This window comes from Saimiri boliviensis, chromosome 6 (genome assembly GCF_048565385.1).
Source record: "Saimiri boliviensis isolate mSaiBol1 chromosome 6, mSaiBol1.pri, whole genome shotgun sequence".
In the NCBI taxonomy this organism is placed as follows: Eukaryota; Metazoa; Chordata; class Mammalia; order Primates; family Cebidae; genus Saimiri; species Saimiri boliviensis.
This window is the reverse complement of record NC_133454.1, coordinates 121,902,874-122,024,769: the sequence shown is the minus strand read 5'-3', so window position 1 is coordinate 122,024,769 and position 121,896 is coordinate 121,902,874. Positions and strand designations below refer to the sequence as shown.

General features: G+C 49.8%; 1 protein-coding gene across 3 annotated transcripts; it reads left to right on the top strand.

Moving 5' to 3' along the window:
• Window positions 1–3,568: 3,568 nt before the first annotated feature.
• Window positions 3,569–116,111, top strand: AHNAK (AHNAK nucleoprotein). Of its 3 annotated transcripts, XM_074401597.1 has the most exons (7): window positions 3,569–3,737; window positions 15,987–16,082; window positions 16,451–16,607; window positions 17,304–17,491; window positions 62,854–62,953; window positions 113,203–113,255; window positions 115,770–116,111. In XM_074401597.1, the coding sequence occupies exons 3-6, from the start codon at window positions 16,451–16,453 to the stop codon at window positions 113,220–113,222; spliced, it is 465 nt and encodes a 154-aa protein (XP_074257698.1). In that variant the 5' UTR covers window positions 3,569–3,737; window positions 15,987–16,082; the 3' UTR covers window positions 113,223–113,255; window positions 115,770–116,111. The 3 variants fall into 3 exon arrangements, with proteins under 3 accessions (XP_074257698.1, XP_039326487.1, XP_039326482.2); XM_039470553.2 differs by lacking the exon at window positions 113,203–113,255 and having other exon boundaries at window positions 3,570–3,737; XM_039470548.2 differs by lacking the exons at window positions 62,854–62,953; window positions 113,203–113,255; window positions 115,770–116,111 and adding an exon at window positions 18,413–36,744 and having other exon boundaries at window positions 3,587–3,737.
• The last annotated feature ends 5,785 nt before the right edge of the window (window positions 116,112–121,896 follow it).

Genomic DNA, 121,896 nt, shown 5'->3' with positions numbered 1-121,896 from the left:
GTCATGGGGCTGGAGTGCAGTGGCTCAGGTCTTGGTTCACTACAACCTATGCCTCCCGGGTTCAAGTGAGTCTCCTGCCTCAGCCTCCTGAGTAGCTGGGACAACAAGCACGAGGCACTACCCCCGGCTATTTTTGGTATTTATTATTATTTTTTTTTAGAGATGGGGTTTCACCATGTTGGCCAGGCTGGTCTCAAGCTCCTGACCTCAGGTGATCCACCTGCCTCGGCCTCCCCAAGTGCTGGGATTACAGGCATGAGCCACCACGCCCAGCCTAATCTTGGTATTTTTAGTAGAGATGGGGTTTCACCATGTTGGCTAGGATGGTCTTGATCTCTTGACCTTGTGATCTGTCTGCATCAGCCTCTCAAAGTGCTGGGATTACAGGTGTGAGCCACCATGCCCAGCCCGGATCATGTTTTTTTAGAGGGTAGGGTTGAGGTTAAGCCTTCTCCAGCCTTCCGGTTGAATGGGGCAAGAGCCGATCCCCAGAACTACCCCTCACCAGGTAATCCTGACGCTCATACCCCTGAATGAAGCACTCGGACAGTAATCTCTGCTCTGGGGCTGCTTCAAAAACCAACTCCTCCCTTCTGCCTTCTTCCCTGTTGACCAAGAGGGTGGCCAGAACAAACACTGGAGCAGATAAGTTGGCTCTGAGCCTGGGACTCTGGCCTCTGCTGTTTGATTCAGTTGAGGCGAAGGCGCAGTGTTCGTGCCTTTCCACCTTCTTCTTCCTTTTCTGTCCCAGCAGCTCCCCTAAACCCCCATTTCCATTTTTGCAGATAGCCTGTGTTTCCAACCTAGGTGTAAGTAATCTCCTGTTTCTTTTGCTTTTTATGTTTATTTTTTATTTTTATTTTTAACACGGGGTTTCACCATGTTGGTCAGGCTGGTCTTGAACTCCTGACCTCAGGTGATCTGCCCGCCTTGGCCTCCAAAGTGCTTGGATTACAGGTGTGAGCCACCACACCCGGCCGATTTTTCTTTTCTTTCTTTTTTTTTTTTTTTGAGACAAGAGTCTTGCTCTTTTGCCAGGCTGGAGGGCAGTGGCACGATATCGGCTCACTGCAACCGCCATCTCCTGGATTCAAGTGATTCTCCTGCCTCAAGCCTCCCGAGTAGCTGAGACTACAGGCGTGCGCCACCATGCCCAGCTAATTTTTTGTATTTTAGTAGAAATAGGGTTTCACCATGGCGTGAGCCACTGTGCCTAGCCTTTTTTTTTTTTTTTTCCAAGATGGAGTCTCACTCTGTTGTCCAGATTGGCGTGCAGCGACGAGATCTTGGTTGGCTCACTGCAACCTCCACCTCATGGATTCAAGCGATTCTCCTGCCTCAGCCTTCCAAGTAGCTGGGACTACAGGCATGTGCCACCACACCCAGCTAATTTTTTTGTATTTTTAGCAGAGATGGAATTTCACCACGTTAGCCAGGTGGTCTCGATCTCCTGACCTCGTGATCCGCCTGCCTTGGCCTCCCAAAGTGTTGGGATTACAGGTGTGAGCCACCGTATCTGGCTCAACCTCTATTTTAATATGCACCGGGAACACTGGAACATTTGCTCTTTCAAGGAACCAAATGATGATTCATTCATAAAGCTAAAAATCCTTTGGTTAACTGTTAACAATGGTTATTTTTGGGGAGAGGGACTGGGATAAGGGAGGAGGGAGACATCTATGTTTTGTACTTTTTTTTTTTTTTTGAGATGGAGTCTGCCCCCCAGGCTGGAGTGCAGTGGTGAAATCTTGGCTCACTGCAACTTCTGCCTCAGAAGTTCAAGTGATTCTCCTGCCTCAGCCTCCTGAGTAGCTAAGATTACAGACGTTTGCCACAATTCCTTGCTAATTTTTGTATTTTTAGTGGAGGTGGGGCTTTACCATTTTGGCTAGGCTGGTCTCGAACTCCTGAGCTCAAGTGATCCATCTGCTTTGGCTTCCCAAAGTGTTGGTATTACAGGCGTGAGCCATCGTACCTGACCTTGGTGTTTTTTTTTTGTTTTTTCCTAGAGCGTTTCATAGTTCAAAAGTTTAGATTTTTTTTCTTTAAATAATGTAGGTGCTCTTTAAATAAGGGGTGCAGAACAAAACGGGGAGAAGGTGATTCTTGGGAAAGTCTGGGTCCATGACTGTGTGCTTGGGATGTGTTTTGGCGGGGCTGCCTGTGCCATGGGGTTGAGTCATGATCTGGGCACCTGCGTGTGTGTATTAGAGAGAGCGAGAGAAAATGCTGGTGCCCAAGTCTCTGCTTTGTGTTTTCACTTGTCTCTGCCTGTCTAGATGTCTACACATGTGGCTCCACCTTTCTGTGTCCATTATGTGAGTGCCCATGTCTGTGGCTCCTCTGGCTATCTTCCCTCCCCCACAGCCTGTACCCTGTACCGGTAACTGGACCTGGACACAGCCCCCAGGGCTGGCAGCAGAATTGACTGCTGAGTATTTTTAGCCTGTAAACATGTTTGCCATTTCAGAGGACAGGGCCGAGTTGGTCTCAGCTCCAGCCCACTCATGATCTTGCAGCAAGAAGGGCGCTCCTGCCTGGGCCAGGTCTCCTCAGTTCCCCAGCCTGCGGTCTCTCTTTCCCAGCTTTTGGAAAGGGGGGGACACTGGCTTGGAGTGGGCCGTGGGTGGCCACCTAGGAGGAAGGATAAGAGAATTCCTGGGGGAGAAGAGAAAGGGAGTGTGGAGGGGAGGGAGCGTGTAGCCAGAAGGCCCCGCACCCCATCATTAAGCGTTTAATAAAATCTCCCTGTAGTTAGAAGTGGCTGTGGGAAATTGCTGTGAATGGGAGACTTAGTGTCCCGCAAGCGGCGAGGTGGGGGAGGAGCGCGTAGAGGGGTGTGGAGAAGGAATGGGAGGCAGAGGAAGCGCTGGGGCTCCGGCTCCCGGAGGCGGGAGTCTGGAGAGGAAGGTGGGCGTCAGGTCCGCTCTCTTAACGCCTGCGGGCCTCACCCCGGTTTGCCCGCGGCCTGCGCAGCAGGGCGGTGCGCGGGGCACTGGTGACCACGGCTCCTGGGGGTGGGAATCCAAGCCGGTTCTGCGTGGGTAGGGACTGAGGGGCCCCGAGAAAGAGTGAACGCGAGAAATGGGCGCGGCTGCATGGAGCTTGGGAACCAAGCGAGGAGGCTGGGGCCTTGGATCTGAAGTGTGGTTGCCTAAGCTGAGAGAAACTCAAAGGTCCGTATCCGGCTGGAGGTGGCGGCGGAATCACCCAAGCCACCAGCCGCCTTCAGAGCCCCCAGGCCCTTCCTGCAAAATAAGTGGATTCGCAGTTCCAGCTGTGAGGGTGAGCCCAGGGAGCCTGCAGAAGTTTCTGGCCAGTGAAACCACACATTGCACACGCTAGAGAGCAGATCGAGATCCGGGATAGGACCGGAGCAGTGAACGGCGGCAGGGGGCAAAGCAATGTCCCCGCGTCCCCAAATGGCCCCCCTCCCCAGCGGCCCCCTCCCGGGTCCTTCCAGGGTCGGCCCCGTTCGCCAGTCCCAGCCCCGTTCGGGCCCCGCCCGGCCCCGCCCTCTCCCTACAGCTCTGGGCAGACCCGCCCGCCGGAGCCGGAGTTACAAGAGCCGCCTCCGCGCAGGGGGGACCGGCCACTCGGAGCTGCTCTGCCGCGGGGACTGCACCGCCCGCCCTGCCAGACCCGCCCGGACCGGGGCTTGTCACCGCCAGCAGCCGCAGCACCGCAGCCTCGGGCCCCGCGCCGGCTATGGCTGTGCCCTGGGGCTGAGCTCTCAGGTAGGGGCGCCAGGCGCACCGGGGCGCCGTCGGGGGCCAGGGCACCAAGGGCGGCTGGGGGGAGGTGGGTTGCGGGGCTCTGGCTGGGCGCGTAGTTGGGGGTGTCACTGTGAGGATTCAGTTTGGAACTAACGGGGCCGCCCGGGGAGGCGACGCGTGGCTCGCTGGGAGCGGAGCGCTGCCTCCGGAGTTGGGGCGCAAGTTAGTTAAAGTTGGAGAATCGCTCCGAAGTGCTTTGCTTCACTCAGTGTTTCACCGGAGGGCGGACTGTTGGCTCCACTGCAAGGCAGGGCGCCCGGTTCCCGGCCTGGTGGCTTCTGTCCCACCTCCTCTCCCTGAATGGGGCGGTGGCTCAGGGGCTTCTTCGTTCGGATCCCGTGTTTAATCGAGGGGAAGTTTCCGAGATCGCCTCCGCTGCCCCCCGCGCCGCGCGCCCCCTCCGCTGTCCTTCCGCGCTCCCGGCACCTCCGCCCCTAACCGCGTCCCGAGTCGTCCAGGCCCCACCCTGTTCTGTACCACCGGCCCCTCAGCCCCTTCTAGCTGCCCCGCCCTAGGCTTGCCCCTCCGTGTTCCCCGCTCCAGAAAATCTTCTTCCTTCTTCCTCCAGAAAACCTCCGGGCCGCGGAGCCTGGAAGTTTGCAATGTGCCTCCCAGCGGGACGGGTGGGGAGGGGGACATAATTAGGGAGATTCCTACGCTGGGGTGGGCGAGGAGGGGGTGCTGTGCAGCGGCCAGGCTTCGGGACCGCCCCTTCCCCTTCGGAGGCGGCGCTTTTCCCCCACCCAACTCCCAAACCCGTCCGGGCGGGATGGCCCCCGCCCCAGCGCCTGGCCCGGCGCCAGCAGCCTGAGGAATGTGGTGGTTGGAGCCGGTGACTAATTCAAACCAGAACTCGGGGAGGAGTGGTGAGGGGCAAAGGGGAGGAGGAAGGGGCTGTGTGTGGGAGTTGGAGGCAGGAGCCGGGCAGGGCGTGGGAGGAGGGCTGCTGCGTTCGCTGGAACCCTGCGCTCCAGTGGTGCGCGCCAGGAGAGGGGGCCCGGGGCGAGGTCCCGCCTGGGGTTGGAAAGGCGGCGTGCTTAGGGTGTGTGCAGAGCTGTGTTATGTAAGGCTTTCCCAAGCGAGGAGGGGCGTGCAGTGTGCGAAGGCCTGAGCCGCCCCTGGCAGGGCCGGGCGCCCCCCAGCAGTGCCCAGGCCAGGATGTGGGGGCGCAGCCCCTTGGCGGCGCTGACCATGAGGGACTCCAGGGGCCCAAGCAGGGCTGGTGTGCCCCTTGCTGGGAGGGGTGCGGAGGGGGCAGATGGGGGTTCTCAGTTGAAGCCGAGCCCAGACAACCAGGTGGGAAACAGCTCTGGCCCCCCTGCAACAGTGAGGCCACAGAGGGTTGTGTGAGATGTGTGTGCTTGCCGGTCTCGCCGGGTGTGGCTCCGGTCGCGGCGACGGTGGCGCTGAGGTGCTACCAGGGAGCGTGCGGTCGCTGCAGAGTGCCCTGCTCTGTGGAGGGGGTTTGTGGAAAGGCATTGCGGGAGCCCAGTAATTGGTTTTGAACTCGTCTTCGTTAGAGTCCAACCTCGGATTGCAGGGCTTCTCCCCTCTGCTTGCCCTTCCCGGCACAGCGCAGCGCATGGTGGGTGTGGGGTCGGTTTTGTGCAGTACAGTGAGGGGCTGCCGTAGTGAAGTTGAGGGAGTGGAAGAAGGCGTTTAAGGGCCTCTGCACCCATACTGGCTAATTCTGGGGAGTAGCTCTCGCTCTCACTTTCATCCCTGCCTCAAGAGGGAAATCCCGGGGGCAGGGTGTGGCACTCACTTCCTTTCAGAAGCTGAATGTGGGGAAGCTTCCTTCTCCTGCCCTTAGGGACAGCAGCGCTGCCCACCGCGCACCGCGTGGGTAGTGGCGTGTGCAGAATGGGGAGGCCGGGGAGCCCCTACAGTTAGGGACACCTCTTTGAGCTGTGAGCTATGGGCTGGGGGGGAGGGGACTAGGAGGGTGAGAGTGGAGCTAGGACAGGTCGCAGGGTTTGGGGGCTGCAGATGTGGTTAGAGGCTGTCTGAGCCCCTCTCTAAAGCCTTTGACGCTAAGAGGCTATGCACAGGGACGCTGATCAGAGAACGGGGACACGTGGGGAGCCTCATAAGTCATGTGGGCTGAAAAGGAGGCCCACCGCAGCGATTCAGAGGTCCTGGTCTGTGAACTCCTTGAGAAGCTGACCCCTCGGAGTTGGGGAGTTGTGCCAACCAGACATGGCCAGGGCCTGGGGTGGGAGACAGGGGCCTGTTGAGGGAGAAGGCCAGCGTCAGCCCAGGGCAGGGAGGCAGCTGGGGGTCTCTGGAGTCATCTTGACCCTCGAGAAGCCCTGGGGAAAGGTGGTGAGTGCTGCCAAGGTTGGATTCTTTTGCTGGACTTGGAATTGGCTGGCGGGTCCCAGCAGAGCCAGTCACCCGGAGCCTGAGGAGCTGGTTTGAGGAGTTGGGGCAAAGCCGTGGGGGCGGAGGGGTGTGTGGGTCTCTAGGGTGTGGTCATTACCTTCTTCGGAACTTGGGAACCGCCTGGAGACAGGCAGAGAGGCGGACCGGGAGAGCTAGTCCTACTCCTCATGGGAACCCTGTGGCTCTCCCCCCCACTATTCCGGAGGCCCCAAAGTTTCTCTCCCCGGAGCTGGGCTGGCCACGTGCTGTGCATGCCTAGGTTTGAGGAAGGGTGGTGGCCGCTGGGGAGGATTTAGAATGTGCTACATGGGAGGTGGCAGTGGCAGGTATCTAGGGCTTTCTTCCTTCTCTTCGTCCCCCATGGGTTCATCTATGCTGGGATTTCCCTGGGCTCAGGCCCTCAGCTAGACTCCCAGGGCTTTCTGAGTACCCAGTTTCCAGCGTTCCTGGGTGTTCCTGTGGGAGTGTGGGAGGCAGGTGGGTGGGCCACAGGAGGATTCCCAAAGAATGAAGCCCCTTTTCGTCCCTGCTGGCCTCAGTTCCCACCAGGGCTCGGCTGGGCTGTCGCTGGCAGTCTTAGGTCAGTCACTGTGAGCACTGCAGGAGTTGCTCGGCTGTGGCCTCAGGTCCTTGTGACCATGTCACAGCCGGTGTCTCTGAGTGAGGTGTGTGTCATTGCCTGTGGGAGTGTCTGGCCATTTGGGAATGAGGGTCATCCCCTTGTAGCATGCCTGGATGTGTCACCTCTGCCTGCATTGTCAAGGGGCTTGGAGGCAGAGGATGGCAGTGGCATTCTGCCCTGGTGGTGGCAGTTCCTGCCGGCCCGCAGGGGTTGTAGGTAAGGACTGAAATGAGTTTCTCGGTCCTGGACAGATCTGTGCCAGCAGTTTGTGTCCAGAGGCCTCTGGGAGGTTGAGGACAGCCTTGGGGGTGCAGGTCCTGGCTAAGCAGACTGAGCAAGGCACTGCGCACGGCCTGTCGGGGAGGGGCATCCTGCCTGGTCTCCGGGGGCCGGAGCGGAGGTTCTGGGGGAAGGGGAAGTGCCTGGAGCTGATCCCGTCTACCGCTACTTGTCCTGGTGGGGCTGGGGCAGGCAGCTCTTTGGCGACAGAGCCCGAGCGGCCTGGCCCCAAGCCCCTGTAGTAGCGTGGCCCGACCGCTGGGGGGAGAGCAAGCAGCGCCCTCCCCAGATTGCAACCTTGGGTGGGGCAGACAGGCAGCTCCCAAACTGTAATCTACCCCCTAGGGCAAGACCAAGCGTTCTTCTTCACCCCCTCTCCTATGGGACGCCACCCTCAGAGCTGGTATCTGAATCCCAGTGGTCCTGGGTAAAGGCCCACTCTTCCCTGCTTCTATGTCCAGGTGTGGGGACTCCCCACTGGAGAATATGCTGTCCCTAGCACCCTCCTACAAGGAATGTGGAGAGTCCGTCTTGGCTAGGGAGGGAAGAAGGAATCTCCCTGACTGCTGGAAGTGAGAGCTTGGAGCTTCAGGTCTTCAGAGCTCACTGGGAGCGCGGGAGGGTGCTGTGCATGGTCCAGGTAGAGGGAGATGGAGAAAGGCATCATAGCAGAGTCAGAAAGCAACCAGCTGGCGAGGTCAGGGTGTGGGGGGCTGCCCTGGAAGTCAGCATGATGTGAGGGGTCAGGGAAAGGGGGTGATGGGGAGGAGAGGGCTGAGTGACTAGGCTGGAAAAACTTCCTCCTCATGGGAGTAGTGACTGCGGTGGTGCCTCCCTCTCCTAAGGGCAGGGAGCAGGGAGGGGGCCTGGCAGGTGCACACACAGAGGAGGAGGTACAGACTCAAGGGACACAGGCGCCAGGCGAACAGGTGTGGGGGCCTCCATGACAGGTGTCTGTTGTGAGCCGGTGAAGGCTGGCTGGGGCTGCAGGCTGCTCTGGGCTGTGTAGAGTGGAGAATGCGGCTGAGGCTCTCCATGTGTTCATGGTGTGTGTGTGTGTGTGTGTGTGTGTGTGTGTGTGTGTGTGTTTGTGTGTGTCTCCTTGTGTGCCTTTCTCTGGGGGTGCCTCCAGCGCCCGAGTTGCCTGTATTTTGCAACATGCTCGTCTAATTCTTCCTGGTGACTCCATCTCCCTAACCTGCCCCTCCTCCCTGTACGCCACCGAGAATTAGCTAGGTGGGTTTGTAAATGTCCTTAATGCCGGCTTAGACTCTGAGACGTCTGCACACTTCTGCTTCGGTTGGAATGGGCATAATGTTTTTTCCTAAACAAGTCTGGCAGCTGCATCCCGGAAGGGACATCACCCCTGTGTTTCTCCTTGTTCCTTTGGCCCCAGGGTCTCCCTGTCACGACTGATTCCATCTCCCAGCAGTGGAAATGCTTGTCTTGCCCTGGCAGCGCCGGCCTCTAGCGGGAGTCCGGTGCTGGTTGAGCCTCAGAAGGAGATGTTAGCTTGTCTCCCCCTGTTGGGACCCAAGAGAAATCTAGATAGAAGTGGGGTGGGGCTGGGCAGCTCAGGGTCCTGACCCCCTGGGGACCCAGCCTCAGTAAGTCCCAGAAGCAAAAGGCCCCTCACATGCACAGCTCTGGGATGTCTGGCACTGTCCATTCTGGGTTCGTGGCCCACAGGTAGGGTCGGGTTGAGGCTGGAGCGTGAGGAAGCGGGTTTGGAGGCCTCTCCAGTTTCCCACTGGTGTCCCTCTGGCTCTCACGCCAGTGTACGTCTCTCTTTTTTTTTTTTTCCCAAGACGGAGTCTTCTTCTGTCTCCGGGGCTGGAGTGCAGTGGCTGACCTTGGCTCACTGCAACCTCCACCTCCCGGGATCAAATGAGTTTCCTGCCTCAGCCTCCCAAGTAGCTGAGATTACAGGCATCCACCACCATGCCCAGCTAATTTTTTTGTATTTTTAGTCGAGACGGTGTTTCACCGTGTTTGTCAGGCTGGTCTTGAACTCCTGACCTCATGATCTGCTCACCTCAGCCTCCCAAAGTGCTGGGATTACAGGAGTGAGCCACTGTGCCTGGCCGTGTAAATCTCTTTTCTGTGCATCTTCCTCTGTGGATTTTCCTGTGTCTCCTCCTGTGTACTTCCCTGTGCCTTCATCCCTCCACCTGGGCAAAGACCGTTGGCCTCGGGTGGTCGGACACTTCTGGGCTTGCATTTCAACTCTGTCCCACACTTGGGCAAGCTGTCTTATCTCTGGGGCCTGTTTTCACATCTCTAAAATAAGGATATTAATTTTCTTTTTTCTTTTTTTTTTTGAGACAGAGTCTCACTCTGTAGCCCAGGCTGGAGTGCAGCGGCACAATCTCGGCTCACTGTACCCTGCACCTCTTGGGTCCCGGTTCAAGCAATTCTCCTGCCTCAGCCTCCCAAGTGGCTGGGATTACAGGCACGAGCCACCATGCCCAGCTAATTTTTGTATTTTTAGTAGAGACAGGGTTTCACCATGTTGGCCAGGCTAGTCTAGAACTCCTGACCTTGTGATCCACCTGCCTCGGCCTCCCAAAGTGCTAGGATTACAGGCGTGAGCCGCTGTGTCTGGCCAGGATATTAATTCTTTTCACATAGCATTATCATTTGGGGGTTGAATGAGACCCCAGGTGTGGGACGTTGCCAGCACAGTCCCTGGCACACAAGAGTGCTCTGTAGGATTCTCTCTACTTGTGTGTGTGGGTTTTTTCTTTCAACGTGGAGCTTTCTGTTCCTCTTTGCCTTCTGATGAGTGTTTATGAGAGCAAGCATACTGTCTTCTGGGTGTGTCTCTCTGAATAGCCTCTCTCCCCTCCTGATTTCGAATGTTGGGGGGCTTCCCTTCTGGTAGGGGTCTCTAACTCTGGGCGTGAGTCATTTCATTCTTGGGATGGGGACTGCTTCTCTTGGGCCTTGTGTGTATAGTGGGTGGATTGGCCCATGTTCGTGCTGATGTGCTGGGTGGAGGTTTCACTGTCACTGATGCCCTCCCCACTGGGGGTGGGGGTGATTTTTTCCTCCTTGGAAGGTCGCCCACTGTGTCCAGCCTGTGCTGTGTGGATGGACAGTCGTGTGCCCCTGTGTTGTGTATTTTGTCCTCTGGTTTGGTGCATTTGGGCACTGAGGCCTGTGGTCTTGTCTCTGGGGGAGTGTGTATATATCAATTCCTGTCATCTCGACACTGACGCTGGCTGCAAGGCAGTCTCTAGTGCAGTTGGCCTGGTTCCCATCCTGGCTTTCTTTATACTGGCTCTCCAGGGAAGGGGCACCGTTCTCCGAGGGCAGTGGAGGAAGGAGCTCCTCTGGAGGTCACCCCTGGCAGAGGCCATCTGCTGGGGTCGAGAATCTGCTTCCTGGAGTTCTCCTGGGTCTCCTTGGCTTTGGCCACAATCCGCAGGATATGGGCCGAGCCCTGCCATTTGGCACATGCTCTCTGCAGTTTTGAAGTGACAGGATGGCCTGTTCTCTCGCTGCTTCTGGCCTGAATTACAGTCTGTCCCACAGTGTCATGCGTGTGTGCCGTCACCTTTGCAGTTGGAGCGGCCTTACCATCTTTTCTGCCCTCCAAGCAATCTTCTGCCTTAGGGGGTCTCCACTCTGGCCCTCCTCTTTCTTTATTAAAAATAAAATTAAACTTTTTATTTTTATTTTTTGAGACAGTCTCTCTCTTTTGCCAGGCGCCAGGCTGGAGTGCAGTGGCGTGATCTCGGCTCATGGCAACCTCCGCCTCCTGGCTTCAAGCAATTCTCCTGCCTTAGCCTCCCGAGTAGCTGGGACTACAGGCTCGCGTCACCATGCCCAGCTAATTTTTGTATTTTAGCAGAGACAGGGTTTCACTATGTTGGCCAGGATGATCTCGATTTCTGACCTTGTGATCTGCCCACCTCAGCCTCCCAAAGTGCTGGGATTACAGACGTGAGCCACTGCTTCTGGACTAAAATTTTTATTCTTTATAGAGATAGGGTCTTGCCATGTTGTCCAGGCTGGTTTCAAACTCCTGGGCTCAAGCAATCAGCATGCCTCAGCCTCCCAGAGGGCTGGGATTATAGGTATGAGCCACCTCGACCAGCCCTGCCCCGCTTCTTCTATCACGAGAAAGAACTGTTGGGATCACCTTGCTGTGGGCTAGCAGGCTTGGGGACCAGGGCCCCAGCACATACCCATTCTCTCCCCTCTCTGGGCTTTACTCTCTCTATCCTTAAGTAACAGGCAGCACTATCCCATAAACTCTCGGCAGTGGGGGAAGTGCTCTGTGTCCATGCTGATATAGTAGCCAGTAGCCACCTGTGGCTATTGAGCTCTTGAAATGTGGCTAGTGCAGTTAAGGAGCTAATTTTTTTTTTTTTTTTTTTTTTTTTTTTTGAGATGGAGTTTCACTCTTGTTACCCAGGCTGGAGTGCAATGGCGCGATCTTGGCTCACCGCAACCTCCGCCTCCTGGGTTCAGGCAATTCTCCTGCCTCAGCCTCCTGAGTAGCTGGGATTACAGGCACGCGCCACCACCACGCCCAGCTAGTTTTTGTATTTTTAGTAGAGACGGGGTTTCACCATGTTGACCAGGATGGTCTCGATCTCTTGACCTCGTGATCCACCCGCCTCAGCCTCCCAAAGTGCTGGGATTACAGGCTTGAGCCATTGCGCCTGGCCGATGAGCTAAAATTTTAATGTAATGGAATTTTAATTGATTGAAATTTAAATAGTCATGTGGCTGCTGTGTTGGGTGGCACGACTCTAGGTCTCTTCTAGCTCCGAAGGTGGTTATGGCAATTGGCTGAATCGTGCAGAATTCCCCAAAGCTCCAAAGACCCTCCTTTGGGTAGCAGCAGGGCAGAGCTCTCAGCCTCTGGGGAAAGCTTGGCTGAACCTGACTCGAGTGGGAGGAGAAGGAAGGGCCACCTGGCTTGGTACAGGCTCCAGAGGTGGAGGAGAGACTAAGGGCTGGGACCCAGATGCAGAGAACAGGAAACCCTGGCTACATAGTATCCCACACCCCTACTTCCGTATCCCCTTAAGTACCTCCACGCCCCTCCTCGCAACTGAATGGCCCAGGTCAGATGAGAGGAGAGGCCCTCCAGGCTGTGCCGGGACAGCAGGGCCAGAGCCAGAGCAGGCAGGGTGGTTGGCAGCCCTACCTGGCCGGGGAGCCGTCGGGTGCTCTGCCATGGTCAACCTGCAGCCTCCCGTCCTACGCCTCCAGTCCTCGCTGGGTATGGATCGGTCTCTACTTAGGATAGGTTCTCCCCTCCTCAGGAGCCACCTGGGTTGAGGCAGGTAGCAAGTTTCTCCCGGCCTCAAAGGGGACTCCTGCCTGAGGCCCTGTCAGGGAAGCGACCTGCCTGTCTGCAGAGGAGTCCTGCTTCCTCTGGCACCTGGGGGTCTGGCCCAGGAGACACTTTGTCCTTGGGGTTTTAAGCACGACCCTTTGCAGGTCTGGAGCTGTTGCAGCCAGCTGCAGTGACTCACTGGGGAGAGGGGGAAGGAGGGAGGGTGGGGCCGAGGTGTGGGCAAGGGTGAGCTGGCTCAGCTAGCTCTCTCCCCCTCGATGGCTGCTGGCACAGCACCAGGATGCGGGGTGAGCAAAGGGGCCCTGTCCCAGGAGGAGGACAGGGGTGTCCGGGCCGTCTGAAGGGGTGGCTTCAGTTCTGAGAGATGAAGTCTAGAATCTTTTTTCCTTCCCTGCCTCTGCCTGGCTCCTTATCTGCAGGGTTGGACACTGGGAGACAAGGTGCCATTGAAGCCCCAGCTTTGCTGTTTCACCCTGGGAAGGGTCAGAGTGATTTCCCATCGCAGCCTCCTCTGTGGCCAGAGGGGAGATGGTGTTTTCCCCAATCCGCACCTGAGCCCACAGGCTCAGCGCCTTTGCTCACCTCATAGCCAGCACCTGTGTTGACAAGGAGGCCCATTGCCCACTCCGAGTTGTCAAAGGGGAGATGGCAATGCCCACACGTGGTGTGGGCAGCCAGTGTCGGGGCCTGGGGTCTGCGTTTCTTTCATCCATGTGCTGATCTGTCTGAGTCGGGAACTGCTAAGTGCCCACACATTCTCAGGAGACACAGTCCCATCCTCAGAGGTCCCCTCTAGCACCTTCAGGACTCCATGTATATTTCATTTTCACCAGAAGGCTCCCAAGCCTTCTGGAATATTCTGCGGCAAAATCAGTCACAGCCAGTACACCTTGCTCGTCATGTGTATCTGGGACAGGAACTGAGTCTTTTGTTTTTTTTGAGATGGAGTCTTTCTCTGTTACCCAAGCTGGAGTGCAGTGGTTAGATCTCAGCTCACTGCAACCTCCGCCTCCCAGGTTCAAGCCATTCTCTTGCCTTAGCCTCCCGAGTAGCTGGGACTACAGGCGTGTGCCACCCTACCTGGCTAGTTTTTTGTATTTTTAGTAGGGATGGGGTTTCACCGTGTTAGCCAAGATGGTCTCGATCTCCTGACCTTGTGATCCATCTGCCTTGGCCTCCCAAAGTGCTGGGATTACAGGCGTGAGCCACTGCGCCTGGCCGGAACTGAGTCTTAAATCTCCCTGTGTGGCGTGTATGTGCTTGAGTGATGTGAAGTCACCATCTGATGCCAGCATGTAATTAGATGCTGGGCCCAGCTGTGTCCATCCCTGGCCGGTTCCCTCTGCAGTGCAAAGTATAGTGTTGAGCATATGGAGGCAGCCAGTATGCAGGCATTGACTGACTGCTGAGAGTTTCTGGATGTAAACAGCCAAAGGAGGGGCTTTGGGTTAGGTTCCCCATGACCGATAGTATTCTCCACACCATTTCAAGTGGTGGCCGCTGTCACCATTTTGTGTGGGTGGCTGTAGTCTGTGGTCCTGTGCAGAGTCCTGCCTGGTGTCTTTCCAGGGTGCCTGCAGCTGACAGCTCATCCTGTGGCTGGAGGGTGAATTTGTTCCTAAATGCTTGCGCCTATAGGGGCCTGGCTCAGGGCGTGGTGTGGGCAGCCAGTGGGCCCCGACTCACCATGGCCCTAGGCGGGTTCAGCTGGGCTCTAGCCTCTAGGGCTTGGGTGGTGCCTTGTGGAGCTGGGGCCTCCTTTGTTCAGGCAGCTGCTGGTGGCAGGGCTCCCAGAGCTCTCAGCTGCTGGGTGAGACCGGGTGGCCCAAGTCTGTTGCTGAGGGAAGTAGGACACTGTCATTCCTGCTGGAGGCAGCCTCTGAGGAGTCTCCTGCCTGTTATAACCTGTTATGGGGAGGCAGAGTTACAGACTCGGGTCCAAGCCCAGCAGAGTTGGGCTGTCATGTGTACCCCGGGTAAGCTGTGTTCTCAGAGACTCAGTCTCTGTCTGTGAAATGCACACAGTAATGTCGCCCTCTTGCAACTCTGGTTGAGAATGTAGCAAGAGGCTGGGTGCGGGGCTCCTGCTTAGAGTCCCAGCACTTGAGGATCATTTGAGCCCAGGAGTTCCGGACCAACCTGGCCAACATGGCAGAACCCTGTCTCTCCAAAAATACAAACAGCCAGTTGTGGTGGCACGTGCCTGTGGTCTGAGCTACTCGGGAAGCTGAGGTGGGAGGACCACTTGAGCTCAGGAGGTCGAGGCTGTGGTGAGTCATGATCATGCCACTGCACTCCAATCTGTGTGACAGAGACAGACCCTGCCTCAAAAAAATAAAAAGCATGTGGTGGGGGTGTGCATGTGAGGCTGCTCCTGCCGGCCGGTGCTCTCTTCTTCTTTATTCTCTTCATTTTCTTTTCCTTATCCTTAATATTCTTTTTTTTTCTTAATTGCATTTTTTTTTTTTTTTTGAGACGGAGTTTCGCTCTTGTTACCCAGGCTGGAGTGCAATGGCGCGATCTCGGCTCACCGCAACCTCCGCCTCCTGGGTTCAGGCAATTTTCCTGCCTCAGCCTCCTGAGCAGCTGGGATTACAGGCAGGCGCCACCACGCCCAGCTAATTTTTTGTATTTTTAGTAGAGACGGGGTTTCACCGTGTTGACCAGGATGGTCTCGATCTTTCGACCTCGTGATCCACCCGCCTTGGCCTCCCAAAGTGCTGGGATTGGCTGGGCGCGGTGGCTCATGCCTGTAATCCTAGCACTTTGGGAGGCCGAGGCAGGTGGATCACGAGGTCAAGAGATCGAGATTGCACTCCAACCTGGGTAACAAGAGCGAAACTCCGTCTCAAAAAAAAAAAAAAAAAAGTGCTGGGATTACAGGCTTGAGCCACCGCGCCCGGTCTTTTAATTGCATTTTAGGTTTTGCGGTACATGTGAATGAAGAACATTCGAACATGCAAGATTGTTGCTTCTTCTTTTTTTTTTTTTTTTTTTGTGAGGTGAAGTTTTGCTTTTTTACCCCGGCTGCAGTGCAGTGTTGCGATCTCGGCTCACTGCAACCTCCACCATCTGTTTCAAGCCATTCTCCTGCCTCAGCCTCCCAAGTAGCTGGGATTACAGGTGCTCGCCACCACACCCAGCTGATTTTTATTTGTTTATTTATTTATTTATTTATTTAATAGAGACGGGGTTTCATCATATTGGTCAGGCTGGACTTGAACTCCTGGCTTCAGGGGATCCACCTGCCTCAGCCTCCCAAAGTGCTGGGATTACAGGCATCAGTCGCCGTGCCTGGCCTGTTGTCTCCATTTTCACAGATGAGGAAATGGAGGTTCAGAAAACTGAAGTGTCCTGCCCAGGGTCCCACAGCTAGGAGGAAGCAGAGCCAGGATCTGACTCCGAGTCTGGTTCCTCCGAAGCCCCTTTCTGCTAAGCCAGGCTGGAGGGTCATGGACAAGTGGAATTGACGGCGGTGGTGGGGGTCGGGTTGATGGCGGTTGTGGGCTGGCCTGAGTAGCAGAGTGCCTGGCTGTCCCTTGAGTGGGGACTTGGAGCATACCAACTGCCGACTGGAGTGTGAGGATCATCATGAACTTTTCCCTAGGTTGTGAAGATTCCGGACGAGAGAGACTAAGGGGAAGAGAGGAAAGCGGGGTGGGCTCCTGGCAAGGCATTCGATCCTGAGTGGAATCCTGCAAAGGTCAGTAGCTGGGAGGGGCAGAGAGAGGCAGAGGTGATGGGATCGGGGGAGGGTGGGCCCGTATGGATGGGAGGCTGGGGCCGTCGGGGGTAGGGAGAAGGGCTGGCTACCTCTGGGGCCAGTTGCCTCCGCTGTCTCCTTTCCCTCTTCTCTGCTGTGCCTTGGGAGAACTTCCACAGTGGAAGGACGCGAGATGAATTGCCCCACCCCCAACACCTCACCTAGCAGGTGAGCCGACCACAGGGGCAGGTGCATTGCAGATGGCCCCACCCCCTGGCGTTCACAGCACCAGAGATCGCTGGCTTTCCCATGCCCTCATGTCTTCGCATCCCCACTGACCCCAGCTCCACTTCCTCACCTCGTTGCAGATGGAGAAGGAGGAGGAGACAACTCGGGAGCTGCTGCTGCCCAACTGGCAGGGTAGTGGCTCCCACGGGCTGACCATCGCCCAGAGGGATGACGGCGTCTTTGTGCAGGAGGTGATGCAGAACTCCCCTGCGGCCCGCACTGGGGTGGTCAAGGAGGGTGAGTCATCCCAGGGTGCGGACTGGGTGCTGAAGGTTGGGGGTAAGTGGGGGTGTAGGAGGGAAGGGCAGGGAGCAGGCAGAAATGGGCAAGTGACTGCGAAGGGCCCGTTCCCAGTGGCATCAGGGTGGTTGGTACCCAAGCCCTGCCCTCCCTTGGTCACTCTGTGTCTGTCACTTGTGGTCCTCAGGGGAGGCAGTTGTGTGGGGGTAGTGGAGACCTTACACCTGGCTCCCACCCACTAGCTCTGCAGATTTGGGTGCCCAGGTTGGACTGCAGTGGCTCCATCTTGGCTCACTGCAACCTCTGCCTCCCGGGTTCAAGCGATTCTCCTGCCTCAGCCTCCTGAGTAGCTGGTATTACAGGTGTACACTACCACACCTGGCTAATTTTTGTATTTTTAGTAGACATGGGGTTTCTCCATGTTGGTCAGGCTGGTCTCGAACTCCTGACCTTGGGTTATTCACCCACCTTGGTCTCCCAAAGTGCTGGGACTACAGGCATGAGTCATTGCGCCCGGCCAATGAGTTGGCCTTTCTAAGCCTTAGTTTCCACGCCTGTACAATGGGTATTGCCATGTCCACCTTGCAGGGTGGTCATGAGATGAAGTCAGTCTGGTGTGCAGTGTGTGGTGGCTGTGTGCTGTTTCCCTGAAGCTCTGTGGGCCTCACCTGCTTCCTGCTCTTCCCTGCTCAGGGGACCAGATTGTGGGTGCCACCATCTACTTTGACAACCTGCAGTCGGGAGAGGTGACCCAGCTGCTGAACACCATGGGGCACCACACAGTGGGCCTGAAGCTGCACCGCAAGGGCGACCGGTCCCCCGAGCCTGGCCAGACTTGGACCCATGATGTCTTCAGCTCCCGCAGCTCTGAAGTGGTTCTGGTGAGTACCTTGCCGGCCCGTCTGTGCCCTGAGCTCCCCCGGCCACGCCGGCCTCCAGACCCCACTCCTGAGCCTTCTGTGAGCCTCTGAGCCTCTCTTTTGCTCTTTCTCCTCCTCTCACCTGTCTTCACTCTCTTGAGATCTTGGCCACCCTATTTCTGTCTGTTCTCATGTGACACGCGGCTGTGCTGCCCCTCAGTGTCCATCAGTGTCTTCAGAGTGGCCACAGTGTGGGAATGACTTTGCAGCCTGGTCCTAGATCCTAGGAAGAAGGTCAGCTGCTTTGCAAGAATCTTTGAAATGACTTCACAGGTGCCCAGCTCCACCTCACAGACACCATTTTCCTCTCTGCAGAGTCCTGATACTTTCTGTGAGTCAGACGCTGGGCAGCAAAGCGCCTGTGGGGGCATTGTTCCTTCTGATGCCTTGTTTATTTAACAAATAATGGGTCCTCAAAGTGAGACTGTTAACCCAAGCACAATGAGTCTCTTAGGCTTATCAAGTGCTTTCCAGTGTACAAGAGCCCTTGAGAAGATTCCCCTCCTGATTAAACTCACAAACCAGTGGGTTGAGAGTTGGGAGGTGAAGGGCCTGGTGTCTTGGGAGGTGTCCCTGCACAGGCTGATTTGAATCGCTAACTGATTGGAAAGCAGCCCAGTTCAAGCGTATACCTCCCATTCTCTCCCTGTGGTTTTTGCTTACTGGTATGACCTCCAGAGAATTTCTGATTTCCTCCTGTGATGTGGCTGTCAGCCCCTTTCTTCACTCCCTTGTACTGTGCCCCAGGAGGCTGCATGGACCTCTGTTCTGGTCCCAGCTTCTCTGGGAAACAGGCAACGTGGTGTCGGCTGGGCTGCGGCCAGGCATCTGCTAACTCAGGCAGACTCTGTTGCAACCTCTGCCGGGCGTGTCTTTCTGCAGAGCGGGGATGATGAGGAGTACCAGCGCATCTACACCACGAAGATCAAGCCACGGCTGAAGTCGGAAGATGGAGTGGAAGGAGACCTTGTGGAGACCCAGAGCCGTACCATCACGGTGACCAGAAGGGTCACGGCCTACACCGTGGATGTGACCGGCCGGGAAGGAGCCAAGGACATAGACATCAGTAGCCCTGAATTCAAGATCAAGATTCCAAGGCATGAACTGACGGAAATCTCCAATGTGGATGTGGAGACCCAGTCCGGGAAGACCGTGATCAGACTGCCCTCGGGCTCCGGGGCAGCCTCTGCAACCACAGGCTCTGCTGTGGATATCCGAGCAGGGGCCATTTCTGCTTCAGGACCAGAGCTCCAAGGTGCTGGCCACTCGAAGCTCCAGGTCACCATGCCTGGGATAAAGGTGGGAGGCTCGGGTGTCAATGTCAGTGCCAAGGGCTTGGACTTGGGTGGCGGAGGAGGGGTGCAGGTTCCAGCAGTGGACATTTCATCTTCTCTTGGGGGTGGGGCCATAGAGGTGCAGGGCCCGTTGCTGGAGAGTGGTGATCATGGGAAAATTAAAATTCCCACTATGAAGATGCCGAAATTTGGTGTCTCGACAGGGCCTGAGGGCCAGACACCAGAGGCAGGGCTGAGGGTTTCCACACCTGAAGTCTCTGTGGGGCACAAGGGTGGCAAGCCAGGCGTGACTGTCCAAGCCCCTCAGCTGGAAGTCAGTGCACCCTCGGCCAATATTGAAGGGCTTGAGGGGAAGCTGAAGGGCCCCCAAATCACTGGGCCGTCACTTGAGGGTGACCTGGGCCTGAAAGGTGCCAAGCCACAGGGGAGCATTGGGGTGCACGCCTCTGTTCCCCAAATTGGGGGTAGCATCACTGGCCCCAATGTGGAAGTACAGGTCCCTGACGTTGATATTCATGGGACTGGGAGCAAACTGAATGTGCCCAAGATGAAAGTCCCCAAGTTCTCTGTATCAGGTACAAAGGGAGAGGAAATTGGAATTGACGTGACCCTGCCTACAGGTGAAGTGGCTGTTCCTGGGGTCTCTGGGGATATCAGCCTGCCCGAGATTGGTACTGGTGGGCTGGAAGGAAAGGTGAAAGGTGTGAAAGTCAAGACTCCTGAAATGATTGTTCAGAAACCTAAAATCTCCATGCGGGATGTGGATCTGAGCCTTGGGTCTTCTAAACTGAAAGGAGATATTAAGGTTTCTGCTCCTGGGGTGCAAGGTGATGTGAAAGGCCCTCAAGTGGTGGTTAAAGGCTCCAGAGTGGACATTGAGACACCAAACCTACAGGGAACCTTGACTGGCCCCAGGCTTGGCAGTCCTTCCGGGAAAACTGGAACCTGTAGTATCTCTATGGCAGAAGTAGACTTAAATGTGGCTGCACCTAAAGTGAAAGGGGGTGTAGACATCACGCTCCCCAAAGTAGAAGGGAAAGTCCAAGTCCCTGAAGGTGATGTCAAAGGCCCCAAAGTGGACGTCAGTGCCCCAGATGTGGAAGTACATGGCCCAGAATGGAACCTGAAGATGCCCAAGATGAAAATGCCCACATTTGGCACTCTAGGAGCCAAAGGGGAAGGTCCAGATGTGCACGTGACTCTACCCAAAGGAGATGTCAGTATTTCAGGGCCCAAGGTCAATGTGGAAGCCCCAGATGTCAACATGGAGGGTCTGGGGGGAAAACTGAAAGGCCCTGATGTTAAGCTGCCTGATGTGAGTGTGAAGACACCAAAGATCTCCATGCCTGATGTAGATTTGCACGTGAAAGGTCCAAAGGTGAAGGGAGAGTATGATGTAACCGTACCAAAGCTTGAAGGAGAACTCAAAGGCCCGAAAGTGGACATTGATGCCCCGGATATGGACGTCCATGGCCCAGACTGGCACTTGAAGATGCCCAAAATGAAAATGCCCAAATTCAGTGTGCCAGGGTTCAAAGCAGAGGGCCCAGAAGTGGATGCGAACCTGCCCAAGGCTGATGTGGACATTTCCAGGCCCAAGGTAGATGTTAGTGCTCCTGATGTGAGCATTGAGGGACTAGAAGGGAAATTGAAAGGGCCCAAGTTTAAGATGCCTGAGATGAACATCAAAGTCCCTAAGATCTCCATGCCTGATGTGGACTTACATTTGAAAGGCCCTAATGTAAAGGGCGAATATGATGTCACAGTGCCAAAGGTTGAAGGTGACATTAAAGTTCCTGATGTTGAACTTAAAAGTGCCAAAGTGGACATTGATGCCCCAGATGTGGAGGTTCAGGGCCCAGACTGGCACCTGAAGATGCCCAAGGTGAAAATGCCCAAATTCAGCATGCCTGGCTTCAAAGGAGAGGGTCCAGAAGCGGACGTGAACCTGCCCAAGGCTGACGTTGACATCTCAGGACCCAAGGTGGATGTTGAAGTTCCAGATGTGAATATTGAAGGACCTGAAGGAAAGCTGAAGGACCCCAAGTTCAAGATGCCAGAGATGAATATCAAGGCCCCCAAGATCTCCATGCCTGATGTGGACTTGCATGTGAAAGGGCCCAAGGTAAAGGGAGAATATGATGTTACAGTGCCAAAGCTGGAAGGGGACCTGAAAGGCCCCAAAGTGGATGTCAGTGCCCCAGACGTTGAAATGCAGGGTCCTGACTGGAACTTGAAGATGCCAAAGATTAAAATGCCCAAATTTAGCATGCCCAGTCTCAAAGGAGAGGGGCCAGAATTGGATGTGAACCTGTCCAAAGCAAATGTGGACATTTCTGCACCAAAGGTAGATATTAGTGCTCCAGATCTGAGTCTGGAAGGACCTGAAGGGAAGTTGAAAGGCCCCAAGTTTAAGATGCCCGAGATGCACTTCAAAGCTCCTAAGATGTCTCTGCCAGATGTTGACCTGGATCTTAAAGGACCCAAAATGAAAGGAAATGTAGATATCTCTGCACCAAAGATAGAGGGTGAGATGCAGGTTCCAGATGTGGACGTCAAAGGTCCCAAAGTAGATATTAAAGCACCAGATGTGGAAGGCCAAGGCCCAGACTGGAGCCTGAAAATACCCAAGATGAAAATGCCCAAGTTCAGCATGCCCAACCTCAAGGGTGAGGGCCCAGAAGTGGATGTGAAGCTGCCCAAGGCCAACACTGACGTCTCAGGACCCAAGGTAGATGTGGATATCCCAGATGTGAGCCTCGAAGGTCCAGAAGGGAAGCTGAAGGGTCCGAAGTTTAAGATGCCTGAGATGCACTTCAAGGCCCCCAAGATCTCCATGCCTGATGTGGACCTGAATCTTAAGGGGCCCAAACTGAAGGGTGATGTGGATGTGTCTGTGCCCAAGGTAGAAGGTGAAATGAAAGTGCCAGATGTTGACATCAAAGGGCCCAAAGTGGACATTGATGCCCCAGATGTGGATGTTCATGGCCCAGACTGGCACCTGAAGATGCCCAAGATGAAAATGCCTAAGTTCAGCATGCCTGGCTTCAAAGCAGAGGGCCCAGAAGTGGATGTGAACCTGCCCAAGGCTGACATTGACGTCTCAGGACCCAAGGTGGATGTTGAAGTCCCAGATGTGAGCCTCGAAGGTCCAGAAGGGAAGCTGAAGGGTCCCAAGTTTAAGATGCCTGAGATGCACTTCAAGGCCCCCAAGATCTCCATGCCTGATGTGGACCTGAATCTTAAGGGGCCAAAACTAAAGGGAGACGTGGATGTGTCTGTGCCCAAGGTAGAAGGTGAAATGAAAGTGCCAGATGTTGACATCAAAGGGCCCAAAGTGGACATTGATGCTCCAGATGTGGAGGTTCATGGCCCAGACTGGCACCTGAAGATGCCTAAAGTGAAAATGCCCAAATTCAACATGCCTGGCTTCAAAGGAGAGGGCCCAGAAGTGGATGTGAATCTGCCCAAGGCCGACATTGATGTCTCAGGACCCAAGGTGGATGTGGAAGTTCCAGATGTGAATATTGAAGGTCCAGATGTGAAACTAAAAGGTCCCAAATTCAAGATGCCGGAAATGAATATAAAGCCTCAGAAGATATCCATGCCAGATGTGGGTTTGCATTTGAAAGCTCCTAAAATGAAAGGAGATTATGATGTCACAGTTCCAAAAGTAGAAGGAGAGATTAAAGCTCCTGATGTTGACATCAAAGGCCCAAAAGTTGACATGAATGCACCAGATGTGGAGGTTCATGGCCCAGACTGGCACCTGAAGATGCCCAAAGTGAAAATGCCCAAGTTCAGCATGCCTGGCTTCAAAGGAGAGGGCCCAGAAGTGGACGTGAACCTGCCCAAGGCTGACCTTGGTGTCTCAGGACCCAAGGTGGACATTGATGCTCCAGATGTGAATCTTGAAGCTCCAGAGGGGAAACTGAAAGGCCCCAAGTTCAAGATGCCAAGTATGAATATACAGACACACAAAATCTCTATGCCTGATGTTGGACTTAATTTGAAAGCCCCTAAACTGAAAACTGATGTAGATGTTTCCCTTCCCAAAGTGGAAGGAGACTTGAAGGGTCCTGAAATTGATGTGAAAGCCCCTAAGATGGATGTGAATGTTGGTGATATTGATATTGAAGGTCCAGAAGGGAAGTTGAAGGGTCCCAAGTTTAAGATGCCTGAGATGCATTTCAAGGCCCCTAAAATCTCCATGCCTGATGTGGACTTACACTTGAAAGGCCCCAAAGTCAAAGGGGATGTGGATGTGTCTGTGCCCAAGGTAGAAGGTGAAATGAAAGTGCCAGATGTTGACATCAAAGGGCCCAAAGTGGACATTGATGCCCCAGATGTGGACGTTCATGGCCCAGACTGGCACCTGAAGATGCCCAAGATGAAAATGCCCAAGTTCAGCATGCCCGGCTTCAAAGGAGAGGGCCCAGAAGTGGATGTGAACCTGCCCAAGGCTGACCTTGACATCTCAGGACCCAAGGTGGATATGGATGTCCCAGATGTGAGCCTCGAAGGCCCAGAAGGGAAGCTGAAGGGTCCGAAGTTTAAGATGCCTGAGATGCACTTCAAGGCCCCCAAGATCTCCATGCCTGATGTGGACCTGAATCTTAAGGGGCCAAAACTAAAGGGAGACGTGGATGTGTCTGTGCCCAAGGTAGAAGGTGAAATGAAAGTGCCAGATGTTGACATCAGAGGGCCCAGAGTCGACATCGATGCCCCAGATGTGGACGTTCATGGCCCAGACTGGCATCTGAAGATGCCCAAGATGAAAATGCCCAAGTTCAGCATGCCTGGCTTCAAAGGAGAGGGCCCAGAAGTGGATGTGAACCTGCCCAAGGCTGACATTGATGTGTCTGGACCCAGTGTGGACACTGATGCTCCTGATTTGGATATTGAAGGGCCAGAAGGAAAGTTGAAAGGCTCCAAATTTAAGATGCCCAAGTTGAATATAAAAGCTCCCAAGATCTCCATGCCAGATGTGGACTTGAATTTGAAGGGACCCAAACTGAAGGGAGAGATAGATGCTTCTGTGCCAGAACTGGAAGGTGATCTCAAAGGGCCGCAAGTTGATATCAAAGGTCCTTCTGTGGATGTGGAGGTGCTTGATGTTGATCTAGAGTGTCCTGATGCAAAGTTGAAAGGGCCCAAGTTTAAGATGCCAGACATGCATTTTAAGGCCCCTAAAATCTCCATGCCTGATGTGGACTTACACTTGAAAGGCCGCAAAGTCAAAGGGGATGTGGATGTGTCCATGCCCAAGGTAGAAGGTGAAATGAAAGTGCCAGATGTTGACATCAAAGGGCCCAAAGTGGACATTGATGCCCCAGATGTGGACGTTCATGGCCCAGACTGGCACCTGAAGATGCCCAAGATGAAAATGCCTAAGTTCAGCATGCCCAGCTTCAAAGCAGAGGGCCCAGAAGTGGATGTGAACCTGCCCAAGGCTGACATTGAGGTCTCAGGACCCAAGGTGGATGTGGATGTCCCAGATGTGAGCCTCGAAGGTCCAGAAGGGAAGCTGAAGGGTCCGAAGTTTAAGATGCCTGAGATGCACTTCAAGGCCCCCAAGATCTCCATGCCTGATGTGGACCTGAATCTTAAGGGGCCAAAACTAAAGGGAGACATGGATGTGTCTGTGCCAAAATTGGAGGGAGAGTTAACAGGCCCCAGTGTGGATGTGGAGGTGCCTGATGTTGAGCTGGAGTGTCCTGATGCAAAATTGAAAGGCCCTAAATTTAAGATGCCAGACATGCACTTCAAGGCCCCCAAGATCTCCATGCCTGATGTGGACTTACACTTGAAAGGCCCCAAAGTCAAAGGGGATATGGATGTGTCTGTGCCAAAATTGGAGGGAGAGTTAACAGGCCCTAGTGTGGATGTGGAGGTGCCTGACGTTGAGCTCGAGTGTCCTGATGCAAAGTTGAAAGGGCCCAAGTTTAAGATGCCAGACATGCACTTCAAGGCCCCCAAGATCTCCATGCCTGATATGAACTTAAACTTAAAAGGTCCCAAAGTCAAAGGGGATGTGGATGTGTCTGTGCCCAAGATAGAAGGTGAAATGAAAGTGCCAGATGTTGACATCAAAGGGCCCAAAATGGACATTGATGCTCCAGATGTGGAGGTTCAAGGCCCAGACTGGCACCTGAAGATGCCCAAGATGAAAATGCCTAAGTTCAGCATGCCTGGCTTCAAAGCAGAGGGCCCAGAAGTGGATGTGAACCTGCCCAAGGCTGACATTGACATCTCAGGACCCAAGGTGGATGTTGAAGTCCCAGATGTGAGCCTCGAAGGTCCAGAAGGGAAGCTGAAGGGTCCCAAGTTTAAGATGCCTGAGATGCACTTCAAGGCTCCCAAGATCTCCATGCCTGATGTTGATTTCAATTTAAAGGGACCCAAAATCAAGGGAGATGTTGATGTTTCTGCCCCAAAGCTGGAGGGAGAGTTAAAAGGTCCAGAATTGGATGTCAAAGGTCCCAAATTAGATGTTGACATGCCAGAGGTAGCTGTGGAAGGCCCAGATGGCAAATGGAAAACTCCTAAGTTCAAGATGCCAGACATGCACTTTAAAGCTCCCAAAATATCTATGCCAGACCTCGATCTACACTTAAAGGGCCCCAAGACAAAAGGAGAGGTGGATGTAGACGTTCCCAAATTGGAAGGGGATCTTAAAGGGCCACATGTGGATATCAGTGGGCCAGATCTTGACATTGAGGGACCAGAGGGCAAATTGAAAGGCCCTAAGTTCAAGATGCCTGATATGCATTTCAAAGCCCCCAATATTTCTATGCCTGATGTTGACCTAAATCTCAAAGGACCCAAAATCAAAGGGGATGTAGATGTGTCTGTGCCTGAGGTAGAAGGTAAAATTGAAGTACCAGATGTGAACATCAAGGGCGCCAAACTTGATGTAAATGCCCCCGATGTCCAAGGTCCAGACTGGCACCTGAAGATGCCTAAGATGAAAATGCCCAAGTTCAGCATGCCTGGCTTCAAAGCAGAAGGCCCTGAAGTTGATGTCAACTTGCCCAAGGCTGACATCGATGTCTCAGGACCCAAGGTGGACATTGAAGGCCCTGATGTTAATATTGAAGGACCAGAGGGAAAGTTGAAAGGACCCAAGTTCAAGATGCCTGAGATGAACATCAAAGCCCCCAAGATCTCCATGCCTGACTTTGATTTGCATCTGAAAGGGCCCAAGGTGAAGGGTGATGTGGACGTTTCTCTGCCCAAGGTGGAAGGTGACCTCAAGGGCCCTGAAGTTGACATCAAGGGCCCCAAAGTGGATATTGATGCCCCAGATGTGGGTGTTCAAGGTCCAGACTGGCACCTGAAGATGCCCAAGATGAAAATGCCCAAGTTCAGCATGCCTGGCTTCAAAGGAGAGGGCCCAGATGTGGATGTGAAGCTGCCCAAGGCTGACATTGACGTCTCAGGACCCAAGGTGGATATTGATGTTCCAGATGTGAATATCGAAAGTCCAGAGGGAAAGTTGAAAGGGCCTAAATTCAAGATGCCTGAGATGAACATCAAAGCCCCCAAGATCTCCATGCCTGACATTGACTTAAACCTGAAAGGTCCCAAAGTAAAGGGTGATATGGATGTTTCCCTTCCTAAAGTGGAAGGTGACCTCAAGGGCCCAGAAGTTGACATCAAGGGCCCAAAAGTGGACATTGATGCACCTGATGTGGATGTTCGTGGCCCAGACTGGCACCTGAAGATGCCCAAGATAAAAATGCCCAAGATCAGCATGCCTGGCTTCAAAGGAGAAGGCCCAGAAGTGGATGTGAACCTGCCCAAGGCTGACCTTAACGTCTCGGGACCCAAAGTGGATGTTGAATGTCCCGATGTGACTATCGAAGGACCTGAAGGAAAGTGGAAGAGTCCAAAGTTTAAGATGCCTGAAATGCATTTTAAGACTCCAAAGATATCCATGCCAGATATTGACCTGAATCTCACAGGTCCAAAAGTAAAAGGAGATGTGGATGTTACAGGCCCTAAGGTAGAGGGAGATCTGAAAGGTCCTGAAGTTGACCTCCAAGGCCCCAAAGTGGACGTTGATGTCCCAGATGTTAATGTTCAGGGTCCAGACTGGCATCTGAAGATGCCCAAGATGAAAATGCCCAAGTTCAGCATGCCTGGCTTCAAAGCAGAAGGCCCTGAAGTGGATGTGAACCTGCCTAAGGCTGACATTGATGTCTCAGGACCCAAAGTGGACATTGAAGGCCCCGATGTTAACATTGAAGGACCAGAGGGAAAGTTGAAAGGTCCCAAGTTCAAGATGCCTGAGATGAACATCAAAGCCCCCAAGATCTCCATGCCTGACTTTGATTTGCATCTGAAAGGGCCCAAAGTGAAGGGCGATGTGGATGTTTCTCTGCCCAAGGTGGAAGGTGACCTCAAGGGCCCTGAAATTGACATCAAAGGCCCCAAAATGGACATTGATGCCCCGGATGTGGATGTACAAGGCCCAGACTGGCACCTGAAGATGCCCAAGGTGAAAATGCCCAAGTTCAGCATGCCTGGCTTCAAAGGAGAGGGCCCAGATGTGGATGTGAACCTGCCCAAGGCTGACGTTGACATCCCAGGACCCAAGGTGGACATTGATGTTCCAGATGTGAATATCGAAGGTCCAGAGGGAAAGTTGAAAGGTCCCAAGTTCAAGATGCCAGAGATGAACATCAAAGCCCCCAAGATCTCCATGCCTGACATTGACTTAAACCTGAAAGGTCCCAAAGTGAAGGGTGATGTGGACGTGTCTCTGCCAAAAGTGGAAGGTGATGTGAAAGTTCCTGATGTGGATATTAAAGGCCCCAAAGTGGACATTAATGCCCCAGATGTGGATGTTCAAGGCCCAGACTGGCACCTGAAGATGCCCAAGGTGAAAATGCCCAAGTTCAGCATGCCTGGCTTCAAAGGAGAGGGCCCAGAAGTGGATGTGAACGTGCCCAAGGCTGACCTTGATGTCTCAGGACCCAAGGTGGACATTGATGTTCCAGATGTGAATATCGAAGGTCCAGATGCGAAACTGAAGGGCCCCAAGTTCAAGATGCCAGAGATGAACATCAAGACTCCTAAAATATCAATGCCTGATTTGGACCTCAATCTTAAAGGTCCTAAAATAAAAGGAGAGGTGGATGTTTCACTTCCAAATGTAGAAGGTGATTTGAAAGGACCTGCTCTTGACATAAAAGGCCCGAAGATAGATGTAGATGCTCAAGATATTGACATTCATGGCCCTGATGGCAAATTAAAAGGTCCAAAACTGAAGATGCCTGACATGCATGTAAACATGCCTAAGATCTCCATGCCAGAAATTGACTTGAATTTGAAAGGCCCAAAGCTTAAGGGAGATGTTGATGTCTCCGGGCCCAAATTGGAAGGTGACATTAAAGCTCCCAGTTTGGATATAAAGGGCCCAGAAGTGGACGTTTCTGGTCCTAAGCTTAATATTGATGGCAAGTCAAAGAAATCTCGTTTTAAGCTTCCCAAATTTAATTTTTCGGGCTCCAAAGTTCAGACACCTGAGGTGGATGTCAAAGGTAAAAAGCCAGATATTGACATAACAGGTCCAAAAGTTGATATTAATGCTCCTGATGTCGAGGTCCAAGGAAAAGTGAAAGGACCCAAGTTTAAAATGCCTTTCCTGAGTATTTCATCTCCCAAAGTATCTATGCCTGATGTGGAGCTAAATTTGAAAGGTCCCAAAGTCAAAGGAGACTTAGATGTGGCAGGTCCCAATCTAGAAGGTGACTTTAAAGGTCCCAAAGTTGATGTTAAGGTACCAGAAGTGAATCTTAATGCACCCGATGTGGATGTTCATGGTCCAGACTGGAATCTGAAGATGCCCAAAATGAAAATGCCTAAGTTCAGTGTGCCTGGCTTCAAAGCAGAAGGGCCAGATGTAGCTGTGGATCTACCAAAAGGAGACATCAACATAGAGGGCCCAAGTATGAACATTGAGGGTCCAGAGCTCAATGTGGAAGGTCCAGAGGGAGGCTTGAAAGGTCCCAAATTCAAGATGCCTGACATGAATATCAAAGCTCCCAAGATCTCCATGCCTGACCTTGACTTAAACTTGAAGGGCCCCAAGGTAAAAGGTGATGTGGATGTTTCCCTTCCCAAACTTGAAGGGGATCTGAAAGGGCCAGAGGTTGATATCAAAGGCCCTAAAGTGGATATCAGTGCCCCAGATGTAGATGTTCATGGCCCAGACTGGCACCTGAAGATGCCCAAGGTGAAAATGCCCAAGTTCAGCATGCCTGGCTTCAAAGGAGAAGGTCCAGAAGTGGATGTGAACCTACCCAAGGCTGACCTTGATGTCTCAGGACTCAAGGTGGATGTTGATGTTCCAGATGTGAATATCGAAGGTCCAGATGCAAAGCTGAAAGGCCCCAAGTTCAAGATGCCTGAGATGAACATCAAAGCCCCCAAGATCTCCATGCCAGATTTTGACCTGAACTTAAAGGGACCCAAAATGAAGGGTGATGTGGATGTGTCTTTGCCCAAAGTGGAAGGTGATCTAAAAGGCCCTGACATGGACATCAAGGGCCCCAAAGTGGACATTGACACTCCTGATATTAACATTGAAGGCCCAGAGGGTAAATTGAAGGGACCCAAATTTAAGATGCCAGAGATGCACCTGAAGGCTCCTAAAATATCAATGCCTGACATTGATTTAAACCTGAAGGGCCCCAAAGTGAAGGGTGATGTGGACGTTTCTCTGCCCAAAGTGGAAGGTGACCTCAAGGGCCCTGAAGTTGACATCAAGGGCCCCAAAGTGGACATTAATGCCCCGGATGTGGATGTTCAAGGCCCAGACTGGCACCTGAAGATGCCCAAGGTGAAAATGCCCAAGTTCAGCATGCCTGGCTTCAAAGGAGAGGGTGATGTGGATGTGAACCTGCCCAAGGCTGATGTTGACATCTCAGGACCCAAGGTGGACATTGATGTTCCAGATGTGAATATTGAAGGTCCAGATGCGAAACTGAAGGGCCCTAAATTCAAGATGCCTGAGATGAACATCAAAGCCCCCAAGCTCTCCATGCCTGACTTTGATCTTAACCTGAAAGGTCCCAAAGTGAAGGGTGATGTGGACGTGTCTCTGCCAAAAGTGGAAGGTGATGTGAAAGTTCCTGATGTGGCTATTAAAGGCCCCAAAGTGGACATTGATGCCCCAGATGTGGATGTTCAAGGCCCAGACTGGCACCTGAAGATGCCCAAGATAAAAATGCCCAAGATAAGCATGCCTGGCTTCAAAGGAGAAGGTCCAGAAGTGGATGTGAACCTGCCTAAGGCTGACCTTGATGTCTCGGTACCCAAAGTGGATGTTGATGTTCCAGATGTGAATATCGAAGGTCCAGATGCGAAACTGAAGGGCCCTAAATTCAAGATGCCTGAGGTGAACATCAAAACCCCCAAGATCTCCATGCCTGACTTTGATTTGCATTTGAAAGGCCCTAAGGTGAAAGGAGATGTGGATGTTTCTCTGCCGAAGATGGAAGGTGATTTAAAGGCCCCTGAAGTTGACATCAAAGGCCCCAAAGTGGATATTGATGCTCCAGATGTGGATGTTCATGGCCCAGACTGGCACCTGAAAATGCCCAAGGTGAAAATGCCCAAATTCAGCATGCCAGGATTTAAAGGAGAGGGCCCAGAAGTGGATGTTAATTTGCCCAAAGCTGACATTGATGTCTCAGGACCCAAAGTGGACATTGACACTCCTGACATTGATATTCATGGTCCAGAAGGGAAGCTGAAGGGCCCCAAATTTAAAATGCCTGACCTACACCTCAAGGCACCGAAGATCTCTATGCCTGAAGTTGACCTGAATCTGAAAGGTCCAAAGGTGAAGGGCGATGTGGACGTTTCTCTGCCCAAAGTGGAAGGCGACCTCAAGGGCCCTGAAGTTGACATCAAAGGCCCCAAAGTGGACATTGATGTCCCAGATGTGGATGTTCAAGGCCCAGACTGGCACCTGAAGATGCCCAAGGTGAAAATGCCCAAGTTCAGCATGCCTGGCTTCAAAGGAGAGGGCCCAGATGTGGATGTGAACCTGCCCAAGGCTGACCTTGATGTCTCAGGACCCAAGGTGGACATTGATGTGCCAGATGTGAATATCGAAGGTCCTGATGCGAAAATGAAGGGCCCAAAATTCAAAATGCCTGAGATGAACATCAAAGCTCCCAAGATCTCCATGCCTGACTTTGATTTGCACCTGAAAGGACCCAAAGTGAAGGGCGATGTGGATGTCTCCCTTCCTAAAGTGGAAGGTGACCTCAAGGGCCCAGAAGTTGACATCAAGGGCCCCAAAATGGACATCGGTGCCCCTGATGTGGACGTTCATGGCCCAGACTGGCACCTGAAGATGCCCAAGGTGAAAATGCCCAAGTTCAGCATGCCTGGCTTCAAAGGAGAGGGCCCAGATGTGGATGTTACCCTTCCTAAAGCCGACATTGACGTCTCAGGACCCAAGGTGGACATTGATGTTCCAGATGTGAATATCGAAGGTCCAGATGCAAAATTGAAGGGCCCAAAGTTCAAGATGCCAGATATGAACATCAAGGCCCCCAAAATCTCCATGCCTGACATTGACTTTAACTTGAAGGGTCCCAAAGTGAAGGGTGATGTGGACGTCTCTCTGCCCAAAGTGGAAGGTGATCTCAAGGGTCCTGAAATTGACATCAAAGGCCCCAGTTTGGACATTGACACTCCTGATGTCAATATTGAAGGTCCAGAAGGAAAATTGAAGGGGCCCAAATTTAAGATGCCAGAGATGAACATCAAAGCCCCCAAGATCTCCATGCCTGACTTTGATTTGCATCTGAAAGGTCCCAAAGTAAAGGGTGATGCGAATGTTTCACTTCCTAAGGTGGAAGGTGATCTGAAAGGGCCAGAGGTGGACATTGAAGGTCCTGAAGGGAAACTCAAAGGTCCCAAGTTTAAGATGCCTGATGTTCATTTCAAAACCCCGCAAATCTCCATGAGTGACATTGATTTGAACTTGAAAGGACCTAAGATAAAAGGAGACATGGACATTTCCGTTCCTAAACTGGAAGGAGATCTGAAAGGTCCCAAAGTGGATGTCAAAGGCCCTAACTTGGACATTGACACCCCTGACATTGACATTCATGGTCCAGAAGGGAAGCTGAAGGGCCCCAAATTTAAAATGCCTGACCTACACCTCAAGGCACCGAAGATCTCTATGCCTGAAGTTGACCTGAATCTGAAAGGTCCAAAGGTGAAGGGCGATGTGGACGTTTCTCTGCCCAAAGTGGAAGGCGACCTCAAGGGCCCTGAAGTTGACATCAAAGGCCCCAAAGTGGACATTGATGTCCCAGATGTGGATGTTCAAGGCCCAGACTGGCACCTGAAGATGCCCAAGGTGAAAATGCCCAAGTTCAGCATGCCTGGCTTCAAAGGAGAGGGCCCAGATGTGGATGTGAACCTGCCCAAGGCTGACCTTGATGTCTCAGGACCCAAGGTGGACATTGATGTGCCAGATGTGAATATCGAAGGTCCTGATGCGAAAATGAAGGGCCCAAAATTCAAAATGCCTGAGATGAACATCAAAGCTCCCAAGATCTCCATGCCTGACTTTGATTTGCACCTGAAAGGACCCAAAGTGAAGGGCGATGTGGATGTCTCCCTTCCTAAAGTGGAAGGTGACCTCAAGGGCCCAGAAGTTGACATCAAGGGCCCCAAAATGGACATCGGTGCCCCTGATGTGGACGTTCATGGCCCAGACTGGCACCTGAAGATGCCCAAGGTGAAAATGCCCAAGTTCAGCATGCCTGGCTTCAAAGGAGAGGGCCCAGATGTGGATGTTACCCTTCCTAAAGCCGACATTGACGTCTCAGGACCCAAGGTGGACATTGATGTTCCAGATGTGAATATCGAAGGTCCAGATGCAAAGCTGAAGGGCCCCAAGTTCAAGATGCCTGAAATAAATATCAAAGCTCCCAAGATCTCCATGCCTGATGTTGACCTGGATTTGAAAGGACCCAAAGTAAAAGGAGATTTTGATGTGTCTGTCCCTAAGCTTGAAGGGACTTTGAAAGGCCCAGATGTAGATCTTAAAGGTCCAAGTCTGGATTTTGAAGGCCCTGATGCCAAACTCAGTGGCCCATCTTTGAAGATGCCATCACTGGAGATATCTGCTCCTAAAGTATCTGCACCTGATGTTGATTTGCATCTTAAGGCACCAAAAATTGGATTTTCCAGTCCGAAGTTAGAAGGTGGTGAAGTGGACCTCAAGGGACCCAAGGTTGAAGCTCCAAGCTTAGATGTTCACATGGACAGCCCAGATATTAACATCGAAGGGCCAGATGTTAAAATCCCCAAATTTAAGAAACCCAAGTTTGGATTTGGGGCAAAAAGCCCCAAAGCTGACATCAAGTCACCTTCTCTAGATGTCACCATTCCTGAGGCAGAGCTGAACCTTGAGACTCCTGAAATCAGTGTTGGTGGCAAGGGCAAGAAAAGCAAGTTTAAGATGCCTAAAATTCATATGAGTGGTCCTAAAATTAAGGCCAAAAAACAGGGATTTGATGTGAATGTTCCTGGGGGTGAAATTGATGCCAGTCTCAAGGCTCCCGACGTAGATGTCAATATTGCAGGGCCGGATGCTGCTCTCAAAGTCGACGTGAAATCACCCAAAACCAAGAAACCGATGTTTGGAAAAATGTACTTCCCAGATGTAGAGTTTGACATTAAATCACCTAAATTTAAAGCTGAGGCCTCTCTCCCTAGCCCCAAATTGGAGGGTGAACTCCAGACATCTGATCTGGAACTTTCTTCACCAGGGATTCACTTCGAAGGTCCTGACCTCAAGGCGAAGGCTCCCAAGGTCAAGATGCCAGGTGTGGACATCCCAGTGCCAAAAATAGAGGGTGACCTGAAAGGTCCCAAAGTGCAGGCAAACTTGGATGTGCCTGACATCAACATCGAAGGCCCAGATGCTAAAGTCAAAACACCGTCCTTCGGCATTTCTGCCCCTCAAGTCTCCATCCCTGATGTGAATGTGAACTTGAAAGGACCAAAGATAAAGGGTGATGTCCCCAGTGTGGGACTGGAAGGACCAGATGTAGATCTGCAAGGTCCAGAAGCAAAAATCAAGTTCCCCAAGTTTTCCATGCCCAAGATCGGTGTCCCTGGTGTGAAAATGGAGGGTGGGGAAGCCGAGGTCCATGGCCAGCTACCCTCTCTTGAAGGAGACTTGAGAGGACCAGATGTGAAGCTTGAAGGGCCTGATGTTTCTCTAAAGAGGCCAGGAGTAGACTTGCCTTCAGTGAAGCTCTCTATGCCAAAAGTCTCTGGGCCTGACCTTGACCTGAACTTGAAAGGACCAAGTTTGAAGGGAGACCTGGATGCCTCTGTTCCCAGCGTGAAGGTGCAGGCTCCGGGGCTCGACCTTAGCGGTGTCGGTGGCAAAGTGCAGGTGGGAGGAGATGGAGTGAAAGTGCCAGGGATTGATGCCACAACAACGCTTAACGTGGGGGCACCAGATGTGACACTGAGGGGACCAAGCCTGCAGGGAGACCTGGCTGTCTCTGGTGACATCAAATGCCCTAAAGTATCCGTAGGCGCTCCTGATCTAAGCTTGGAGGCCTCCGAAGGCGGCATTAAACTTCCCAAAATGAAGTTGCCCCAATTTGGCATCTCTACTCCAGGGTCCGACTTGCATGTCAAGGGGCCACAGGTTTCTGGAGAACTGAAGGGGCCTCAGATTTCAGCACCGAGTGTGGACTTGAACTTGGAAGGACCAAAAGTGAAAGGGAGCCTTGGGGCCACTGGCGAGATGAAAGGCCCCACTGTGGGAGGAGGCCTTCCAGGCCTAGAAGGAAACCTCCAGATGCCTGGAATTAAGTCCTCTGGATGTGATGTGAACCTGCCGGGTGTGAATGTGAAACTCCCAACCGGGAAGATTTCTGGTCCTGAAATCAAAGGTGATCTGAAAGGTTCAGAAGTAGGTTTCCATGGGGCTGCTCCCGATATCAGTGTGAGGGGGCCTTCCTTTAATATGGCATCTCCTGAGTCAGATTTTGGCATCAGCTTGAAGGGTCCAAAGATCAAAGGAGGTGTGGATGTTTCTGGGGGTGTCAGTGCCCCAGACATCAGTCTCGGTGAAGGGCATGTGAGTGTTAAAGGCTCCGGGGGTGAGTGGAAGGGGCCCCAGGTCTCCTCTGCTCTCAACTTGGACACATCTAAGTTTGCTGGGAGCCTTCATTTCTCAGGACCAAAGGCGGAAGGAGGTGTGAAAGGAGGTCAGATTGGACTCCAGGCTCCTGGGCTGAGTGCGTCTGGGCCTCAAGGTCACTTGGAAAGTGGATCTGGAAAAGTAACATTCCCTAAGATGAGGATGCCCAAATTTACCTTCTCTGGCCGTGAGCTTGTTGGCAGAGAAGTGGGGGTGGATATTCACTTCCCTAAAGCAGAGGCCAGTGTCCAACCTGGTGCCGGACAAGGCGAGTGGGAAGAGTCCGAAGCGAAACTTAAAAAGTCCAAAATCAAAATGCCCAAGTTTAATTTTTCCAAACCTAAAGGGAAAGGTGGTGTCACTGGCTCACCGGAAGCATCCATCTCTGGGTCCAAAGGTGACCTGAAAAGTTCGAAGGCCAGCCTGGGCTCTCTGGAAGGAGAGGCAGAGGCTGAAGCCTCTTCACCGAAAGGCAAATTCTCCTTATTTAAAAGTAAGAAGCCACGGCACCGCTCGAATTCATTCAGTGATGAAAGAGAGTTCTCTGCGCCTTCCACCCCGACGGGGACTCTGGAATTTGAAGGTGGGGAAGTGTCGCTGGAAGGCGGGAAAGTGAAAGGGAAACAGGGGAAGCTGAAATTCGGTACCTTTGGTGGATTGGGGTCAAAGAGCAAAGGTCATTATGAGGTGACTGGGAGTGATGATGAGACAGGCAAGTTACAGGGGAGTGGGGTGTCCCTGGCCTCTAAGAAGTCCCGACTGTCCTCCTCTTCTAGCAACGACAGTGGGCCTAAGGTTGGCATCCAGCTTCCCGAGGTGGAGCTGTCAGTTTCCACAAAGAAAGAGTAGCAGGCCTTTGTATGTGTGTACATATATATATATACATAACAAAACATCAAACCCAGGTGTGTTCCTATATCAACTCCAAGGAGAAACACACCGACAGCCTCAGCAATCATGCAGAGACCTTGCCTGACACAGTGGCAAGGGCCGAAAAAGCGACCTCCTGTCAGCTCCTGGAACTATACAGACAGGTCAAGAGTTCCAATTTCGTCCAGCCCATGTGCAAAGTCAACAGTATTTGCCTTAAGATTTCATTTCTTTTTATTTTTTTTGCATTGACTGCTGAGAGCTCCTGTTTACTAAGCAAGCTTTTGTGTTTATTATCCTCATTTTTACTGAACATTGTTAGTTTCAGGGTAATGGAAACCCACTTTTTCATTATAATGACTTTGGGGGCTTTTGTTAGTAAGGGAGGGTGGGGGTGATGGGTTGCAGACGGAGGTCAGGTCTCCCTCTTTCCTGAGATTGGATCTGTTCCAACAGCGAACACCCACAGATGGCTCAGAGGTGGCGGCAGTCAAGGTGTGGGTGTTTTTAGGGTTTTTTTTTTTTTTTTTTTTTTTTTTTTTTTTTTTTTGCTTTTTTCACCCAGGGTTGATGGTCCCAGCCAGTTTGGTGCTGATGGTGAGAGGAAATTAGAAATCTGTTTGCAAATTGTCCAACCCACCAACTCAACATGAGGGGCCTCTGTTTTCTGGGTTTTGCAAGGGAAATGTTTATTCATGTCACCATGTTCCTGATATTAGTTCTAATTTCTTTTTAACAAATGTTATCATGATTAAGAAAATTTCCAGCACTTTAATGGCCAATTAATTGAGAATGTAAGAAAATTGATGCTGTACCAGGCAAATAAAGCTGTTTATTAACCTTGATGTCTTATGCCTTTGCAGTCTGTGTTGGGGGCAGGCGGGAAGCCTGGGGAAGTTGTATAGCCAGCTGTGACTATTCAGATAGGATCTGAATCCATCTGGTGGCATTGCTAGTTTCGTCAGTGACTTGAGGGTGGTGACTTTCGGGAGGTGCTGGGAGAAAATCACTGCTTCTTGATTCTAATGGTGAGGTTGGCTGCACCATTGCTGAAAAATCGAGAGGAGGCTTGACCTCAGGACCCACTCACCTACTTTGCATCCTCAGATATGAATATGTAATTCAGAAATGGTTCTAAATGGGTTACTGATGTGAACAGTTAAAAGGCCTGCTGGAGTTACTGAAAGGGCTCTGCTTGTGAGTCACCAGTCTGCCATTTATTTCTGACATGGCTGCACATTTGCTGAGGGACTGCTGCCACCCAGGCTGGAGTGCAGTGGCACGATCTCGGCTCACTGCAACCTCCTCCTCCTGGGTTCAAGCAGCTTTCCCGCCTCGGCCTCCTGAGTAGCTGGAATTACAGGCACCCGCTTCTACACACTGCTAATTTTTGTATTATTAGTAGAGATGGAGTTTCACCATGTTGGCCAGGCTGATCTCAAACTCCTGACCTCAAGTGATCCACCTGCCAAGCCCACCCAAAGTGCTGGGATTACAGGTGTGAGCCACCATGCCTGTCCAGGGTGCTGATCTTGTATAAGGTGTCTTTATGGTTTTTTCTAGTCCATTTTAGGGCTAAACATGAACAATTCTTCTGACAAAAGTCCCCTTTTGATTTCCAGCTCTGTTGACAATATGTGGGGTGGGGGAAGAGTGGTTCTAGTCACTGACTCCTAATGTTGATCCTTGCTGGCAGAGGGTGATTCCTTGTACTTGGACCAAGCCTGTCCCCCTTCCTCAGAGATGCCAGTGGAGCAGCTCTGTGCCTCTCTGGATCCCCCCAGAACAGAGATAAAATGGCTCCCAGCCCATCCTTCCCTCTCTAGCACCAGCTTGTCAGTGGGCTCTCCTGCCAGTGTGGGCTCTACCTGTCCTTGCCTGGATTTCAGACCTGCATTCCCTAGCCTTGTCCATTCTCACCTCAGCCAGCAGAGCCAGTGTTCCTGGGGGTTTTGGAGCTTAAGGGTGCCCGGTAATGTTGGAGAGAGAGATTGGGAGGGAAGCCCCTGATGCCCTGTGGCTTTTCTTTAGGAAACTGACCTACGGCTTCTTTTGTGAATTGGACAAGATGCTTAACCTCTTTAAAACTCAGTTTCATCACCCTTAAAATTGGGATAGCAGCATTGATAGGGCCAGAGTTCGCTCAGGTATTTGGGTTATGTATTGCATCACGGCATCACATTGAAGTGTGCAGCGTTTGTGTGACAGCCAGATACGTGCTTACAGAGAGCACACGAGTTGGCATAAAACCCTAGAGAGACAGGCATGAGCCCATCTTCTACAGAAACCTCCTGGTACACCAGGCTGCACACGGACACTCCGGGCGTGAGCAGACTCCTGCCCGATGGGTGGCACACGCACCCGCACACATCGCCGCCTGTCCTAACCGGGTCTGGGCCTGACCCTGGCTGCTGCCTTCACTCCCATCTCCTCCTGTTCCTTTCTCAACTCTGAGGCCAAGAGCAGAGTGGGGGCAAGTCAGGGTGTGTGTGCCGCTCGAGATGAGTAGCTCTGGTGTCTGGAGGGTGGGGTGAGTGAGCGACGGTGGGGTGCACTTGTGTGCACAGGAAAGAATGCTCATTAGGATGCTGGAAAGGTCCTCTGGGCAGAACTTCCCAGGTTGTCCAATGATGTGTCAATAAAAAATTTTTTTTAGCTTGAGGAAGAAGTGATGCAGGCTAGTGGTGGCCCCCAGCATCCATTCAATGAATGTTTTCTGAGCCCATGTGGCCAGATGTGTCCCAGCCCCACTGATCTCAGATTCCTCTTCTGAGGATCTCCACAGAGGAAGTGGCGTGATGGGTGTGAAAATCTGGAATGCCTTGAGCCCTGGCAACAAACCTGTGGAAATCATACGATCTCATTGGCTGGGACAGTCAGGGTGGTGGGCAGGATGGAGAAAGGACAAGGCAACTGGCCGTTCAGACTTGAGAGTTTTCTAGCCACCTTCTTCTCAATGCCAGGCTTGGGCTGGAGGCAGTGGTCACCGAACCGGAACGCTGCTTCCCACAGTGACGATTACCATGGCAGGCACGGCATGGGAGGAGGCACAGGGGCTTGTGTGGTGTGTAGAGGGCCCACCCTCCACCTGCCCATGCTTCTTACCCCTGGCCTTCCTGTTCTCCCTGATGCCCTCATCACTCTGCCCACCCCAGCCCTCCCTCAGTTCCTGATAGGGGTGGTCCAAGTTACCCCCTAAAGTCCTGCCTTGCAGGACCCAACCCAGCCTTGCAAGGTTTTATACTCTAAGGTCCTGGTTCCTGCGCTCGAGGGTGAGAGCAGTGTAGGGAGATTGGGAAGGGGCTGGGCTCTTCCCTGTTCTTTCCCAGAGTTCAGCAAGGAGCAATTGCAAGGACAATAGCCTCGCTTTAGGCAGCATGACGGTGTGCAGACAGTGGTGTGGTTAAGGGAGCATCTGGGAAAACAGAAGTATTTTGAAATATATGGTGGGCTCACAAATGGCAGGGGATATTGAACTGCTCCCTCCCTCCCTTTCTCCCTCCCTCCCTTCCTTTTTTTCCCCTCCCTCCCTCTCTCCCTCCCTCCCTTCCTCCCTCCCTTTCTCCTTTCCTTCCTTCCTGACAGGGTCTTGCTCTGTCACCCAGGCTGGAGTACAGCAGCACTATCTCAGCTTACTGCAACCTCCGCCTCCCAAACTCGACCATCCTGCCCAGCTAATTTTTATACTTTTCGTAGATAGGGGGTTTCACCATGTAGCCCAGGCTGGTCTCAAACTCATGAGCTCAATCAGTCATGCCCTCTTCGGCCTCCCAAGGTGCTGGGATTACAGGTGTGAGCCACCACACCTGGCCCAGAGTATAGTTTTCATAAATTCACACTCATTTCTCTATCTGTCAGGTTCCCTCTGGCAAACTTAGTTCCATTTGAAGATAGTTCAGTCAGAGAGACTTTAATAAAGAGACAGTTTGTGGAGTAGTGGGCAGGGGCAAAGGAGGCCACAGGGGGCAGTGAGACCCCCAGGGGCAGTGGAAAGCTGGTACTATCCCTGGTCCTGAAGGGTGTGAGGAAGAGGTGGTGTTCCTGAAATCCAGCGTGAGCAAGAGGTAGAGGAGGGAGCATCAGTGGGGGCCATAGCCACAGAGGACCAGCATCTGCCAGGACTGCCTGCCGCGTGAAGCAAGGAGGAATACCCCGACCCCTCTCTCCTCCTGCTGCTGTCCCGGCTGGAGGGCAAGGGAGCCCAGGTGTTGCAGGTGATCCACCTTCTGGGGTGCAGAGTGGGGCAGAGAAGCAGGAGCAGGGGTCTGAAGGTGCAGGGGACAGACAGAGCATGACCAGGGCAGCACCAGGCGCGGTGGCTCAGGCCTGTAATCCTAGCACTTTGGTGGATTGCCTGAGCTCAGGAATTTGAGACCAACCTGGGCAACATGGTGAAACGCCATCTCTACTAAAATACAAAATTAGCCAGGCGTGGTGGTGTGCACCTGTAATCCCAATTACTCGGGAGGCCAAGGCAGGAGAATTGCTTGAAACTGGGAGGTGGAGATTGCAGCCAGCTAAGATTGTGTCACTGCACTCCAGCCTGGGCAACAGAGCAAGTTTCCATCTCAGAAAAGCAAACAACAAAAACAAAAACAAAAACAAAAACACTAGCCCAGTGTAGCGCTTGCCTGGGTCTCAGCTACTCAGGAAGCCAAGGCACTTGAGCCTGGGAGGTGGTGGCTTCAGTGAGCCGAGATCGCACCACTGCACTCTAGCCTGGGTGACAGAGCGAGACTGTCTTCAAAGGAAAAAAAAAAAAAAAGAATAAAAAAGAATAACCAAGACAATGTCCTCATCCTCTTGCTTTTTCTGTTTGGTAAGTTTGAATTTTTATACATCGAGGTTTCTTAAACTAGCCACGGTTATATGAGATTTATTTAAGGTATGATCATAAAGAAATGCTCCGGTTTTCCCCTAAACAACCACACATACATCCCAATGGCTGTTCTGCTCTCAGTGTCACCTTGGGATGCTCCATACTTACTTCGGCTAAAAATCTACTGTTGGGCTGGACATGGTGGCTCATGCCTGTAATTCCAGCACTTTGGGAGACTGGGGTGGGTGGGTGACTTGAGGTCAGGAGTTTGAGACCAGCCTGGCCAATATGGCAATACCCCGTCACTACTAAAAAAAAAAAAATACAAAAATTAGCTGGGCATGGTGGCACATGCCTGTAATCCTAGCTACTCGGTGGCTGAGGCAGGAGAATCATTTGAATACAGGGCAAGACTCCATCTGAAAAAAAAAAGGGCTGGCCACAATGCCTTACACCTGTAATCCTAGCTCTCTGGGAGGTTGAGGAGGGTGGATCACAAGGTCAAGAGATCAAAACTATCCTGGCCAACATGGCGAAACATAGTCTCTACTAAATACAAAAATTAGCTCTGCTTGGTGGCGGGCGCCTGGAATCCCAGCTACTCGGGAGGCTGAGTCAGGAGAATGGCTTGAACCTGGCATGCGGAGGTTGCAGTGAGCCAAGATTGTGCCATTGCATTCCAGCCTGGGTGACAGAGCGAGATGCCATCTCAAAAAACAAAAACAAAACAAACAAACAAACAAACAAACAAAAAAAGGCTGGTTAATTAGGTGGATGCGCTGTTTTGGGTCAAAAGCAAGGCATGATTTTGTGTGTGACTAACTTTTCTGTGTGGTTGGGAAGTTGTCTCAAATGTTTTGAGCAAAGGCAGCACTGTTGAAATATTGCTATGTCTCCAGCATCTGAAAGCAAAAGGCACAGCACCCACGAGGACTTTGCAAGTTGTTAACATACATGTCCTGCTTCAGAGTGCCACCTTAGCTCTTGGGTATTTTGCATTAGCTGTGACATTAAGAAGCATTATGTGGGAGATGCAGCTAAGTGTCTGAGCTTTTTTTTTTTTTAAGTGTATTTATTTTGAATGCAAACCTACAGAGAAGTTACAAGAATAATACAATGAATATTCATATAGCTTTCACTTGGATTCACCAATTGCTAAAATTTACTTTGCTTTAATCTCTCTCTCTCTCTCTCTCTATATATATATATATGTATATATGTGTGTGTGTGTGTGTGTGTGTGTGTGTGTGTGTGTTTGTTTGAGAGAGTCTCACTCTATTGCCTAAGCTGGAATGAAGTGGTATGCTCTCAGCTCACTGTAACCTCCACCTTCCAGGCTCAAGCAATTCTCCTGCTTTAGCCTCCCAAGTAGCTGGGATTACAGGAGCCCACTACCATGCCCAGCTAAGTTTTGTATTTTTAGTAGAGATAGGATTTCACCATGTTGGCCAGGCTGGTCTTGAACCCCCGACCTCAGGTGATCCATGCCTCCCAAAGTGCTGGGATTACAGGCATGAGCCACTTCACCTGGCCCATATAGATGTTATAATTATCATTACTTTTGCTAAAACATTTGAGAGTAAAGTACAGACATCATGACCTTTTACTCATAAATACTTCAGCATGTATGGACATTATCTTATATAACTCCAATACAATAATTAAATTCAGGAAACAAAGCATTGACATATTATCTAAGGTATAGTTTATCTTTAAATTTCACCAATTGTCCCAGTAATGTCTTTTATTTTTTTGTGGGGGGTGGTGGACAAAGTCTCTCTCTCCAAGGCTGGAGTGCAGTAGCATGATCTCAGCTCACTGCAGCCTCTGCCTTCCAGGTTCCAGGGATTCTTGTACCTCAGCCTCCTGAGTAGCTGAGATTACAGGCGTGTGCCATCATACTTGGCTAATTTTTGTATTTTTTAGTAAAGATGGGGCCAGGCTGGTCTTGAACCTGGCCGCAAGGGACCCTCCTGCCTCTGCCTCCCAAAGCGCTGGGATTTGCCACCAATCCTGGCCACAATGTCTTTTTTTTTTCCTCTTTGGGCTTCAACCATTAATGACCTCACTTGATGTTTAGTTGTCCTGTTCTTTTCATTTCTTTAATCTGGAAGAGTTTCTCAGCTATTTGTTGTCATGCATGGCATTGATATTTTTGAAGTGTGTGGGACCGGTTTTGTAGAAATGTCCCTCAATCTGTATTTGTCTGATGGTGTTTCCTCATGGTTGGATTTAGGTTATGCATTTGGGGCAGGAATATCACAGAAATAATGTTGGGTCCGTTTTGGTGCCTTTTGTCAGGAGGTACATGATGGGTATGTTAATTTCAACTCCTTGGCTAAGTAGGAGATAAGTTTCTCCACTGTAACGTTGCCATTGGAATTAACAAGGAGACCCAAGTTTTCAAGAAGAAAGTCCAAGTTTGGGCAAGTTTATTTCACAAGCACACTTTAAGGGGTTGGTGGCACGCTTAGCCCTGGCGTGATCTCGGGCTGGGGTTTTTGAAAATGGAGTTCTGGCTTTGAGCTTTGCAGCACAGAGCAACTCTCTGTCTTTCCTCATGAGGACAAAGAATTCCGAATGAATGCCTGCCACGGGTGGGGAATGCCATGTGCTGTTTACTAGCCTCTGAATTGCCCTGTGGCGTCAGGCAGCCGCGAGTGCTTCCTAAGACTGAAGGCGCCCAGCAGAGGCAAAGCCATGGGCCACAGCAAATGTGTGGGGAGCATTTTGCTGAGGAGGGCGGTTTCATTTCCCTTTAAATGCCTCTGTTATTTTCCACCACAAGCTTGAGGCTTGGCCCTAACGGAAAAAATTCCCAGTAATGGGGCCAAGGATGGGAAAGGGTTACGAATGAAAAGACCTTCTCTTTGGACAAGGCGTTCTAGTCCAGAGTGCTGTATCTCTTGAGATCTCATACTGAGTTCTCAGCTCCGCCCAGGCAATCTGGCAGCTCCGGCATTTGCTGACCCTATCTTACAAACCAGAAAGGTGAAGCTCAAAGAAGAGAAGCGACTGTTCTCAACTCATAGAGTTGGGAAGAGGTGACCCAGCCAAAGTTGATCCAAGCTTTCTGATTATTATTATTATTATTTGTCTTCTCTGTGATGTCTGAAGAAGCTATAACTTTTTTTCTGGGGGAATTTTTTTTTTTTTTGGGACAGAGTCTCTGTCGCCCAGGCTGTAGTGCAGTGGTGTGATCTCGGCTCACTGCAACCTTTGCCTCCTGGGTTCAGGCCATTCTTTTGCTCCCTCCCGGGAGCGGGGGACCACCAGGTTGCTTAAGGAGGGGTGGACTGGCCCAGGTTGGAAACATAGCAGGTCAAAACTCCCCTGCTGATCAATAGTGGGATCACGCCTGTGAACAGTCACTGCACTCCAGCCTGAGCAACACAGCAAGACCCCATCTCTTTAAACAAAACAAAACAAAACAAAACAATGAAACAAATTATAAACTCCAATTATTATTATTATTATTATTATTTTTTTTTTGGAGACAGAGTTTCCCTCTTGTTACCCAGGCTGGAGTGCAATGGCGCGATCTCGGCTCACCACAACCTCCGCCTCCTGGGTTCAGGCAATTCTCCTGCCTCAGCCTCCTGAGTGGGTGGGATTACAGGCACGCGCCACCATGCCCAGCTAATTTTTAGTATTTTTAGTAGAGACGGGGTTTCACCATGTTGACCAGGATGGTCTCGATCTCTTGACCTCGTGATCCACCCGCCTCGGCCTCCCAAAGTGCTGGGATTACAGGCTTGAGCCACCGCGCCCGGCCAAACTCCAATTATTAAGTGCAAAGCTGCTTTCTTCAATGAAACTACCATCTAGCAGGGGAATAATAATAATAATAACAGCTAACACTTCTGCTGTTTCCTAGCAGTGTGACCTTGGGCAAGTTATCAAACCTCTGTGCCTTACTTTGCTTGCCTGCTTGCTTTCCTTCTTTCCTTTCTTCCTCCCTCCCTCCTGCCTTTCTTTCTTTCTTTCTTTTCTTTTCTTTCTTTTTTTTTTTTTTTAAATATAGAGACCATGTTTCACCATGTTAGTCAGGCTGGTCTTCAACTCCCAACCTCAGGTGATCCGCCCGCCTCGGCCTCCAAAGTGCTTGGACCACAGGCGTGAGCCACCATACCCGGTCTCTTTTTTTTTTTTTGATGGAGTCTCACTCTGTTGCCCAGCCTGGAGTGCAGTGATATGATCTCTGTTCACTGCAACCTCTGCCTCCCAGGTTCAAGCAGTTCTCCTGCCTCAGCTTCCTGAGTAGCTGGGACTACAGGTTTGCACCACCACATCCAGCTAATTTTTGTATTTTTAGTAGAGACGGGGTTTTGCCATATTGGCTAGTCTGGTCTCAAACTCCTGAACTCAAGAGACCCACCTGCCTCAGCCTCCCAAAGTGCTAGGATTGCAGGTGTGAGCTGGCATCCCCTACCCTGTTTTTTAAATCTATAGAATAGGGATGACAGGGTACTTCTCTCAAGGCTTTGCGGGGAGGATGATTTAAATTACCATGATGCGGTCAGCATATAGTAAATACTGTGTTAGCTATTCCTACATATTCTTAGTTTGAGTGAGGCATTGTGTATGCATTTTACATGCTTTATCTCTTTTCATTTCCACAACTGCATGAGGTGGGATTAATTTTCTCATTTAATAGACAAACTGAGGCTCAGCGAGGTTAAGATGATGTCCATGACCACACAGCTAGCAAATAGCAGAGTCAGGATTCACACTGGGGTCTGTGCTGACTGAAAAGCCCATTTTTTAAAATTTTTTTGACAGAGTCTCACTCTGTTGCTCAGGCTGGAGTGCAATGGCGCAATCTCAGCTCACTGCAACAACCTCCACCTCCCGGGTTCAAGCGATTTTCCTGCTTCAACCTCCTGAGTAGCTGGGATTGCAGGCGAGCACCACCACGTCCGGCTAATTTTTGTATTTTTGATATAGACGGGGTTTCACCATGTTGGTCAGGCTGGTCTCGAACTCCTGACCTCATGATCCGCCCGCCTCAGCCTCTCAAAGTGTTGGGATGACAGGCGTGAGCCACCGTTCCCAGCCCCAAGCCCATGCTTTTAATAGCATTCTGCTTGCTTTGGTACCAGGAAGATTGTTAATAACAGCGTATTAACTGTTGCAAGGTTTGGAGAGGAGTATGGGGAGGGCATTCAGGGGAATAAAAGTGTGGAAGCAGAGATGTGTGTATGGGACGTTCAGCAGGGCCAGGCCAGGGAGCAAGAGAAGGGGGTGAACTCAGAAAGAAATCTGAGACCCAGGCAGCTTGACTGGTTTCAGGTCCAGCCCTGAAAGGAAAAGACTGGGACATACATCCATTTTCCCATTTTGGGGAGGAGGGGGTAGGGTTTAAGGTTCAGGCCCAACCTCCTGGCTGCTGTCAGTCCCTCCTGAGGCTCTCCTGTCCCGGCCCACCCTGGGTCCTTCCCTTACTGAGTCTTTACTCTTCCACTATAATAACAAGGGAGAAACTATCATCAAATCATTTGCTTTTTTTTTTTTTTTTCTTTTGAGACAGAGTTTCGCTCTTGTTACCCAGGCTGGAGTGCAATGGCGCGATCTCGGCTCACTGCAACCTCCGCCTCCTGGGTTCAGGCAATTCTCCTGCCTCAGCCTCCTGAGTAGCTGGGATTACAGGCACGTGCCACCATGGCCAGCTAATTTTTTGTATTTTTAGTAGAGACGGGGTTTCACCATGTTGACCAGGACGGTCTTGATCTCTTGACCTCGTGATCCACCCGCCTCGGCCTCCCAAAGTGCTGGGATTACAGGCTTGAGCCACCGCACCCGGCCGTATCATTTGCATTGTAATGAGCCCCACTGGCTTGTCCCAGACCATTGGGTCCATGCAGCCTGGAAGCCCCCACCGCTCGCTAAGCCCAAGGCTTCCCGCTGCTGCACAACCCCCTGGCCAGCTGGAGCCCTGTGGGGCTGAGCCTCCTGTCCCAGGAGAACCTGGAAATGCAAGGGGGCTCCAGGGAGGAGTTTTGGGTGGAAAAATATTGTTACCGACCCTGACAGTTTCCCCTTGTATCTCTTCACCTGCCGGCCCTGCTTGGCTCCTGGGTGAGGCTGATTTTAGCCCTAAGTGAGAACTTGCCAACAATCCCTGGTGTGATTAGAAGGACTGCAGGCTTCCTGGCTCCCTGGGTGGGATGGAGCAGCTACCCCCACCTGGCAAACCCCAACACCTGCCCAACGGGAAGGAACTTGGCTGTCCTCAAGATCAGACCACTTGCTTTTTCTTTTGAGATGGTGTCTCCCTCTGTCGCCCAAGTTGCAGTGCGGTGGCTCACTGCAACCTCTGCCTTCCAGGTTCAAGCAATTCTCTGCCTCAGCCTCCTGAGTAGCTGGGATTACAGGCCTGCGCCATCACGCCTGTATTTTTAGTAGAGTCAGGGTTTCACCATGCTGGCCAGGCTGGTCTTGATTTCCTGATCTTGTGATCCACCCACCTCGGCCTTCCAAAGTGCTGGGGTTACAGGCGTGAGCCACTGAGCCCAGCCACTTGCTCTTTTTTTGTTTTAATTTATTTACTTATTATTATTTATTTACTTTTAGAGAGAGTCTCGCTCTGTTGCCCAGGCTGGAGTGCTGTGGTATAATCATGGCTCATGACAGCCTCGACCTCCTGGGCTCAAGCCATCCTCCTACCTCAGCCTACCAAGTATCTGGGGCTACCGGTGTGCCCATGCCTAGCTCGTCAACCACATCCGCCCCATCCCTGCTCTTCTTTTCCTTGCAGAGACAGGGGATCTTGTCTGGAACTCATGGGCTCCAGCGATCCTCTTGCCTTGGCCTGCCAAAGTGCTGGGATTACAGACATGAGCCACCACGCCCGGCCTCGACCGCTTGCTTTTCATTCTGGAGATTATGGGGAGCGGGGGCGGGGGGGGGAGCGGGGAAGAAGAAAGCAACTTGTCTCGAGAGAGCATCCTCGGCCACGCCCCCTTCGGCCGAATTGCCGATCGCCCGGCGGTGTTTGGGCCCCGTGACCCGTTGCTAGGCAGATTTTTATCACCTGGGAATGCGGCCGAGCAGGCTGGAAAGAAGACCCTGGGGGCCGACGAGAAGCTGCTGGGGCCAGGTTTACACCTCCCAAGGGGTAGCCACGGGACCTCACCCCTTACCCTCGTGGGTCCCTAATCCCCAAACAGTGCATCATTCATTGAGCACGGTCCGCTTTATCCAGACTTCCTTCAAATGACAGCTTTGTACCCTGAGAAACTCAGGTTCTGGAGAGTCAGCCTCCTATATTATGTTACTGCTTTTGAACGTTTACATTTAAAAAGAGAGCTTTTGGACCCTGAGGGATGGGTCTCTCCCGTGGTTGTTTCAGGAATATCAGCAGGCCAGCTTAGGGCATTTTGGGACAGCAGAGCCTTTTACAAACGTCCTCACAAACCGCCTTGCTTTCTCCTCTAGGAGCTCCTGACACGTCCTCTGGATGCTGGGCTGCAGGGTGCAGGGTAGGGACTGGGGCACGGTAGGGGCGGGGCAGGGGCACTGGACCCCTACCTGGAGGAGTTTTGGCCTTAGGGTTTCCAGCCCCAGCCAGGTGAAAGGGGAGGCTTTTGACAACCTTGGGCCTTTCCAGCCAGCGTGGTGTGGCCTGGGTTTGTGTGTTTACCTGGGTGTGTCCTCTGCTCAAGGGCACGTGGCTGCCAGCCACGCCTCTGTCCTCTGACTCTGGTGGCCAGGCAGTGGGGAGGGCTGGAATGTGAACTGGCAGGCAAGAATAATGCCAGGGCATTTTCTATTTGTAAGATTGCAAGCTCGGCTCACAACTTGAATTTCAAGTGGGCCCTTTAGGCAGATAGGGAAGTCAGATGAGAGAGTGGAGGCAGCCAGTGGGGATTGTCTAAATTCTTAGAAAATAAATTCTAGGAATTTAGCTGCAGGAGGGAGGAGCCCCAGGTGGGAGAAGCACTGGGTGCATTTGCTGGGAGGTCTGGCAGGGAGGGTGGCTTTCTGTCCTTCACTCTATTTGAACACCATGTTTTTCCAAAAATTACTTGTCTCCTGAATCATATCTAAGAGGCTAATTAACGCTTTCTTTCTTTCTTTTTTTTTTTTTTTGAGACAGAGTCTCGCTCTGTTGCCCAGGCTGGAGTACAGTGAGGCAATCTCGGCTCAGTGCAACCTCTGCCTTCTGGGTTCAAGGGATTCTCCTGCCTCAGCCCCTGAGTAGCTGGGATTACAAGTGTGAGCCACCATTCCCAGCCTAAGAGACTAACAAATGCATTGAGGCAGGGCCTTTTTCCTTTCTTTCTTTCTTTTTTTTTTTTTGAGACACAGTCCTGCTCTGTTGCCCAGGCTTAAGTGCAATGGCGCGATCTCAGCTCACTGCAACCTCTGTCTCCTGGGTTCAAGCAATTCTCCTGCCTCAGCCTCCCGAGCAGCTGGGACTACAGGCGTGTGCCATCATGCCCAGCTAATTTTTGTATTTTTAGTAGAGACGGGGTTTCACCTTGTTGACCAGGATGATCTGGGACTCCTGACCTCATGATCTACCTGCCTTGGCCTCTTGTAATACCAAAGTGCTGGGATTACAAATGTGAGCCACCGTGCCTGGCCTAAGACACTAATGAATGCTTTGAGGCAGGGACTTTTTTTTTTTTTTTGAGACGGAGTTTCGCTCTTGTTACCCAGGCTGGGGTGCAATGGCGCGATCTCGGCTCACCGCAACCTCCGCCTCCTGGGTTCAGGCAATTCTCCTACCTCAGCCTCCTGAGTAGCTGGGATTACAGGCACGAGCCACCATGCCCAGCTAATTTTTTGTATTTTTAGTAGAGATGGGGTTTCACCATGTTGACCAGGATGGTCTCGATCTATCGACCTTGTGATCCACCCACCTCGGCCTCCCAAAGTGCTAGGATTACAGGCTTGAGCCACCGCGCCCGGCCGGGACTTTTTTTTTTTGAGATAGAGTCTTGCTCTTTTGCCCAGGCTGGAGTACAGTGGCACAATCTCAGCTCACCGCAACCACTGCCTCCTGGGTTCAAGTGATTCTCCTGCTTCAGCCTCTCAAGTAGCTGGGATTACAGGTGCCTGCCATCATGCCCAGCTAATTTTTGTATTTTTAGTAGAGATGGGGTTTCACCATGTTGGCCAGGCTGGTCTTGAACTCCTGACCTCAGGTGATATGCCTGCTTTGGCCTCTCAATGTGCAGAGATTACAGGCATGAACCACTGCACCCAGGCTTGAGGCAGGGACTTTTTAAAAAAATTATTATTTTTAACTGAAATGCTGTCCTCTTTTTTTTTTTTTTTTTGAGACAGAGTTTCGCTCTTGTTACCCAGGCTCAGCTCACTGCAACCTCCGCCTCCTGGATTCAGGCAATTCTCCTGCCTCAGCCTCCTGAGTAGCTGGGATTACAGGCACACCCCACCATGCCCAGCTAATTTTTTGTGTTTTTAGTAGAGACGGGGTTTCACCATGTTGACCAGGATGGTCTCGATCTCTTGACCTTGTGATCCACTCGCCTCGGCCTCCCAAAGTGCTGGGATTACAGGCTTGAGCCACCGCACCCGGCCCCAATGCTGTCCTCTTATGAAGGAAAACCACTTCCTCTAAATACTGATTTTGGTGACTGCTCTTTGTTTGAAGTAATTATTGTGTCTAAAAAGGGAAAATTACATGTTACTGTTTATCAAAAGGAAATAAACACCTTGGATTAATTAGGTTCTTGCCACAGGACCTTTCTGACAACCGAGGTAAAAAGGCTGCTCTGGATGTTCTGCAAACACTCCCTTTCGTTGTTGTTGTTTTTTTTTTGAGCCGAAGTCCTACTCTGTTGCCCAGGCTGGAGGGCAATTGTGTGGTCTCGGCTCACTGTGATCTTTGCCTCCTGGATTCAAGCAATTCTGCTGCCTCAGCCTCCTGAGTAGCTGGGACTACAGGTGCACGCCACCAGGCCTGGCTAATTTTTGTATTTTTAGTAGAGATGGGGTTTCACCATGTTGACCAGGCTGGTCTCGAACTCCTGACCTTGTGATCCACCTGCCTCGGCCTCCCAAAGTGCTGGGATTACAGGCGTGAGCCACTGCACCCGGCCCACTGTCGTTGTTTTACAGTTTCCAAAGGGGAAGTGGTCAGATTCTGTGTGTGTGCTGAGGCTTACTTGCCACGTTCTGGTTATGTAATCGTGGAGAACCTTTGATTGGGCTTTGCTGGTGGCAGAAATAGGGACAGGAAAAAACATGGGAGTCAGGGTGTGTCCCCCACTCACTCTACTCTGACATGGGTTGGAATACTGTTGATTGTTTTATATTTATGAGCAGTTGCTGAACTCTCTCGGAATATGGAGATTTAAAAATTGAACAGAAATGCTTTAGTAAGTCAGCCTGAGCTGTACTGTACGTAGGTTCACACAGGGAAGAAAGGTCTTGGAGGTGGTTCTGAACACTGCATGTCTCAGCCTCTTCATACTCCAGCCAAGGTCCAGGGAGCACCTGGTGGTCTCCCTGCTTCTGACTGTCAACCTCTGCAGCCTCAAGCTGGCCTCTCCAGCCACACTCAGCTCTTGCAGCACTCTTTTTTTTTTTTTTTTTTGAGACGGAATTTCGCTCTCGTTACCCAGGCTGGAGTGCAATGGCGCGATCTCGGCTCACCGCAACCTCTGCCTCCTGGGTTCAGGCAATTCTCCTGCCTCAGCCTCCTGAGTAGCTGGGGTTACAGGCACGCACCACTATGCCCAGCTAATTTTTTGTATTTTTAGTAGAGATGGGGTTTCACCATGTTGACCAGGATGGTCTCGATCTCTTGACCTCGTGATCCACCCACCTTGGCCTCCCAAAGTGCTAGGATTACAGGCTTGAGCCACCATGCCCGGCTCTTGCAGCACTCTTAACATACTCTTCTCTCTCCAGCACCCTGGCTTTCAAGCAGGCTTGTCTTCCTCATCCTTTGGGTTTCAGCTGAGGGACCATTTCCTCCTGGAAAGCCATCCTGGATACTCCCTATCTTCTCCAGCTATCCCATGCATTCATGTTGCTCTGTACATTTTTGTTTTTAGCACTATTTATATGAAAATAATATCAGTGATCAAGCCAGGCATGGTGGTGGCTTATGCCTGTAATCCCAGCACTTTGGGAGGCTGAGGTGGGTGGATCACAAGGTCAGGAGTTTGAGACCAGCCTTGCCAACATGGTGCAACCCTGTCTCCACTAAAATACAAAAATTAGCTGGGCATGGTGGCACGTGCCTGCAGTCCCCGCTACTCAGGAAGCTGAGGCAGGAGAATCACTTGAACCCAGGAGGCGGAGGTTGCAGTGAGCCAAGATCATGCCACTGAACTTCAGCCTGGGCAACAAGAGCAAAACTAAAAAAAAAAAAAAAAAAAAAAAAAAAAAAAAAAAAAAAAAAAAAAAATTCAGTGACCAATGGCTTGTCTGTCTGCCCCCCACTCCGGACCGTCAGCTCTATGAGTGAGATACGGGGTGCTTGTCCACCATTATGTCTCCAGCACACTGCCAGGCACGTGGCACATGGCAGAAACTTGATAAGCCATCTTATCACTATCCGATCACTTTATACACTTCCCCTCAGCAATGTGCGCTCCAATTTTCCCTCTGTCAATTACTGCTTAGTTTCTTGGTCTCCCAGGTCTTAGCCTATAGGTAGGGTAAAAGCAAACAAAAGTTAAAGAACAAAACAAAATAAACATTCTCTAACTGTTACTGAAGTTTTGCACTTTGGCTGCTTTCCTTGAGCTGCTGATGAGTGTGAATTCAGCTAAAGGATGGAGATTCTGTGCCCTGTTGGCTGACAAACTCCTCAAATCCAGCCCCCAGCACTGCCCTACCAGGGTGGGAAAGGAGGCAGAGGAAAAGCTTGGAGACTCCGAAGTCGAGGAGCTGAAGTCCAAGAAAGGTGGGGTGGCAATAGCAGTAAAAAGGATGCTGTTTGGGGCAGGTAGATGATAGCTTAGAAGAAAAGTTGGCCGCGGGCAGTGGCTCACGCCTATAATCCCAGCACTTTGGGAGGCAGAGGTGGTCAGATCATGAGGTCAGATCACAAGACCAGCCTGGCCAACATGGTGAAATCCCATCTCTACTAAAAATACAAAAATTAGCCAGGTGTGGTGGCACATGCCTGTAATCCCAGCTACTCTGGAGGCTGAGGCAGGAGAATTGCATGAACTCAGGATGTGGAGGTTGCAGTGAGCTGAGATCGTACCACTGCACTCCGACCTGGGTGACAAAGCAAGATTCCATCTCAAAAAAAAAAAAAAAGAAAAAAAAGTTGAGGAAGAGGGAGTGGAGGAGTGCTTGGTGCTCGGGTGTCGAAAAGGAGAAGACACCCCAAATCTGCCCAGTTTGGTCAGAAACCGGTGGCTGGCATCTGAAACGTCACTCATTGCTTAAGTCTAGGAGGTGTGGCTTTTGATTATTCTTTTGTTCTCCTTCCCTGCCTTCCCAGAGAAGTTCTGACCTGGAAAGCCTAGCTGGGAGGTGGAGAGTTGTGATTTCCACCTGCAGCAAGGCGGGGCTGGTTTTGTCTTTGCAGCTAACTGCCCCATGCCCTCTGTCTGGCCCACCGTTTTTTTTTTTGAGTCTGGCAGACACAGTGACAATGGCTCCTTGGCCAGCGCCCAGCGCTGCAGAATGAGACAAAGCCCTGTGTATTTGCTGGGCAGCACTTGGCAGTGACATACTGACATGTGAGCACAGGAGAGTATTTGTGGCATCTGGAGAGCAAAGCGCTCGCATCATGCTGGGGTTTGGCAAATGCATTTATTTTGCTCAGGTTTTGGCAATATTCTTCTGGAATGTAGAATTTTAGGCACTGAGACCAGAAATCCCTTGGGACAGCAGGTATAGAACTGTATTTTTTTTTTTTGGACAGGGTGTTACTCTGACTCCTAGGCTGGACAACAGTGGTGCCATCTGCCACTCCGCCTTCTGGCTCAAGCAATCCTCCCACCTTAACCTCCCAAGTGCCACGACGCCTGGCTAATTTGTCTTGTGTTTTTGATTTTTTTTTTTTGGTAGAGATGGTGTTTCACTATGTTGCCTAGGCTGGTCTCAAACTCCTGGGCTTAAGCAATTTTCCTGCCTCAGCCTCTCAAAGTGCTAGGACTACAGGTGTGAGCCACCGCGCCCTGCTGGAATTTTTCTTTTGGAGACAGAGTTTTGCTCTTGTTGTCCAGGCTGGAGTGCAATGGCACAATCTTGGCTCACCACAATCTCTGTCTCCCGGGTTCAGATTCAAGAGATTCTCCTGCCTCAGCCTTCCAAGTAGCTGGGATTACAGGCATGTGTCACCACCACACCTGGCTAATTTTTGTATTTTTGGTAGAGACAGGGTTTCTCCATGTTGATCAGGCTGGTCTCGAATTCCTGACCTTGTGATCCTCTCGCTTTGGCCTCCCAAAGTGCTGGGATTACAGGTGTGAGCCACTGTGCCCGACTTAGAATTGTATGTTTTAATGTGATACAGTATGTCTGAGCAATGTTCACATCCAGGTGTTAAAGGGAAAAGGACTTGACAGTGAGCTTTCCCAGCTCAGCGTGGCCTTGTCCAAACCTCAGCTGACATACCGGCTTCTGCTGGTTCCTTGTCCACAGAGAGTAAGCTCTTCCCGGCCAAAGGTGAGATGAAAGGATTATTTACCATGTAAAGTGGTGAGGCAGAAAGCTCCCAGTTTGTTCCCTTAGCTCAAAGTGGAAAAAAAAAAAAAAGATTTTGAGGTAGTTCTTTTTTTTTTTGAGATGGAGTTTCACCCTTATTGCCCAAGCTGGAGTGCAGTGGTGTGATCTCGGCTCACTGCAACCTCCGCCTTTCAGGTTCAAGCAATTCTTCTGCCTTGGCCTCCCGAGTAGAGTAGCTGAGATTACAGGCATATGCCACCACGCACGGCTAATTTTGTATTTTTAATAGAGATGGGGTTTTGTTGGTCAGACTGGTCTTAAACTCCCGACCTCAGGTGATCCACCCACCTCAGCCTCCCAAAGTGCTGGGATTGCAGGTGTGAGCCACTGTGCCTGGCCAAGGTGGATGATTCTTTAGCTTGATTTCTGGTATGGTCAACTGGGCTCAGCAGTTGAAAACCCACTTGGATTTTTTAAGTCATTGGGGGAGGTTGGGGAGGTTCAGAGCCACAGAACACACCCTGTGTATGTCACCATCTGGCTCTCTGAGGGACAGCACGTAGGTTTGGCAGGAACAGGTTCAAACCTGATTCTGATCGTTAACAAAGCCCGTCTTCTCTAGCACAAATGACTCTCTGGGCCAATCAGATTACCCCAGCCTTTTAGCACCCGTGTGAACTGGCATAGCTGGGAAGCTGGCTAGGCTGGGCTCTGGTGGGGCAGCCAGGTACCTTTATAGTCTGATTTGAAGGCCTCAGGTCAGGCTGCCCTAGCCTGAAATATCATCCCTACTGGCTTGTCAAGGATGTCTGAGTTTCACCATTATTGAGTCATTCCTCTGTGTTTCCTTGTGACCGTAGGTTGGTCTGGAATACAGGATCTGTAACCTTCCTACCTTAAATTGCGTGGATACGGTTAGACTATGTTTAATCTCTTGGGTAAGCCACAAATTCAGTTCCACGTTTTCATGCCAAGCCTGTCTTGAAGCACTCTACCTGCCCTCTTCCCTATTCTATTCAGCTTAGACCAGAAGCAAGCCGGAGCCAGGAAGTCTGATGCAGGGGACAGAGGAGCAGAGGACTGGGAAGAGGGCACTGAGGACCAGCAGGCTCTCCTGCCTGGCTTCTGGCTTTCCAGCACAGAAAGGCTTGGCTGAGCCTTGGTCTGGTGCCAGATGATGCCCAAAGGGAGATGTACTCTCCCCATTTTGGCCCAGATGGAGCACAGTTAGCTTTTACGTGGACTTCCTTTCACTTCCTCACTTTCCCCTCACCAGCTATCCTCTGTCCTCCCACCACTGCACTCTCAGCCATCAGCACTGTAAGTGGCCTCGTGCCAGAAGGGAACTCTCATTGGCATCCTGGAGGAGCCAGGAGCTCCTAAGTCCCACCAGCACTTGGCCACACCTCTTCCCCTTTCACGGCTTGGTTCACAGTCTCCAGGAAGTGGAGGAGTGGCACAGGAGTGGCGCAGCTGCCGACAGCTGGGTTTTTTTTTGTTTTTGTTTTTGTTTTGTTTTGTTTTGTTTTGAGACGGAATCCGGCTCTGTTGCCCAGGCTGGAGTGCAGTGGCACAATCTTGGCTCACTGGAACCTTCACCTCTAGGGTTCCAGTGATTCTCCTGCCTCAGCCTCCCAAGTAGGTAAGATTACAGGCATGCACCACCATGCCCAGCTAATTTTTTTTTTTGTATTTTTAGTAGAGACAGGGTTTCACCATGTTGGCCAGGCTGGTCTTGAACTCCTGACCTCAGGTGATCTGCCTGCCTCGACCTTCCAATGTGCTGGGATTACAGGTGTGAGCCACTGTGCCCGGTAGGTTTGAACAGATATAGAGGATGTTTAGTGAGGGGCCAGTCAGCTGCTATGGGCCTGCTCTAAAGCCTTAAACCGTCTCTATCTTTTCTTCTTTCCCAGGCCTAGAAGACACGGTCAGAACTCATCTATGTCATGCCCCTGCCTCTGGGCATATTTTATCTCCCCAGTGTCCATGCCTCCCTTCCAGAGACCACTCCCACAAAGGGAGTGGGAGAAGAGAGGTGGAAGAGAGGCTTAAGGTCCCCCGGAATATAGGCTCCATGAAGGCAGGGATTTTTAATGTATCCTGAGTCTAGAACAGTGCTTGGCCTATAGCTGATGCTCAATAAATATTTGTTAAATAATGAACCTCCCCTGGTTGAAGTAATCACAGCTGGTAAAGTACTTTCCATCCTAATGAATATTCTGTCGGGCAGGTGGAAATTTTTACAATCAACATTTCCAAAGATTTATTTGTTTTGTTTTTTCCTTTTTCTTTCTTTCTTTTTTTTTTTTTTTGAGACAGGGCCTTGCTCTGTCGCTCAGGCTGGAGTGCACTGGCATGATCACAGCTCACTGCAACCTCAAACTCCTGGACTGAAGAGATTCTCCCACCTCAGCTTTCTGCGTAGCTCTTACTAAAGGCACAGCTACTACGCCAGCTAAAAATAAATAAATAAATAAATAAAACAACACATAAAAATAAACCTTTTTCTTTTTTAGAGTCTGGGGCTCACTGTGTTGCCGGTGTGCTGATCTCGAGCTCCTGGCCTCAAGTGATCCTCCCACCTTGGCCTTCTAAAGCACTGGGATTATAAGCATGAGCCACTATGCCTGGCCCCAAAGATTCAATTTTTTAATTACACCATATAGTGTAATTATAAATACATTTAGTGTAATCTTAGCACGCCGTTCATTTTTGTAAAAAATTAAAACAGGCCAGGCATGGTGGCTCATGCCTGTAATCCCAGCAGTTTGGGAGGCTGAGACAGGTGGAGCACGAGGTAAGGAGTTCAAGACCAGCCTAGCCAATGTAGTGAAACCCCGGCTGTACTAAAAATACAAAAATTAGCTGGATGTGGTGGCGCACGCCTGTAATCCCAGCTACTCAGGAGGCTGATGCAGAGAATTGCTTGAACACAGGAAGCAGAGGTTGCAGTGAGCTGAGATCGCGCCACTGCACTCCAGCTTGGCAACAGAGCAAGATTCTGTTTCAAAAAAAAAAAAAAAACAAACTTAAAACAACACAGGTTCCCCTTGTTGTAAACATACTTGCATGCTCCTCCTTAGTCATAACCATCGGCATAATCATGGCGTGCGCCCTGTAGACTGTGCTCAATGCACTTGGACATGTCTGTATGTTAACACAGAGGTCTATAGTTTTGTGGTTTAGCAACAACAACAACAACACCCACAAAACCAAAAATATGATTGGACTGTGTTGTTTTGCAATTTGCTTTTGCTCTTAATATTTTGGAGATGTTCTGTGTAGGTAAAAACAGACCTACCTCATTCCTTTCATTGATGTAAAATATTGTGCAGCATAGATGTATTGTATATTTGACAGTTCCTCTATTGATGGACTTGTATTTCCAGTGTTTACAACTTTTTTTTTTTTTTTTTGAGATGAAGTCTCACTCTGTCACCCAGGCTGGAGTGCAGTGGCTCAGTTTCGGCTCACTGCAACCTCCGAGTCCAAGGTTCAAGTGATTCTCCTGCCTCAGCCTCCTGAATAGCTGAGATTGCAGGGGTGTGCCACCACATCAGGCTAAATTGTTTTGTATTTTTAGTAGAGACGGAGTTTTGTCATTTTGGCCCAGCTGGTCTTGAACTCCTGACCAGGTGATCTGCCTGCCTCGGACTCCCAAAGTGCTGAGGTTACAGGTGTGAGCCACTAAGCCTGGCCCCAGTGTTTACATTTTTGTACCTACAAACGTTCTCGCACATGCCACTTTGTTTTTTTTTTTTTTTTTTTTTTTTTAAGATGGAGTCTTGCTCTGTCGCTTAGGCTGGAGTGCAGTGGCACAATCTTGGCTCACTGCAGCCTCTGCCTCCTGGGTTCAAGTGATTCTCCTGCCTTAGCCTCCCGAGTAGCTGGGATTACAGGTGCACAACACTGGCTAATTTTTGTATTTTTAGTAGAGATGGGGTTTCACTATGTTGGCTGGGCTGGTCTTGAACTCCTGACTTCAGGTGATCCATCTGCCTCACCCTCCCAAAGTGATGGGATTACAGGCATGAGCCACCACGTCCGGCTGCACATGCCACTTTGAACATGCATATGAGTATTTCACTTGGTTACCTAGAGATGGAAATCCTGTGCATTTAACATTTGAATAGCTAACTTCCAAATTGCCCTGAGAAAGGTTACATCCATGTACATACCACTTCTGGGTATGAAAGCCCTATTTTCTGCACACTTGTATGGGTTTATTGATCTTATTTGTTACCAGTTTCTATGATCTTGTTAGAATAAAAATTTCAGCTCTCTCTTGGCCAGGAAATTGTGAATGATTCACATTAGTAACATAATCAGATGTGCCCTAATGATACTATTGAATGCCATGTCTTCTGTTACTTAGTAACTGTTTTACCTAGAGTGAGTAATGGAGTCTACCCTTTTTGTTAGGAATGGTTATGTATCAGTTTTCTCCACACATTTCACCATGACCTTTAGATATGAAACAGGAGAGTCTGGAGTCTTGGAGGGCTTCAGGGGAGGGAACTCCCCCTTCCCTTCCTTATCCTCCGGCTTCAGAGGAGTGACTTCTCTCTTTCCTTCCTTATCCTCAGGCTTCAGGGGAGTGACCGCCCCCTCCCTTCCTTATCCTCTGTTTTCTCAGCGGCTTCAAGGAGTTCTCTGATATAGCCTGCCCTTCTGCCACATTCTTTCCTGCCACACAGTGGTCATGACCTGGAATGATGAAGTGACATTGCCGATCGTTCAGTCCCAGACTGCTCAGTGCACTGACCTTTGGCCTTTGGATTCCTCCTTTGATCAGTTCAGAACACTTTAGCAGAAGTTGTTAGTGTAAGCCTTATTGCGGAGTTTACAATGAGGAAACTGAGGCCAGTATAAGAACAATTAAATTCCAATTTATTCAGCTCCCGGGTGAGGTTCTATGGTCCGGGAAAGGGGGCCAGAGATGTCGCGCTGACTTCCCGAGGCCTAGAGCTTTTTTTTTTTTTTTTTTTTTTTTTTTGAGATGGAGTTTTGCTCTTGTTGCCCAGGCTGGAGTGCAATGGCGCGATCTCGGCTCACCGCAACCTCCGCCTCCTGGGTTCAGGCAATTCTCCTGCCTCAGCCTTCTGAGTAGCTGGGATTACAGGCACGCGCCACCATGCCCAGCTAATTTTTTCTAGTATTTTTTTAGTAGAGACGGGGTTTCACCATGTTGACCAGGATGGTCTCGATCTCTTGACCTCGTGATCCACCCGCCTCGGCCTCCCAAAGTGCTGGGATTACAGGCTTGAGCCACCGCGCCCAGCCGGCCTAGAGCTTTTATAGCGAGTGAGGAGGAGCAGCGTGTTCTGATTGGTTATGGGAGAACGGGACGTAGACGGGGCAAGCTGCTATTGGTTGCAGGTTTTGGTGGGCTTTCTTTTAAATTTTGGCGGGGGCTTTTTAAAGGCGGGCTAGGTGCGGATTTGGGTGCTGAGTGCAGACGTGGGCATTAGAGGAGCTATGTGGCAGAGCTAGGTGCTGAGTGCAGGGCTTGGTGCCGGGTGCGGGGTGGTGATGTAGGTTTTAGGCACAGAGATGGGTGGGTGTGTCCCAGCTCCTGGTGAGGCAACCAGCATTACAGTTAGTTTTCTATGTTTGGCTTTGATGATATCAGGCCCATCTTCAAACCTTTTCCTGGTACCTCAGGAACGATACTGCAGTCTGGATCCTGCCTTAATCTTTTCAAAGCTCACACTCAGTATGATGTTTTCCACAGAGAAGTACATTTTTAAAGGGACAGCTTTAAGAACACTTTGCATTTTAGACCATTTAATTCCCTGGGGATTTCCTTCTCCCATCCATACCTTAATGTCATTTGCTCTTCTGTTTTTCTCAACTTCTATTTTCTTCTTTTCTTTTTTGAGTTGAGTCTCGCTCTGTTGCCCAGGCTGGAGTGCAGTGACGCAATCTCAGCTCGCCATGATCTCAGCTCGCTGCAACCTCCGCCTCCTGGGTTCAAGCTATTCTACTGTCTTCACCTTCCCAAGCAGCTGGGACTATAGGTGCATGCCACTATGCCTGGCCAAATTTTGTATTTTTAGTGGAGATGGGGGTTTCACTATGTTGGCCAGGCTGGTCTTGAACTCCTGACCTTGTGATCCGCCCACCTTGGCCCCCAAAGTGCTGGGATTACAGGCATGAGCCACCTTGCCTGGCCAACCTCTGTTCTCAAAATAACATCAGAGTGGTGGCTGTGGAAGAATTTTTCTCCCTGAGTATTTTCTCTAGATACAGTTTTTTGTTACTAACAAGATTTTTCTTTTCTCTGCTTTGACGATTTCAGTACCATTTAGACTCATAGCATATCTTAATGTTAATCTCTAGAGATTGAGTATCACCCAGGATATGGCTGGATTTAATAATAATGGCTTTTTCTTGAAGTTTGCTTTTCAGAGGGAGCCTAGGACTTTTAAGACAGTGTGACTTTTTTTAATGGTTTCAGATTAATTTTGTTTTTGTATCAGAAAACCAGTTGCTTAATGATTTGATCGTTTCATTTTCCAAAGTGAGTAGAAACTGAACTCATTCCCTACTCTTTTATTTAGTTCAGCTACTAAGGAATCTTTGTTTTGCCGGTTTTTAGTAATATTACAGTTTTTTCTTTCTTTCTTTTTTTTTGAGACAAGGTTGAGCCGGGTGGGGTGGCTCACACCTGTAATCCCAGCACTTTGGGAGGCTGAGGTGGGAGGATTGCCTGAGGTCAGGAGTTTGAGACCAGCCTGGCCAACATAGTGAAATGCCGTCTCTACTAAAAATACAAAAAATTAGCTGAGCATCGTGGCAGGTGCCTGTAATTCCAGCTACTAGGGAGGCTGAGGCAGGAGAATCAATTGAACTGAGAGGTGGAGGTTGCAGTGAGTGGAGATCGTGCGATTGTACTCCAGCCTGGGCAACAAGAGTGAAACTCTGTCTCAAAAAAAAAGAAAAGAAAAGAAAAGAAAAAGAGATACAAGGTCTGACTTTATCCCCCAACACTGGAGTGCAGTGGCTCAATCTTGGCTCACTGGGCTGGGCGTGGTGGCTCACGCCTGTAATCCAAGCACTTTGGAGGCCAAGGCGGGCGGATCACTTGAGGTTGGGAGTTCAAGACCAGCCTGACCAACATGGTGAAACCCGTCTAAAAAAAAAAAAAAAAAATCTTGGCTCACTGCAGCCTCCACCTCCTGGGTTCAAATGATCCTCCTGCTATAGCCTCCTGAGTAGCTGGAATTACAGGCATATACCACCATGCCTGGCTAATTTTTCTATTTTTAGTAGAGACGAGGTTTCATCATGTTGGCCAGGCTGGTCTCGAACTCTTGGCCTCAAATAATTCACCCACCTCGACTTCCCAAAGTGCTGGCATTATAGGCATAAGCCACTGTGCCTGGCCTATTACTGTTATTTCTAAAGCACTTTAGTTTTGGCAGTGAATTATAACAGGACACTGTGAGGTTATCTACATATTTAGCTAAAAGTCATACTTTCTATAGGATAACTTCTTTGCTTGAATATAGTGGCAACTTTGGCTTGGGTTTTTTTTCCTTCTTTCATATTTCCTAATATATGCTGTGAAACATGAGTGGATAGTGTAGCGTTTAGAGTGTGGGTTTATGAACCAGGTGGTCTGGGTTCAAATCTCAGCTCTGCCACTTTCTTTTCTTTTGGAGGGAGTCTTACCACGTCACCCAAGCTGGAGTGTAGTGTGATCACAGCTTACTATGGCCTCAAATTCCCTGGGATCAGGTGATTCTCCCATCTCAGCCTCCCGAGTAGCTGGGATTACAGGCATGCACCACCATGCCTGGCTAATTTTGTATTTTTTAGTAGTGATGGGGTTTCTCCACGTTGGTCAGGCTGGTCTCGAACTCCCAACTGTAGGTGATCTGCCCATCTTGGCCTCCTCAAACCTCGGGATTACAGGCGTGAGCGGGTGGGCTCTCCTTGATGGGAACACTCCCCTTCCCCACAAATGGTAGTGATCTCTGACTGGAGAGCTGCCATGAAAGGCATCAGGAACTCTGAGTGGAGCTGAGTCTAGTGATCGGAACCCCTACCCCGCAGGATCCAGCTTAATGCTGGACAGAGCAAAGATCCCCAGGGGACAGTAACCGATGAGTATGCTGGTCCCACAACAGAACCGTCCTTTCTTGCACATTGTTCCTCAGTGTTTAGTTGTACTTTATCTCTCTCCTTCTGTCATGGCAAAGTCCTTGAGGAGAAGGTCTGGGTCTGGTGGTTGGATGAACCCCAGATAACACTGTCCCCTTTGCATGAGATTCCCTGGGCTGTCACAAAAGCCTATGCTTCAGGTTAGGCCAGTTGCCTTCCGAAGGTCTCTGTTATCTTCTCTACAGCTAGAGATTCCAGGCAAGGATGGAGCCTGGGCTGGGTTGGGATGTGTTGGGGGTTGTTGGTGGTAAATGTGGGTCTCTGTTGTTTTATACACCCATAGTAGGCATTTGAAAAGTGCTCATTGATTGGATGATTTGCTAAGTGACCTGGTGATAATCTTTATCCTTGTTAGAACACACCACAACCATCAGCACTGGAATGCAAAGACCGCAACAAACAGAAGGAAGCCACCAGCCAAGCCGGGGCAGTTTCAGTCTCCACCCCAAATGCAGGTGAGAGAAATGGTGGGGACTGAAAGGCTGATGACATTCATTATGATAATGAACCCTTTATACAGATGGGCATGCCTGCCTGGGCTGTGGAAGCCAAGCCTAGAAGGATATGGCTCAGGACCCCCGGGGCCCAGCCCCTCTTCCTCCTGGGCCTAGAAATTCAAGTCCTTCTACGCTTTCAGCTGTGTGAGAAACACATAGGAAATGCACTTACTACAGAAGGATTACAGACTCCTTCAGAAGGAACCTCAAGGGTTTCTTCATAGGGAGGGCTGCGGTGGAATATCCCTGTGCTTTTAAGACAGTACCTATTAAACCCAGAAGCCAGGGTGGGGCAGAGACCAAAGACGTAGAATTAAAGGGTTGGAATCTACTTCTAGTGGAAGATCTACCAGAGCTTAGAAAAAGTCCTTTTGATCCTCTAAAGGAAATACTTTTTCAGGCCTCCTAGGAGGGAGATGCCCATGGGAGGGTGAGCCAGAGGGGAAGAAGTAAGTGACTGTGGGGTATGGAATTCCTGGGCTCATTAGCTCAATTTGGGCTGTAGCCACGTTTCTGGCCTGCACAAAAACTAAACTGTTTTTTGGAGGTAGTTGCAAACATCTAAAAATCAGGAGACTTTATAGAAAACATGGGCCAGGCATGGTGACTCATGCCTGTAATCCCAGCACTTTAGGAGGCTGAGGTGAGCAGATGACTTGAGGTCAGGAGTTTGAGATGAGCCTGGCCAACATGGTGAAACCCTGCCTCTTCTAGAAATATAAAAATTAGCCGGGCATGGTGGCGGGTGCTTGTAATCCCAGCTACTTGGGAGGCTGAGGCAGGAGAATCACTTGGAGGCAGAGGTTGCTGTCAGCTAAGATCGTGCCACTACACTCAGCTTGGGTGACAGAGTGAGATTTCATGTCAACAGAACAAAACAATAAATGGAAAATATGGACTGTATGGCCTTTCAACATTTTGTGATGTTCACTGAGCCTGCATTCCCACATGGCAATGCCAGCTGGAGAGGGCTGACTGCCCAGGCATTGGGGAAAGGAGCTGTTTCCTCCCTCTGCCCCCGTAGACCCTCCTTCCTCCATCTGAGCCCCATTCCCCCGACTCACCTCTTCCCCACCACATTCCACCGGCAGCTTCGGGTGAATGTCCCTTCAGCAAGTAAACACGCACGCACTCCTCCTCCTTTAAAGAAAGCCCCCTCAAACCCGAACCCCTCTTGCTGTGGTGCTATTCTTTGAGAGCCAACTGGAAAGCGTTGCCTGTTCTGTTCTTGTGGCCTCTTCCTCATCTTCCCTTCCTTCCAGTCCCCCCACACCCCATCCCCAGGCTCCCACCCCACCACTCAATACTGCTCTTCATGATTCCACTTTATTTATTTATTTATTTAGATGGAGTCCCACTCTGTCACCGAGGCTGGAGTGGAGTGGCGCGATCTTGGCTCACCACAACCTCCGCCTCCCAGGTTCAAGCGATTCTTCTGCCTCAGCCTCCAGAGTAGCTGGGATTACAGGCATGCACCACCACACCTGGCTGATTTTGTATTTTTAGTAAAGATGGGGTTTCTCCATGTTGATCAGGCTGGTCTCGAACTCCTGACCTCAGGTGATGGGCCCACCCTGGCCTCCCAAAATCCTGGGATTATAGGCATGAGCCATCGCGCCCAGCCTACGATTCAGCTTTATTTCTGTTAGCGCCCAGGGAAATCTCTGGCACTTGGTGCTGTGCCCTCTCTTTCCTTGAAACACCCTGCCCCCTCTGCTTGGCGACATCTTTGTGTTGATGTCTGTTTGGTTAGGATGACTTTGTCCTCCTTTTCTAGGCTCTTTGTGGGCTCCTCTCTTCCCATGACCTTGAAACTGGCAGAATTTCCCAAGGATCTGTCATGGGTTTTTGTTTTTCTCACTCTGGACTCTGTCTCCGGGCAACCTCTTGGGGCTCTGTGACTCTCAAGCCTGCCTCTCTTCCAGGCTCCAGGCCTGCACATCTGGGTTCCCCTCCATCTCCCCTCTTCCTGTCTCTTTCATCCCCCACCCCATGGTCTCTCATCAGCTTTACCATCTATCATCTGGCCACCACACCAGTCACCCACCTTTTTTTTTTGAGATGGAGTCTTGCTTTGTTGCCCAGGCTGGAGTGCAGTGGCACGATCTCGGCTCACTGCAACCTCTGCCTCCTGGGTTCAAGTGATTCCTTTGCCTCAGCCTCCCGAGTAGTTTGGATTACAGGTGCATGCCACCACACCCTGCTAATTTTTGTATTTTTAGTAGAGACGGGGTTTCACCATATTGGCCAGGTTGGTCTCGAGCCCTTTACCCTGTGATCCATCCGCCTTGGCCTCCCAAAGTGCTGAGATTATGATTACAGGTGTGAGCCACCTCGCCCAGCCCCACCCACCTTCTTAACATTTCCAATGGCTTTAGTTTGTATTACTTGCTACAATCCCTTCCTAACTGTCTACCTATCTTAGGTCTTTTCCTTCATGGATAGAGTGATCTTAAATAGTAATGAGTTTAAGATAGAAGAGTCAAATCATGTTACTCCCCTCCTTGAAATTCTTCAGTGGCGGCTTGTGGCTTTTGGGGTGAAGTTCGCATCCTTAGCTCAGCACCCAAGGCTGCCATCACCCAGCTGTCAGCTTAGCCCTCACCACTTCCCGTGTGTGTTTTTCACTCCAGCCACACCCTAGCGCTGGTCCCCACATCCATGATGCCGGGCCATGCTGCTGTGTCTTTACTATGTGCTTCCACACCTCTCTCCCTCCCCGTCTTCCTGGGCTTTTGAACCAGCACTCCAGGACCATGTGGGCCTCCCAGTTTGGGCTCAGGGCCCCTTCTCTGGGCTCTCCCATGGTGCCCAGGCATCCCTGATTTGGCTCCCACGATGCTGGGCCTCCTCTAGATTTTACTCTCAGTAGAGCCCAGGAGGATCTCCAGCACCATGGAATACAAACTAGACAGATGGGTCAGCACTGTGGCTCACGCCTGTAATCCCAGTACTTTGGGAGGCTGAGGCGGGTGGATCACCTGAGGCCAGGAATTTGAGACCAGCCTGGACAATATAGCGAAACCCTGTCTCTACTGAAAACACAAAAGAAAAAAAAAATTAGCCAGGCGTGGTGGGTGCCTGTAATCCCAGCTAATCGGGAGGCTGAGGCAGGAGAATCACTTGAACCCAGGAGGCGGAGGCTGCAGTGAATTGAGATCGCCCCACTGCACTCCAGCCTGGGCTACGTGAGCAAAACTCCATCTCAAAAAAAAAAAGAAAACAAAGCAAAAAAAAAACAAAACCAAAAACTAGGCAGATGATGGAAAGAGCCGCTCTCTGGCTTCCTAGCACTTACATGGTGGCCATTTCTCTTTTGCTGTTTGGGGATTGGGCTCTAGTGTTTATGTTGCCAAATGCAGCCCTTTTTTCTTGTACCCTTTACTTCAACATTAATTAAATTAAATGTCTTGGGGATAAAAGGGAATTATTTGACCTCTTTTCTCAAAGGACTTGTTCACTAGGTGCATAATGTCTGTTCATTCAAGGAACGTTTATTCACTGAGCACCTTGGCAGAGCCAGGCCCTGAGGGTGGCAGATTTAAAGCAGCCAGTCACAGGAATCCCAATCAAGTCTTCGGAGCTTAGAGGAACTTCCGAGGCTTTTCATCTTCTCATGGCTTGGTTTAAAGCACAGGAGAAAGATTATAGTTCTCTTTGCCAGAGACGCCTCATTTCCCGATCATGGATGTTTCCTTAGAAACCAACTTGCGTGTCCCCCACTGTCATGGACTTTGAAGCTGGAGTCTTGTGTAAACATTACTTCACGGGCGTGTGAGAAACAAGCCTTCCCTGCCCCTGCCATGAGCCTCCAGCTTTCTCTAAGTCAACTTCTCAAGGGGATAACCCATTTGAACACAACATGGTTTTCTCACGGTAACACTTCAGTCAGCTGCTTACAGGGTCATTTTGGTAAATAAGCAGGACATCGGAGAATGATTGCTGAGCTTGGAGACGAGTCTGTGCAGTTCAGAGCAGCAGAGCTTTTGAATCAAGCCACCTATGCTATGTCCTTTTTTTTTTTTTTTCAAAGACAGGTTTTCACCATGTTGGGTCAGGCTGGTCTCAAACTCCTGACCTCGTGATCCACCTGCTCAGCCTCCCAAAACGCTGGAATTACAGGAGTGAGCCACCATGCCCGGCCTATGCGGTGTCCTAAATGCTCAAGGAGGTTTTGAGGAGTGAGGTGCTGGAGAGTTGAAGCCACAAATGGAAACCTATAAACTCATGGTGTTGGATGTCATACTGTCCTGCCTTGAGCCATGTACTCTCATGGTTAGGAGCTGAGCTCGGAAACTGGACTTTCTGGGTTCAAATCCAGTCTCTGCTGCTCTTCCTTGGGGAACCCTCCAGTTTTTCTTTCATCTGTGAGATTAGGATGATAACATCTGCTGGGTGTGGTAGTTTACACCTATAATCCAGCACTTTGGGAGGCTGAGACCAGTGGATCACATGAGGTCAGGAGTTCGAGACCAGCCTGACCAACATGGAGAAATCCTGTCTCTACTAAAAGTACAAAATTAGCCGGGCATGGTGGTGCATGCCTGTAATCTCAGCTACTTGGGAGGCTGAGGCAGAAGAATCACTTGACTCTGGGAGGTGGAGGTGAGCTGAGATGGTACCATTGCACTCCAGCCTGGGCAACAAGAGGAAACTCTGTCTCAAAAAAATAAAAATAAAAATAAAAAAAAAGGCTGGGTGCCGTGGCTCACGCCTGTAATCTCAGCACTTTGGGAGGCCAAGGTGAGTGGATGACCTGAGGTCGGGAGTTCAAGACCAGCCTGACCAACATGGAGAAACCTTGTCTCCATTAAAAATAAAACATTAGCTGAGCAAGGTGGTGCGTGCGTGTAATCCCAGCTACTTGGGAGTCTGAGGCAGGAGAATCGCCTGAACCTGGGAGGTGGAGGTTGTGGTGAGCCGACATCACGCCATTGCACTCCAGCCTGATGAAACTTTGCCTCAAAAAAAAAAAAAAAAAAAAAGGAGTGATAACATCTCATGGTTGTGAAAATTGAGTTAGCAGCTGCACAGTGCTTATAGTGGTGCCTGACGTATAGTAAGTGCTTAAGAAACTTTAGCTGTTGTAATTATGCTCCCTTATCAGCTTCACACTGGACTGATCACCTAAGCCGTCATCAGACGTCCCGCACTATTGGTGGTCCACAATGTTGCTGTTTCGTGGTTTGAGCCCCGTTTGCTCTCTTGGCTTCTCTGACCATCTTATTTCAGTCCTCTCCTCTTTCACGATGTTCTTTGGTCTGAAATAGGCTTCTATTTGGAATCTGCCGCTCCTTACTCAGTGATCCCTCTCTTCCCATTCTGATGCCCTCTTGGTGGGATGGAAGCAGATATTTATTCTGTACCCAAGCTAACCATGGGAAAACTCAAGGGTAATTTTTCTTTCTTTTTTTTTTTTTTGAGATGGAGTTTTGCTCTTGGGAGGAAGCTTGCCTTGAACCTCTGCCTCCTGAGTTCAATTCTCCTGCCTCAGCCTCCAGAGTAGCTGGGAGTACAGGCATGTGCCACCACGCCTAGCTAATTTTGTATTTTTAGTAAAGATGGGATTTCTCCATGTTGGTCAGGCTGGTCTCGAAATCCTGGCCTCAGGCGATCCTCCCGCCTTGGTCTCCCAAAGTGCTGGGATTACAGGCGTGAGCCACCATGCCTGGCTACTCTAGGGTAGTTTTTCATTTGCATTTGTGTTTATAAATCTCTAAAACCTTATAGGACCCTTGCCAGTGGACCAATCTGTGAGTTCCATCTATTTAAAGAAAAAAAAAAAACCGGTGGTAAAATAGACATAACATAAAATTTACCATTTTAACCATTTTTATGTGCACAGCTCAGTGGTATAAAGCACATTCACGTCCCTGTGCTACCATTTCCACTGTGCGGTTCCAGAACTTTTTTCATCTTCCCAAGATGAAAAGAGCGTTGAATGAAACTCTGTAACCATTCAGTGCTAACTCTCCAGCCCCTGGCACCCACGAAGCTGCTTTCTGACTGTATGAATTTGACTACTCTAGATACCTCATGTATTTGTCCTTTTGTGTCTGGCTTACTTCATTTAGCATAATATTTTCAGGGTTCATCTATGTTATATCATGTGTCAGAATTTCATTTGAATTTTTTTTGAGGCGGAGTCTTGCTTTGTCACCCAGGCGGGAGTGTGGTGTGATCTTGGCTCACCTGCAACCTTTACCTCCTGGGTTCAAGTGATTCTCCTGCCTCAGACATGACTAGTTGGGACTATAGACATGTGTTAACATGCCTGGCTAATTTGTTTGTATTTTTAGTGGAGAAAGGGGTTTCACCATGTTGGCCAGGCTGGTCTCAAACTCCTGACCTCAGGTGATCTACCTGCCTCGGCTTCCCAAAGTGCTGGGATTATGGGTGTGAGCCACCAAGCCCAGCTTCCTCTTGTTCTTTTACATCAGATAATGACACCATTAGCAGTTCCTATCAGCTCCATCTTCTGTGTCCTGAATCTGGCCACTTCTCCCCATCTCCACGGCCACGCTCTGAACTAAGCCACCACATCTCTCATCGGGATTACAGTTATTGTTTCCTAACTTGCCTCCCTGTTTCTGCCTTGGATTCCTTTTGTCTCTTAACACAGAAACAAGATTGATCCTTTTTGTTTTGTTTTTTGAGACAGTCTCACTCTGCCACCCAGGCTGGAGTATTGTGGTGGGATTATGGCTCACTGCAGCCTCAGACTCCTGGGCTCAAGCACCCCTCCCACCTCAGCCTCCCGAGTACAGGCATGCACCACCATGGCTATGTTTTTTTTTTTTTTTTTTTAAACGGAGTCTTGCTCTGTTGCTGAAGTGCAGTGGTGCGATCTCAGCTCACTGTAACCTCTGGCTCCCGGGTTCAAGTGATTCTCCTGCCTCAGCCTCCCTAGTAGCTGGGGCTACAGGCGCGTGCCACCATGCCCGGCTAATTTTTGTATTTTTAGTAGAGACGGGCTTTCGCCATGTTGGCCAGGATGGTCTTGATCTGACATCGCAATCTGCCTGCCTTGGCCTCTCAAAGTGCTGGAATTACAGGCGTGAGCCACTGTGCCTGGCCTAGTTTTAATAAATATTTGTAATGAGGCAGGGTTTCACTATGGTGCCCAGACAGGTCTCAAATTCCTGGCCTCAAATGATCCTCCTGCCTTGGCATCCGAAAGTGCTGGGGTTACAGATGTGAGCTGCTGCTCCCGGCCGGTTAATCCTTGTGAAACCTAAGCCAAGTGCTGCCATGCCTCACACATGACCTTCCATGGCTCCGCATCTCACTTGGAAACATGCTGAGGCGCTGGCGGTGGCGGGGAGCCTTCCATACCACCTGGCCCTCACTGTTCTTCCCACCTCTTCTTTCCCTTCCTCATGGAGCTCTGGCCACAAGGGCCTCCTTGCTGTTCCTTGATCTGGCAGCCAAGCTTCGATCCCAGGGTTTTTCTATTTGCTGTGAACTATGCCTGGAATGTTCTTCCCCTTGATAAACTCTTCCCCTTATAATGTCACCTCACCAGAGAGGTCTTCTCTGACACCTGACATAAAGTAGTAAGCCCTCCTTCCTCTGGCCTAGGGCATCACTCTGGTTTTTTTTTTTTTTTTTGAGACGGAGTCTCCCAGGCTGGAGTGCAGTGGCACAATCTCGGCTCACTGCAACCTCTATGTCCCGGGTTCAAGCAATTCCCTGCCTCAGCCTCCCACATCAGGATTACAGGCACAGGCCACCACCTCCAGCTAATTTTTTTTTTTCTTTTGTATTTTTAGTAGAGACAGTGTTTCACCATGTTGGCCAGACTGGTCTCAAACTCCTGACCTCAGGCAATCCACCTGCCTCAGCCTCCCAAAGTGCTGGGATTACAGGTTCGAGCCACCGTGCCTGGCCTCACTCTTGCTATTTATTTATTTAGAGACAGGGTCTCACTCTGCCACCCAGGCTGGAATGTGGTGGCATGATCATAGGTCACTGCAGCTTCCAACTGCTGGCCTCAATTGATCCTCCTGCCTCAGCCTCCAGAGTAGCTAAGACTACTGGTATACGGTACTATGCCCAGCTTATTTTAAATTTTTTTTGTAGAGATAGGGTTTCACTGTATTTCATAGACTGGACTTGAACTGTTCGTCTCAAGTAATCCTCCTGCCCCAGCCTCCCATAGCACTGGGATTGTGGGTGTGAGCCATCATACTCAGCCATCCCTTCTTTTGAACACTGCTCTATACACACCTTTTCTTGATTAATGTAGAGAGTATTGTGTAGAGCATTTTGGCACAGGACAGAATTTCAGAACTGGATGATTTGTTAGTGATCCTCTGTTTCCATCAATTCCCTTCAAACTAAAGCTGAGGAAATGGAGGCCTGAAAAGGCTGAGTGACCCCTGACTCCCGTATCATCCTGAGCTACGAACTGATTGATTCATGAGCCTGCAGCACTTTTTTTTTGAGATCGACTCTTGCTCTGTCACCCAGGCTGGAGTGCAGTGTTGTGATCTTGGCTCACTGCAACCTCCACCTCCCTGATTCAAGCTATTCTCCTGCCTCAGCCTTCCAAGTACCTGGGATTACAGGCACCCACCACCACGCCAGGCTAATTTTTGTATTTTTAGTAGAGACAGGTTTCACTGTGTTAGCCCAGATGGTCTCGCTCTCCTGACCTTGTGATCCGCCTGCCTCAGCCTCCCAAAGTGCAGGGATTATAGGCGTGAGTCACCGCACCCGGCCAAGCCTGCAGCCTTACCCTACCCAGATGCTACTGCCATGTAGTAGCCTTTGGGCCCTGGGCCTTTGGGGTCTCCTGTAACTTGGGTGCTGTTCACTTTCAGGAGGAACTGATGCTGGTGGAGTTTCCCATCTCTGACCAGGTCACTCTCCAGGCAGTGCTTCTTGGTGTGAAGCCATGTCTTTGAAACGATTGTCCTTTTGGTGTTCAAATGGCCAGCCTATGGACAGTTTTGTGTCTTCGTGTTCCTGATAGTCTGCCCCATCTTTTTCCTCCTCAGCCTCTTAGGGGTTAAATGATACCAGGAGGAAGCAGGGCCAGTTCTTCTGCTTATCCTGCACATTAGGAATGAGGAATCTTTTATATTCATGAACAAGCTTATTGATGCTACGATTGCAGATAACATGTTCCTGTTCTCTTTGCTATGCATGAAATTGCAGTGAGCAGTACAAGATGAACTTGAGTGTTGTGGTCTCTGCTATGCTAGATGTGGACATTCTGGGGAAAGGAGTACCAGGGAGGGATGGCATGGTGAGGTAACCGTGAGCACTCACCCTCTCAAGTGCATTCTATGTGTTGGGCATGGCATAAATGCTTTATGTGATGTCATTCATTTCATCCTCATAGTAGCTCTCTTGAGTAGGTGCAATGACATCCCCATTTGGCAGTGGAGGAATCTGAGGCATAGAAGGATTTGTAAATTGCCCAAAGTCATGGAGAGTGGGAAGGGCAAAGCCAGGATTTGAACCCAGGTGGGCTCCAGGGTCCTTTCAGTTAAATACTACATTTTTTTTTTTTTTTTTTTGAGATGGAGTTTCACTCTGTTGCTCAGCCTGGAGTGCAGTGGCACGATCTTGGCTCACTGCAACCTCTGTCTCCCGGCAAGTGATTCTCCTGCCTCAGCCTCCGAAGTAGCTGGGCTTACAGGCACGTACTACTACTGCCTGGCTAATTTTTGTATTTTTAGTAGAGATGGGGTTTCACCATGTTGGCCAGACTGGTCTCAAACTCCTGTTCTCAAGTGATCAGTCCGCCTCCACCTCCCAAAATGCTGGGATTACAGATGTGAGCCACTGCACCTGATCTAAATACTACATCTTGATGAAGGTTTCATGGAGGAAGTGAGACATGAGCTGGGCCTAGAGGCCCTACATGTGGACAACATGGGTGACTACCCAGGGATGGAGTGAGCGTGGCTGACCCAGCAGGAAAGAGGGACTGACCTCACCTGACATGGCATGAGTTGGGGAGTGGTGGGTGAGACGGGGCAGGAGATGGATCATAAAAGGTCTTAACATCGAGGCAGAGGGTTGAAGGACACAGACTTTAAAGTGTTGAAGGGTGACTTGCTGGAAGCCTGTCTCGGGAGGTTTTTGGGTAGCAATGGTAGGTTTGAGGGTAGGAGGTATGGAGGCAGAAATGGGACCCTGAGGATCCTGCTAAATATGGTGTAAGGGAAGTGGAAGAAAGGCGAAGTCTCACCGGCGCAGTGGCTCATGCCTGTAATCCCAGCACTTTGGGAGGCCAAGATGGGCAGATCACCTGAGGTCAGGAGTTCGAGACCAGCCTGGCTAACATGGTGAAACCCTGTCTCTACTAAAAATACAAAAAAATTAGCTGGGTGTGGTGGCACATGCCTGTAATCCCAGCTACTTGGGAGGCTGAGGCAGGAGAATTGCTTGAATCCAGGAGGTGGAGGTTGCAGTGAGCCAAGATTGTGCCAATGCACTTCAGCTTGGGCCACAAGGGCAAAATTCCATCTCAAAAAAAAAAAAAAAAAAAAAAAAAAAAGAAAGGGGAAGCCCATAGCACCTTCCTTCTCATCCAAGTCACCTCCTGGTGAAGGATTAGCTCAGGAGCTACCCACGCTCCGATCCTCCTCAGGTTTCCTCAGTTACTCACAGGAGGCAGCCCTGGGTGTTTGGGGGAAGGTCGAGGATGTTATTCACTGAGGTCTGTTTTCCTGCGGATGGCTGTCCCTGCCCGGGCAATGAACATTTCTCCATGCTGTGCATTCCAATTTGGTCAGACCAGAAGGCAGCAAATCCAATTTTTTTTTTTTTTTTTTTAACTGCATGCAGAATTCCTTGCATAGCAGAGAGCTCAGGAAGGAAGGCCCTGTTTGGGGACAGAGGTCAACGTTTCAGAGTCCAGGACCACTGAGAGTCAGGCCTTTCTCTGATAATCTCAGATATGCCTGATCAGCCTCCGGATATACCTGGAATGAACTCTGTCACAAACCGTAATTTAATTTAACCCTTGTGCTTTATTTTCTCCACCCTGAAAGTATCAACTGCTAAAGGGATTTAGAAAGGATCAGAAGCAAGATTGGCAGGGCTGAGGGTTCTGTGGTTGTCACTGTCCAGGGCAGCTGGCCACTGTGTCCAGCCTGCTCTCTGCAGCGGGCACACGAAGGGGAGCAGGGGCTGATCTTCCTGGGAGGAGGCAGGGTGTGGGTGAGGCCTCCCAAGCTCTGCCTGCTGCCCTTCTGCTTGAAATCAGGGGTGAGGGGTGTGAGACCCTCTTATAAACCTGGCAGAACCCAACCAGAAGGAGCACTGGGACCTTATCTCCCTCATCTCTGGATTCCAGCTCCCCGGAATGGGCCAAGCTTGCCTTAACTTTTCGTTGAAGTAAAAAGCAGTCAAGATATGAATATTCCCTAAAGCCACTTTGGAATACATTCAAGAACAGTTTCACAGTTCAACAGGCAAGAGGACAAGATTGCACGTAGGCCTGGGTCACCCACTTGGGGAGCCGGTTCTAGAAAGAGAGCTTTGATTTCATGCCTTATCTGCTTCACGCGTTGTGGAAGAAGGAAACGGAAGGCATTTGGTTGGGGAGATGGAGGCCTGCTGTTAGTGTAGGGTGTTCCCCTCTGCATGGTGACAGGCTCTTAGGGAAACAACTTGATAGAAGGGTCATGAACAGTCTGCTAACCTTCTAACCCTCCTTGAACTCAAGATGAAAATGTTGGCCTGGCAACAATGATTAGGGGCCGGGAGCAGTGGCTCACGCCTGTAATCCCAGCACTTTGGGAAACTGAGGTGGGCAGATCACAAGGTCAGGAGATTGGGACCATCCTGGCTAACATGGTGAAACCCCATCTCTACTAAAAATATAAAAAATTAGCCAGGCGTGGTGGCATGTGCCTATAGTCCCAGCTACTTAGGAGGCTGAGGAAGGAGAACCGCTTGAACCTGGGAGGTAGAGGTTGCAGTGAGCCACGATCGTGCCACTGCACTCTAGACTGCGCAACAAGAGTGAGACTTAGTCTCAAAAAGAAAAAAAAGGGCTGGGCATGGTGGCTCACGCCTGTAATCCCAACACGTTGGGAGAGTGGATCAACTGAGATTGAGACCAGTCTGACCAACATGGAGAAACCCCGTCTCTATTAAAAATACAAAATTAGCCGGATGTGGTGGCCTGTGCTTGTAATCCCAGGTACTTGGGAGGCTGAGACAGGAAAATTGCTTGAACCTGGGAGGCGGAGGTTGCGGTGAGCCGAGATCATGCCATTGCACTCCAGCCTGGGCAACAAGAGTGAAACTCTGTTTCTTTTTTTTTTTTTTTTTTTGAGACGGAGTTTCGCTCTTGTTACCCAGGCTGGAGTGCAATGGCGCGATCTCGGCTCACCGCAACCTCCGCCTCCTGGGTTCAGGCAATTCTCCTGCCTCAGCCTCCTGAGTAGCTGGGATTACAGGCGTGCGCCACCATGGCCAGCTAATTTTTTGTATTTTTAGTAGAGACGGGGTTTCACCATGTTGACCGGGATGGTCTCGATTTCTTGACCTCGTGATCCACCCGCCTCGGCCTCCCAAAGTGCTGGGATTACAGGCTTGAGCCACCGCGCCCGGCTGAAACTCTGTTTCAAAAAAAAGAAAGAAAGAAAGAAAGAAAGAAAGAAAAGAACTCCTGGGCTCAAGCAATCTCCACCCCCAACCCCCAGCCTTGGCCTCCCAGAGTGCTGGGATTGTAGGCATGAGTCACCAGCACCCGGCCCACTTTACTCTTTTCTAGGCATTGCTGGGGCAATAATTTGGGAGAAGTAAAGGACAAGGGAAAAATCAAAGAAAAGGCATTCTTCCATCGATGCCGTCCTGGGTCTGTGGGGTAGCCCTGGGGTGAACCCTGGCAGGAGCTGGAGGGGTCCAGTCTTAGTGTGAAGAGACCTTAGGGGCTCAGCCCCAGCTCCTGCTCAGCCCTGGGTCTGGGCTGAGAACGGCGAATGTGTGTGCTGACCAGATCTGACCAGACTTGCGCTGTGAGGCTGTGGGTGGTGGTGAGAGGCCATTCCAAGAAACCAGTGGAACAGTGGGTGCGGAGATGGGAGCCAGGAGCTCTGCTCTTCACGTAGCACTCAGTCCTGCTGAGAGGAATTCCTGGGAGGATTTTGAGTATACCTGACTTCCCGCTGCTGCTGCTGATTCTGATTCTTCTTCTTCTTCCTCTTCCTCTTCCCCTTCTCCTCCTTCTCCTTCTCCTTCTTGTTTCTTCCTCTTCTTCTCCTTACTCTTACTCTTCTTTTTTTTTTTGAGACGGAGTCTCTCTCTGTTGCCCAGGCCGTAGTGCAGTGGCAGGATCTCGGCTCACTGTAACCTCCGCCTCCCGGGTTCAAGTAATTCTCTGCCTCGACCTCCGAGTAGCTGGGATTACAGGCACCTGCCGTCATGCCTGGCTAATTTTTTTGGTATTTTTAATAGAGACGAGGTTTCACCACATTGGCCAGGCTGATCTTGAACTCCTGACCTCATGATCCACCCACCTCGGCCTCTCTAAGTGCTGGGATTACAGGTGTGACCACCACCCCCGGCCTTCCCTTTGCTCTTTGTGTACAGGTCCCCACTCTTACCATCCTGGCCTTCTTTCTCTTCTCAAATGTCCCAGAGACCTCTGTGCCTCTGCACATGCTACTCCTTGGCTAGGAAGGCCCCCCACTGTCTAAGCCGATTATCCTCCAGGTTTCTGCACAACCAGCACCATCTCCGGAAAGCCTCGCCCCAGGGCTCGGCTGGGGTCCTTCTCTTTTTACAACTTTTGTTTTAGGTTCTGGGGTGTATGTTAATGCTTGTTACATAGGTACACTCATGTCACTGGGGTTTATGATACAGGCTGTTTCATCACCCAGGAATTAAGTCCAGTAACCAAAGGTTATCTTTTCTGCTTCTCTTTCTCCTCCCACACTCCACTCTCAAGTATTGGTGCAAAAATAATTGATGTTTCAGACTGTGAATTTGAAATCATTACAACAGGCTCAAACACATCTTTATTAACCAGAATAGGAACCATTTCAATCAACACATTTTTGCTAATGAGAAATAAATTTTTTTTAAAAATTTTTTGTAGCATATAAATCTGTGCTTTGGGATTCGACAAACTCTTTTTTTTTTCTTTTTTTTTGAGACAGAGTCTTGCTCTGTTGCCCAGGCAGGCTGAAGAGCAGTGGCGTAATCTCGGCTTATTACATACACCCTCTGCCTGCCAGGTTCAAGTGATTCTCCTGCCTCAGTCTCCTAAGCAGCTGGAATTACAGGTGTGCATCACCACACCCAACTACTCTTCGTATTGTTAGGAGATGCGGTTTCTCCATGTTGGCCAGGCTGGTCTTGAACTCCTGACCTCAGGTGGTCCGGCTGTCTCAGCCTCTGGAAAGTACTGGGATTACAGGTGTGAGCCACCGTACCTGGCCAGAACTTCTTGAACCACCACTGCACAGAACACTTAAAAGGGGACCCCTCATTAGCGGTTCCTGGCCAAATGCATTGATGCTGAGTGTTGTCTTTGCTGCTTTGCTACCCAGTTTGAACTCTAATAAGAAAATAGCTTGAATTTGCTTTTTGTCTAACGTAATTTTCATAGTCTAAAATTAACATAAAATAAACAGCAAGTAATAAGTCATTCACAAAAAAACTTAAGGTGAGAAATGTGCATTAAAATGATGTGTAGCTGGGTGTGGTGGCTCATGCCAGTAATCCCAGCACTTTGGGGGCCAAGGCAGCTGGATCACCTGAGGTTGGGAGTTTGAGACCAGCCTGGGCAACATGATGAAACCCCGTCTCTACAAAAAACACAAAAGTTAGACAGGTGTGGTGACAGGCACCTGTAATGCCAGTTCCTTGGGAGGTTGAGGCAGGAGAATTGCTTGAGCCCGGAAGGCAGAGGTTGCAGTGAGCTGAGATCACACCACTGCACTGCAGCCTGGGCGACAGAGTGAGACTCCATCTCCAAAAAAAAAAAAAAAAAAAAAAAAAAAAAAAAAAAATGTATAGCATAACCACATTTATTTAAGAATATAATCCAGCTGGGCGTGGTGGCTCAAGCCTGTAATCCCAGCACTTTGGGAGGCCGAGGCAGGTGGATCACGAGGTCAAGAGATCGAGACCATCCTGGTCAACATGGTGAAACCCCATCTCTACTAAAAATACAAAAAATTAGCTGGGCATGGTGGTGCATGCCTGTAATCCCAGCTACTCAGGAGGCTGAGGCAGGAGAATTGCCTGAACCCAGGAGGCGGAGGTTGTGGTGAGCCGAGATCACGCCACCGTACTCCAGCCTGGGTAACAAAAGTGAAACTCCATCTCAAAAAAAAAAAAAAAAAAAAAAAAAAAAAAAAAAAAAATTCCAATATCAAATGCAAATTTCAACAATGCAAAACTGCAGTTGCTTTTGCACCAACCTAATAGACCCCAGTGTCCGTTGTTCCCTTTTTTTTTTTTTTTGAGGCGGAGTTTCACTCTTGTTACCCAGGCTGGAGTGCAATGGCGCGATCTCGGCTCACCGCAACCTCCGCCTCCTGGGTTCAGGCAATTCTCCTGCCTCAGCCTCCTGAGTAGCTTGGATTACAGGGACGTGCCACCATGCCCGGCTACTTTTTTGTATTTTTAGTAGAGACGGGGTTTCACCATGTTGACCAGGATGGTCTCGATCTCTTGACCTTGTGATCCACCTGCCTCGGCCTCCCAAAGTGCTGGGATTACAGACTTGAGCCACCGCGCTCGGCCTGTTCCCTTTTTTTTTGGGCTGCCCGCCTGCCAGCCTACCCTTTTTATTTTTATTTTTATTTTTTTTTGAGATGGAGTATTGCCCAGGCTAGAATGCAGTGGTGCAATCTCAGCTCCTAGGTTCAAGCGATTCTCCTGCCTCAGCTTCCCAAGTAGCTGGGACTACAGGTGTGTGCACCCAGCTAAGTTTGTATTTTTAGTAGAGATGGAGTTTCACCATGTTGGCCAGGCTGGACTCGAACTCCTGACCTCATGATCCATCTGCCTCAGCCTCCCAAAATGCTGGGATTACAGGTGTGAGCCACCACACCCAGCCCCATTGTTCCCTTCTTTGCGTTGATGAGTTCTCATCATTTAGCTCCCACTTACAAGTGAGAACAAGAAGTGGTTGGTTTTCCATTCCTGAATTAGTTTGCTGAAGATAATGGCCTCCAGTGACACCCATGTTCCCGCAAAAGACAGAATCTTGTTCATTTTGATGGCCGCGGGGGTCCCCTTTTAAGTGCTCTTGTGACCCGCCACACCTTGCCTCTGTTGCCGTCCCTGCCTGTGCAGTGGCTTCTCTGGGTCCCTGTCCTTCACCAGCCTCTGAAGTCAGGATCCTCCCTACCTGTTGCCAGGTGTTCCTTTCCAGCAGGTGGCTTTTCAGAGGACCTATCACTGTCTGCAGGCACCAGGATGGTGGGACATTGTTTGCTCATGCTCATGTTTCCAGGACCCAGAGCGGGGTGCTCAGTAGATGTTGTGAACTGACTAAATGTCTAGCTTGCGTTTGCCAAGCAGCTGTCACCCCCTGGCACTTTATATTCCTTATCTCAAGTAACTCTCAAGATCTTCGTGAGGAAGGTGTTGTGTCCGTTTGCAGGTTGGGAAATTGAGGCTGTGTAGTTTTGGCAACTTGGCTGAGCATGTGGCAGCGATCTCAGTTTTACTGCTTAAGGTGGGTAAGAATCACTGGGGAGCAGATTAAAGATGTAGGTTTCTGAGCCCCAGTCCCAAGATTTCTGATTTTGTCATTGTATTTCTAATTTTTAAATTGTTTTATTTATATATTATTACTATTATTTTTTATTGACATATTTGATATATGTATACAATTCGAAGTGATTAAATCAAGCTAATTAACATGTCGGTCAACTCACTTACCTGTTTTGATTTTTTTTTTTGGAGACAGGGTCTCACTCTGTCATCCAGGCTGAAGTATAGTGGTATGATCATGGCTCTCTGCAGCCTTGACCTCCAAGTCTCAAGTGATCTTCCCACCTTAGCCTCCCGAGTAGCTGAGGCTACAGGCACACACCACCATGCCCAGCTAATTTTTTTTTTTTTTTTTTATGGAGGTGGAGGTCTCACAATATTGTCCTGGGTGGTCTGGAACGCCTGAGCTCAAGCAATCCTCCAGCCTCAGCCTCCCAAAGTGCTAGGATTATAGGCATGAGTCACCGAAACTGGTTCTTATCATTTTTCACGCGGCCTTTTTTTTTTTTTTTTTTTTTTTTTTTGAGGTGGAGTCTTGCTATCTTGCCCAGGCTGGAGTACAGTGGTGTGATCTCGGCTCACTGCAAGCTCCGCCTCCTGGGTTCAAGTGATTCTCCTGATTCAGCCTCCTGATTAGCTGGGGTTACATGTGTACACCACTATGCTTGGTTAATTTTTTGTATTCTTAGTATTGCCAGGCTGGTCTCAAACTCCTGACCCTGTGATCTGCCCGTCTTGGCCTCCCAAAGTGCTGGGATAACAGGCATCAGCCACTACGCCTAGCCCTACTTTCTGTTTCTGTGAATTGTACTACTACAGGTACCTCAGATAAGTGGAGTGATACAGCATTTGTCCTTTTGCGTCTGGCTTATTTCACTGTCATAGTATTTTAAGCAAAGGCCCCTGGTAGTTCTCATGTAGGGGTCTGGTCCATTCTTTGAGAATTTATGGGAGACGATGGTGACAGCAGGTGGGGGCCGTGCTGTCCTGGCCCAGGCTTTGAGGGTTGACTTCATAAGGATGGCAGGGGCCAGGATGAGTCAGCGAGTGTGGGCTGAGAGGCAGGAAGGAGGAGGTTTGGGTAAGAGTGAGAGAGGTTTGGGTAATGGTGACAGAGGGGCTCTGGGATGGGGGTCGCTGGTTTCTGGGAGGCATTGCTGAGGGGTAGGGTGTTAACTGAGTCCTAAGAACTCAGAGTGGAATAAGCCAGGCTCGGTGGCTCACGCCTGTAATCCCAGCACTTTGAGAGTCTGAGGTGTGTTGATCACCTGAGGTCGGGAGTTCGAGACCAGCCTGACCAACATGGAAAAACCCCATCTCTGCTAAAAATACAAACTTAGCTGGGCGTAGTGGCCCATGCCTGTAATCCCAGTACTCTACTCGGGAGGCCGAGGCAGGAGAATCACTTGAACCTGGGAGGCCGAGGTTGTGGTGAGCTGAGATCATGCCATTGCATGCCAGCCTGGGCAACAAGAGCCAAACTCTGTCTCAAAACAAAAACAAAAACAAAAGAAAAAGAAAAAGAAAAAGAACTCAGGGTGGAAGGACAGTTGTGAAAACTGGCCAGTGCAGGGAGGGTCTGTGAGCTGTGAGTCAGAGGGGAGGGCAAGGAGCTGATAAAGGAAGGCCAGCGGTGGGAGGGGCCGGGTCAGGTGGGTGTCTGGCCATGGGGTCCACAGAGGGTGAGAGGAGTGAGAGCCGAAGGGGTCAATCCAAGTAGAGGCAGGGGCTGGGCCTACTCCAGGTCTAGAGGGAGGTGGTATGGGAAGTCAGTGCAGGTGACGAGGTCAGAGATGTAGGAAGTGGGGCGTGTGGGCGCAGAGAAGGACTGAGATGGAGCCAACCCTCTGCCTCACCAAGGGACTGTGCATACTTCCACCTGAGGAGGCCCCGGGTCATGGACAGCCTCCTGGATCCAAGGGAAGATGATGCAGACTCCGGGAGGAGTAGTAGTCGCAGCCCCCAGGTCACCCGGGTATTGGGCAGATGGGCCTTTCTCTCTCTCTCCAACCCCTCCCTGTCCACCTCATCCCTCCCTTCCTTCATTCATGCTCTTCTGGCTGTTCTCAGCTTCCTTTCTCTCTTCCATTCTCTTTCTCCTGACTGCCAGTGTGTTGGGCTGGGGCGGGCCTGTGGGAACCCACATCCCAGCCAGTCTCCCACACCCAGGCGTCAGGGCACGTCCGGCTGCACCTGCCATGGGTGGCCTGGCCCCAGGGAGGCCTTTACTGGGCTCTGAACCTCAGCTTCTCCATTTGCAACGTGTACAGTGATAGTGTGGGTTGGGCATCCCTAATCCAAAAATCCCAAATCCAAAATGCCCCCAAACCCAACTTTTTTGAGTGCTGGCATGATGCCACAAATGGAAAATCCCACATTTGACCTCAGGTAACAGTCAGAACTCTGCTTAATGTACACAATTATTTAAAACATTGTATAGAATTGACTGGGTGTGGTGGCTCATGCCTGTAATCCCAGCACTTTGGGAGGCCGAGATGGACGGATCACCTGAGGTCAGGAGTTCAAGACCAGCCTGGCCAACATGGAGAAACCCCGTCTCTACTAAAAATACAAAAATTAGCCTGGCATGGTGGCTTATGCCTGTAATCCCAGCTACTTGGGAGGTTGAGACAGGAGCATTGCTTGAACCCAGGAGGCAGAGGTTTCAGTGAGCTGACATTGTGCCGCTGTACTCCAGCCTGGGCGACAGAGTGGGTACTCCATCTCAAAATAAGTAAATAAGTAAATAAATAAATAAGACATTGTATAAAATTACTGCATACACATACCTTATATATGTATAAGGTATATATGAAGCAGAGATGAATTTCATATTTAGACTTGGGTTCCATCATCAAGGTAGCTCATTATGTATATGCAAATATTCCAAAATCTGAAAAAATCTGAAATCAGAAACACCTCCAGTCCCAAGCATTTGGGACAAGGGATATTCAACTTGTACCAATTGCATGGGGTTGTCACGAGGATTAAATGAGAGTACTCATGGAAAGGGCTTGGGATGGTGCTGGGCACAGAGTAAGCGCCCAATAAATATTACCCATTAGAACTCACAGAGGTGTGTGGTGGGGGTGTGGATTCACCGACTTCTTTTTCATTTTCATAGTAATGCACATAGATACCCAGAAAGGAGCAGAGGCCCTCTAGATGAGTCGGGGTGTGGGGTGTGGCGGGGATGTGGCTGCCATGTTGGTTTGACACCCCTCCCCCAGGCAGGGTCACCACAGGGCATTCTAGCTCCCTGAACCAGGTGACCACCAGTCTCCAGGCTGCCATAGGCACCCGGTATTCTCCCCTGGTCCCTACTGTGCCTCACCCCCATGCTCCCCAGTGTCTGATTCATACTGGGGTCTCCCTGGGTTTTGTACCTACTTTGTCCTCTAGGGCAGTGGTTCTCAATCTGGGGCCATATCCCTCCGGGGCAACATTTGGCAATGTCTGGACACAGTTTTGGTTGTCACAACTAGGGGGCTTCTACTGGCATCCAGTAAATGCCTTCTGCCAACCGGATGCCAATAGAAGCCCCCCCAAGTTGCGACAACCAAAGCCCCCTGGTTGCCTTAACATCCTGCAACGTACAGGACAGCCTCCCACAGCAGAGTCCTCTGGCCCCAAATGTCAAAGGTGCCGCTGTTGAGAAACTGCTCCTGGGCAGCTTGGACTGTGTTTGCAGTCAGAAAAGACTCCTTAGAGAACTGCCACCTCCACATGGGCCATCATCCCTGCAGCTGGCTGCAGGAGGAAAACGCTGTTGCCTGACAAAAGTTTCTCTCCAGATCCTTCTTTTGTATTGGTGTAAATAAAATCTGAAGTTCTTTCAGCTTGCAGGAGTTGACCCCAGGTGGACGAGGCATCTGAGCTGTCCAGCAGGGACAGTCAGGTCTGGGGGACTGGAACAGGCCCAGCATCTTGTATTATTTAGTTCTTCTATTGAAGCAGCTGGGTAAGCACTGGATTATTGTGAACATGTGGCTGTTTAGAAGTTTTGGTTTTTTCCCTGACAGAAAAAAGAGGTGAGAGATGAAGGTTGGCGGGAGAGGACTATCTGGTGGAAACCGTCACTGAAATTGATGTAACCCACCTGGATGACCACTGTCGGACTCTTTAACCAGCACACAAGCTGCGTTCTGTGGCTGCATTGATGAGCATCTGGACGATGGGTTTTAAACTTCTCAACCTTTGTGGTTTTGGTCGCTAGGGACCAGAGCTCTAGTTACAAGTTATTCTCTAAACGCTGTGAGGTTTCTCATGTGATTTTTGGTGTATGATGGAGTGTGTGCACATGGGTGAACTGTGTTCTGTTCTTCCTATCTTGTCCACTTTGTGAACTCCATCAGTTTCCCAGGTCACCTTCTCTGTTTCTGACACCTCTCCCCCTGGTGGAATTACCTGTTCCTATAGCTGGTCAAATGACAAAAATTACATGTAGGCCCCGTGCGGTGGCTCACGCCTGTAATCCTAGCACTTTGGGAGGTCGAGGTGGACAGATCACGTGAGGCCAGTTAGAGAGCAGCCTGGCCAACACAGTGAAACTCTGTCTCTACTAAAAATACAAATAAGTTATCCAGGTGTGGTAGCAAATGCCAGTAATTGCAGCTACTAGGGAGGTTAAGGCACGACAGTTGCTTGAACCAGGGAGGCGGAGGTTACAGTGAGCCAGGATTGCACCACTGCACTCCAGCCAGGGTGATGTCTCGAACAAACAAATAAACAAACAAACAAACAAAAATTACAGCATGTTTAGTTAAAAATCCCAACTGGGGCTGGGCGCCGTGGTTCATGCCTGTAAGCCTAGTACTTTGGGAGGCTGAGGCCGGTGGATCACTTGAGGACAGGAGTTTGAGACCAGCCTGGCCAACATGGTGAAATGTCCTTTCTACTAAAAATACAAAAATTAGCTGAGTGTGGTGGCGTGCACCTGTAGTCCCAGGTACTCTGGAGGTTTAGGTGGTAGGATCTCTTGAACCCGGGAGGCAGAGTTTGCAGTGAGCCAAGATCGTGCCACTGTACTCCAGCCTGAGCAATAGATTGAGATTCTGATTAAAAAAAAAAAAAATCCCAGTTGGACCAGATGAGGTGACTCACACTGAGCTAGAAGGCAGAGGTGGAAGGATTGCTCGAGATCTGCCTGGGCAATATAGTGAGACCTCGTTCTCCACCAAAAAAAAAAAAAAAAAAGAGAGAGCGAAAGACAGAGAGAGAAAACCAATTGGCTTTTATTCGCAGTTCTTTTTTTTTTTTTTTTGAGGAGGAGTTTCGCTCTTGTTACCCAGGCTGGAGTGCAATGGCACGATCTCAGCTCACTGCAACCTCCACCTCCTGGGTTCAGGCAATTCTCCTGCCTCAGCCTCCTGAGTAGCTGGGATTACAGGCACACACCACCATGCCCAGCTAATTTTTTTTTGTATTTTTAGTAGAGATGGGGTTTCACCATGTTGACCAGGATGGTCTTGATCTCTTGACCTTGTGATCCACCTGCCTCGGCCTCCCAAAGTGCTGGGATTACAGGCTTGAACCACCGCGCCCGGCTATTTGCAGTTCTAGAATCATGCAATGCCTTATTCTACAAAAGAGAATGAATGCTCCAAGAAGCTGAGCGGAGGAGTTTAACTTTAAAGACAGAAAAGAGCTGAGGAAAGCAAAAACAGAACAAAATCCAGATGGGTTGTCTCAGAGTTACTTGTAAAGGGTTTACATTTTTTTTTTTTTAACTAGAGGTGGGGTCTCACTATGTTGCCCAGGCTGGTGTGTGGTGACTCTTCACAGGTGTAGACCCACTACTGATCAACTGATGAGCGTGGAAAGTTTGACCTCCCTGTAAAGGCTAAAGCAGAGGACACTTCCTTATTACGCCGGCTCCAACTGGCCTTTCTGAGGATCGGCTGTTAGTGCTCTTTCTCCTGATTTCTCGGAAGGTCAGATAAGCAGTTTGGCTTGGTGGTGTGGAACTTGAGCATGAATAACTCCATTTTGGTTTGGTCTGTTGGGCCTAGGGCAGGAGCTCAGTGTAAACCAGTGGCCTCCTATGAGTTTATTTAGCAACCTGTACACACACGTCCACACATTGTGCACCCCACCCTTAGCTCTTAACTGTAGTCTGTCTCTGAATAAAATCCCTATATGTGTGTATATATATATATATATATATATATATATACACACACATAATATATGTATATTTATATATGCATATATAAATTATATATACATATATATGTGTATATATATACACATATATATATATTTTTGGGAGACAGAGTCTTGCTGGAGTGCAGTGGTGGGATCTCAGCTCACTGCAACCTCTGCTCCCGGGTTGAAGCGATTTTCCTGCCTCAGCCACCCGAGTAGCTGGGATTACAGGCGTGTGCCACCATGCCTGGCTAATTTTGTATTTTGGTAGAGAAGGAGTCTTGCCATGTTGCCTAGGTGGTCTCAAATTCCGATCTCAGGTGATCTGCCTGCCTCGGCCTCCCAAAGTGCTAGGATTAGAGGCATGAGCCACTGTGCCCGGCCAAACTGCCATGTAATTAATGTAACTAATATCATCATCCCTTGACCCCAGCAGTGTGTCTGACCTGCGATAAGTCTTCAGGAAGTACTTTATGAGCTGAACTGAACTTCAGAGAACTGAACAATAGGCAGCAATTTGTCGGGAAAATGGCATTTGGGGCCCCTGAATATACGCCGAAGAAACGTGTTGCTGCAAGTTTTAGCAAGGTGTTGGGAACTGCCTGAGAGTGTCCCTCTCTCTTTCCCAAACCAATCACAGCTAAGATGATTTCCTCGGTGTCAAAAGGCTTGACTATTTCAAGAGGCATTTGTTTTTGTGGTTGTTGTTATTGTTGTTGAGGCAAAGTCTCTCTCTGTTGCCCAGGCTGGAGTGTGGTGGTGCAATCTTGGCTCACTCCAACCTCCACCCTCCACCTCCCGGGTTCAAACAGTTCTCCTGCCTCAGCCTCCTGACTAGCTGGGATTACAGGTGCCCACCACCATTCTCAGCTAATTGTATTTTTAGTAGAGATGGGGTTTTGCCATGTTGGCCAGGCTGGTCAAATGATCTGCTCACCTCGGCCTCCCAAAGTGCTGGGATTACAGGTGTGAGCCACCATACCCGGCCCAGGCTAGAGATATAAATTGGGGGTTGTATTAGTTTGCTATGATTGCTGGAACTAATTATCATACGCGGAGTGGCTTGTGACAACAGCTGCTTGTTGTTCTGGAGGCTGTCATCGTGCAGTGCTGGAGGCTAGAAGCCCAAAAGGACAGTGCTGGCAGGGCCATGTTCCCTCTGAAGGTTCTAGGGGAGAATCCTCCTTTGCCTCTTTCTAGCTGCTGGTGCTCAGGATCCTTGGTGTTTCTTGGCTTAGAGCGGCATAACTCCAATGTCTGCCCCATCTCCACGTGGCCATCTGTCTGTGTCTCTGTGTTTCCTCTTAAAAGGACACCAGTCATTGGAGCAGAGCTCACTCTAATCCCATCTGACCTCGTTGTAAAATCTGATCACATCTGAAAGACCCTGTTCCAAATAAGATTCCACTCGCAGGTACTGGGGGTGAGGACTTGAACATATCTTCTGAGGGTGGCGGGGGACAGAACTCTGTACACATGGCCGTCCACGTGTAGGTGGTATTGACAGCCAAGAGACTGCTTGGCACCAGCCGGGAGAGCATGGAGGAAGAACAGAGGGAACCAAGGGCTGAGCCCTGGGGCTCTCCAACATCTGGGAGCTGGGAAGAGGATACAGCAAAGGACACGGGAGGAACAGCAAGTGCGAGAGGAGGAAAGCCAGGAGGATGTGGGATCTAGAGGTTCTAGAGGAATGCTCTTCATTCTTTTTTTTTTTTTGAGATAGAATCTCACACTGTCACCTCGGCTGGAGTGCAGTGGCATGATCTCGGCTCACTGCAACCTCCACCTTCTGAGTTTAAATGATTCTCTTACCTCAGCTTCCCGAGTAGCAGGATTACAGGCAGCTGCCACCACGCCTGGCTAGTTTTTTATTATTTATTTATTTATTTTTCGAGACGGAGTTTCGCTCTTGTTACCCAGGCTGGAGTGCAATGGCGCGATCTCGGCTCACCGCAATCTCTGCCTCCTGGGCTCAGGCAATTCTCCTGCCTCAGCCTCCTAAGTAGCTGGGATTACAGGCACGCGTCACCCACGCCCAGTTAGTTTTTTTTTTTTTTTGTATTTTTAGTAGAGATGGGGTTTCACCATGTTGACCAGGTTGGTCTCGATCTCTCGACCTCGTGATCCACCCGCCTTGGCCTCCCAAAGTGCTGGGATTACAGGCTTGAGCCACCGCGCCCGGTTTGATTTTTTGTATTTTTAGTAGAGATGGACGTTTCACCATGTGGGCCAGTCCGGTCTCAAACTCCTGACCTTGTGATTCACCAGCCTTGGCCTCCCAAAGTTTTGGAATTGTGAGCCACTGAGCCTGGCCGGAATGCTCTTCAAAAGGGGTTCCTGACAGTGCCTGTCTAGGAGCTGTCTGTTACTGCTCCACAAGGGAACACCTTACAGAAGCTGAGAGCAGGTGTTGCTGTTATAGCAACTGACACTGCCAGCTCACCCAAGCAGGTGCTTCATTTTCTTTTTCTTTCTTTAAGGCAAGTTCTCCCTGTGTCACCCAGGCTGGAGTGCAGGGGTGCAGTCACAGCTCACTGCAGCCTTGACCTCCAGGGCTCAAGTGATCCACCCACCTCAGCCTCTCAAATAGCTGGGACTACAGGTACACAACACCATGCCTGACTAATTTTTGTATTTTTTTGGTAGAGATGGGGTTTCACCATGTTGCCAAGGCTGGTCTTGAACTCCTGAGCTCAAGCCATCTCTCTGCCTTGGCCTCTCTAAGTGCTGGGATTACAGTGATGTGTCACCACACTCAGCTGATGTGCTTGTTTTGCTAGCCATTTGTTTCTACTTGCTTTTTTTCTTTCTTTTTTCTTTTTTTTTTTTTTTTTTGAGAAGGAGTTTCACTCCTGTTACCCAGGCTGGAGTGCAATGGCACGATCTCGACTCACCGCAACCTCTGTCTCCTGGGTTCAGGCAATTCTCCTGTCTCAGCCTCCTGAGTAGCTGGGATTACAGGCACACGCCACCACGCCCAGCTAATTTTTTGTATTTTTAGTAGAGACGGGGTTTCACCATGTTGGCCAGGATGGTCTCGATCTCTTGACCTCGTGATCCACCTGCCTCGGGCTCCCAAAGTGCTGGGATTACAGGCTTGAGCCACCGCGCCCGGCTCTACTTTCTTTTACAAAAGTATTGGTTTGTAACCAGTGAGAAACGATCTGGTAGCCTCAGCCTCCCAAAGTGCTGGGATTACAGGTGTGAGTAACTGCTGCTGGCATGAAAATCAAATTTTCCAATTTTAAAATAGTAAGTAAGTTTGGGCTGAGCACAGTGGCTCCTGCCTGTAACTCCAGCACTTTGGGAGGCTGAGGCAGGAGGATCACTCTAGCCCAGGAGTTTGAAACCAGCTTGGTCAACATAGTAAGATTCTCTCTCTCTCTCTCTCTCTCTCTCTCTCTATATATATATATATATATATATATATATATATATATATATATATAAGCAGGGTGTGGCGGCCTGGGCTTGCGGTTTCTGCTACTTGGGAGGCTGAGGTGAGAGGATCACTTGAGCCAGCCTGGTTGTGGTTGAGGCTGCAATGATGACACAGGAAGATCCTGTAAAACAAAACAAAAACAACAGAAAAAATGGCTGGGCGTGGTGGCTTACGCCTGTAATCCTGGCACTTTAGGAGGCTGAGGCAGGTGGATTACCTGAGCTCAGGAGTTCAAGACTAGCCTGGTCAACATGTTGAAACCCCGTCTCTACTAAAAATGCAAAAATTAGCTGGGTGTGGTGGTGGGCGCCTATAATCCCAGCTACTTGGGAGGCTGAGGCAGGAGAATCATTTGAACCTGGGAAGCAGAAGTTGCAGTGAGCTGAGATTGTGCCATTGCACTCCAGCCTGGGCAACAAGAGCGAAACTCTGTCTCCAACAACAACAGCAACAAAACAAACCCAGGCCGGGTGTGGTGGCTCACACCTGTAGTCCAGCACTTTGGGAGGCCGAGGTGGGCAGATCACCTGAGGTCAGGAGTTAGAAACCGGCCTGACCAACATGGCTCCGTCTCTACTAAAAATACAAAAAATTTAGCCAGGCGTGGTGTCGGGTCCCTCTAATTCCAGCAACTTGGGAGGCTGAGGCAGGAGAATGCTTGAACCTGGGAGGTGGAGGTTGCAGTGAGTTGAGATTGCACCACTGCACTCCAGCCTGGGGGGATAGAGCAAGACTCTGTCAAAAAAACAAAAAAACAAAACAACAACAACAACAAAAAAAACACACACACAATCAAAACAAAAAACCCAGCCAGTTCCATATCCCAGGAACCCCCTCACTTCCAGGCAAACCAAGACAGTTGGGGACAGCACGCACAGTTGGATGTAGGGAAGTGGAAGGGTTGATGGAGGGAAGATGAGCTAGCTCTTGATCACGGCTTCATTTTTCTTGGTGCACAGGGCAAGATCATGGACTGAAAGCAAGATGGGGAGGGAGGCTGGAGGCTGGAGGCCAGAGGACAGGAGTGGAGTAGTCATCTTGAAAAAGGGACCCGAGAACTTGCTAAGAAATGCAGAAGCATTTCTGGGCAGTGCTGGGTGGCAACTTGAGATGTGTGGTCACAAATTTAAAGTGATGCCGTCTGCGTGAGTGTGGGATGTGTACTCTTTGCAAAGAGCCAACCTGCCAACATCCTGTTATAATTAACTTACTGGAACAGAAGACACTGTTTGTTGTCCTGGAATATGGTTAAAATGGATACATGTTAGAAACACATTCCTGGTCCGTAGGACTGGGAGCTGGAGATAGTGGAAGCCAACTCTTTTTTTTTTTTTTTTGAGACAGAGTCCGGCTCTTTTGCCCAGGCTAGAGTGCAGTGGCACAATCTAGGCTCACTGCAACCTCTGCTTCCCGGGTTCAAGTGATTCTCTTGTCTCAGCCTCCCAAGCAGCTTGAATTACAAGCATGTCCCACCATGTCCAGCTAATTTTTGTATTTTTAGTAGAGACAGGGTTTCACCACGTTGGCCAGGCTGGTCTCGAACTCCAGACCTCAGGTGATCCACCTGCCTTGGCCTCCCAAAGTGCTGGGATTACAGGAGTGAGCCATCATGCCCGGCCTGAAGCCAACTCTTCTGAGACTAAATTAACAAAAATCATCCGTCCTCACCAATTTCTTCCACTAAGGGCTATTAACAATGACATGCAGACCAGTCACATTGTCCAAACCCTTTGTAACCAGATAACCAACTTTTACTCTTTCTGCCCATTCTCTGGGCAGACTTTAGATAACTGATTCTTAAGAGTAGCTGATACAAGAAGTAGCAACATGTGTGGATTTAGTGTTAGAAGATCTGAGTTAAGTTATCCGTCTACCGTTTATCAACCGGGTGCCCTAAAAAGCTTGTGGAACCTGTCACACTTAGTTTTGTCATAAAAATGTGGCTAAAACCACCTGTGCTTGGCTGCTTCTGAGGCTGTAAGGACTTCATAAAATATGTAAATTGAGTGTCCTGTGGCAAAGGAACGTTGGCTGTTGCTATAATTATCCGTGGCCTGGTTTCGGGACTGTCTTCAGTCGTTTCCAGTTCTGCAGCTTTCGCAAATAGAGGCACAAAACTGCTGATCTACTGGGTGTGGCCCCTGAGCTTTGAATAACTGTCTAGTGCTGAGGAGGACTGAGGCGGGACCAGAGAGTTGAGATGAGACAGGAGGGTGAAGGTTGAGTGGGAGAGGCACAGTGGGTGGAGGGTGGGGGTCGGGGTGGCGGGTTTGTGGTGAGAGAGGGAAAGCTGGGAAGATAAGACCCTGATGGGAAGAGTTTCGGGCGCCAGCAGGTTCTAGGGCGCCACCTTAAACTTGGGATTGCTGAAATAATTCGCTTTGTGCTCTTTTTTAGAATGCAGGGTCCAAGAGGCCATTTTAGAAAGACTTCTATTTAAAAGTTTAAATGCCCATCCCGTAAAGGTTTCACCTTCAGCTATTCAGGAAATTCTTCCCTATAAAATGACTCATTTATTCCCCAAGGATTCCACATGGCCATGGTATTTTTTTCCTGGGCCAACCACAAAGACATCAGTTCCTGGAAGATTGTTCCCATTTTGTCATGAACTATCCTGTGGAGGTTTTTTTTTTTAATTTTTTAGATGGAGTCTTGCTCCATCACCCAGGCTGGAGTACAGTGGCAGGATCTTGGCTCACTGCAACGTCCACCTCCCGGGTTCAAGCCATTCTCCTGCCTCAGCCCCCCAAGTAAGTGAGATTACAGGCATACAGTACCATGCCTAACTAATTTTTGTATTTTTAGTAGAGACAGGGTTTCGGTATGTTGGCCAGGATGGTTGTGGAGGTAATATTTTTGAATTCTCAATTATGGAGAACTTTTATATTCTTTTTAGGAATTAGTTCTAAAGTCTTTCTGCATGGTCTTTCTCTTACATTGACTCTGACAAATGGAAATGTTTTATGATCTCTAGATTGATTAAATTTGGATTTCTTCTTAATTTACTTAAAAAGGCAATTTGGGCTGGGCGTGGTGGCTCATGCCTGTAATCCCAGCACTTTGGGAGGCCAAGGTGAGCAGATCACGAGGTCAAGAGATTGAGACCATCCTTGCCAACGTGGTGAAACCCTGTCTCTACTAAAAATACAAAAATTACCTGTGCATGGTTGTGAGCGCCTGTAATCCCAGCTACTCAGGAGGCTGAGGCAGGAGAACTGCTTGAACTCAGGAGGTGGAGGTTGCAGTGAGCCAAGATTGCATCGTTGCACTCCAGCCTGGCGACAGAGCGAGACGCCGTCTCAAAAATAAATAAATAAAAAAAAAGGCAACTTGAAGCCCCACTCTACCACATTATAGCCACCTTGCCTCCAGGATACCTGAGACCACCTTGTCTCCAGGCCCTAAGGGTCTTTCGTTCTTTTTCTTGATCTCAGCAGTTGATTCCACCATCCTTACCTGTCTGCTTTCCAAAGCTCAGGGCTTGCTCTCCTCTTCTGTCACTATTCGCTCAAGAAGGGTATTTTTCCCCCTTTAATCATTTTGGTAAAAATATCACAAAAGTAAACATTTTAATCAATTTTTTTCATGCAACTCAAAAGCTGTTCTAAAGTGAAAGGTGAAGGTCCCAGCTGCTCTGGGCTCCTGTCAAGTCACCCCTACTGGGCCTGGTGTCCACACGGCCTCTCCAAGAGCTCCCCTAGGCTGGAGGCTTCCGATTCGGTCTGAGAATCGGGGTTTCCAGTCCCATCTCCTGGTGCTCTAGTCCTACCTTTCTCTGGACATGATCGTGAAAGTCTCTCATTTCAGATGCAGCATGTCTCCAGATCTGGCTTGTTTGCCTGTTTTTGAGACACAGTTTCACTCTGTCACCCAGGCTGGAGTGCAGTGGCATACTCTCAGCTCACTGCAGCCTCCACCTCCTGTGTTGAAGCTATTCCCCTGCCTTAGCCTCCTGAGTAGCTGGGATTACAGGCTTGTGCCACCATGCCCAGCTAATTTTTGTATTACTAGTAGAGATGGGGTTTCACCACGTTGACCAGGCTGGCCTTGAACTCCTGACCTCAGGTGATCCAACTGCCTTGGCCTCCCAAAGTGTTGGGAATTCAGGTATAAGCCACCGTATCGGGCCAAGATCTGTTGGTGGTACACACACGTCTAAAACCACTGTGAACAGGCCCCAAAAGACCTGGAAGAGGGGTTTCCTATATGTAGTCTTGGGCAAGGTATTTGACCTCTGTGTCTCAGTTTCCTCATCTGTAACTTGCAGGAGATTAGGGCACCATGATCCCCTACGGCTCTTTTGTTTTGACCATTCTATGCATTTAGCCTCCTTCTCAATGAATATTTCTGGGTTTTTCTTGCTCTTGTCATTTTCTGCCCTGCAGAAGGGCTTGTGTGGGGGTGTGGAGGTCAGGGCAGGTGCGTTCATCTCCGGGCTGGCTGGCTGGTGCCTCTGGATCACTGGGCCCTTCTGGACTTTAGTTTTCTCTTCTGAGAAATGAGGCACCAGGACGGCGTGAGCTCCAGGGGAGTTTCTGGTCCTGACATCCCATGATTTTCATGACATCCTCCCCGCCAGGGGTGACCCCTGATGCTGAAGGAACAGTGCGCACAGGGTAGGTGAGGGCTGCTTTCCGTGCAGACTGAAGGTTTTGGGCAGGGGACAGGCTGGAGGAGCTGCACCCATTTCCAGCGCTCCTGAGTCAGTTCCCTGTGGTCTGACTTTATTTTTTCATGTGAAGTGTGAATATATCAAAATATCGCCCACGCCCACATTGAACCGTGAGTACGTTTGTGCTGCATTCCAACACCAAGTATGAGTGCTCCGGGGACACTCTCTTGTCTGGGAGCTTGGGAACCCCTGCTCCTTGCCCTTGTGTGGGGAGTTTGGAGAGGTTCAGGGGTGACCAGTCATCCCGGTTTGCCCTGCACTGTCCTGCTTTTAGCACCCCGAAAGGCTCATCCCAGGAAACCCCTCAGTCCAAACCGGGACAGGTGGCAATCCTGCCTAGTTCCACATCAGGGCCTGGCCTGCTTCCTTAGGGGGACAGGTGACAGTTAAACAGAGAAACCAGTAGGGCAGTGGACTTTGGAATCAGCTGGGGTACTTGGGGCAAATCCTAGGTCCCACCCCAGAGCATCTGATTCAGTAGATCTGGAGCAGGGACCAGGAATTCGTATTTATTTCTTTATTTTAATTAATTACTTAATTTATTTTTGAGACGGAGTCTCACACTGTTGCCTGGGCTGGAGTGCAATGGTGTGATATTGGCTCACTGCAGCCTCTGACTCCTGGGTTCAAGTGATTTTCCTGCCTCAGCCTCCTGCGTAGCTAGGACTGCAGGTGCCTGCCACCATGCCTGGCTAATTTTTGTATTTTTAGTAGAGATGGGGTTTCACTCTGTTGGCCAGGCTGGTCTTAAACTCCTGACCTTGTAATCTGCCTGTTTTGGTCTTCCAAAGTGCTGGGATTACAGATGTGAGCCACCATGCCTGGACAGAATTCACATTTAATAAGCCCTCCAGCTGGGTGTGGTGGCTCAAGCCTGTAATCCCAGCAATTTGGGAGGCGGAGGCGGGTGGATCACCTGAGGTCGGGAGTTTGAGACCAGCCGGGGCAGCGTGGTGAAACCTGTCTCTACAGAGATAGCCCCTGTCCTCAAGAGGTTTATAACACAGGCCAGAGAAGCCAGGTAGGGAACTAATGAACCCTGAAATGCAGAGTGAAATGAGAGCTATAACGTGTTTCGGCCAATTTTTCTGCCCCCCCCCATCCTCCAAAGTAATTCAGTCCTTACAAAGCTTGGCTTTGTTGGTTGTAAGGGGTGACTTGGCATTTTCCAGCAGGGTACTCGTAGGGAGGGTGAGTTAGTTGCAGAAAGTGACTGTCCACTCTGGCTTACGCCAGACTGTCCCGTCTCAGAACTATGGTGTTCTCTGCACTGTTTCACGTGGCCCCTCTGGTGAGGGGTCATGAGGAACTGTCTCTAAGGTCCATTGCAGCTCTGACCTTCTGACAGAGGGGTGAGGAAGTAGTCCTATTCTTATTCTTGGCGAACATCTGTCAGTTCTGTTGCTTATGAACTAAGCGTTTTCTTTCTTTCTCCCTTTCTTCCTTTCCTCCCTTTCCCTCCCTCCCTCCGTCTCTCTCTCTTTCTTCCTTTCTTCTTTCTGACTGAGTTTCACTCTTGTTGCCCATGCTGGAGTGTAATGATGTGATCTCTGCTCACCGTGACCTCCGCCTCCCACGTTCAAGTGATTCTCCTGCCTCAGCCGTCTGAGTAGCTGGGATTACAGGCATGTGCCACCACGCCTGGCTACTTTTGTGTTTTTACTTGAGATGGCGTTTCACTATGTTGGTCAAGCTGATCTCGAACTCCTTTTCTAAGGTGAATCAATGAGCTGGAGTCCTTAGGGCACTACATTACTGGGATGATTTGAAGAATTCCTTAGGTCAGGTGACTCCAGGTAAAGGACTTGCTTGTTCCCGGGGCTCATTCCCGCTGACACAGGACAAAGAGCTGAAGGTATCCTAGGACGAGAGAGGAAAAAAATGATGACTATCCGGACCACCTGCTCCAGACTCAGCCAGAGGCAGTGGGAGGGACAGGGCTTTTAAGTGTGAATTCCTAGTCTCTGATCCAAATCTACTGAATGATCTACAGGCCTTCAGAGGAGGCAGGGCTCTGCTGTGGGACATGAGGTTGATGGGCTCCTGGGGTGACATGCCACCACCAAGGTTCTAGGGAGACCAGCCTCAAATGGCAGCCTGGAACTATGGGGCCGAGCCTCACACCTGGCCAGGGAGTGTCCATTAGGATCAAGCTGGTCTGAGACCCAACTCAGCTGACTGGGTTGACATCTCAGTCATGTATCATCTGGGTGCTCTTGGGCAGGTTATTAATCTCTCTGTGTCAGTTTCCCCCTTGTAAAATTGGGTAACAATGTTCCCTATGTTGTTAGTAGATTGAATGAGATAAGCATGTAAACTGCCTAAAGCATGAAGACCGCCTCCCACAGTCTGTAGTAAGGTTAACCTCTATTATCATTATCAGCCGCAGAAAGGCAAAGGCCAATGTTGAGGGCTGTATTTGTTTACTGTAACAAAATAACATAGCCTGAGTGGGTTAAACAACATAAATTGATGTTGTCACCATTCTGGAGGCTGGAAGTCCAAGGTCAAAGTGCCTGCAGGGTTTTCCCGGAGGCCTCTCTCAGTTTGCAGACGCTGTCTTTTTCCTGTGTCCTCCCATGGTCTTGCCTCTGTGCTTGTATATCCATTCTGTCTCTTTGTGTGTCTGACTTTCCTCTTTTTTTTTTTTGAGATAGAGCTTTGCTCTTGTTGCCCAGGCTGGAGTGCAGTGGTGTGATCTTGGCTCACTGCAACCTCGGCCTCCCAGGTTCAAGTTAGTCTCTTGCCTCAGGCTCCCAAGTAGCTGAGATTACAGGCATGTGCTACAACATCTGGCTAATTTTTTGTATTTTTAGTAGAAACGAGGTTTCACCATATTGGCCAGGCTGGTCTCGAACTCCTGATCTCAGGCCATCCACCTGCCTCAGCCTCCCAAAGTGCTAGGATTACAGGCATGAGCCACTGTGCTCAGCAAGATGGGAGGGATTCTTTTCAAATTATTGGGCAGCCTTGGAAAGTTTCTGACTCTGCACATGGCAGCATGTGTTTCGACACAGTCCTCTGGTTGAGATGTGCTCCTGGAACTTAGCCCGCTAAATCCAGACCTAGAATTCAAACTCCACCTCTGACTTCCAGAGGCTCCTCAAGTCATCTATTCCTTTTGGTGGACTGAGACACCCTTGAATGCTCTCTCAGCTCTTACAGACACCAGACTGGAGCCTGCTTGCAAGGCAGTGGTGCCGTGCCAAGTTCAGGTCCTGGGTTCTAATCCTGGTTCTGCTGTTGACTAGCTGGGTCTCCTGGGGTGTTTCTAAGCCTCAGTTTCCCCATCTCTGAGTTGACATGTTCCTGACACACAGTAAGTACTCAGTAAATTATGGCAAAATTCTTCTTCTTCTTATTGTTACCACTCATTTGACTTCCGCAATCCAAAAGGTACTGAATGTCATGGTTTCTCCTGGAATGAGGATGAGGTGGAAGAGATTACCCTGGAGCTGAAGTGGTCATTAGGGAAGCTGATGACAAGTTGGGCAAGAGCAGTAATGACTAGCTTTAAGGGATTGATGATGGAAGAGCAGTCGGGGGGCCAGGCGCTGTGGCTCATGCCTGTAATCCCAGCACTCTGGGAGGCTGAGGCAGACAGATCACGAGGTCAGAAGTTCGAGATCAGCCTGGCCAACATGGTGAAACTCTGTTTCTTTATTTTTATTTTTATAAAGATGGGGTTTCACCATGATGGCCAGGCTGGTCTTGAACTCCTGACCTCTGGTGATCCAGCCACCTCGGCCTCCCAAAGTGCTAGGATTACAGGCGCGAGCCACCGTGCCCAGCCCGAAACTCTGTTTCTAAAAAAAGAATACAAAAATTGGGTGAGTGCGGTGGTGCACATCTGTAGTCCCAGCTACTCGGGAGGCTGAGGCAGGAAAATCACTTGAACCCGGGAAGCAGAGGTTGCAGTGAGCCGAGATCATGCCATTGCACTCCAGCCTGGTGATAGAGCAAGACTCCATCTAAAAAAAAAATCAGTCTGCATTGTTGGGTAAAGCAGACACATTCCTTCTGATGTGCCGCTGAGGTGATGGTGTCCATTCCTCCGGAAATGAGGTAAAGAAGGCCTCAGCCTCCTGAGTAGCTCATAGATAGGGGTGGGGTTTGGAGGTGGAGTGCTCCCAGGACATATATGACTTTGTTTTGGGCTGCAGATGGGTGGAGGGTATGCATATTATTCTTGCAAAATTTGCTGAAACTCCTTTGTTGAGACAGAGTCTCACTCTGTTGCTCAGGCTGGAGTGCAGTGGTGTGATCTTGGCTCACTCTAACCTCTGCTTCCCAGGTTCATGTGATTCTCCTGCCTTAGCCTCCTGAGTAGCTGGGACTACAGGTGCGTGCCACCATGCCTGGCTAATTTTTTTTTTTTTTTTTTTTTTTGAGACAGAGTTTCGCTCTTGTTGCCCAGGCTGGAGTGCAATGGCGCGATCTCGGCTCACCGCAACCTCCGCCTCCTGGGTTCAGGCAATTCTCCTGCCTCAGCCTCCTGAGTAGCTGGGATTACAGGCACGCGCCACCATGCCCAGCTAATTTTTTTTTTTAGTATTTTTAGTAGAGACGGGGTTTCACCATGTTGACCAGGATGGTCTCGATGTCTTGACCTCGTGATCCACCCGCCTCGGCCTCCCAAAGTGCTGGGATTACAGGCTTGAGCCACCGCGCCCGGCCTAATTTTTTTTTTTTTTTGTATTTTTGGTAGAGACGGGGTTTCATCATGTTAGCCAGGGTGGTCTCTATCTCCTGACCTCGTGATCCTCCCAAAGTGCTGGGATTACAGGCGTGAGCCACTATGCCCGACCTTCCTCCTGGAATCTTGAACTGAGCTTGCCACCTACCTTTTCTACTCATTAAAAATGTAAAGAGCTTTTAATATTTACTGCCATCAGCATCTGTGGAGTGTCTGGTGCCATGCTAAGTGCCCAGAATGCAAACACGAGAAAGGTGTCCCAGTCTGAAAGTCCCATGCGCTGGTGGTGGCTGTCAGACTGCTCTGCTGATGACTTCCTTTCTCCTCCCTGGTGGAGAAAGCCGAGGAGGGTATTGCAGGCAAGGAAGGCGGCCAGAGCAAAGCCTTGGAGGTCTGACAGTGCAGGGCGCTTTCAGGTCCTGGTGAGGGACAGAGCACAGCTGGAGCTGCAGTTTGTATGGGCTGGCTAATGGTGAGGCCTTATGTCTGGGCGCAGGGAGCTGCTGGAGATTTTCAAATTTAATTTTTTAAATTATTTATTTTTCAATAGAAGCCGGGCATGGGTGGCTCACACCCATAATCCCAGTACTTTGGGAGGTCAAGGAGGGTGGATCTTCTGAGGTCAGGAGTTTGAGACCAGCTTGACCAACGTGATAAAACTGCATCTCTACTAAAATACAAACCAAACCAAACCCCAAAAAATTAGCCAGGCGTGGTGGCGGGCACCTGTAATCTCAGCTACTTGGGAGGCTAAGATAGGAGAATTGCTTGAAACTGGGAGGCAGAGGTTGTGGTGAGCTGAGATTATGCCACTGCACTCCAGTCTGGGCAATAAGAGTAGAACTCCATCTGAAAAAAAAATTACAATACAATACAATACAATACAATACAATACAATACAATACAATACAATACAATACAATACAATACAATATAGTACAAGACACAGGGTCTTGCTATGCTGCCCAGGCTGGTCTCAAACTCTTGAGCCCAAGCAATCTGCCTGCCTCAGCCTCCCAAAGTGCTGGGATTACAGGCGTGAGCCACCGCACCCAGCCTCCACTGCAGATTTTCACGCAGGGAAAAGACCCACGTTGACCTTTGTTTTCATCATAATCATAGTCACAGCAATTCTACCTTTCAGTATTGAGCGTTTTCTTTGTGTGGGGCATCAGGTAAGATACTTTATCATGAGTTATCTCACTGAGTCCCACATTATGGATGAGGCTAGGAGAGCTCAGCAAGCCCAGTCACATAGCAGTGGAGCTGGGACGAACCACCACATTGGAAGAGTTCAATAAAGGTTAGTCATTGTTATGTTTGCTAATATCTGTTTCTCAGAGTGTCCCCTGGCATGTCAGGGTTAGGTGGTACCTTTAGGTTTGAAACTGCCTGGGGTGGTGCCAGCAAGCTGAACTAATAAAGCCATTCTACCAGAGTAGGTGCAGAATAGAGTGTGCTACCAGCGTCAGCCCCTGCTCTCCCCGATTGCTGTGGTTATAACCCGGGCACCTGGTTCTCTCTCAGTTGCAGGCACCTCTTCAGCTCAGGCCTGGGGGACCCTGCTCCCACCTGGCAGCGCTACACAGCTGCCTCTCTGAGGTTGCCTCCTGCCTCCCTCTCTGGTTTCAGTTTTGCTACAGCTGAGCAGGAGGCAGACCCCCAAGATGGCAGGGTGCAGGTGGACTGCAGTGACCAAGGCCAGGTAGTTACGGAAAGTCTCCAGGAGAGGCAAGGTGAAGGCTGGAAGGGCCCCAGCCAGGGAACGGAGGGAGATAGTGTCGCTTTCAGTTAGAATTGATAGCCTGTGACAACCTCACACCATGACAAGGGAGAGCAAGAAGTGAAAAATGAACGTGACTTGTAGCTCGAATGATCTGATGGCTCTGCGTGGTGAGCCTTACCCACTCCCACAACTCTCAATACCATCTGTAGGTTGACAATCCCCAGCTCCCTGGGCTCAAGCCTTGAACACTGAGCTTCCTCTTATCGTCTTCACTTGATGTCTCTCAGGCATTTCAAGCTCAGCACTTCCCAAATGGAACTCAAATTGGAGCTCCAAAATAATTCGCCTCCCCAACCCTTGAACCCGCTTCTTCATCTCAACAAATAGTAGCAGCCACCCACCTTCAAGCTAGAAAACTTGAGTGTCACTGGGCGCAGTAGCTCACACCTGTAATCTCAGAACTTTGGGAGGCTGAGGCGGGTGGATCACCTGAGGTCAAGAGTTCGAGACCAGCCTGACCAACCTGGAGAAAACATAAAATTAGCCGGGCATGGTGGTGCATGCCTGTAATCCTAGCTACTTGGGAGGTTAAGGCAGGAGAATCGCTTGAATCCAGGAGGCAGAGGTTGCTGTAAGCTGAGATTGTGCCATTGCATTCCAGCCTGGGCAACAAGCGTGAAACGCTGTCAAAAAAACCCAAAAAACTTGACAGTCGTCCTCAATGCCTCCCTATTCCTCAGCCCTCACAGCCCCTTGTCAGCAAATGCCATCCGTTCTCCATTGGAAAGACATCACAAAGGTGGCCACCTCCATCTGTACCACCACCACTGCAGGTCAAGTCACTGCCATTTCACTTGGATGGCCGTGATCTGCATCCCAGCTCCAAATTTCATCCCCAGGGTTTTTAGGGACACACATTTGATTGCTAATCCTCATATCCAACGACTTCCATCCACACTTAGTGTAACAACCACCTTCCTGTGGCTTCCACGGTTCTATGCCAGATCCCAGCTTCATCTAATGTCCTCTCTCCTCATCAGTCACGTCCCTCTAGCCTCATTGGCTTCTTTTTGGTCCCCACACACGCCACGTCTTTCCTTCCTCCCATCCTTCAAACTTCAGCCTAAATGTCCCCTCTCACGTCACTGCCCACGACCTAAGGGGCTCCACAGGCCCTCTCTGCATCCTCTTTAGCCAGTCATTTCATTCAGAGCACACACTGATCACAACCTGAAATTTTGTTTTTTTCCCTTTTTTTTTTGAGATGGAGTCTCGCTCTGTCACCCAGGCTGGAGAGCAATGGTGCAATCTTGGCTCACTGCAACCTCTGCCTCCTGGGTTCAAGTGATTCTCCTGCCTGAGCCTCCCGAGTAGCTGGGATTACAGGCATTCACCACCACACCTGGCTGATTTTTATATTTTTGGTAGAGACAGGGTTTCACCAGGTTGGCCAGGCTGGTCTTAAACTCCTGACATCAGGTGATCTGCCTACCTCAGCCTCCCAAAGTACTGGGATTACAAGTGTGAGCCACCGTGCCCAGCACAACTTGGAATTTTTAAATTGTTCATCTTATTTATAGTGTCTCTCCCCAGCTAACGTGTCAACTCTGCCATACCTATTGAAACATGGAAGGTGCCAACAGGTATTCACTGAGTTGACAAACAGGTACATGATGAGGGCATGAACTTCAGAGGTGCATGGGGCACGGAGGGCCAGGAGAACACTGATATTCAAGGAGTGGGCAGAGGGGCTGTCAAGGAGACTTGATAAGGAGGGACAGAGGGTGGAGGCAGTAACAAAGGGAGGAGGGCTGCGTCGGCTGGGGAGGCTTTTCGCTGGGGTAACAGCAAAGCTGTCCAGGTGATTAGATTGTTGATTTTTCTCACAGTCTGGGTGTTCAGCAGCAAAGCCCTGTGTCAGCGTCACCCAGGTGCTCTTGGCCTTCTCCTAGCCTTGAGCATCACATCCTCACATAACTGTTCAGAGGCGGGAAACGGCAGCAGCATGGAGCAGATGTTCTCCTCACGCCTCTTTTATTGGTGGGATGCGGGGTGGTGATTTTGGAAGGATTGTCCCGGAGGACCCCACTCATCTTCACCTAGATCCCCCTGGGCAGAAGGACACACGTTTGCTGTGGACCAGGGGCTGTGCCTGTCTGGCTGAAATCAAATAATCTCTTTTCTGTCCTTGAATGAACAGGATTCTTCCAGCCAAGGGGAGCGAAACGGCTTTTGAGTAAGGAAGGAATCGCGTTTGCCATAAACACGTTTCATAAGGAAGAGTTTTTCTGCTGCATTAATTCATGCAGGGAGGTCAAGTGGGATGGGCGCTGAGAAGTAGCCCCAGATGTGACATGTAGTGCACTCTGTGTGGCTCTTGAGAGCGCTGTTTCCATAGAGTGCCTGGGCTTGATTGTATATTTTGGGGGTGCTTAGGAATTACCGGGAGAAGTTTAGGAGATGAAGGGAGACTACCAGGAAGCCTGTGTGGAAGGTAATAGGAGAGATGGCACCCTCACCGGGTGCAGGAGGCAGACACAGGGAGATCTTTTCAGTTTGGGGCAGACCTCATGATGTTTACAGGCTGAGCAAAAGGAGCTGGTGAGAAAGAGGTAAAGATTTTGAAGGAAGATGGGATAATTGGCTGGGCAACGTGGCTCACGCTTGTAATCCTAACCCTTTGGGAGGCCGAGGCAGGTGGATCGAGATCAGCATAACAGGTCAGGAGTTCGAGATCAGCATAACATGGAGAAACCTGGTCTCTACTAAAAATACGAAATTAGCCTGGTGTGGTGGCGCATGCCTGTAATGCCAGCTACTTGGGAGGCTGAGGCAGGAGAATTGCTTGAAGCCAGGAGGCAGAGATTGTGGTGAGCCAAGATTGTGCCATTGTACTCCTGCTGGACAACAAGAGTGAAACACTGTCTCAAAAAAAAAAAAAAAAAAAAAAAAAAGATGGGATAATTGATCCCCACATCCTCAAGGAGGTGTGGAGGTGGCATAGAGTGCACAGGAGGTGGTGGTTGTCACTGGAACAAGCAGAAAGGCTTTTCTGAGAAGACTCTGGTGCCTTTGGAGACAGGAGGGCAGGAGGATGGATGGTAAAACATGAAGATGCCCAGCCAGGACAAAGATTCCCCTCACTTTCCTTTGTGTGGCAGTAGGCTCATTCAGAGATTGAATTCATGACCTTCACCTTTCCTGCATCTTTGTTTTATTGATCTGACGCAATAGACTCTTTAGAAAACCCCAGATCACATTGGTGTGGTTGTACCCTGGGAAGTCCCAGGACAAAGCCCACTCCTTGGATTTTGTTTGGCTGAATGGAACTGCCTAGTATATAGTCATGGGTGTGGCTATTATGGGATGCAATCCAGAGAGCACAGGTCACTTAACAAACAGCACAGAGCCACCAGATCCTGCAGAGTCAGGTGGGCAGCCAGGTGGAGGGGGAGAGCCCTGAGCTGGGGAGAGAGGACTTGAGTTTCAGGTTCCAGGTTCAGGTCCTGCTCAAGCACTTACAAGCTGGGCTTCACTGGCGTCCTCCAAGCCTGCGACCTCATCTGCAAGGGGGTGGGTTGGCAGCTCTTCTCCTCCCTTCCCTGCCATAGTTATAAAATGTACTGGCTCCTTATAGGAAATTAATTAAATGCCTTCCTGCCCCTTCTCCATCCCTCCCTGGGGAGCCGGCCCCTGCTCAGTACCACCCAGAATAGGATGATATTTTTGTTTTGGTTTATTTGTTTGTTTTGAGATGGAGTCTTGCTCTGTTGCCCAAGCTGGAGTGCAGCGGCCCCATCTCAGCTCACTGCAACCTCTGCCTCCTGGGTTGAAGCGATTCTCCTGCCTCAGCCTCCTGAGTAGCTGGGACTACAAGTGCATGCCCCTACGGCCAGCTAACTTTGTATTTTTAGTAGAAACAGGGTTTTACTATGTTGGCCAGGTTGTTCTGGAACTCCCAACCTAAGGTGATCTGCCTCCCTCGTCATCGCAAAGTGCTGGAATTACAGGCATAAGCCACTGCACCCAGTCTGTTTGTTTTTTGAAATGGGGTCTTACTCTGTCGCCCAGGCTGGAGTGCAGGGGTGCAATCATGGCTCACTATAGTTTTGACCTTCTGTGATCAAGTGATCCTCCCCATTCAGCCTCCCAAAGTGCTGGGATTACGGGCCTGAACCACTGTGCCCGGCCGGGATATTGTTTTTTTTCACCATTACCCCTGGTCGCTCACTTCTGGCATCTTTCCTCCTTTGTTTTGGGAATGATGGCATGGGGCCCAGAGAGTACGGTTGGGAGCCAAACCTTTCTCCTCTGTTTATTCAGATCGTAGCTATGGATGCAGAAAAAAGCAAACAGAAGTTTGACAAGATATATGAGCTCAGTATTCCACAACATTTAAAGCTTGTGTGCACTTAACGTAGGAGGCATAAAACATAACATCATGGGCCAGGTGCAGTGGCTCACGCCTGTAATTCCAGCACTTTGGGAGGCCGAGCTGGGTGGATCACCTGAGGTTGGGAGTTCGAGACCAGCCTTACCAACATGGAGAAACCCCGTCTTCTACTAAAAACACAAAATTAGCTGGGTATGGTGGCATGTACCTATAACCCCAGCTACTCGGGAGGCTGAGGCAGGAGAATCGCTTGAACCTGGGAGGCGGAGGTTGCAGTGAGCCGAGATTGCGCCATTGCACTCCAGCCTGGGCAAGAAGGGTGAAACTCTGTCTCAAAAAACAAACAAACAAACAAACAAACAAACAAACAAAATAACATGTTACGTTAAAATGAATAGTAGCCCCAACAGAAAAAAAAATAGTGCATTCTAAAGCAAACGTTCTTAGTGAGAATACTCAGAAGCCTGGTTGCTTTGATTGACACTAGCTCTGTGTGTCTCCTTCTTGGAAGGTCCGTCATGTCCCTGTCATTGCCATCTCCCAGGGGAGAGTTCAGAAGGAGCCATGTGCCCTTTTAGGCCACCTCTTTATTCATCTAGCACATGGGGTAGGACTGTGACCGAAGGAGGGCTCCGTGCACGTCTCCCGTGTTGTTGGAGGAGGTGGTGTTGGTAACGGGCGAGGAGCAGAGTCATCTGGTCCCAGCAAAGCTGCTTCCATCAGATCCGTCCTGCCCCTTGGCTAGGCAGCCTGGACTTCCCTTCATCATCTCCAAAATGAGATTAAAGACTGCTTCTCCTTCATGGGAAGGCTCCAGAATTTGGTGAGCTTATACCTGTTTAGGAAAGTGTCTGGCACAGGGTCACCGCCCTTGTCCCATCACATCTGCCCAGAGGAAATTAGGCAACCAACCGACACACCCAGAGTGTCCATGGCGCATGCGGGCTGTGCCCCATGGGAAAGGGGCGTCAGAGGTGACTCTGCCCTCAAGGAATCAGCATCTAGCAGGAGAAAGAAAACCAGCACTGTGGAAAGAAGTAGAGAGCTAGCAAGTCCACTGGGACCCACGCTTCCCCACGGCAAGGACATCCTGGAGGCAGAGCAGCTGCCAGGCGAGTCACGCTGTCAGCCAGCCCTGCCTAATCTCCTGGCAGCCAGAGCAGAGAAAGCAGAATCTGGCATTCGTTGTGCAGTTGTTTCTAATTTCCTTCTGCTTTCGAGATCCTCTTCTAAGGGAGAACAGCGCCTTGAATGATGGGGCGCAGACTTCCTTGGCTGGGCATGCACCCTGCTCAGGCAGAGGTCAGGCACTTGAAGGGCCAGTCGCATTTGATTCCAGCCTCTGAGGAGCTCCTCCCACAGTGGGGTTTGGTGGCTGGTTTGAGTCCCAGCACATAGAACAAATCCCCCTGTCTCACTTATGAATATTATCTTTAAATTTCCCCTATCTGCCAGAGAAGAATAGTCTTTTGTGTTATCACCAGGGTTCTCATGAGGCTGGGTGGGTGGAGGGGGCCATAGAACCCCAGAACTCTCTGTAGGACCCACATCTGGAGCCAAGAGGCCACTCTGTGCCACCACACCCCCGACAGGAGGGGGACGGTGTTGGCCTCTTGAGAGTGCTGCCTGGCAGGTCCCACTCACAGACCCTGCCTGAGAGGACCCTCAGCTGAGGACCCAGGCTGACATTTCTACAGCTGGTGCTTTGTAAGGCTGGCCAGGGGCAGGAGGCCCAGGGCTGAGTCCAAGGAATAGGGTGGGGTTTCCTCATTCCTTGCTGTCTTCATACTTGGCCTTCTATTTGTAGATTTCAGTAATTTATGAACCTTTCTGGGTTCCCCTTTCATCACCAGAAGCAGAGTGAACCCAGGTTGAGAAACCCACATGCATAAATGGCCGAGAGAGGTTAAGGGGCATTTGATGATGACCTTCAAGTCTGTGGGATTCTATCAAGGAAGATGCTCTGGGCGTGGCAGCTGGGAGGGTGGGCGAGGGGCTGCACAGCCCCAAGAGGCCCGAGCAGGGTCAGCTGTCTTCAAGATACGCAAGGCCTGAGCCAGGTCTCCCGGGCTTAGGTCACCCAGGTGCATCCTCACCCCCATGCCATGTTCACTACTATTTGTTTAATATTTTCCTTTTCTTTTTGAAATGGAGTCTCACTCTGTCTCACCCAGGCTGGAGTGCCATGGCACTATCTCTGCTTGCTGCAGCCTCTGCCTCCCAGGTCAAGCTATTCTCCTGTCTCGGCCTCCCAAGTAGCTGGAACTACAGGTGTATGCCACCACACCTGATTAATTCTGTATTTTTAGTAGAGATGTGGTTTCACCATGTTGGCCAGGCTGGTCTCAAACTCCTAACATCAGGTGATCTGCCTGCTTCAGCCTCCCAAAGTGCCAGGTTTACAGGTGTGAGCCACTGCACCTGGCCAAATATTTTTCTTTAAATAGATTTATTTATTTATTTTTGAAATAGGGTCTCACTCTGTCTCCCAGACTGGAGTGCAGTGGCACAATCACAGCTCACCACAGCCTCAACTTCCCAGTCTCAGGTGATCCTATCTCGGACTCCTAAGTAGCTGGGACTACAGGCACACACTACCATGCCTGGTTAATTTTTGTATTTTTCATAGAGATACGGTTTTGCCATGTTGCCCAAGGTGGTCTTGAACTCCTGGGTTCAAGCAATTTGCCTGCTTCAGCCTCCCACAAAGTGATATGGTTACAGGTTTGAGCTACCGCACCCGGCCCTAAAGAGATTTATTTTGAAAACCTTAATCATTTAATTAAAAAGAAACCTTTATGTCACTGGTGTAAATGAAACCCAGCATTTTGCTGACAGACACTGAAATAAGTACAGTGGAACTGTTAAAAGCACGCATTCTGTCCCTCGGATATAATCTTGAGCACCACCCAGTGCTCTGTATAAGGTCCTGGTGTATAAATCTTTCTGTATGATGAGGGCTCCATGCATGCCTGATGGAGATGTTGAGGGTGAGCTTGATGTTGTCAGGGAGTAGGGTGATTTGCACTGACTTGTGACCCCACCAAAGATGCTGGGGAGACCCCCCTGCTGCCTGACCAAGGAAGGGCCTGCTGGCTTCATATCAGCATCTCTAACAGGGGAGGATGACCGTAGCTCTTTCAGAGGGCGAGGTGAGGGAGAACTGAGATCCTGGATGATTGATCTATTTATGCATTTATTTATTTTTGAGGCTGGGCTCAGTGGCTGATGCCTGTAATCCCAACAGTTTGGGAGGCCGAGGTGGGTGGATCACTTGAAGTCAGGAGTTTGAGACCAGCCTGGCCAACATGGTGAAACCCTGCCTCTACTGAAAATACAAAAATTAGCTGGGTGTGGTGGTGTACGCCTGTAATCCCAGTTACTCAGGAGGCTGAGGCAGGAGAATTGCTTGAACTCGGGAGGTGGAGGTTGCAGTGAGCCGAGATAGCACCATTGTCCTCCAGACTGGGTAGCAGAGTGAGCTTCCGTTTCAAATAAAAATAAAATAGAATAAAATATAAAAGAAAATATTTATTTTTGAGACAGGTTCTGACTCTTGTCACTTAGGCTGGAGGGCAGTGGCTCCATCACAGGTCACTGTAACTTCGACCTTCTGGACTCAAGTGATCCTCCGGCCTCAGCCTCTTGAGTAGCTGGGACCACAGTTGCACACAGTACCAAGCTAGGCTAATGTTTAAAATTTTTGTAGAGGCCAGATGTGGCAGCTCACACCTGTAATCCCAGCACTTTGGGAGGCCGAGATGGATGGATCACTTGAGGTCAGGAGTTTGAGATCTGCCTGGCCAACATGATGAAACCTTGTCTCTACTAAAAATAGAAAAATTAGCTGGGTGTGGTGGCACACACTTGTAATCCCAGCTACTCAGGAGGCTGAGGCAGGAGAATTGCTTGAACTTGGGAGGCAGAAGAGGTTGCAGTGAGCTGAGATCACAACACTGCACTCCAGCCTGGGCAGCAGAGTGAAACTCTGTCTCAAAAAAAAAAAAAAAAAAATTATAGAGACAGGTTATCTCTATGTTGCCTAGGCTGGTCTTGAACTTCTGAGCTCAAAAGAGTCACCTGCCTTGGCCTCCCAAAGTGCTGGGATTATAGGCATGAGCCACTGCACCCGGCCACCCTATAATTTTATAAAGTGTTTAGAGATAGTGTCTGGTACGTACTAAGCACTTGGGAGATTTTGGCTGAGGGCCCTTGATTGTCCTGGGGATCTGCCTTTGTGGAGACGGGGCTGGGACAGACACTGCCGGGCTCCCTCTGGCTCTCTGCAGGTCTCCGTTGCTCCCTGACTTCTCCTTTGGGTCAGGTGTGACCAGGTAGCATGAGCCTCGCTTCCCTCATGATTATAGGGTTAAACTAAGATGTGATTATGACATGCGTCATCATGAAATATCCCCACTGCAATTGGTGGCCATCTCTGTCTACTAAAGGCTCAGAAATGGGCTCCCAGGAATGGACCCTGGTGTGCACTGCTGGGGGCTTGTGGGATCTGTGTCTGCCGTTCCCTCTGGCCAGCCACGGGTTGTTTCTGGAATGGGGCTCGTGGGAGGGAGGGAGGAAGGAGCTGTGGGAAGCAATCCCAGGTTCCTTGGTGGGACTGGAAACTCTGCCTCAGGCCCTGGAATTTGGACTTCCTGTTTGGCCTGGCACTTCTTCCCCCACATTTTCGGCTCTGACACATCCTCTCCCTCCCTCTCTCAGCATCGTTTCCTCATCATAAAATGAGGGGGTTGCACTAGATCATATCTAAGGCCCCTGTGAGCTGGAGAAAGCCCTGATTCTACCTCCGGGCCACCCCCTCACTTTTCCCTTGGGCCTCTTGATCGGCAGTGAGTGGATAGGAGGGAAGGAGGAGAGAAATCGCAGTAGCTGTGCGTCAGGCCACACGCAGGACGGCCCTGGGGCGAGGAGCTGTCCAGTCCAAAATGTGAATAGGGCCAAGGTGGAGAAGCCCTGTTTTAGGGAAGGAAAGACAGAAGAGAGGAGAGACTTAAAAGACAAATGCAGTTGAGCACAGTGGCTCACGCCTGTAATCCTAGCATTTTGGGAAGCCGAGGTGGGTGGATCACTTGACGTCAGGAGTTTGAGACCAGCCTGACTAACATGGCAAAACCTTGTCTCTACTAAAAATACAAAAATTAGTTGGGTGTGATGGTGCTTGCCTGTAGTCCCAGCTATTCCGGAGGCTGAGGCAGGAGAATTGCTTGAGTCAGGGGAGACGGAGGTTGCAGTGAGCTGAGATCGCGCCACTGCCCTCTAGCCTTGGCGCCAGAGTGGGACTCTGTCTCAAAACAAAACAAAACAAACAAACCACCAAAAAATACACACGAAAAAATCCCAAATAAACCAAAAAGAAAGACAAACGCACAAATGCCCTACAAATAATCAATGGTTAAACAAATAAAAATGAAAAGGAACATTTAGGGAGAAACAAAATGAGCAGGAAACGGGTTGATGAAGGAGATTGGGAAAATTTGCCAAGATAGGGAAGGATGGGTTTGCAAAGTGATCACAGCTGGGCTGGTTGAGTTTAAGCTGCTGACCTTAGAGTACAAACCAGCACTCACTTTACAGATGTGGAAACCGAGGAAATTGGGAAGGACAGGTGTCCTCCCCTCTCCTTCCTGGTTCAGTTTGGAAGATGCTGCCTCTCTTAAGCACCCCTCCTATGGGATTTCAGCAATGCAGCCAGGTCAGCAGTGGTGCCTGTTGATGCCACACAGCAGCCTCAGGATGGCAGGCTGCATAGTCCAAAGGCCCAGGAAGTCATTATCATATGAGCATTAGCATGTGAGCTGGTCATGATTAGTTTCTCTGTGAGACCTTTGCTCCTCACTGGAATCACAGCAAATCAGTTGTCTCCACTCCAGAGGAAGATGCCACATAAAGCAAGACTAAATAAATGAGCAGAGAACAGAGAATGTCTCCATGGCCTTGGGGATGGGCAAACATTTCTAAAACAGAATGCAAACAGCACTAACCATAAAAGAAAAATCGATGAATTGGACTTTATCAAAATTAAATCCTCTCTTCATCCAAGGGCACCATTAAAAAAATGAAAAGGCAAGCCTCGGACTTGGAGAAGATATATATATCTGCAATACATATATCTGATAAGATATTGGTTTCCAGAATATTTGCAGTACTGCAGATCAATAAGAAAAATAAAAATGACCCCCTCAAAAAAAAATGAGAAAAAGAGGCCCGGTGTGGTGGCTTATGTGTGTAATCCCAGCACTTTGGGAGGCCCAGGTGGGTGGATCACCTGAGGTCAGGAGTTCGAGACCAGCCTGACAAACATGGTGAAACCCTGTCTCTACAAAAAATACAAACATTAGCCAGGTTTGCTGGTGGGTGCCTGCAATCCCAGCTACTCAGGAGGCTGAGGCAGGAGAATCACTTGAACTTGGGAGGCAGAGGTTGCAGTGAGCTGAGATTGCACCATTGCACTCCAGGCTGGGTGACAGAATGAGACTCTGTCTCAGAAAAAAATAAAAAGGAGAAAAAGACTTGACCAGGCACTAACAAAAGAGGCTATCCAGATGGCCAAATACACTGTGAAAAGGTGCTCAACATCATTATTCATCAGAAAATGCAAATTCCCTGGGAGATTAGTTGAACCTGGTGGCACAAGCCTGTAATCCAAGTTATTTGGGAGGCCAAGGTGGGAGGATCACTTAAGCCGAGGACTTTGAGGCTGCAGTGAGCTATGATCATGCCACTGCACTCTGGTCTCGGTGATAGAGTGCAAAATAAATAAATAAATAAAAAAGAGCAACACACACACACACAACACTCCCACAGAAAGATACTATGACACACCCACCATAATGTCTACAATGAAAAGACTGACAATACAAAGTGTGGCTGAGAATATGGAATTTGGAACAACTAGAACTGTTGTGTATTGCAGTGCGGAGTGTGGAAGGGGTACAGCCACTGGGAACATTGTCTGGTAGATTCTATTAAAGCTATAGGTATGCATACTCTACAGCCCAGTAATTCTATTCCTAGGTATATAAACCTAAGGGATTTGGGCTGGGTGTGGTGGTTCACACCTGTAATTCCAGCACTGTGAGAGGCTGAGGCAGGTGGATAACCTGAGGTCAGGTGTTCAAGACCAGCCTGACCAATATGGCAAAACCCTGTCTCTACTCAAATACAAAAAATATTAGCTGGGTATGGTGGCAAGCTCCTGTAATCTCAGCTACTTGGAAAGTGGAGGCAGGAGAATCACTTGAACCTGGGAGGCAGATGTTGCCATGAGCCGAGATCGAGCCATTGCACTCCAGCCTGGGTGACAGAGCAAGACTCTGTCTCAAAACAAACAAAACAAAGCAACAAACAAACAAACAAACAAAAAACCCTAAGGGATTTGAGTGCCTATGCTGACAATAATGTATGTACAAGAATTTTCAAAGGAGTTTCTCCAAACCTGAAACACCTCAAATTCCCATCGACAGAACACTGGAGAAATAAATTGCTGGGCTATTCATATAAGAATATGACTATGTCTGGTACTATGCAGGCCGGGCACAGTGGCTCATGCCTGTAATCCCAGCCCTTTGGGAGGCGGAAGCAGGCGGATCACGAGGTCAGGAGATCGAGACCATCCTAGCCAACATGGTGAAACCCCGTCTCCACTAAAAATACAAAAATTAGCCTGGTGTGGTGGCACACACCTGTAGTCCCGGCTACTTGGGAGGCTGAGGTAGGAGAATCACTTGAACCTGGGAGGTGGAGATCGCAGTGAGCCGAAATCATGCCACTGAACTCCAGCCTGGTGGCAGAGTGAGACTCCATCTAAAAAAAAAAAAAAAATTACTAGGCGATGGTGAAAAGATTACAGGCTCTGATTCCATTAATATAAAGTTCAGCTGGGTGCGGTGGCTCACACCTGTAATCCTAGCACTTTGGGAGGCCGAGGTGGGTGGATCACCTGAGGTCAGAAGTTCAAGACCAGCCTGGCCATCATGGTGAAACCCTATCTTTAAGAAAAAAAAAAAAAAAAAGCAAAAGTAAAGTTCAAAAAGAGGCAAAGTTGATCTATGATGAGTCAAATCATGGTTCTGCCAGGTGGGGATATGGATTGGGAGGATGCATGAGGGAACGTTTTGCAGTGATGGAAATATTCCCTATGTGGTCCGGGGTGGTGGCTATAGAAATGCCTATATATGCAAATAATTGTCAAGGTTTCTATTTAAGATGAGTGTACTTTATGTACTCTGATGAATGTATGTTTGCACTTCTATTTTTTAAAAATGAAGAGAAATGCAGATTTTCATGTCCAAGAGAAGTAATAACAATAATAATTTACGGAGCACCCAATATACACCCAGCTGCTTTATAGAGATTAATTTGCCTTAATCCATCTAAACCACTTGTCAAAAAGGTATCATTTTCTTGTTGCAGAGGAGGAAACTGAGGCTTAGAGAGGGAAATAGCTTGTCTGAGTATCACAGCTGGTAAGTGTCGGAGTCAGGACTTGAACACCGTATTCTGCGCGGTTGCCACTTGGCTTGGGATCTGGAGCGTGAGTCTTGGTGCAGCATCAAAGCTCTCTGCGGTGCCTGCTACTCCCCCAGGGCATCAGCTGTTGTCCACACCATTCTTTAAAGAGAACTTCATTGTGTAAGCCCCACGTTCCCCTACCTTCTTCCAAACAAAAACATGGACTGGGAAACCCAGCCCCTTTATGAACCCTTTCCATGAATTTGTTCCAATCAGGAAAAGAGCCTGCAGCTTCCTCCCCACCCTGTTCGTCCTAACTGTTCTGTGCTGTGAATTCTCTGAGAATGAAAGGGGATGGGCTAGAGCTGTCAATATTGTGAGCCAGGCTTGAGCTCCAGCTCTGATCCTTTTAAACAATGAGGCTCTTGGGTAATTATTTAACTTCTCAGAGCCTTTGTTTCCTGGTCTGTGAAAAGTGACAGTGGTAGTTCCCTCCAGTCTCACAGTGAGAGTTAAGTGCACTCATACGTAAGAAGTGCCCAGCTCAGCGACTGGTTCATAGCACGTGTGCAATAAAGGGTAGCATAGAACCGTCAAAGCTGGCTGGGTGCAGCCAGCCTGTAATCCCAGCACTTTGGGAGGCTGAGACAGGAGGATTGCTTGAGTATAGGAGCTCAAGACCAGCCTGAGCAACATAGTAAGACCCCATCTCTTAAAAAGATAAATACATAAATAAAGCTTTCACTTTCTTGGTGCCTGTTTCCTGCTGAGCCTCTTTAAGAGGCTGGGCGTCGTGGCTCACTCCTATAATCCCAGCACTTTGGAAGGCCGAGGAGGGTGGATCATGAGGTCAAGAGATCGAGACCATCCTGGTCAACATGGTGAAACCTGTCTCTACTAAAAATACAAAAATTAGCTGGACATGGTGGCATGTGCCTGTAGTCCCAGCCAGTCAGGAGGCTGAGGCAGGAGAATTGCCTGAACCCAGGAGGTGGAGGTTGCGGTGAGCCGAGATCGCGTCATTGCACTCTAGCCTGGGTAACAAGAGTGAAACTCCGTCTCAAAACAAAACAAAACAAAACAAAACAAAAAAAAAAAAAAAAAAAAAAAAAGAGGCTTAACACCTTTCCCCTCTAAATAATTCAACACACATTTGGAAAAACGAAGTTGATAGTGAGTGGTTTCTTCCCAAAGTGTAATGTATAGTGAATAAACAGGTCAGAATTTCAGCACTTCAGCAAGGAAAGGGGGGCATTTTGAACTAGGGTGGTCAGATTAGGAGGGTATGATTTGGGTGAGTCTTCAAAAATGGATAGGATGAAGAGACAGGACCAGGAAGGTCATTCTCAATTAGGGGGAGGGTGGGAGGTAGCTCCTGGGAGCCAAGCTGAAGTTTGGGAAGGGTGAGCAGGTGATTTTGGCTGGTGCTTGAGACTTGTGTAGGGACTAATGGAAGATAAAGCAGAAAAGGAGGCCTGGTTCCAGGTGAGATCCCATTAAGAAAGCTGGATTTTTTTTTTTTTTTTGAGACAGAGTCTTGCTCTGTTGCCCAGGATGGAGTGCAGTGGCGGAATCGTGCATCACTGTGCAAACTTTGCCTCCTGGGTTCAAGTGATTCTCCCTCCTCAGCCCCGTGGGTAGCTGGGATTACAGACATGTGCCACCATGCCCGGCTAATTTTTGTATTTTTTTTGGTAGAGGCAGGGTTTCACCATGTTGGCTAGCCTACTCTTGAACTCCTGACCTTAGGTCATCTGCCTGCCTTGGCCTCCCACACTGCTGGGACTACAGGTGTGAGCCATTGTGCCCTGCCCAAAAGCTAGATTTGTTTCAGTCGGAAAAAGGAGCTGCTGAGTTTTCTTGAGCACAGGAGGTATAAGATGAAGCCAGGGCATGCAGGCCCACGTGGGAGGTGAGAGAGGCCAAGCCAGGAGGCCCCTGAGAGGACAACGGGGATGAGTTGGGTGTGACTCAGGGAGGAGCACTGGGCTGGGACAGAGGCATAGGCAGGCTCTGGGAGCCGGGGAGGGAAGGTGAAGGGCTATGAAGTGTCAAAGCCAATTCATGCTCAGGTTCATGAAGGAGAAAGAGGAAAGGGAAGAGAGAAAGTCAGCTGGGCCGTGATAATGAAAGGATGTCTTAACGGCTGAGGCTAGAGGCGGCAGGTGTTTTCGTGGTTCCTACCTTCCTCTGTTGTTTGAATGTTCGGGAACACACTGTCCTCTTCTGGTCTCAGGTTTGTATGGGGGGCAGCAAAAGGACAGACACAGGCTTTCTGCAAGCGTCCTTTCCACGCCTGCCGCGTAGAGACCACACAGAGGGAGGCATGGCACGACCGAAAGACACCCAACAGCAGGACCGTTTAAATCGATCCCTTCCACAGGCCAGCATGTGTTTAGATGCCCGAGCAGGGAGTGCGGGACCTTCTTTCAGTTTGTGCAAAGTTAACGAACCGTCTTCGGATTTTACAGTGAGATGCAAACAGTGTTTTGAATTAAAATCTCTGGTTTTTCCCCTCCCCCTCGCAGGGCTGTAGCAGTGGCCAAGAAGAAAATCACCCCCTTAAGGTTGTTTTTGTGACCGTTCTTTGGAGCATTGTTCTAAAAATGGGAAATGACATCTCGCTGTGCCAAGGGAAACAAGCACCTGCAGTTGAAGGAATACCTTCCACGAGGCGGCTTGCGGAGCCTGCGCGGTGACAGCTGCGGCCGCGCCGGGCCAGGGCTGCGCAGAAGCTCTGCTTGGTGCATTTCTTTACCTGCCAGGGGACAGAGGGTGGGCTTAGGTTTGGGACTAGAGGGGCTTTGGCAACTACGGGGCTCAGGTGATTATCCTTCGCTCATTCATCCAATAAACATTTATCAAGCATCTATTCTTGTGTCAGCCTCCGGTTTTCTCTGTTCCCTTCCCGGGCGTTGTGAAAATCCCTGGGAGGGGTGATCACAGGCAGCAGCTTGCTGTCACTATTTTTTTTTTTTTTTTTTTTTCCAGTTTTCAGAGTCAGCGCATGGCTGCTGCCTCCACATGACTGAGAACCTGCGCGTTTTCTCTCCTTCCTCTCTTATTTCTCCCTCTTTCTTACATCCCTTGCTCCCCCTTCCCTTTCTCTTTCCTCTTTATTTATCTAAAAAAGGAGAATTTTGTTTGTTTGTTTGTTTTTTGAGACAGTGTTTCACTCTGTCGCCCAGTCTGGAGTACAGTGATGTGATCTCAGTTCACTGCAACCTCCACTGCCCAGGTTCAAGTGATTCTCGTGCCTCAGCCTCAATAGTTGGGATTACTGGCGACTGCCACCACACCCGGCTATTTTTTGTATCTTTTTTTTTTTTTTTTTTTTTTTTTAAGAACAGACAGGGTTTCACCATGTTGGCCAGGCTGGTCTAGAACGTCTGACCTCAAGTGATCTGCCCACTTTGGCCTCCCAAAGTGCTGGCATTACAGGTGGGAGCCAGCATGCCTGGCCAAGAAATGTAATTTTTTTATTATTTATTTATTTATATTTTTTAGGCAGAGTTTTGCTCTTGTTGCCCAGGCTGGAGTGCAGTGGCATGATCTCAGCTTGTTGAAACCTCCGCCTTCCAGGTTCAAGTGATTCTCCTGCCTCAGTAACCTGAGTAGCTGGGATTACAGGTGTGTACCACCACACCCAGCTAATTTTGTATTTTTAGTAAAGACGGGGTTTCACCATGTTGGTCTGGCTGGTCTTGAACTCCTGATCTCGTGATCTGCCCGTCTTGGTCTCCCGAAGTGCTGAGATTACAGGCATGAACTACAGTCCCCGGCCAGGAAATGTAATTTTTAACATGTCAGTTGATACATTTCTTCAGGCACATGCCCTTCCCTCCCTCTCTTCTCTCCCTCCCTCCCTTCCTTCCTTCCTCTCTTTCTTTCTTTCCTTCTTTCTTTCTTCTCTTTCTTTCTCGCTCTCTCTTTCCCTCTTTGTTTGTTTGCTTGTTTCTTTCTTTCTTTTCTTTCTTTCATATGGAGTCTATTGCCCAGGTTACAGTGCAATGGCACAGCCTTGGCTCACTGCAACCTCAGCCTCCCATGCTCAAGTGATTCTCCTGCTTCAGCCTCCCGAGTAACTGGGATTACAGGTACCCGCCACTGTGCCTGACTAATTTTTGTATTTGGGTTAGAGACAGAATTTCACCATGTTGGCCAGGCTGTTCTCCAACTCCTGACCTCAGGTGATCCATCTGCCTCTGCCTCCCAAAGTGCTGGGATTACAAGCATGAGTCACTGTGCCTGGCCACCTTTCTTTAGGCACATGCCTTTTCAAAGTTTCCTGTCACTGGGGGTCAGTTTGAAATTCTTATTCTGTGGTGGTAGAAGTTAAAGGAAAATTTTAGATTATCTGGTTAATATTTAACTTTTATCAGCATTGATATTGCAAAATAATCAGGTCTTGAAATTTGTCAAGTGTGAAATGAATACCATTCAGTTGGATTTGTGGTTTAAGAAGAATCCAGTTTCATAAACTAATCTCATCTTTTTTTTTTTTTTTAAAGCCTACAGCACCCAGTATTTCCAAGTTGTCTCCCATCCAAGTGGTAACCAGGCCCGACCCTGCTTAGTTTCTGAGATCAGACGAGATTGGGCATGTTCAGGGTAGTATGGTCGTAGACTTTTTTTCTTTTTTTTTTTTTTTGAGACAGAGTTTCTCTTTTGTTGCCCAGGCTGGAGTGCAATGGCGTGATCTTGGCTGACTGCAACCTCTGCCTCCCAGGTTCAAGTGATTCTCCTGCCTCAGCCTCCCAAGTAGCTGGGATTACAGACACCTGCCACCATGCCTGGCTAATTTTTTTGTGTTTCTAGTAGAGACGGGGTTTCACTATGTTGGCTAGGTTGGTGTGGAACTCCTGACCTCAGTTGATCCACCTGCCTCAGCCTTCCAAAGTTCTGGGATTACAGGTGTGAGCCACCATGCCTGGCCAAATAATATCATCTTTATCTAGAAACAAAAAAGCAAGGAAGAATGGAATACAATGAATTTCAAACTATTTTTGCATTTTGGTTAGAACTTCCTGCCCACAGAGTATATGAATTCCTCAAATGGGTCAGCCAGAGAGTAATGGGACATCTTTTTGGGGGTCCAGAGTTATGTCTTAGATACCACTGGATTATTGATGTGGTCCTCCTGGAAGCAGAGAGATGAAATAAAAGGTCTGAAGTCCTGTAATGCACTTAATTTACTGTCTTGGCTTCCACCTGGTTTCAGTCTTTCCACTAGAGGCTCAAAAGTGGAATCCTGCTGCCATGATCAGGTGCTTGATGCAGATGCACATTCGAATGATTTATTTTCCTTTTGCTTACTTGGATTTTCTAATTTTTCTACAATTAATGGCAAGATAACTAAAATGTGAATTATGCCTTCATAGGACTCACATTCTAGAGAAGGCAACAGGGGCTAGGCACCGTGGCTTATGCCTGTAGTCCCAGTACTTTGGGAGGCCAAGACGGGCAGATCACAAGGTCAGAAGTTTGAGACCAGCCTGCGTAACATGGTAAAACCCTGTCTCTGCTAAAAATACAAAAAATTAGCCGGGTGTGGTTGGTGGTGCGTGCCTGTAATCCCAGCTATTGGGAGGCTGAGGCAGGGGAATCACTTGAACCTGGGAGGCGAAGGTTACAGTGAGTTGAGATCACACCATTGTACTTTATCAGACAGGAACCAGGAACCAGGAACAGGGAAGGATTTTAAGCAAAAGCATGAAATTCCTGTTTGATTTTTGGCAATCATGGGAAGGAAGTAGGGCTAAAATCTTATAGACTATTTAGGAGGCAGATTAATGACCCCCCAAGGATGTCCACGTCCTAATCCCCAGACCTTTCGAATGTGTTAGGTTACCTGGCAAGAGAGAATTAGGGTTGTGTGTGGATGAAGGTTGATAAAGAGCTGACCTTGAGATGGGATTATCTCAATTGTTTTGGATTATCTGATGGGCCCGATGTAAACACAAAGATCCTTGTGAATAGAAGAGGGAGGCAGAAGAGGAGATCAGAGTTGGAGAGAGACTTGCAGAGGCTGCCCTGCTGACTTTGAAGATGGGGAAGGGACCATGAGCCAAGGAATGCAGGTGGCCTTTAGAAAACGGAAAATACAAGGAGACAGATTATCCCCTGGAGACTCCAGAAATAATGCATCCTGATTTTTAGTCCAGTGAGATGCATGTCAGACGTCTGGCCGCCAGAACAATAATATAATAAATTTGCGTGTTTTAAAGTTATTAAGTTTATGGTAAGTTGTTACAGCAGCCATGGAAACTAATGTAGAGGCTGTTTGCAATGATCCAGGTCACAGGTAGTGAAGGCCTGGAATTGGCAATAGGGTCAAGAGAAGGGGATAAGGGACTATAGGTATGTACCACCACGCCTGGCTAATTTTGTATTTTTAGTAGAGAAGGGGTTTCACCATGTTGGCCAGGCTAGTCCCGAACTCCTGATCTCAGGTGATCCGCCTGCCTTGGCCTCCACAGTGCTGGGATTACAGGCTTGAGCCACCGCGCCCGGCCCTAAGAGGAAATTCTACAGGAAGTCCTGTAGTTTCTGCTTCGTAGTTATACAGGGTGGCTGTGAAACTGCCTTCACAAAAATTACAACTGAGGAAATTATGACAGTGAAAGAGATCAGACCTAATGGACTCCATCTTGCTTCTAACCTTTAAGCTGTCCTTGTTCATTCCTGGGTGCAGGCCTGAACAAACTTTGGGAAGGAATTCGGTTCATGGTTTGGCTCTGAAACAAAATTGATCATAGCCCTTTCCCCAAAAGACCCTCTTCTTGCTTGTGAACGGGTCTGCCTTTGCAGGACTGACAAATTAGCTACAAGGTTGGAAATTTAGTTTAGGCATCATGAAGCCTCTGGCTCCAAGCGTCTGAACTTCTCCAGATTGCTCCTGGGGATAACATCGCTGTTGTAAAACCTAAGATCAGTGCTTGAGATATTTTATAGACCCGGCACTGGATGGATCAGCTAAAACTATCCAGACTGGTAATTTGGCCTAACCATTTCTACCATCCTATCCAGGAACAGAAGACAGCCAGAAAAACTCACTTCGACCCCGTGTGATTCCATCTCCAACCTGATCAATCAGCACTCTCTACTTCCCAAGCCCCTACTCGCCAATTCGGTAACAAGAGCGACACTCTGTCTCAAAAAACAAAACAAAACAAAACAAAACAAAACAAAACAAAACAAAACAAAACAAAACAAAACAAAACAAAACAAAACAAAACAAAAAAACAAAAAACTCCTGCCGGGCGCAGTGGCCTGTGCCTGTAGTCCCAGCTACTAGGGAGGCTGAGGCTGGAGGATCTCTTGAGCCCAGGAGTTCTGGGCTGCAGTGTGCTATGCAGATTGGGTGTCCTCGGCATCAATATGGTGATCTCCCGGGAGCAGAGGACCACCAGGTTGCCTAAGGAGGGGTGAACCAGCCCAGGTCAGAAACGGAGCAGGTCAAAACTCCTGGGCTGATCAGCAGTGGGATTGCACCTGTGAATAGCCACTGCACTCCAGCCTGGGCAACATAGCAAGACCACATCTCTAAAAAAAAAAAAAAAGAAGGAAAAACTCCAGTCCCTGAATGCTTAGGGAGACTGATTTGAGTAATAATAAAACTCCAGTCTCCCACACAGCTGGCTCTGTGTGAATTACTCCTTCTCCATTGCAATGCTCCTGTCTTGATAAATTGGCTCTGTCTAGGCAGGGGGCAAGGTGAACCCTCTGGGCAGTTACAGCTATGGGCATATAACTGCAGGTATTTTAGGAGTTAACTAGACTCTTGTGATAAGCTGGGAATCCATTCACTTGATGGGGGAACAAATCTGAGTTTCAAACCCCCGGTTTATTAATTCCCAAGCTGGCAATCAATTCCCATGCTAGTTTAGCTGAATCTGAATCTATTTTCAGATTTTTTTTTTTTTTTTTTTTTTTTTTGAGATGGAGTTTCACTCTTGTTGCCCAGGCTGGAGTGCAATGGTGTGATCTCAGCTCACCGCAACCTCTGACTCCTGGATTCAAGCGATTCTTTTGCCTCAACCTCTGGAGTAGCTGAGATTATAGGCATGTGCCACCACGCCCGGCTAATTTTGTATTTTCTCCATGTTGGTCAGGCTGGTCTCGAACTCCTGACATCAGGTGATCAGCCTGCCTCGGCCACCCAAAGTGCTGGGATTACAGGCATGAGGGACCACACCCGGCCTATTTTCAGATTTTTTTTTTTTTTTTTTTTGCATGTACTGTAGTTTTATAATTTTAGTTTGCTCATGGAAATTCATTGGGTGGCTAACTACTGATGATTCATCCTCATATTATCCCCATGTGCCTGTTGGTGTATTCTGAAAGTGCTTGGGAGGAACAGTCCCTAATTACACGTTTCCAAATGCATTGTTTATGTGGCCCCATCATCATCAATAAAGGTTCTCTTTATCATCTATCTGAAGCCATTTGGTGTGGCAGTCTCCCCTATGATGATGACTGCCCACAAATCCCTTGGCATTTGAAAACAGCAGGCCTTGCATCAGCTGCAAACTAGACATAATTTTATCCATATCATCGTGATAAAGCTGATGGAGGCTGCTTTTGCTTCTTCTTCCTGACTCATGAGTCATTTATAGATATTTCTGTCCAGCTCACCTCGTCTATCTCACATGT

Coding starts and splice junctions, on each gene's coding strand:
- AHNAK (XM_039470548.2), top strand. CDS start 16,451: ATGGAGAAGGAGGAGGAGACAACTCGGGAGCTGCTGCTGCCCAACTGG. Junction 16,608..17,303: donor CACTGGGGTGGTCAAGGAGG/GTGAGTCATCCC, acceptor TTCCCTGCTCAG/GGGACCAGATTGTGGGTGCC. Junction 17,492..18,412: donor GCAGCTCTGAAGTGGTTCTG/GTGAGTACCTTG, acceptor GTCTTTCTGCAG/AGCGGGGATGATGAGGAGTA.